At 40.8% G+C, this 105,188-nt stretch overlaps 1 protein-coding gene across 1 annotated transcript; it reads left to right on the forward strand.

Moving 5' to 3' along the window:
* Positions 1-42,447: 42,447 nt before the first annotated feature.
* On the forward strand, positions 42,448-102,454 carry LOC139665973 (cell adhesion molecule 1-like; the record flags this gene model as incomplete). The annotated part of the gene is made up of 7 exons (XM_071545040.1): positions 42,448-42,594; positions 62,646-62,798; positions 66,237-66,374; positions 73,496-73,654; positions 80,742-80,838; positions 88,231-88,403; positions 102,362-102,454. Coding segments are annotated over 7 exons (960 nt in total), but the record flags the coding sequence as incomplete, so codon positions are not given.
* Between the last annotated feature and the right edge of the window lie 2,734 nt (positions 102,455-105,188).

Below are 105,188 nucleotides of genomic sequence, written 5' to 3' on the forward strand. Positions count from 1 at the left end.
CCATCTTCGAGGTCGTTGGTTTTACAAGCCAGTCACCGTTTTGTCGAATGACTGAGCCAAAAAAGAAAAAGCGATCTTAAATGAGATGGATAGTATTTTGACCAGAGGAGAGAGTTTACCCGACGTCTCCAGCCCCGTTCCGCTTGGACGCCTCCAAATGGATTTATAATGCATTACACTTAAGACTTTTCGCGGAGCGTGGGACAGAAGACCTAAATCACTTTTTCTGGACTTGTCCCACTTCGTACAGTCGAGTGGTCAGGTTATCACGGTGTCGTTTGGTGTCTTCAAGCCACCAAGTCCCAATGCTGTCTGGAGCCATTGGGTTTCCATTACCGCAAATCCATTCCACTCATTTAAAATTAATGGCTGTGGACCTTCCCTGACCCCTCGAGATAAGACAGGCCAAGTCTGTTTTTTTCAGCACCTCGAGGATTAGGTTTTCCTCTCCTTATCAATCCATCGCCAAAGGATTCAAAGTAGATGGAACCCAGTTTTTGCAGTTTAGGTACCTTGGGCATGATAATATTTGGATGATATCATTGGAAAAGGATTTTTGATGAGTTTCCTCATTTCACTTTAGAAGAAGGCATCCAGCGGCATTGAGACTATACAAGATATTTAGATTCATCTCATGTTGCTATGACTTAATCATATGCAAAATGCTGTAATTTCACCTACAGCACAGAATAATCTTCTTACAGTGTTGCATGCATTGATGTATCTAAATAGCGCATTGAAAACAGTCAAACTGAATGTTGTTAAAGTATCAGTACACCTACATTTGCAATCCTAATCTCTAATGTGATAAACATCCAAAATAGAGATGTTAAGCCATGTTTTGAAAGATTCTCACGAAAACATCACATTGGTTCAGTTCAGTGTTATGGGCGAGCAACGTATGTCAGCTAATGTAGCCAGAGGCCACAGTTGAAAGCTATCTAGTTATTCAACTGTTAGTTATGTGAAATTATTCTCAATATGATGAACATATCCAGTGTTATTTCCCCTTGGTGACAGGGTTTAGATTAAAAAGGGAAAGAAGACAATGGAGGCTCTCACAAGCTTAGAATTATAAGGTTCTATCTGCCTCCAGGATAGTTCTGAGATATTGAGCTTCAAAGTTTTCAGCATCCATTGAGTTAAATGGAGCTGGGTTGTTTTGTTTTAGAAATTACAGACTCAAAAATCATTATTTTCAAAAAATAACACCACACATACTGTATGTCAACAGGCACTCATAGAATAGGTTCATGGGACTATCTTAGTTTTGACAAAAAGGTCAGATAGAACCTTATAATACCAAGGTCACGTGATGCTAATCAAGATTATGAGCGCTATCACTTGTCATGCATTGCCAAACCTAAGTGTAGCCACATCGTACTGTAAACACACACACACACACACACACTCCATAATGTATCCTTTCCTACACAAAAAGGCCCTAAGTGCACCGTGCTATAGCATTATAAGCCTGTATTACCCGTATTCGTTTTTCTGGTCTTATACACCACGGAAAACGTAGGCCTATCTGTTGCGAGTCATGAGATGCACGAGGCAGTGTATTCACCCACCACCCGTGACTGGGTGAGTGGTGGGGGGTCGGGGGCGTCGGGGGCATTACGCTGGGCTTCCTTTTTCCAGGGCACCCTGAGGACACAGCCAGCGGTGGCGGAGGGAGGGAGGTTTCCCAGCCTTATCAGCGGGACAGCACCCAGCACTCTAATCGCCGGGTGCCAGACAGAGCTGTGTGTGTGTGTGTGTAAATGGGGGGGAGCAACAGGGATAGAAAAAAGGGGAGGAAGGAGAGAAGGAAAAGAGGGAATGTTTATGCTTCTTAGGTTACATCAAATGACAGCTGCTTTACAGTTCAGCGAGAAGCTGAATATAAATCCTCTCAGTGAGAAGAAACAAGTGCAGACTCTGTCTCGCGGCGCGTTTGTGGTGATGACATGTGGAGGCTGTGCAGTTGCATCACGAATTTCCTAGCAACTGTGGCTGGTGCCATCTTGGAAGACTCATTTAGAGAATTGGCTGTGCACAAATGGCACCATGCCAGAAATAAGAGAGAGATACCTGAAAAGATTGTGCCAATGTGGGTCAATTCAGTAACAGAAGTAAAAAAGTAATGGTCTGATAAGGTAGATTTGTTTGCAAATGTAGGTTACTGTGACACAGTAAACTGTCTTTGGCCCTAGCTCCTTTAGCACGGAGTCATTCCTATGTTCCCAGGGTCCTATGTTCCCCAGCTGTACATATGTGCTCTCCCAGGGTCCTATGTTCCCAGGGTCCTAGGGTCCTATGTTCCTAGGGTCCTATATTCCCAGGGTCCTATGTTACCAGAGTCCTATGTTCCCCGGCTCTATATAGCACATAATGGGAACCTGAAAAAGTTCCCCAGCTCTGTATTCGCTTAATACGGTTAGGGTAAGGGTTTAGGGTTAGGGTTAGGATTAAACATAGGACCTTGGGAACATAGGACCCTTTGTCATGTCCCCATTATGTGCCATATAAATCTGGGGAACATAGGACCCTGGGAACATAGGACCCTGGGAACATAGATACTCTCCCCTTTAGCACTAGTCCCTTTAGCGCTAGCTCCTTTAGCTACCTCCTTTAAGACCGTACTCCAAAGTAATGTGAGTTGTAACTTGAGAAGAGTCATTACAGTTAACCTGAACAATATGGTTTTTGGCTTTGTTAGCTAGCTAAGCCTCCAGCGAGATAATTTAGCAAAGCAACCAATATAAATGTTAACATGCAACTAATAGCTCCTACTACTAGCCACATACCGTATTTCCTCTAATATTGGCCCGGGCCTTTATTTCTAATTCCCTCTGTTTGATAAGTATATTTGCTCATATTTTAGTGCGAAGCCTCCTTGTTTTCTAATCTGCTTCTGTTGGGGTACGTTAGGTAGCCGTTTTTTTGTTACTGCAATGCATTACCGATAATTACGGTAATCGACGACGGCACGCTCCAGAGACTTCCGCCGGCCGAGCCGTCTTGTGGCATACTGCCATCTTGTGGCACTTGTATGTTACTACAAACTACAGTTACATTATATAACAGGCACCAGGAGTTTACCGGTATCCACCGTTGTTTTTTCCTTTGCTTTTTTCCCCGGCCTGTATTTGGGACCGGCCTTAATTTGTTTGTGTCGACCACGGCCCCGGCCATTATCGGAGACCCGGCTTTTAATTGACTACCGGCCACTATAAGAGGAAATACAGTAACCACAATGGTTAGCTGACTTGTTACTATGGTTAGCTTGCTAACTAACAAGCTGACATTATCTAAACACATTAGTGATAAGAAGTATCAGTGATTAAATAAGTCTCCAGTCAAAAACAGCACAGACATTAACCATGTTTATTTCTAAAATGGTCACCTGAAGCCTTTTTATAGACTGTGACAGCTGTACCAATTAATTAATTTGCAGTTTATTTGAATGTGATCTCAGGTGTTTGGCTGTCTAGCTGATTAGCTGCCCTCATTGCTTCTAAGGAGAATACAACAATGTTGGCTGTCTTACAAAAGATTTAACAATATATGTATATCCATACATCGCTGTATGGCAGCAATCCATGAACCCCATCGGGCGATGTAATTTAAATTCATTCACATACGGATTGTAGTAGTTGTGTGAAAATTCCCTGCTAAGGTGTGAAGATTAACAGATTTTCTCAAGTGCCGTAAATCATGATTTAAAAAGTTGTATATGTATTAAGGAGTGACTATCTGACTGACTTGAATTTGACCAAGAAGGGCTGTCATAATATATTTTTTTTTGACATTTTCTAAGCTAAATTGAATCTCTTAACATATCAGAAACTCCCAAAATCAGACAGAAGCCAAATAACAGAGCATCAGATTTGATATTGTGCGTATATAATGCAGACCTGAGGTGATCAAAATATGCCTGTATTTCTCAAGAAAATCTGACGCTTAGCTTTTAGTTGCCGTTCTGCCGCACTATATTGGTGGATACAGATGGGAATTTTTTTTGCTATTTTCACTTTTAAATTAGGAAGGATTGCAGCTTTATTCCCTGCAGGCAGCATACAGTATTTTGTCGACATTCCAGGAGTTTGTAACACAATTAGCCTGCACTCTAGTGAAACTGTTTTGATTTATAAATCAGACGAACCAGTGACACTCCAGTTGCGTTATGTTATTTTTTTAAGGGGGAGAAATTTCCCCACATAATGGCTTCAAACTCAATTTTCTAAGGAAGCGCCACAGACAGTGCATCGCCGATACATGTCGCATCAAAAAGCTCTCATAAAATCAAGCAGTCTGAATTCAGGTGGCGTTATGTTTGCAACCACAGAGCCCATTGTGTTAGAACACATAGTGTTCCATTCTCCACAGTTGATTTACTGCAGTGCCTGGTTTAATAAAAGAAAGACAATAGGATTGGTGCTATTGATAATTAGTTTTTAATGTGCCACACTCATCATGTCCAATTTCATGCCCCTTAGGCAGCTGATCACAGATTTAATCAACACATTATTGCTTGCTATACTTAAACTGACTAGAGGGAAGGCTTTTGTGTGTACGTGTGTGTGTGTGTGTGTACAGGGGTGGGAGTGAGAGGGGTGGATAGTGTGTTAGTGTATATGTGTGTGATATAGAAGAGAGAGAGGTTGTCAGCATGTGCATCCATCCCAGCCACGTCCCCCTCTGATAGACATTTAATGTGTGTTCCAGGCCATTAACCAAGAGCTACGGTTGAGCATGACTCGCTTGAAAGTGTGTGGTCGTGCATGTCGAGGAAAGTCATAGTTATTGTGTCGTGAGTGAAGGGGATGGTGTCCAGGCCTCGCGCACCCAACGGATAGAGACGCAAGCAAGGCTGTGTTGCTTGAGTCCGGTCTTGGATCCATTTTCGAGAGTACTTTCCTTGGACTTTGGTCCCAGTCTTGGGCCGATTGCGACTCAGGCTTGTCTTGGTCTCGGCTACTACTGGATATCGTCTCCAACTTCTTCCATCATATCTAAAAAGTCATTGGGTTTTTGTTTGTGTTTTTGTCATCTGAAATTTTCGGCTATAAGCAGTCCATGACGCAATCTTAGATTTGGACCGGCCATTGGAATGCTGAGCATTTTTTGAAGATTCTTTGATAGGTGGGAAGCAAGCAAATACTGTCCTCTGAGTTCACTGGTAGGCCACATTCCACTACAGCATGCCAATACCTTCTTTAGATACACTGAAGATGTGATCAAAAAAAAGAAAACAGTACGACTGTACTACTTGAGTGTGGTCGGTTTCAAGAGTACTTTCCTTGGACTTTGGTTCCGGTCTTGGGCCGATTTCGACTCAGGTTTGTCTTGGTCTTGGCTACTACTGGATGTTGACCCAATCTTTTTCCTGTATATGTAAAAAGTCTGCATGTTTTTGTATGTGTTTTTGTCATCTCAAATCGATTTATTGGCTGTAAGCAGTCCATGACACAATCTTAGATTTGGACCCGTCATTGGAATGCTGAGCATTTTTTGAAGAGTCTTTGATAGGTGGGACGCAAGCAAATACTGTCCTCTGAGTTCAACGGACATGCATGCATTATGCACTAAACAACGTATCATAATATACCTGCAAGATTTTTTTTTTTCTGAATATAAGAAATTTCCATACACCTGTTGATTGGTACTAAAAACAGAGAAGGTTTATTTTCTCCCCAGCACTATAAAGGGATTTCAGTTTCCTGTAGAAACCATTGATTCGTCGGATTGCCTATTTTGGTCCTGATCTCGCAAAGGACTCGATGTGCTCTGGTCTCTATCTTAGGACCTGTGCAAAGTTGCATAAAGCTAGTTTAAGACTAGTCTAAGCCTTAGACTGGTGTTACATTCTCAGGTTGGACTAGGCTAATTAAGACTGACTGTTACTTAAATATTACGACTGATTTATTTTGAGGTAGGAAAGTTAGCCACCTTCCCCCCTGGCTAATCTTGAGTTAAGAATGTTGTTGTTATGGCAACGGGTCGGCCTAACTGTCAGAGCGGGAAGTTTAAATACTGAAGCGGTTTCATAAAGGATGGCAAATCTTTGGTTTTTGGAAAGAACCTGAAGAAGAGAGAGAGTCTTTAGAGAGAAACAAACCATTAGAGATCTACAACAATCAAGAAGTTGTAGGAACAGGTAAATACAGTATAAGTGTCTATAGCAAGTTTAACTTAAGGTCATATTTAGCTAGTCGAGCTTCATGGTTAGACTATTACACTCCAACAAATACCTGCGAACCGCATCAGCCTGGAGGCTTTAATATTCTGGTTTTGTTGTCGTAGTTGTCTTTAGATCTGCATAGATGTGTGTCTGCGTATGTGTATCTGTGCACATTTATGTTTATGAGCGTGTGTGTGTGTGTGTGCGAGAGTGCGATAAAGGAAGGGGCAGAAAATCAGTCAACAGGAGCCAGAAAAAAAGTAGTGCCTGTGTTTATATTGCACTGCTTTGCTCCCTGGCTGTGAGTCAAATGTAAAGAGAGACATCGGGAGGTAGAGGGAGGCCTTCATTAAATGCAGCTCAGGCCCTGGTGAAACCCTGGTTAATGTCCCTATCATCTCTGGAGTGGTCCAGCGCCTAGCTTTCATTCCAAATGACTCATGTTTAATGCATCTCCGCAGTCCTTGTCATTTAACCTCACCTCTGGAGGTTCGGTCGGCGGGGCGGGGTGGGCGGGTGGGCGGGTGGGGGGGGGGGGGGGGGGTGGGGGGTTGGATAGCGAAGGCTCCCGCGAGACCCGCAGGGGCCAAACCGGCCATGCGGTTATTCTTCGCCCACTCTCCATTTACTTAACATGAGGAGAGCTGCTCCATGTCTAGCCTATTGCTGTGTAATCTCCCCCACACCGACCCCCCCCCCCCCCCCCCCCCCCTTCTCACCCCACCCCACCCCATCTCGCTGCCTGGACCTGAACTCAAGGGTGGTCTAGGTTGCCCGTGTGGCTCTCTCTCTCTCTCTCTCTCTCTCTCTCTCTCTCTCTCACTTTGCAACTCAGGCCGAGTGCTTAAAGGAGTAGTTCACCCAAAAATGGCATGAGGGTGAGTAGATGATGACAGAATTTTCATTTTTGGGTGAACTACTCCTTTAAGCGGGGGGGGGGGCGGGGGACTGGCGCTATGCTGTACGGGTTTATGACTTAGCGGTTTACTGTTTAGGTAAGCGTTCCGGTTTATAACCTTGGCAAGTGCTTGCAAGTGAGATCGAAGGCTGCCAAACTCCATCAACCTTCTTTGTACTTGGGGGGGGGGGGCAACAGGTTTCCCCTCTTCTCATTACTCTGTACTTTGTCTTGTGTCTGCTATAGAAAGTTTGACCTTATGGAGAGAGATTAGCAGCAGCAGAGATTGGATTTGAATCGCGTACGTTTGAGTTTCTCGCGCTCATTCGACCGTTACGTTCCAAAAATTGAATTTGTAAAGGCGCAATTTGGAATTGAATGCGGCGGCTTGAAATTGAATGTGACTGGTATATTGAATTTCACGTTTTAGCCATTTCACATTCAGGTTTCTCAATTCGGATGAAGCTCTCCGAGACACAGATCCAGGGATTTCATGTCGGAGAGCGTACAGCCTTTGGTTTTTTTCCCCCCGTTTCGTTTCTGCACATTCACTAAGCTGTCTGTCGGTTGGAAAGTGGGGAAAGACCAGAAACTAGTAGTTGTACCAGTATGCAACAGAGTAATACTAGACCTCAACCTCAAGGACCCCTAATTTAGTGCACACTGGGGCCACAGACCCCCATTTGATGAGATTTTGTCTCTCGAACCCAAATCTGAGAATTTTTTTATTGTTAGATACGATTTTGTCCAGAATTCCATGACTATCTGTATTGTAGGTAGAGAGAGAACAGTGAAACTATGATCAAAATAGTCATTCTGCTACATTCTCTAATTGTGTTAACTGAAATAATAGTGAAGTTTAACTTTTCGTCAATTTGCTGGGGACCCTCTGGAACCCCCTCAAGGACCCCTGGTGGTCCCCGGACCCCACGTTGAGAACCACTGTACTAGTACACTCTCCGATGTTGTTCGATTTAATCGGTTAATCGCAATTGAGAAAACTGCATTTGAAATTATAAGTAAAGTTCAATTCAATAGTAATCAAATTCAATTTCATTGCCATTGCATTCATTTTCAATCTGTCCCTTACACCTTTTTTCAATTCATTTATCCAACAAATTCCTTTTTTCAATTCAAAGGTTCAATATGAGCATGGCAAATTCAAATTGACACAATTCAGATATATCTGCCACTAATCTCTCCCCATGTCACCTTTCAGAATGATTTCAATATGATATGTCAACAGGTGCTTTATGGTAGAAAAGCATTATGTATTATGGCCCAGATCAGACTGTTTGCACCACAAATGGGAGAAGATATATCTGCACCACCAAATGGGATGCAGACTGTGTAACAGGCTGTAAAAGAGATGAAATTCTACCCTTTGTTTCACTTGATCTTCACACTGTATTTTCCTCTGATTTTTTTTCCATCGAAACCGACTCCCTCTCTTTCTTTTCTCCTCTCCCTCACGCACACCCACTCAATCTCTCCCTCCCCTTTCCCTACTCGGGATAATGGTAATTAGAATATCACCGTGATTGAAATTTGGCAAATGTTGAAGAGGAAATGGGTTTTCTAATCAAAAGCTGCCTCAAAGCAGGAATCCTGACGCTTGCTTGGCTTTAAAAAATATTCTCTTTAAGACGGGGGCCTAAACGGATGCCAGGCTGAGTGTTATGGGCCAACACTGCTCATTTGTAGCGGGGGAATAGTGTTGGAAGACGCGCAGATGTCCAAGTCGGAACCTAAGATCTCTGAAATGGTGTCATATAGTCCGTTTTTAGCCAGTTTTCACATAAGTTTACGTCATTTAGTGTTTGTGTTTTTGGCTCTTATTTTCTAGATGAGTCTGCCTCCAGAGATATTGTTATTTTGAATTGTCCAGTCAGTGACATTATATGATGGATATGATGTGATTACGTATTTATCATGTGATTGACTGTTGTTGCACTGGTTGTCTATGAGAAGCCCTTAACCTGAATTGACTCTAATGGGATATTTTGATCAGATTCCACCAAAGTATGCATGGATATGTTTTAGGGCTGGGCGATAATTCAATATTATCGTTTATCGTCTTTCAGTGGAATCATATTGTGATGATATGAAGATATTTTAATATCGTGACACACATTTCTGCTGTCTGAATTGACGACGACAAGCAAATTTTACTTAAAAACTCTCATAAAATGAGGTATGGTAGGAATATTATTTGAATATTTCAGTTTTGTTTGACATCGCACCTAACATTACCATTCGGTTCAATGAGATGAACATTCATTTGATTATTTAACGTGATTTTGCATACATGAATCATATCGTGATATATATAGATATCGAGAAAAATCTTTATGATTATCATGATATTGATTTCAACCATATCGCCCAGCCCTAATATGTTTATTATTGTTGTTGTTGTTGTTGTAATTACTGTTGTTGTTGTTGTTGTTATTGTTTTTCTGGGTTTCAGTGAAGAGTTCTGGTGTCTCATGGTATAAATGCTATTTCAGAAGCTTAAGAATAAACTTCTGGGAGAAACGTGGGGATCCTTTGTCATGGAAATGGCCAAATCTAACGATGTTAACCTGAATATCAGCACAAAATATAAGCTGCTTCAGTCTAAAACATATTGGTAAAACCCTTAAAGAACCCGTATTGGTCAAGCCCCATGTCCTAGCCCATTGACTCTGCCTTTACGCTTAAAAAACCTTGACCTTCAAGGCTAGTTGCTTCTCCAATCAACTGACATGATCTATTATTAAATACATAAACTGATTAACCATTTTCTTCAAGATTAAGAGGCAAGCAGCACAAGTTTCTTTGCTTTTTTTTTACTTGCCTTTTCCTGCACTTTACTACTGAGCACTTCTATGCACTGGCAATTGGGGGGGCGGTTAACGGCAAATTGGGCTTTGAATGCTAACACCCCTCTCTTTTTTTTTCTCCTTCTGCCCTTCCCACCTCCTCCTCCTCCTCCTCCTCCTCCAAACAACACAGGAGCAGCAGAGTACCCAGGTAAGCCCTTCCTACGTCTCCTTTCTTTCTCCTCACCGCCCGCTCTCTCGCTTCCTAGTCTAGCTTCTCCATCTTCCGTCTCTCGGCTTCGCGAGGGAAAGCTGCCTCTCTGCATCTGGCGTTTTCTCGGCCCGCCAATCTTTCCACCATCTCCGCCTTCTCTCCTCCTCTCTCGCACGTACTTTTTTTTGTTGTTTTTTGTCTGTCTCGCTCTTGCGTTCTCCTCCAGCTTATTTCCTCTCAGATCTCACGATGCTGTTGAGCACACCGCAGTCAATCAGAAAGTGTAAAGTCCAAAAGAAATCCACGGCGCCTCATGATTTGAAGAGGCTCATTCCAAAACAAGATATCGACCATTTGGGAAAGAGCGGCAGCTACTCTTACAAAAGGCCCGCTGAAACTTTGTTCTGAGGAAAACTTGTTATGGAATAGGATTTAAGTCGCTATCTTAACACTTTTGTCTACAAAATTGAGACAGTGATTTGAGGCCACAGTGTTTTCTCGGAATGGATCGAACGCTTTTGAATGAAACCTCTCAATGGAACTTGTTTATGCAAATGGGCAGGGGATCTTGGCTCATCAGCAGTTTCTTATGTTCAGTAGCCATTTTCATTCATTGTTCCATCTCTGCGTAATTCCGTAAAACCCTCCCAGATTAGTTTGATTGATTTGATCCTAATTTCGTCTTTGTGGGACTCCCGAGTCTTACGCAACGCTCCACCTAAAGGAGTTCCGCTTAAATGTGGTACATCGGTTTGAATGGAGCACCTTAACGCACCAAGTAACATCTCCGTTTTCGTTTAGCATTTAGCTGATGCGTTGATCTGGAGTGTCTTAAGTGCAAGAGCAGAACATGTATCAATTCCTAGATCACCAGTGTTACAAGCAACTAGTGGTGGAAGAAGTACTGAGATCTTTTACTTCAGTAAAAGTAGCAACACAACAATGTAAAGATACTCCATTACAAGTAAAAGTCCTGCATTCAAAATCTTACTTAAGTAAAAGTACATAAGTATTGGCAGCAAAATGTACTTAGAGTATCAAAGTAAACGTACTCATTATGCAAACTGTCCCCATTTAGAGAGTTATATTTTTCATAAATTATTGGAATATTAATACTGATTTATTGATATACATGTACATGTAAGCAGCATTTTAAAGTTGTCAATGTCAAGCTAATCTTATCAATTTAGCTATACTTTTGGGTAGTCTAATCTGTAACAATGCTATTTTATAAAGATGATCAAATGTTTTAAATATAAAATATTGATCTAAAAAGTAACTAGTAACTATAGCTGTGAAATAAATGTAATGGAGTAAAAAGTACAATATTTCCCTCTAAAATGTAGTGGAGTATAAGTACAAAGTAGCATAAAATGGAAATACTCAAGTTACAAAGTGCAAGTACCTCAAAAATTGTACTTAAGTACAGTATCTGAGTAAATGTACTTAGTTACTTTCCACCACTGCAAGCAACCAATAGCAAAGAAGGCAAAGACACAGCCCCCCCAGCAATGAATGGAACAAATACTTGCATTTCCCTAGAATGATCGAATAAGAAACAGGGAGAAAAGGTAGAATTTTTTGTGTGAGATTAGGTGCAACTAGTGAAAGAAGTAAATTTCTACCTTCCCCAACCCTTAAAAGGTGTTCAACTATCTCTCAAACATTACGACTTCCATGTGTATGCGGTAATATTCAAAAAATGCATCGCTTTCCCTCAATATTTACTGATCGATAAAAGCATGCCTACATTTACACATACATTCCATATCATCAGAATGAGACAATTTACCATTTTACAACAGTGATGTTGGTTTAGAGATATTCCAAGAGTGCTAATAATAAGAATACTTATTTCTTACATTGTTTTCTGATATGTTGCATTGACTTTACCAGCAGCAGGAACAGATAACCGACTGGATAAAGTTGGGTTCCTCATTAATTTGAAATGTATTTATCCAGATAATTGAAGAATGGTTAAACTTAAGATAAGACAATGAACCCAAAACTCTTAGCTACTAACAGACATTGTTTTTTCTTCTCACTGTACTCATGGTGTGTCTCATAGTATTCATGCCTATGGAGGAGCAAATATGTATTTTCAAAATAAATAAATGTGCTTTCATGAAATATATACAGTCCATATATAAGTAACTAAATTGGTAAATAATTAGATGATAAAATGAGCATTGCTTTTCATTTTTAAATAATGAAATAATAGAAAACTCATTATTATATACTGTATGTGATATGTGATTATATTTAATTTCATTTTGATTTCATTATAGTCTCATTTCCAAAAGGCATTTTGTCAAAACAGACAGAAAGTTATATGAAGATAGTCGCTGAATGAAAACATAGTTTTTAGTAAAAATATAATGGATTTTTTCATTATAGTGGTGGCTGTTTGCCTCATGCTGATCACTGACTGGAGGTCATTCACCCATCATTTTATCTAACACTACATCACTGCCCATAGTTGCACTATACTGACACACCAGCAATTTTTCAAGTTGACAGGCCAGACAAGACACATGCACAATGGTATGTCCACTGGAAATTCCAGAGTATTTGCTTAAAATGGTTTTGGGTTTAAAGATCCCTTAAAGATCGTACAGTGTAACTCCCTTGGATGTGCTGTCACCCCATTAAGTTCCAGTGAAATGGACACTTTACCTCTTGCCAAATGAAGAGGCATTTCACTCTTGTCTTAAGAAATACTGAATTCTTTGAGCAGATGGTTGGCACTGTAAGATGGGTGCAGGAGAACACTGTCTCTATTCACTTAATCTGCATAAGGGAACTTCTTCCCTCATTCCGTCTGTGTCTAGTCTGCACTTAAATCACGTGAGCCATGCAAAATAGCACCACTCAAATGATGTCCATCAAGTGAAATATATAGCATACGCGCTAGTTACATGCTTGCTCGATGTGAGCGTCTTGTTGAAGCCATCTAGATTGCGACAAAGCAAAGAAGGCAGTCAACACATTTCCAACACTACTCCAACTTTCCTAATGTCACTGCTAACATACACTTAGCAAGGCCTACTTCGCGAACGTTACATCTTCAGCAAAGTTCTAAGCCCTTCAGTTTACTTGACCTGAATGTCTTTGGACTGTGGGAGGAAACCATAGACCGTATAAACAGATGGACGTAGTGAGTGTGACATCATCCATAGGTTTCTGAAGGGCTGTTTTGAAGCCTAAAGATTAGGTTTACGATCGCCGCCATGTTGATATTTTTTGGAGCCGGTGCAGCCAAAGCGAGGCCGAGGGTTCCCGTGGGAACCGTAATCAACGACCTGACGATCACTGGACAGGTGACCTGTCAATCACTAGGAAAACAACCCCGTTTTATATCTGACATATCCCATTAATGACACAATTATTTAGAACAGGCATTAGAAGACGTGAAATTAGCTACTGAGGCCATAACCTCTTGTCGAAAAAATCTGTGTTCCCAGGGTCCTATGTTTAACCCTAACCCTAACCCTAACTAACCATATTAAGCGAATACAGAGCTGGGGAACATCTTTTTCAGGTTCCCATTATGTGCTATATAGAGCTGGGGAACATAGGATCCTGGTAACATAGGACCTTGGGAACATAGGACCCTGGGAGAGCACATATGTAGAACTGGGGAACATAGGACCCTTTGTCACGTTCCCATTATGTGCCATATAAATCTGGCGAACATAGGACCCTGGGAACATAGGAATGACTCCGATGCGACCACTCTACAAGCTTCATTTTTGTGACGTTTATTCCTGTAGTCCTTCAAACAGAAGTTTTAGAGAACCTTTGAATGGAACTTCTCATGCAGCAGTGCAGAACTCTGACGGCCGATGACCGCGAAAAGTTCAGCCACTCAGCTATATAAGCAATGAATGGACGCCCAGTGACTTGTTGTTGCAAGTGATGCTCACACTGGGAACTCACTGTTAGACATACCAGCACGCAGAGATTATTGCCCTTCTGGCAACCTTAAAGATGGCCACCTTTGTACCACTGATAATTAATGCCCCCCCCTCACCAAGATACTGTTAGAGTTTGCTAAAGACACTGTCTGCTTTTAATCAAGTCATGTCGCCTCTCCAGCCACCCTCACACCCCCTCTCTCCCCTTTCTCCTCTACCAAGCCTTTTAATCCAATTATTAGTGCCAGCGCCAGTTATTTATACGTACATGAATTAGAATGGAACTGCAAGAGATCCTCCCATGGGGGCAGATTGGACGGAGCCCAGTCCTTCACAGGCCTGTGCCCGCTCATAAGCCTACGCCGCTGCCACCGAGCGGCGATCCCCCCCCCCCCCCCCCCGCGGCCGATTATCCAACAAAGCGGTGCTCCCTCCCATGCACACAAACAGACACGCACCTACAATGCCAAAGACAATCGCAATCGCATTTGACTTTATGTAAAAAGAACAGGCAGCGATCAGTCAGTTCAGTTTAGCCTCTGCGGACCAGAGTGCAACACAGCCGAAAGACATTGTAGCCAGTATTCATAAGGCTCAGTGGTAACAGGGGTTGCGTAGTGTGAAATCTGCAGCACAGTAATTTGAGGTGATTCATAAAGTTAGCGTGGCGCTGCAGACACTTTTCACTCTGGTGTTATTTTCTTTTATGGCCCAGGTGAAAGCCAACGAAAATCAATAGGTGACCATACAGTATAGTCTCTTTGTTTTCACTTTAAAGCAGGGTGTCTGCAGGTCACGGTCTTAAATCATATTATCTAAACTCAAGGTTTTCAAAGGTTTTGAATACAGCTGAATCAAACAATTAACGTATTAAATTCAGTTTCTGCAGTTCCTTGGTGCTCGGTTTTTCGAGTGACAAATTAGCCCAGTTACACAGACCTATGTTCTGATAAGTCTACAGTTGTTTTCACATTCACATTTATTTCATTTGCAAAATCAGTCTTATTTATTATTTTATTTAGCCTCTGTTTTACCAGGAAGTCCCATTGAGATTCAAAATGTCTTTTTCAAGGGAGACCTTATACTTCATTGTAACAGGCATTAAGAAAGTCGGTTACAATAAGGGTCACTAAGTTAAGGGTTAGTTAATGCTTAATAAGCATTAACTAACCCTTAATTAACAGTTAACTAATGTGTCTGGTAATCATTTACTAATGGTGTTCATGTTAACTACGGTATTAATTTATACATTATTTAATAGTCATCTTTATAAACTATTAAATGATGTATAAATTAATACCTTAGTTAACATGAACACCATTAGTAAATTACACATTAGTTAACTGTTAATTAATGCTTATTAAGGGTTAACTAACCTTTATTAAGCATTAACTAACCCTTATTGTAAAGTGTTACCAGAAAGTCTTTAAAAATATTTTTTAAAATTTAACTTAAAAGTTGCTGACAGCTTAAATGAATGAGGCATCAACCCTGTTGCTTGGATCCAAGCGAGGCATGCAACAGCTTTTGATGAAGAAGTAGAAGGCCACTTCTGAAAAGAGTGGAGAGCCAGCAAAATATTTCATGTTGACAAATGTCACAGCGCTTCCTTGGCTGACCTGCCGCTACAGAAAAGACTTTTTTTTTTGTTTTTTTTCCTGCGTGCGTGACTTGTCTGTTTGCTTTGTATGCCAATCAATAGCAGGAAGACGTGAGAGGATGGAGGTGGGCTGAGGGACATAGCAGTTAAACACAAGGATCCTTATCCATGTGTGCTCAGAGACACTCTTTAAACACACACAAACAGATCCATGCGCGCGCACACACACACACCCACCCACACACACACACACACACAGTGTATAGCTCAGACTAATGACAAAATCAATCACATGCATACGCTGTTTGCTTGTCATCCTGTGTGCTTTGCTTTTATAACACATGTTCAATTTCTCAAGCTAGTGAAGCTGTATCTGTGTTTCCACTGTATGTGTTCAACGATGGCAGCCCACTGCGGCAAGGTCATCTCTCACTGCACCAAGAACATTTTTTCAACCACAACAATGTGTCCGTGCTATTGCAATGTCAATAGTCCCCAGTCCAGTACATTGTAATCTACATCTGTCAATACATGATATACTTATAGCAGAGCTGAGAGCTGAGGATGCAGCTTGTTCATTTAATAGCTCCTGCTTTTGTTTGGCTCTGTTTGACTCTTGTTTTCCACCTAACCTTCATCCAGTGTGCTTTGTGCACATTGAATTAATTTGATGAGTCTTTCACCTTCTTGAATCTCAACAACAGAGTGGCTGAAATTTAAAATGCATCTCATTTAGCTTTGGTAAACCACACAGGACTAGTATTAAATGGGGACCTCATGTAATGAATGAATTACTGACCAACTTCTGCTTTTTATAAAACGCATTCACACAGGATTACCGGCGCTCCAGATACAACAGTAAACAGTTACAGTAAAAGGTTGAATTCACATTATTGCACATATGAAATGTTGATAATGCACAGTTTGGTATACACTGATATTGCACATGAGTGAATTTATCAGTCTTGGTGTGTGTTGTCCACTGGGAGCAGTGTTGATTGTAAAGTCTGACTTCCTGATTTAGCAAGGCAAAACGTTCTACTATAGATTCCACTAATGCCTCCATTGTTTATGACTGGAGAAAAATCGAAATTCCACGTCTAGAAGAAGATGAAATCACACATTTGTGCTGGAATTTTAATTTAACAAATTACAGATTACAGATTTTTTTTAATTTTTTTTTAATTATTATTATTTTATTTTTTTTGCAGCTTCACTTGCATGGTATAAAAACAAAAATCTCTAAATAATTAAAATAATAGAAAAAAAAACCTAGCTAACATACAACAAACACTGCTCATTAGCAAACAAGGCTACACTTAGATAAAAATGCACACGTTAGTTTAGAGATAGATAGAGAGAAAGATTTAGAGTTTATTTTATTTGTTTATTCAACCTTTATTTTACTAGGTGAACATACAACATCACATACAATAAAATAAGAAAGAAAAAAAAGGCCACCAAATTTGATCTGCTGCATACTGAGTAGGATTTTGCTGCTTGTGGTTTGTAAACACAACTTGCGGTTGCCAGAACAGTAAAAACTAGTAAAAAAAAGTACAGGGAGGCAAAACGCCAAGCAGACAAGGGTCATTCCAAAACTAGAGTGAATCTGTTGGCTTTCACCCATTGGCGAGTAGTGAAGGAGAGGATGGGGATGCAGAGCGACGCAGAGTTGGTCTATTTTCTGTTGGACAGGTAGGTGCCGGTTGGCTTTGCTATCAGCTTTTCTACTACAAAGAACCTACGCTAACAATGGTAGCTAGGTGCCAGCTCACATACTCGCTCTGTCCAGAACTCCAGTTACTCTGTGTTAGAGGTTTTAGATATAAAAGGATTCAGCAGTGGTTTTGGTTGCAGGTGTATTCACCCACTGCCAAAAAAGTATGCCTTTAACTAAAATACACTACATGGCCAAAAGTATGTGGACACTCCTTCTGATTAGTGGATTTGGCCATTTCAGCCACACACATTGCTGACAGGTAGAGAACCAAGCACACAGCCATGCAATCACCATAGACAAACATTGGCAGTAGAATGGGCCAGAAGAGTTCAGTGACTTTCAACGTGACACTGTCCTAGGATGCCACCTTTCCAACAAGTCAGTTAGGCAAATTTCTGCCCTGCTAGAGCTGCCTCACTGTAAGTGCTGTTATTGTGAAGTGGAAATGTCTAGGAGCAACAACAGCTCAGGCGTGAATTGGTCGGCCACACAAGCTCACAGAATGGGACTGTCAAGTGCTGAAGTGCGTAGCGTGTACAAATCGTCAGTCCTCGGTTGCGACACTCACTAGTTCCAAACTGCCTCTGGAAGCAACATCAGCACAAGAACTGTTCGTAGGGAGCTTCATGGAATGGGTTTCCATGGGCGAGCAGCCGTACACAAGCCTAAGATCACCATATGCAATGCCAAGTGTTGGCTGGAGCAGTCACTGGACTCTGGAGCAGTGGAAACATGTTTTCTGGTGATGAATCATGCTTCACCATCTGGTGAAATGTGACAAATCTGGGTTTGGCGGATGCTAGGAGAACACTAACTGTCCAAATGCACAGTGCCAACTGTAAAGTTTGATGGAGGAGGAATAATGGCCTGGGCTGGTTCTCATGGTTTGAGATAGGCCCCTTAGTTCCAGTGAAGGGAAATCTTAACACTACAGCATACAATGACATTCTAAATGATTGTGTGCTTCCAACTTTGTTGGAAAAATTTAGGGAAGGCCCTTCCCTGTTTCAGCATGACAATGACTACGTTTACATGGACTGCAATAATCCAACTATTGACCTTATTCTAAATAAGACAATATTTTGATTAAGGTTTACATGAGTTTCTTATAGAATATTCCATTCATATTCCCGTTTACATGCTACAGAGCATAGTCCGATTAATGACTGAAGACGCACGCCCACATTACGTCCCTACGTCCTACGTCCGAGTTTCCCTCCGGAATTTAACCTGAAACCCTTTCTGTCATGTTGCTACTGTGGTAGGGACAAAATGTCGGGACTTCTTTTTACTGGGGGCAGTCATCTTTTCTTCTGTAAACAAGTTGCGCAACACTCGCTGGAAGCTTGAGCATGCGTCGTCAAGCAGTTGGATTGCCGCACGTGTCGCAAAATGCTGCGAAAACTCCAATAGGATGCCATAGTGTGATTAAGATACTGTTTACATGGCAGTGTCTTATTCAGAGTATTGTCTTAATCGGGTTAATATCGGAATATTGCAGTCCATGTAAACGTGCTCATTGCCCCCGTGAACAAAGCGAGATCAGATTGGTGTAGAAGAACTCATCGCCCAACATCAGTGCCCGGCCTCACTAATGCTCTTGTCGCTGAATGGAAGCAAATCCTGCAGCAATGTTCCAACATCTAGTGGAAAGCCTTCCAAGAAGAGTGGAGGCTGTTATAGCTGCAAAGTAGGCATCAACTCCAGATTAATGCCCATGACTTTACAATGAGATGTTTGACGAGCAGGTGTCCATATACTTGTGGCCATGTAGTGTAGCTGGTAATTTACAGAGGATTTTTTGATATAGTTTGTATCACTATAGTAGTATTTCTATTTTGTGGGGTATTCGCGAGAAAAAAAAAATCTTAAACTTTTGCGATAAACGTAGTATTTTTAAATAAAGAAAGAAATGAGCAATGCCTGTCAACTGAGAGGGACAAACTTAATGAATTCCAAATCTTTTTTTCGCAAAACACAGCTCTGCTAGCTCAGTCTAGATGGTAAGCCAGCAAAAAAAAATTGTGCCAGCATAGAATAGTCGTTATGGTTATGAACACACATTGTGTTACAAACGTTGGTCGAGCGAGATTCACTCTACACTGGAGAGAGAGCACCGACTCCTTAGCATTGGCCAAACTTAACAAATTCCAAATCTTTTACGCAAAAACACAGCTCTGCTAGCTCAATCTAGTTGGAACTAAAAACGTTGCCAGAAAAAACACATATTGTCACCTGATTGGTTGTTAAGATTCAGGCTCCCTGAGATTTTGGAGTGGCTGATTACAGGGCCTGGGACAGCCACAGAGACCAGATTTTTTTTCTCAGGGCATTTGATTTATTGACTCCCCTCACTAAAAGAATGACTGAAAATCCGTCCAATCGGGCCAGTTTGCCGCATTTCAAACTGGAAAGCCACTCAGCGGGCTTAGCTCATTTGAATGAGAGGGGCTGATGTTGTCGGGCCAGTCAAGGTCAAGTATTGTGAGGACTTCAGCCTTCAAATGTATTCAATTTAACTAATTCAATTCGACTTTTAACCAAGCAAACCATCATGAAGAACATTTTGCTTACCCTGAGCCGGAATATATTTGAAAACTGAATAATATGGGAAATTACATGCAGTGAAACTACTGGACTGGTACACATACACCAGGCAGCAAGTTCACAAAGTATACTGCATTTGAACACACACTGATGCCCACAGTAAGCAGAGGCAGACACTAGAGTGTGGATATGAGAGAGGACAGGGGGGATGCTGCAGTGCCCTCCATCTCCCTCCCTTATTCTCTCTCTGCTTTTTTCTCTCTCTCTCTTTCTCTCTCCCTCTCTCTCACCATCTCTCCTTCGCTGCTTCGTTCAGCCCTTGTGCAGGCTTTCAGCTCGCTTTTGTTTATCTGACAGGGGATGTAGAAGCATCTCTCTCTCTCTCTCCTCTCTCTCTCTCTCCTTCCTTCTCTCCATCCCTTCCCCTCTCTCTTTCTCTCTCTTTCCTCCCTGAAAGAGATTTCCAAATGAGTGAGCCCAGACCACAGCTGCCTCTCTGACGCATTAATCACTTGGCTGCCACCCCCTCCCCTCCTACACACACACACACACACACACACACACACACACACACACACACACGCAGATAACCTGGTTTGACTCGCACAAGTAAATGCATGTACCACCGCCGTGTGATATAAACACGTGTCAACGCACACGACTTGAGAGCGTACATATAAAACACACACACACACACCGACACACCAGGATGACACACACACTCGCATTCACCGATACACACACACACACACACACACACACACACAGAGCATCCGCCCACCACTCAAGTGATCTTGACTCTTTATACTACACCAACTCCCTCTCGTTCTCTCTCTCCCTCTCTCTCTCTCCACCCAGCCATGGCTCCCACATGACCCTCCATTTTCCTCGCCATTAGCGACACCAACCAGCAGCCGCTTTCCATCCCTCCCCTCCCCTCCCCTCCCCTCCCCTCCCTCCCTCCCTTCCCTCCCTCGCCGCTCCTCTGTTTACTTCTCTATTTCTTTATTTGAATCTGGCACAATACCTCCCCTCCGTCTCCTCTGAGCAAAGCCGGGGGGGGGGGGGGGGGGGTGGAGGGAAGGAGGAAGGAAGGGAGAGAGAGAGAGAGAGAGAGAGAGGAGGAGGGAGCGAAAGAATCGTACGGAAAGCGGACAGCGAACGCACCCTGACGGTGCAACGTAGCTTGAAGGGTGGGTGGGCGTTGGGAGTGGGGGTGGGGGTGGGGGGTTAATTAGTTATAGACTGATATGGGTATTTGAAGGCCGATACCGATACTTCGGGATTAAAGCTGCTGATAGTTGATATTTCGTGGTGATACTGAATATTTTTTAAATTAGACAGTTTTAAAAAAGACAGTTCAAAAAATGAAAAGGATTTGGGGTTTTTTCCAGAAAAACAATATTCTTGGAAGAGTAGAAAAGCTTCTGCAGCAGCATTTAGATCACAGGACCAGTGGTGGAAGAAGAACTCTGATCCTTTACTTAAGTAAAAGTACCAATACAGCAATGTAAAAATACTCCATTACAAGTGAAAGTCCTGCATGAAAAATCCTACTTAAGTAAAAGTACATAAGTATTAAATATTAAAAAATATTAAAGTAAAGGTATTTTATTATATATGACATCATTAGATTATTAATACTGAAGCATCAGTGTGTAAGCAGCATGTTACTGTTGTAGCTGCTGGAGGTGGAGCTAGTTTGAACTACTTCATATACAGTTAGCTAGTTTAGTCCAGTGGTTCCCAGCCTAGGGGTTGGGCCCCTCCAAAGGGTCACCAGATAAATCTTAGGGGTCGTGAGATGATTAATGGGAGAGGAAAGAAGAAAAAACAAAGTTCTGATACACAAATCTGTTTTCAGTTTTTGGACTTTTTCTCGAATCTTAGATTTTTGCTGAAATATTGGATCATTTGAACATTTATTGAAATGAAACCATGTGAGGTTTAGAGGGAAAAATCACTATTTGGTGGAGCTGTTAACAACTCATAGACATCTGAAATGTGACCCGACTACACACTGCTTTTTGTAAGACGTCAAAAGCCAAAAAGGTTGGAAACCACTGGTTTCATCTTTAACAATGTGTTGTATTTTAAAAGCTTGTTATATTTTCCATTGTGTCAAATCTCCATCTGAAAAGTAACTCAAGCTGTCAAATAAATGTAGTGGAGTAGAAAGTACAATATTTCCCTCTGAAATGTAGTGGAGTGGAAGTATAAAGTAGCATCAAATGGAAATACTCAAGTAAAGTACAAGTATCTCAAAATTGTACTTAAGTACAGTACTTGAGTAAATGTACTTAGTTACTTTCCACTACTGCACAGGACACTTCAATCAGGAGAGACTAGGTTGAATGCTCAAATGCAAACTGTATTCAGAAGCGAAACATGTTGCAAACCTTGGTGTACGCTCCATGGTGAAACTCTTCCCGTTCATGAAGTTAGGAGTCCATCCGTGGATGGATGTAGGGATTAGGAAGCCCCGCCCACCTGATGGGGTGGAGGAGGGGTGAAGGTAAGCACAGCGACTGGACTGACAGCAGCGTACAGCATAGTAGGTGATGTGTATATACTCCCGCCCACTTAGACGATTGGCTCTCTGAAAAAGAGAGGGAAGGTGACAGCTAACTCTGATTGGTTCACTGGAAAAAGAGGGAAAGTGTTTGGTAAAGAGAAAGCATGAATGAAACTAGAGACAGGGTTGGTGGGTCTAGGTAGTCTTCCTGATTGAACTTGCGTATCAACTTCGCTAAAACTCTCCATTGAAAACCATACTAATACAGTTGTTTTAGATGGGTTTTACAGACTGACACCCCTAAAACTGTTGAGTAAAACAAGCGAAAACTAGCTCAGTGACTTGGCGAATTAACAACTAACAACTTTACAGCTAATGTAACCGTTAACATACACTTAGCAAGGCTTACTATGCTAACATTATAAGTCCAACAAATAATAGCCAAAATCTAATATAAAACAATTTAATGTTGTAAAATGACACAACTTACCTTATCGGGAAATCAGGGAACTTGAAATGAATGTTCTTCTAGCTAGCCAAATGCTTCTACAAGCAGTTTGAATCATATAGAAATGTGAAATGGAAAAATCTATGTTCCAATGCAACTGCAGTGAAAACTAGCAGCATATGGAAATGCTGGTCCATCATATCGCAGGTGGACACTTACTGGCCAATATTTGATTTTTAATAAATGGCCAATATTGGTCTTACCAATATATCAGTCTAACCCTAGACGATATAATTTCCATGCACCCCTGGCTGACTCCTACCTATTGTAGTACATTAGATATTACTTGATATAAGGAAACTATCAATTGTACATTGGTTCTGAAATGTGTAATGCATTAATATTCCACTATGATCAAATCAAGGGATGAATCAAATCAATCGTTTAATTTCAGAATGATAACACAGAAAGCTGTTCCATCTCGCAACACAAAAATGTGGGTGACATTCTTTCATCTAAAGCAATGGTTCTCAACATGGGGTCTGGGGTCCTTGAGAGGGTTCCAGGGGGTCCCCAGCAAAATGATGAATTGTTAAACTTCAGCATCATTTCATTTATAAGAAGTTAACACAATTAGAGAATGTAGAAGAATGACTGTTTTGATCATAGTTTCTCTGTTATCTCTCTACCTACAATACAGACAGTCATGGGATTCTGGACAAAATCATATCTGACAATAAAAATATTCTCAGATTTGGGTCAGAGAGACAAAATCTCATCAAATAGGGGTCCATGGCTATAATGTGGACTACTTTCGGGGTCCTTGATATGAAAAAGGTTGAGAATCACTGATCTAAAGTATTTCTTCAGGAAACTTTTCCGTTTCGCAGACACAAACATGTGGGTGGCATTTGTTCATCTAAACTCTTTCTTCACTGATGACCCAAATTGTGGTGTCTGTGGTGAAGTTCACAAGTAAACTACAGGAAGTAAGCCTACAGAATGAAAATCAATAGCTAGTGCCACCACCAGCGAAGGTGCAGAGTTCAAGCCCAGTGTCAAAATTGCTTTTCAGAAACGTAAAAAAAAAAAAATGATTGAAGTTGTTTTTAACTGCCAAATGTCGTACATACAACTGCAGAATTTACATTAAATGATGACTCAGATTTAGTTTTTTTTAGGCTAATTACTTTCGTGTGTAATTGAATCACTATACTTTGAACCAATATGGTTTTACCTGAAATATCTAGGCAGCATTGCTTCTGAGATACAGCATCAAAACTAAAGTGTTGCTTTTCTTTTCTTCAGCAAGAAAGATAATGTAATTTCAAATAATAATATTATTAATAATAATAATAATAACGTATGTCAGAAGTGTCAAATCATGACTGCAAGTGTGGGAAAATATTTTTTTTTTTGTATTTAATTCAGAGAAAATATTCAGTCAGGTAATTATGGTTGATTAAATGGTCAAATATAGTCCTTTTTATAGTCTTTTTGATGTATTCACATAGTATTAATAGTATTGTTACATTAATTCAAGGTTAATTAAATTCATATTGATATCTAAGTACAAATTAAAGAGGTAGGAGAGGTAACATTTTTAGCATCTTGGATGTAAGACATGGATGCATCTTCTCAGCAGAAGTTAATGATGGACTTCCATGATCTTTTTTTTTTTTATTCTTTATTTAGGGATAACAGGGATTTAAATTACCAGAGACATACATCAATACAGTAGAGATATTGATAAGCAGAGGTTTTACACAGTTGAATTATATCATTACGCACAAGTACAATTTTCCTCTTTCCTTTCCGAAATCCTTCTAAATTTCTTTATTTATTACAACAATTGTCGGTTTCTAGAACTTTGTACAGGAAAGGTAGGTGTGTCTATATGGAGTTGGGAGAGGTTTCGACAAATCAAATATGGGGAGAGACAACAGAGGGAGGTAGGAGACCAGAAAAAACAATGATGAGTTTTGTTAATAAAACTAAAACAACAAAAAAAGATCATTCATTTGTCACTTCCACAAAATCTGGCCGTAAGGGCCGCACATAAGAGACCCATTTCGACCAGAATGTAATAAATGTTTTGGGGGTTTTTTTGAGTGAAAAAGTAATTTTTTCCATTAGATATATTTCATTTGCCAAGTCTATCCACTCCTGTATTGTGGGGGGGGGGTCAGGAAGCAACCGACGGATGGACTTCCGTGTTCATATGTTAATAACGAGCTCCATTTTAAGTGAGGTTACTTTCTGTCAAGTCTCAATATGGAATAGGAAATTATCAGGAGGCTTCAGCGCAGAGCTTTCACGACTGCAGTTGCGTCCTCTGTATTTCAATCATGTACCGGTGATGTAAAGTGGCTTTTCTGTGAGCCGGAGTGCATGTAAATTGATCTGTGAAAATGCCGCTGTAGCAGCATCCGCTTCCCTAAGACTTCCATGGAAAAGTAAGAATGTTCTATCAGTTTATTGGGAGCTACACGGCGGATCATTAACCTATCCCTCGCTTGTAATTTCCCTGGAATTACAACACGAACTTATGTGGTGACCTATCCGTTTTTTCTCCATACTGCCAGGGAAAAGAAATGCAAAGTGATGCCATTTTGCAGCTGAAGACGGCACTTGTAATTTGTTCAGCAGAATAGCCAGTGGAGAGGCTGGAGAGAGGATAATTGTCTTGATGTTACCTGATGGAAGGGCTGGGGCGATATGGTTGAAATCAATATCATGATAATCATAAGGATTTTTCTCGATATCAGTATATATTACGATATGGTTCATGTATGCAAAATCACGTCAAATAATCAAATGAATGTTCATCTCATTGAACCGAATGGTAATGTTAGGTGTGATGTCAAACAAAACAGAAATATTCAAATATTATTCCTACCATACCTCATTTTGTGAGAGTTTTTAAGTAAAATTTGCTTGTCATCATCAATTTAGACAGCAGAAATGTGTGTCACGATATTAAAATATCTTCATATCATCACAATATGATTCCACTGAAAGACAATAAACGATAATACTGAATTATCGCCCAGCCCTAACTGATGGAATGTTTGTTGCATTTGACCTGGAATCCAGTCAGTAACAAATCAGCAACACCCAAATATCCGCTTTATAACATAGCATATCCATAAATAATTATTGTATAATTGTCTCAAAGACCCTCCTTTAGATTCCGACTAATGCTGGAGCCTGTGTACCAAATTGAATGAAATCAGCTTGTTGAGATTAAAGGAAAAATCCACTCTAAAACACACTGAGGTTTAACTCAACCAATGCGATTATTTCTGCCTGCACAGCAGCTCTGCCTCCAAAAAATGTTAACTCAATCAGTGATTCTCAACCTTTTTCATATCAAGGACCCCTAATTTAGTCCACATTAGGGCCCACGGACCCCCATTTGATGAGATTTTGTCTCTTGGACCCATATCTGAGAATATTGTTATTGTCAGATATGATTTTGTCCAGAATTCCATGACTATTCGCAGTGTAGGTAGAGAGATAACAGTGAAACTATGACCAAAAGAGTCTTTTCTTCTACATTCTCTAATTGTGTTAACTGCTTGTAAATTAAATAATGCTGAAATTCAATTCATCAAGTTGCTGGGGACCCCCTGCAACCCCCTCAAGGCCCCCTGGCGGTCCCCTGGACCCCACGTTGAGAACCACTGAACAAAAATAACTAAAAGCAAAATCTTGGCGGGCAGAATCACCCACAGCAAATACAATACATATATGTTGACATGGGATATAATTATTCAAATGCACAAATGAAGAATAAAGCAAAGCAGTCCCATTGATTTTTTTTTTTTTTTTTGAGGCAATGTAAAAAGAAAATGGGAGCGCTGCCTTGTATTCTTTGTGTATTATCATAAACATGCGACAATATGGCGACACGCTTACACCCACCACTGAGGGCTTTGAAATCCTTTATAGAGAGATTATTTCAATCGTTGTAGTAAGGGTTGAAAATTTGCTTTACGCCAAATACAAGCTCCACGGTGAGATAAAGGCAGTTCATACAGCGTACCACAAAAGCCACTCTTACTGCAAGCATGTAACACCCTGCAAAAGCTCTTGGTACTCGATTCTTACATAACATATCACACATCCACTGTTCCACCAAGCAGCAGTGGCAGAGGGAGAGAGAGAGAGTGTGTGACGGGGAGGGGGGGGGGGGGGTAATTTATTCCTGTTTATTATTTATTGATGTTATTTTACATACAGTGCCCTCTAATTATTGTCATTCTTGATCAAGATGAGGCAAATTTGACTGTGGAGAATACGCGCGGATCATTCCATATTCCATTTTTGAGACTTGACAGAAAGGAACCTCACTTAAAATTAGGGCTGAAGGATTTTGAAAAAAAATATCTAATTGCGATTATTTTGACTGATATTGCAGTTGCAATGTGATTTGCGATATTAGAGGGAATGCTAATTTTTACGTCATTATTCTCATTTTCATTGAAAAACGTATTAAAATGATTATGGTGTGATTTCTGCGGGGATCTGTACCAAACAAAGATGTTTTCTTAAGTCTGTAGAATATGATGTGTAGGCCAGGACATCTCTGCAGCACCACAATATTTCATTTAAAATGCTATTTTGACACACATTTCACCTTTAACAAATATTGCGCCTCCTGCGATTTGAAAATGGCAGTAGGCCATATTGCGATTTCGATAAAATTTTGATTAATTGTTCAGCCCTACTTATAATGTAGCGTGTTATTGACGTGCGAACGTGCGAGTCCATCATTAACTTCTGCTGAGAAGATACAGCCATGTCTCACACCCAAGATATTAAGAATTCTACCACTCCTACCTCTTTAATATGTACTTAGATACAGGATTCAATTTGTTTAAACTGTCAACACTTTGTAAATATGTAATCTGTGTTCTGTGCTGAGAGAATTTGTGAAATCATGTTCTACTTTCTGGAGGCAATTTGTCAGAAAAATGTGTGGTAAACTTTATTCTACAAAAAGCAATGTCCTTCATAATTTGTCACAGTGAATCTAATAGCTGCCTTAACCATTACTCATCTAGATCAGTGGTTCTCAACGTAGGGTCCGGGGACCACCAGGGGTCCTTGAGGGGGTTCCACGGGTCCCCAGCAAATTGATGAATTGTTAAACTTCACCATTATTTCATTTACAAGAAGTTAAGACAGACAATGTAGAAGAATAACTGTTTTGATCATAGTTTCTCTGTTATCTCTCTACCTACAATGCAGATAGTCATGGAATTCTGGACAAAACCATATCTAACAATAAAGATATTCTCAGATTTGGGTTTGAGAGACAAAATCTCATCAGACGGGGGTCCGTGGCCCTAATGTGGACTAAATTAGGGGTCCTTGATATGAAAAAGGTTGAGAATCACTGATCTAGATCTCTAGATCTCTTTGGGCTCTTTTTTCTTGGATAGGGTAGCAAAGGCGTAAAGGGTAGTCAAACATGCACACCGCGAGCGCACAGGCCAGAGGCATGCGGTGTACCTCCAGCACAGTTGGAAACAGTGTGGAAACAGTATCAGGACAAATACATTGGGTCATCAGTGGGTGTGGTAGGGGCTGACGTCAGCCATGACCAGTCAGATCACCTCTTTTCCTTCGCTTTTAAAGCAGTGCGCTCTGTGCCACAGCGCTCTGACCGTTTTGTGATGTAGAGAACAGTTTAAAGCGGATCCGCCACAAAGGCCTCTCCCAAGAGGAAACTGATGTCCTTGTGTGGGAGGTGCAGAGCCGCCACGAGCGAATACAGAGCACCTTAAATAAGCCACCAAGGGCAGATGATGTTAAATTGGCTTGGGAGGATGCAACACCTTTGGTTACTGTGTTGCTCTGGTCCTAGGAGAACCGTTGCCCAATGCAGGAAATGGTTCAGTGATATCGGGCGAGGAGCCAAACAGAAGTTGAGGGCGAACCGCAGGGACAGTTTGGATACAGGAGGGAAATATACCAGCCAGTCCCTGAGATCTATAGAGCAGTGATTCTCAACCTTTTTCATATCAAGGACCCCTAATTTAGTCCACATTAGGGCCACGGACCCCCATTCGATGAGATGTTGTCTCTCGAACCCAAATTTGAGAATATTTGTATTGTTAGGCATGATTTTGTCCAGAATTTCATGACTATCTGTACTGTAGGTAGAGAGATAACAGAGAAACTATGATCAAAACAGTCATTCTTCTACATTCTCTAATTGTGTTAACTTCTTGTAAATGAAGTAATGCTGAAGTTTAACAATTCATCAATTTGCTGGGGACCCCCTGCAACCCCTTCAAGGACCCCTTGTGGTCCCCCCCGGACCCCACGTTGAGAACCACTGCTACGGCGGATGCGGCTGCCTCCCAACAAGTCACGAACCGTGCGTCACGGTGCGTGATGACAGTTCTCTGCTGGATGACAATCAAAACTGTCAAAAGTCAATTTGGCCGACACATCATCCACAAAACACAATCTGTTCGCGCGCGCGTCGCTCGGTGAAGGCAAAGAAAATAGTCCCCGGAAACCCAACGGCACTTTGCACCGTGCACTTTCGCCGTAGTCTGAGCAGGCGGGTGACGCGGGCGCAAATTCCCGTTAACCCTGACGCACCGGAATCGCACGGCACTGCTTGATCGCCGCTGACACACCGCCTCTTCTCCCACTTCGCTTGCAGTCAAGTTCACGGTGGGTGAGTCACGGAAATACCAAACGGGCACAGGCGAGGAAAAAAAAAAAAAACGGTGTATGCCTGATGAAAATGCCACTTTGCCATGCGCCCTCACAGAAATAGAGGCCTTTGTTTATTGCTTCGGCAATGCTCTTTAAAGCAAGGCGATGCGTTTAAGATTCAGTCAGAAGCATTGTCTTACATCGGAATGAATCTCAATCAGTTTTTCTGGTATCACCAGGTTTAGCTTTGGTCTATTATAGATTACACGGTTGAATAATGCAATAGCAAACCATTGACATTGGAAGGGAGAATGTTAGCGCTGAATCCTTAATACCGCTTCGCATTAAATGTTAAAAAAGTTAAAAAGTTAAATATATGGCACATTTTGGAGTAAGATTTCTTCTGCTTATTTTTTTTATATGACTTCTTGAGGACAAAGCACTTCTTGGGGACAAAGCACTCTAAAGTGTCTGATGTGCATTTTTAGGCATAGTGGATGCAGGGGAAAAGTCAGTAAAGCTCATTGGTGTCAAGAAGGTTGAGCTCAACGCAGACAAGACTGAGGTTCTTATTATTGCTTCAGACAGTATAATTTCCAAGGTTGCTCAGTGTATTGGGTCCCTTTCTTCAACTGTACGGTCTAACCTTAGAAATCTTGGTGTTATTTTTGATCAGGCTATGTACTTTGATCAACATATTAGGTCATTGTCCCGTACATGTTTTTTCCCATCTTAGAAACATTGCCAAACTCAGGTCTGTTGTGTCACAAGCTGAGTTGGAGATGATTATTCATGCCTTTATATCATCCCGCCTGGGCTACTGTAATTCCCTTTTCACCTGCTTCAGCAATTCATCCCTGGACCTGGTCTACAAATGGTCCAGAACGCTGCTGCAAGGCTGTTGACCAGGTCCAGCAGGACGTCTCACATCACACCCATCTTAGCTTCTTTACATTGGCTTCCCATCAAGTTTAGGATTCAATTTAAGGTTCTTGTAATCACATATAGAGCCCTGCATGGTCAGGCACCTGTGTACATCTGCGACCTGCTCCATCCCTACATTACCAGCAGGTCACTTAGGTCTTCTGACCAGGGCTTACTGGTTGTCCCTTGCTCTAGACTCAAAACAAAAGGTGATCCAGTCTTTGAAATTGTGGCTCCTAAACTGTGGAATGCTCTTCCACTGGACTTAAGATCTGCGGTCTCTGTTGACACTTTTAAAAAGCAGCTAAAGACTCATCTGTTCAGACTGGCCTTTGTCTAGCCTCTTGTGTCTGTATTCCTGTGTGTTTTTATGTCCTTTGTTTTTATGTTTTATTGTTTCTTACTATTTGATGGTCCCATTTTAACTATTTTACTCCTGTGAAGCACTTTGTGACTTTGCTCTGTGAAAGGTGCTATATAAATAAACTTTACTTACTTACTTACTCAAGGCAAAAGTGGCAGGGAAAAAGACAACTGGGATCCCTCCAAGTCTTGATACCTTGATATGTCAGAGTGTGAGTGGACTACATAGTTAAACAAATAGCCAAACTGTTGTATGCATGATGCCAACCGAGATCTATTCAAAAGCAAGAGGCTGCAGCAAAGGCTTCTTAAAGGAATAAACCACGCATCTCATGATCTGTGGGTAATACATGAAGCAGTTATATCAAATCTAAATCAATTTGCCATGTAACCAATTTAGGAGGACAATCTTTAGCTTTGTAACAAATGATGCCAAAACTGTGAATAATTGTGCCATAAAAAGTTATCAAACATTGGAAATTGACCTTTTTTTTTAACATTTGCCTTTTGAATGATGGAATACACCTTTTTAAAAAACAAAAAATCTGGGCTAAGAATAAGCTTTATTGTGTCATTCAATATTTTACAACCTTCTAGGCCAGCTTTAACCAAGGGTGCCAACAATACTAATAAACAGCATAATATTTTACATTACAATTTGACTTTTTATATTTATGGATGGTATCTGTAACCAATATTAATGATTTGAAAAATGATGTTGTGATTGGTTATTTAGATAAACATCTTGACCTTCTCCCAAAATACTCAATTTAATATTTTAGACTTTTATATTTTGATGTATGGTATCTGTAACCAATATTAATGATTCAAAAGATGATGTTGTGATTATTTGGATACATATTTAGACCTTCTCTAAAAATACCTAATGTAATGTTTTAGTTTGTGGTATTGATGTGTACTATTTCTAACCAACAGTAACCACAGCAGATTCAAAAGACTATGCTGTGATTGGTTAACTAGACTAATGAACCCATTGTATCCAGCTGATGATAGCCTAAGGCTAACTCTAACCCAACAGCACACTTAATGGTACATTAAGTAATCTATGACTTTTATGGATCTCTATTGGTGACCAATAGGAACTGCAACAATATCAGCAGGTCTCTGTTAGTGTCTGAAATGCCAATGGGTGGGAGTTTTTAGCTTTAACGGTTTTTGCAATGTGCAGTGCCCAGTATAAGGGAAATCCAGTGTGCACTCATACACAGGCAGTATGGTAGAAGTCAAACCAATTGGAGCATCAACCAACTGGAGGCTGGTGCGCTCTACATCCCACATACCAGGAAATATCTTGCTGATTTTACAACTATAGTGGCTGTGTGAATACATGAATTAAATATTTTGTTCAGCGATTCTCTTTTGTTCCAACAACACTATGCTACCACAGCATTTTGAAGTTAATAGGTGAGTTTTTAAAGTCAATGTAGTTTGACTTGCTACACTACTACACTTGTTCTTGAGGGAAAGTGAGGGAAAGTGAGGTTTGAAATCCAGAAATCTCAGCACTTGGCCAAGTAATTGAGTTATTTGTATTAATCAACAACCCTATATTATGATAATTTTGTGCTATGTGGGTGTGAAAACTTTAATATGTAAATATATGAAACTGATACTATTTTTGTCACTCATCTGGAAGTTAAAGAGCTAATTTGCCAAAGGTTACAATTTTCCCTGAAAAAAAATGTTGTTTTCAAAACAATTCAAAATGTCATAAAATGCCTTATGGCAGACATTAATTATGATATGAACACACAATGAAAGCTGAAAGTGACATTGAATTTACTCAGTATTCATGAATATGCCATGAAGCTGTTATAAAGTACTCGCTCAGATAAAACAAATGTTACTGTGTTCCTGAAGTTCCACCCAACATTTAATATCTGCAAAGCTTAATCGTAATTAAGGTAAAATTTATGACATAGTTTCAAAGGTAGCATAGCAATGAAACATCAATTATTAAAAAAAAATACACAAAGTAAGGTGACAGAAAACTAATTTAGTGATATGACACAAAGCAATTAAGAGAACCTTCTGTAATTCCCACACAATCTGTGAGACATTCAATTAAGTGCTGTGATCAATAGCATCAAAAACAGTGCTGAGGTCAAGTAGAGCCAAAGTAGAATATTCACCGCCATCTGCTGCTAGGGGAAGGGCATTTGTTACTCTTGAGCAAAGCTGTCTCTGTGCTGTGCTAGGAATGGAAACCAAGATGGATTTTTTTTCATTTAAATCATTTCTACACTGCAGACCGTTCTTTCTTGAACATTATACCGTAGAACCAAATGAGTTTAATAGGCTAATAATAACACAAAATTCTACGAACACTTTTCATTTTTTCAAACATTTCCTCTTGGGGGAATTATTTCAGTAACCATGCAGTAAAAGTGAGACTTATCCAAAAACTTGAGGAAACACTAATATAAAGTGTTTTATTAGAGCACTATTACACCATCAGATCAGCTTTGTTGCACCTTGGCATGTAATCTACAAGTGTCTGGAACTCTCTAATGGGAAGAGGGATGTGATACCTCTTGTGTTTGGTGCTTTAAAATATTTTAATCTATAGGTCATGTAATAAAAACCGCTGACAACTTTTTATTACTGAAAGGGCTACTATTATTCAACATAGTTTATGCTAAAGTGTTAGCATGGAGCCTTTTATCAGTCAACATAGTGTATGTTAAAGTGAGACTACTATCAGTCAACATAGTGTATGCTAAAGTGTAAGCATCGAGACTACTATCACTCAACATAGTATATGCTAAAGTAACAAAGTATGCTAAACTGTTAGCATGGAGACTACTATCAGTCAACATAGTGTATGCAAAAGTGTTAGCATGGAGACTACTATCACTCAACATAGTATATGCTAAAGTAACATAGTGTATGCTAAAGTGTTAGCATCGAGACTACTATCACTCAACATAGTATAAATGCTAAAGTGTTAGCATGGAGACTACTATCATTCAACATAGTGTATGCTAAAGTGTTAGCATGGAGACTACTATCACTCAACACAGTATATGCCATGGAACATGGATAATATTGAACGTCTATATTCTCATCACTTAACAGCTAACTTGACAGCTAACAGGACAATCTACCTAAAATGTCCTTAAAACTCCTGCCTGAAGGGTTAAATGGACCCTAGACATGCCAGGAAAATGCATGCACTTACATTCCTTCAATACACACTGTATACATCATTTACTGTTTCTATAATTTGGCAGTTGCCTGTATACTTGTCATGATAGGACTTACTCAAATCGTCTCCTCCAAAACCACTCCACGAGGGATTCCGCTGTGCGAGGTGGACAGGTCATACAATGATTCTGACCTTTTCTTGGCTGCCTCTAGTTGTCAGCTCACTGCACTGACACTGCGTTCACACTGTGAGCAACTCGGTTGACGGGTCGCTCTGTTCTGACCGACTGTGGGCGGTGTGAGAGGCTTACGACTGCGTCTATGTAGAGGCCTGCGGCTACAAAGTTCTGAACAGGGCAACCGTATGTTTAGCTGCTTTGGTCTTGCCTTTCATAGCGTTACATTATTTTGATGAGTTAAAAGAATAGTTCACCCAAAAATGAAAATTCTGTCATCATCTACTCCCCCTCATGCCAGTTGAAACACAGGTGAAGTTTGTCCATATAACACACAGGGAGGTTGCAGCCCAACTCCATAGCAGCCTTCTCCAAAACAACTGAAGTCAGTGGGGACCAGTTCTTCAGAGTTCCAAAAAGACCTACAGTATATTTACACCATCATTTAGTGCAAATCTTAACTACAGCTGATTGATTTGCAACAAATAATGGTGTATAGGTCTTTCTATTCACAGTGTGATTGGCTGTTTTTGTGTTGGAACTCTAAAGAACAGGTCCCCATTGACTTCAGTTGTTTTGGAGAAGGCTGCTACCAAGTTGTGCTGGCAACCTCCCTGTGTGTTATATGGACTAACAAATTTCACCTGTGTTTCATTTGGCATGAGGGTGAGGAGATGATGACAGAAGTTTCATTTTTGGATGAACTATTCCTTTAACGTAGCTAGCTATAACTTACCATCGACCCCAACAACGAATGTTCTCCAAGCGTCTATCCCTGTTGTCTTTGAAATAAAAGTTGGCGAGAACTGGGAAGCTTTGAATGGCTGGAATCAATTTCTTTTACATTTCTCACTCGTCAGACAGAACTATTGTTCATCGCCGACTTTTCGGTAGTGAGAGCCAAGCAATCTGATTGGTCAAAGAGACATTACAACCACGTCGGCCATGTCGCTGGAACCTAGTATTGTCTCTTTCTTGTTTACAGTTGTTTTCTGTTCTTACTGTATGTATATGCAATACTTTGAAAACAACATTGCAGTCAGCTCAAAAGTTGGTAACGATTCTACAAAGTCCATAACACCCTTAAGGGCGTTCTTTACTGTGATTATGGGTATGCCATTGCTGTACTTCAGTGCTGCCTTGCATCTATTGCATCATTACCTTGCATGACTTGTACTCATAAACATGGTAAAGAATGCCCTCTTGGGTAATATTGCTCTATTCATACACCCACATTCAGGAACATTGCTCAGAAATGAACCCTTGCAGTCAATGACACAAGCACACACACACACACACACACACACGGTCAGCCGCGCTCGCACACATTGTGAGAACACGCAATCAGGCGAGATGGAATGCAATCAGACATTGGAAAACAGACACACACTCTTGCTCTCTCTTTCTCACACACACACACTCGCACACTCAATTCACTACGGGTTGTCATGTTTTTATCAGCAGGAGAAGAACATCATTGTATGCCGTTCACTAACCATGTACGCGGATACACATCTTGTCCCTTGAAATGTCGGAGGGAAATTAACATCTCCAAAAAGTTGGTGATAACAACCAGTGCAGATGGCAGCATGGCAAAAAAAAAAAGTTGAGCACATGTAAGATCTTGGCGCATCATGTTTCTCACTGTGTGTGTGTGTGTGTGTATGTATGTGTATGTGTATCAATGTATCTGTACGAATGTATGTACTACTTATGTGTGTGTATGTATATATGTATGTACATATATATATACAGTACTGTGCAAAAGTCTTAGGCACCCTAGATTTTTTATATACATTTCTTAGAAGTCTTAGATGTTTATTTGTTTTCTGCATTAGTGTGTCAGTAGACTGCTGTTTATTGTAAATTTTTGATATTCAGAAACTTTTCATTCCATTAGTTTTGAAAGCATCTTCGCTTTATGGATTTCTTTGACATATGCCTAAGACTTTTGCACAGTACTGTATATATATTCTAGTATTTTTTTTTTAATGTGTATTATTTTTAGCCTGTCTCATAACTCTAAATGAGTGGTCCTCAACCTCATTTTTTATTGGAATACTGTGTTTGTTGCTCTGTTTGACCTGTATGTTGAGGAGTGACACATAAATAAAATTATATCTATCTATTTATGCATGAATTTATAAAAAAAAAAAAAAGGTAACACTCCTACTACTACTACTAATACTCGTACTAATGCCTTGGTGATAAACGAAACCCCCCCAAAAAAACAGATACATGTAGTAGATGATGTAGTATGAGTGAGTCTGGATTAATATTTCATATTTGCAGCAATCTTTTTATCCTTCAATCTCAAGTACAAGATATTTATTATGTGCAAAACGACATCGAACAAAGCCTTATCTGGCGAGATGAATAACATCGAGATAATGAGGCCATTGTAGTTTGCCTGATGTGGGTTGTACAATGGGTTTGATTTCATGGTGAAAATCCATGTGTGTGGCTCAGCCTGATATGCATACATTAATTCTCAGTGAATCAAATGCAAACATGCCATTTTTAGCCCCGGTTAAAAATGGAACATGGCATTTTCTCTCCCATTACAGTCTTAGTGAATCCGGGCCTGAGGCTAGCTTTGTGCAGCGTGGTCTGGAGTGTCATCGTCTGACAACTTTAATCTGGGACCGGCTGCCTCTGCTTTTTGACATGGATGGCCAAGGGCTGAATTGTAACCTTAGTGGCCCGTAGGCCAAATATGCTGCTGGCCGTTGAAAATTTAGAGAAATGTCACAGGTAGATAAGATCAGATGAAACTTGAAAGGAATCGGTGGGGACAAATTGGGTCATTGCCGCAGCAAATAGTAATAGGATACAGTATAAATAAGTGTAAAACAAATAGGGGGTATTAAACATAATGCAACCGACAATTCAGTGGTGGAAAGTAACGAAGTACATTTACTCAAGTACTGTACTTAAGTACAATTTTGAGGTACTTGTACTTTACTTGAGTATTTCCATTTTATGCTACTTTGTACTTATACTCCACTACATTTTACAGGGAAATATTGTACTTTTTACTCCATTACATTTATTTCACAGCTATAGTTACTAGTTACTTTTCAGATCAATAATTTATATTTAAAACATTTGATTATCTTTATAAAATAACTATAAAATAGCATTGTTATAGATTAGACTACCCAAAAGTATAGCTAAATTGTTAAGATTAGCTTCACGTTGACAACTTTAAAATGCTGCTTACATGTACATGTATGTCAATAAATCAGTATTAATATTCCAATAATTTATGAAAAATATAACTCTCTAAATGGGGACAGTTTGCATAATGAGTACGTTTACTTTGATACTCTAAGTACATTTTGCTGCCAATACTTATGTACTTTTACTTAAGTAAGATTTTGAATGCAGGACTTTTACTTGTAATGGAGTATCTTTACATTGTTGTATTGCTACTTTTACTGAAGTAAAAGATCTCAGTACTTCTTCCACCACTACGACAATTACAACACTAGGCTATATTAAGTAGAAATATGTATATGAAAAGTATGAGATAGATGGATTACAGTGTGTGCAAAGTAACAGCAGTAGAGCATACTGATCCAAAAAGAATGAATGAAAAATATGCACAATATGACATTTTTAAAGTTCTGAAATCTATGCAGTATTAAAATGAATATCAAAATTAAAGATGTATGCAATATATGATCAAAGAAAAAAGGTGAATCATTGCTTCATAACATCATTAAAATGCTTGTTAAGAATGTTATCTGAAAAACACACCTCTGATATCGTTAATATATACTATATTAAAAAACCAACAAAAAGAGAATATCTCATTCTCTTAAACCCTGTGGAGCGGCAGAGGGTTTTTGGACAGTTTTAACTCTCCAGCTTGGAGGCAGCTCTGACCGAGGCCAGAGTGATCAATACTCACAGCCTCAGAAAGCCCATGAATTACTTACAAAAAAAGAGTTTCATTAAAATCTGTTCATGTTAGGCATCAGCAAGCGTTTTTTTTTAACTCTTGACACTGAAACCTAACGTAAAGAGAGCAACCTTAGATTAGTCACTCGGATGAAGGATAGAGAAATCCCCTTTTCCCAAACAGCCTTTAAGTAGTATTTCATCAGTCGGTGAGCGATAATCCTCCAGTCATTAAGTTATTCAATAATCAATTACATAATGCATAACAGCAGCTAGTTTTTCCTCCCGTTGTCTTGCCCAGGAATACGAAGGCAATAAACCAACGTTCTTATTTCTGACCACGCAGCGGAGAGTTGCCTGTCCCAGATTTATGTAGATTCTTCTGCCATTTCCAGTTTCCAGGCAGTGTAGCTCATATTGCATGGCAGATTGGAAAGATGTGCACTTCAAAGCTTTGCTGAATACTAACACAGTCTTTGTAGAGGCTGAGCTTGCCTCCGTTTTCCATGCTGCTTCTGACTTTTGGTGTTGACATATGTTGTATATTCCACAATCTAGTCGGTGTGTATTCTGGTGTTCCGCTGTCAGCCGCTTTGTCTGTTTAGTGGCTGAATGGATGGTAATAGTGCCGTTGTGTTAATGTGGGAATGCACAGTCTCATCTGTGATGGGAATAAGCCAAATTAAGTGACAGATTTATGCACTCAGAGGAAATGCATTAAGCACAGCTCAGACTACCAATTATATATTGCTCCCACTATCACTGAGGTGCCATCATCATAGCATCATAATGTGCATTTCACTTATGAGCAATTGTCTTCAGTGCAGCAGGACTGTAGGCTGTTCCAAATGCATCTCACTTAAAGCTACAATAAGAGACTTTTCCCCTTGTGGCAGGGAGTGGATTGCTAGTCCCGCCCTCCTCCCCCTCAGTTGGTCAAGTTCCCACTCCAACACTTGTCACTCATCTTGATGAGCTGTCATCCAGCCTGAGGCTGAGGTAACCAGCGTCTGTAAAGCCTCTACAGGCGTTAAAGAAGCAGGCGGCAAACGCAGCCAATCTCTAATTAAAAAAAGCAACGCTGGTGTTAACTGTGTTTCTGAACATCTAGCTTTGCTGTTCATTCTTTTCTTGCAGCTTTCCTCCTTTGTTGTTGTTACTAGCCTCACCTTGATGGCCACTAGGGCTGTCAAAATTGGCCAGAAATGACATTTGATTATTCCTTCTAAAAAAAACACATAGGTTCGAACCATTTGAATATCTATTTTTGCGCATTATGTCCATAAGAGGGCAAACCAATACAATGAGAGACATAACTACTTGTGTAGGTATGTAGATCTTTTAAAAGACATGTTTTTGTTTAAATAAATATACCTATACATTACAAAATAAACAAATAAAATAATGTCCTATACCGTAAAACTTCATTTACTCTCTCTCTCTCTCTCTCTCTCTGTTTTTTTTTTACAATTCGATTATATAATAATAATAACTTTATTTGTATAGCATCTTTTAACAAGACTGTTTACAAAGTGCTTCACAGAATAAAAAGGCATAAAAACAAAGAAATAAAAGGAGTAAAACAATAAAAACAATAGTAAAAAGGACAACAAAGGACACAATTTAAATACACAGAAGTTAAAGAAAAAAAAAACAACAACACTAAATACATGTAAACCAATTTACCTCCACCTAATTAAAAGCAATGGTAAAAAGATGTGTTTTAAGATGCTTCTTGAAAGTGTTGAGTGTATCAGTGGCTCTTAATTTATCTGGGAGGGAGTTCCTAAATGCTGACTCACCACTCTTAAGCCTAATTTTCGATGTGTCAGCATACTGCTATTGGATGATCCAAGTGATCCACATGGTACATATCTCACTGTCATATCGCTGAGGTAGGGTAGGGCGGTGACCATGAAGACATTCAAAAACTATATAAGATGATCTTAAAATCGATTCTGGAAGATACAGGTAGCCAATGAAGAGATTTAAAGAACAGGTGTGATGCGGTCTCTCAGTCTAGTGCGAGTTATTATCCTGGCAGCGGCATTCTGAACTCTTTGAAGAGTGGTAATTGAGTTCTCGGGTAATCCGGATAGGAGGGAATTACAGTAGTCTAGCCTGGTTGTCACAAAAGCATTCACAAGTTTTTCACAGTCAGCAGTGGAAAGCATGTCACGGACCTTAGAAATATCACGTAAACGTTTTGCACACATTACTGATATGGTTTTTAAAGCAAAGATCACGGTATATAATGGAATTTAGAATATTCGTCGACAGCCCTAATAGCCACAACCACAGCAAACAGTTTACATCCTGAACAATTTCCCGCAAAACAGAGGGATTTAAGCATGAACACGCATGGTCACAGACACAGACTGATAATGTATAAAATATCCTATTTACTTATTATTACTTTAATGTGAAAAAATGTTGCCTGTTGCAGCTTTTAAAACCCCCTCTGCCCACTGAGGTCGAGTGTTCTTAAGTCGACACCTCTGACAATGTCCTAGGTGGCGTCAAGCACACGTTTGTTATGTTGCCCATTAATTAGTGTAGAGTAAAAGCCCCCCAACCCCCCCCCCCCCCCCCCCCCTTCACCGCCTTCTAGCACATGTCAGAGTTGTTTATTTACCGCCGCGAAGAACAATTAAGCGGGCACCCGACAAGACGAGGCCCGCCCTTTGAAGTCCTCCCCCTTAACTCTCCCTACACTCTCTGCCTCGCTTTAGACGGCGACTCGGCAGACGCCTCGGGAAAAAAACGCCCCGTAACCTTCAGTCGGATCCCTCGAAATACATTTTGTTAGTATGTTAGCGTATTATCATAACCAGATGCCCACCCCCGCCTCCGCCTCCGCCTCCGCCGCATCTTTGAAAAAAAAAAAAAACGAGTGTCGGTCTTGGAATATTAAAGGCGGGCGAGGTTCATTTATTTCGCCGCCGTGTTCGGGGGGGGGGCCACCGAGGGGGAGCTGATTTGAATCTCGTTTGTTAAGCTGTCTATCCTTATCTGTCGGCATCAGAGGATGCAATTTCTTCTCTTCCCACCTCGTCCTCCTTGTCTCCTAAATGGCAGGGATATTTAGAGGTGCTTGACAACTGAGGCATGCAAATTAGCATTTGATGTTTCTCGCTCTTTTACCTTCCCTCTCTCTCTTCTCGCCCCTTCTCCGCCCCTGAGTCGGGCCTTTTAGCCTCCTAGGGTGGGATGCGTTTGTGATGTTATTTTTGGAACTATGTAGGAGGTGAGCCGTGGGGGGGGGGGGGTTCGCAAAGGCTTTTTATCCATACGTTTCTTCTCAACCTCAATTGAGAGCTTGTGAATGCTAATGCGTCATCTTTGCAACCTGGATCCATAAGAAACGGAGCATTCCATATGAGTTTTCTGTTTTATTTTGTTTGATTTTCTTGATCTGATGGAGGTCAAGAACTTTCTGTACTGGTCAGATAAAGCAACATATTCTCATTAAAGTATAACCAAAGAACTTTTATGCATGCTCGCTTTCCTGTGATCCCATCTTACCTTTTCTACACCATTTGTTTGTATTGTTTTATCTTTTTTTTTATTGTTATGTTTTATTACTGTGTTTGTTGTTTTATTGCTTATTCTATATATTGTTTTATATTTGTTCTTAGTGTTTTTATGATTAACACCTCATGATTTCAAGTTTGCTTTTACCCTGTAAAGCACCCTGTAAGCCCTGTTTTGGAAAGGTGCTATATAAAGTTTATTATTATTATTAGTAAAGTGTAGACTCATGCCAATGGCAATGCAGGCTCAGATGACACCTGTGACCTGTGAGCTGCTTTCTATTAATATACTGCATTGTCCATTGTCTGAGGTGAAAACCAAGTATCTAAGAATATTTAGATACAAAGAATATTTAGATAAGAAGCGCTTTGAGTACTTAGAAAAGTGCTATATAAATGTAATCAATTATTATTATTATTTTCTAGAACAATACACACAGCTGCGTCCCTGCTTAGTTACAACACTCTCCGCTTATAACCATCCTGTATATTTTACACACTGACCTCCCTATCACATCCCCGGCAGCTACTGTGGAAATGTAATGTAATCCTTGAGATTCTTGTTTGATTTCCTTGGCATCTTTGGTGATAAGCAAGCAGGCATTGCTGAGGGGTTTTTATTTATTTAAGGTCCTTCGACATGTGCGGCTTCACCCAGAAATCTGCCGGAAATTTTCCACGTCCCGGGGGGGGGGGGGGTAATGTGTGAGCAGGGGCCGGAGTCGATATTCCGGAAAAAGTCAATCAGGCAGTTTCCCCCCCTTCCTTCAAGACCTAGGGAAGTTCCAGGGAATCTACCTTTGGGATACTACTGGGATGCACCGATTCTAATCCATATGTTCCTCTCTTTCTCCTGTGCAGTGGTGAGTCAGAACCTGGTGACGGACAATGTGTCGGTGGTGGAAGGCGAGATGGCTACCATTAGCTGCCGGGTGAAGGACAACGACGACTCGGTGATCCAGCTGCTCAACCCCAACAGACAGACCATCTACTTCAGAGACATGAGGCGTGAGTACTGTGCAAATGACATTCACTCTCTTCACTGTGATTAAAAGGATAAGTTTGGTGATTTTGGACCTTTGTCTCTTACATACCTGTAGTGCTTTGGACCCACAGAGAATATTGGCTCCGGAGTCAGCTGTCTTAACATTGAGTCCAAATGGGGTTATAGTCTATTTGCCAGCCTATAGAGCCCTATTGTGAACCCGGAAAGTTAGAAATGTACAGTATGGGTCCCCAGCATTTAGAAACTGCCGGATGCTAACTTGCATATGTTGGGCAATTTGCATAATCAGCATTAATTAGCATAATCACCTATATGGACAATATTTCAGCAACTGCTTGACCGATTTGGACAATATTGGAGTGGTTTTTGGGGGTTATTGAGGATGAATTTCTGACATTTTCAAAATTCAAAATGGCTCTTTAAACCAGAAGTGGCCATATTTCAACTCCTGGTGGGCCGATTTTTATGAATTTGGAGTCGATTTTGAGGTTATTTATATGCTTAATACATTGGACCTGCATTTCAGAATCAAGAGAGCTCAATGTCATTGGTGTGAATGTTGAGACGTAATATTCAAATTTCTTCAGTTCTGCTCGTGTTTTTTTGCTGTGCAACATTGTGTCATTGACCTGTGTCATTGCGGGCGGAATAACGGCCAATATTAATCAATGTAACTCCAAAAAAGCCAGTCTGTGCAAACCAAACCTGCGTTAACTACCTGTAACATTATATGCTCAAACTTCCCCATGATACAGTACATACTGGCATACGAGATACACAACAGGATCCTAGTGCTAAGGCACAATGCAAAACATAAAATGGACAGAAGCATATACTTTAGCATGGTTGTAGCTGTGGAGGAAAATCTTCTGTGTCCAGTAGGGCATTATCAAGAGACCATGTTGCTGTTTGAGGGGAAAATATGCTGCAGCTGGTAGCAGAAATGGTCTTGCAGCATTGCCGTGTCATTACATAATGACAAACATGTCCATGATTGATATCAAACGTGTTTAATTACAGTATCAAGTAGTTTGATACGATCCGCCGACGTGTAAATTAATCCCATCAATGCAATCCTATTTTAAGTCCAATCACAAGGCTTCTATCCTGGTTTTTTCTTCAACATCTAATGCAGGTTTATTGTTAATTAAGTTCCATTTTTATGCTACTATAAAATTAGATACAAGTATTGATAGATTAGTTACATTTGGTGATATTAAGTCAAGGCAGAGTTGGAAAGTACAGCACATTAATTAGGGCATATGCCATGAAATGTGTAGTTTCAGTCGCAGTGTTGTAATATATTAATTAATATTGTATAACATTACTTGCGCTTCCAGTTAGCTACATTAAGTTTGACCCACATGCATGGGATTTTCATGCGTTTTCAGCACCTGCCCATTTATGGAGTCAGGACTTCCATTCGTTATGTTTAATCAGACATAGTCTGTTCTTGCCAGGTTTGAGAGATCATTGGCTCCAGTGCTCCATGCTAACACTTTAGCATACACATGTCGAGTGATACTAAGCCACTAGCATTATCTCAAAAGTGAGAAAATAAATGAGAACTTGTAGCAGCTCTAAAGCTAAGGCTAAGTCTAGCAGTTTTGTGTAAGTAAATTGAAAAAACAAACACAGAATGTACTAAAATATCATATTATACTGTTATATGTTACTATTATACTGTTGAACTAGCAGGGACTACTTTCCCTGTTTCCATAGGAAGTGCAGGTGGTGGGCGATGGGAGACTGTGTAGAGTTAAATATCACTGTGCACCAGATGAATATGTGGTTGCTCTATCTATAGGTCCAAAAATAAAACTAGCTACATTAGCTATGACTTCATGATATATCATTTTTTAAATGTATAATAAAAACCACTTCCAACCAGACTAAAAGCTCAGTCTGGATAATGCTAGTGGCCTGCTATCACTCAACATAGTGTATGCTAAAGCAGTGATTCTCAAACTTTTTCATATCAAGGACCCCCAATTTAGTCCACATTAGAGCCACAGACCCCCATTTGATGAGAATTTGTTTCTTGGACCCAAATCTGAGAATATTTTTATTGTTAGATATGATTTTGTGCTCAATTCCATGACTATCTGTATTGTAGGTAGAGAGATAACAGTGAAACTATGACTAAAATAGTCAATCTTCTACATTTTCTAATTCTCTAACTTCTTGTAAATGAAATAATGCTGAAGTTTAACAATTGCTGGGGACCCCCTGGAACCCCCATCAAGGACCCCTGGTGGTCCCCGGACCCCACGTTGAGAACCACTGTGCTAAAGTGCTAGCATGGAGCACTGGAGCCAACGATCTACTGGGGACACATGGATGACTTTGGTGTTTATGCTCTCATCACTTAATGGCTTACTGTGCCGTGCCGTGGTATCATTGTTCTACAGTAGTGTTCTTAATTTGTTTGCTGGCAGTACAATATGTTTCCTGAATTTTGATTAGCGGGCCCTTAATTGAGTCAGCAGGTCAGGTCTTCCCAATCTTAGAGCGGATTGTTTTGTTTGTTAATATTGTGTTGCTTTTATGTTATCAGTATTATTATCTTTTTTATGCAAACAAGGTGTCTTGTGATAGCAGCTCCCCTGCTTTTGCGTGTGATACACAAATTTATAATGTTAAGTTTCATAATCAAGTGCATTAATGCGATGTGGCACCCGGCCAGGGGCTGTGCCTTCACAAATTATATACTAATACTGATTAGCATTTGAAAACACATCAAGAAAGGAAAAACCAAGCCTACTTGCCTGTGCGAATCCCCATTCGGCAGCACGCTGACAAGCTTTTTTTAGTTGATTTTGATGAGATTGTGAGCCTGATTTGATCAGCCGGTTCATTCCAAGGTCATCAGAAATTATTAGGCAAAATTTCCTGCACTAGAGTTGGAATAACACAAAGCAAAATAAAAAAATTTGACATTGACTGCAGAATCCAAAGCTACCCCTGAGCTCTCTCCACAGCCTCTGCCAAACTGCTTTTGAAACACTATTCAGTGAAATATGCAGCCTGTTGAATTTGAACCAGTTTAAGTTGAACATATATCTTACTCATCTTATCTCTTATTTGCCGTTGTGCCATTACATTCCATAAATTCGAATAGATAGTTACTGTGTGCCACTTCATTCAAAATTTCCAAACAGTTTGAGTGGAAATAATTCCTGCTACTGGAACAATAATTCAATGCATTAATAAGATTCATTTACATGAATTACTTGGCATTTCACCAGTCGCGTTTGATACGTTTTCCTCCGGGGTCAACCATGAGAAACAGTTGTGGGAAGGGAATCATGCAGTTACGTTGCCATGATAACAAGGGACACGACTGCAGTGTCTGAAATTACCATAAAACACTGAATATAAAGCGCCGGGTGAGTTTGAGAAGTTTTGCACAGATCCCTAAAAACGCTCAGCCGGGCTGCTAAAGATAGAAAACTGAAGAGGAGCGTTTAAGATAAGAGTTTCAGCTGTTGCGGCGCATGATGGCAAGCAGAAAAACGTACAGAAAACTGAAATACAATGAAATGAATGCATCAAAATAGCAGGGAAAAGGTTCATATAAAAGGTAAATATCAAACATGCAAACCCCCCCATTCTAATCACACACTTGTAAATTTGTTCTGCGTGTTCAGGTGTCGCTCTGGCTCAAATATGCTTGTATATCTGATGTTGTACATGCTCCACAGCACACACTTACACACAAACAAATCCTGAGAAAACCCTTATAAAAACATTGCCTGGTATTTGTATAGTGCTGTCACCTTCTGCAGTTACAGTACATTCTCTTTGATATGTTGTTTCGCCCTTAGTTAGTTGGAAAGGTTCCAGGCACGAGTGCAAACACAGCTACTGTACCTGCACACACACACACACACACACACACACACGCTTAGTCATTCTCAGTACTCCACCCTCCACATACACCCGCTACACAAGGGCACATTCCCAGAAACCCCTCATGCGTATGCTAAACCAAGCCCGGTATTTGTCTGCTGGTTGTTCTGGGGCCAGCGGTGAGCCAAGTCCCACAAGCTGGCTGTCAAGGGCAAGGCGTTCTTTGACGGGGTGGGGGTGGGGGGGTGGTAGGGGGTGGGGGGGGGGTCTTGATCTCCTGTGATCTCTCCGAGGCGTTTTTTTCGCTGCAGCTGCACCGCTTCATTATGACCCGGCCTTCCGCCAGGCAGCCTCCCAACCAACATCGCCACCTTCGGAATATCATATCAGCCGCCTCTCGGTTTGAAATCCATCGCCGTGGATTATGTTTTTGCGTGAGAGAGAGAGAGAGAGAGAGAGAGAGAGAGGGACAGAGGGTAAAGCGAGAGAAAGGAAGAGGAGTGATTTGAAAACTGGCTGTGGTTACATGCCCAGCTATTGGTCATACTCCGGTTAAGGTCTTCTTCGGGTTAAGCTGTTTACGCGCAGCTTTGATAACCCGCGATTGGGTCTCCATGTTGCCGTGGATAAACCAGTTAACAGAATATTCCTGTCCACAGATGGAACGGTCCACAAAAGCAAAACAGCATGCAAAAGTTCTGGCTTACTTCTAATACAAGGGAAAGAAACAATGACCCCAATATAGAGCTCGTCGTTGGGCTTTTTTTTTGTTGACATCAAAATGGACCCATAACTGTTGTGCTAAATTGAGTTTGCACAGATGGCGATGTTTCCGTGCCACAGTAACCTGCTTAATGTGGGAGTATGGCTGTGTCCCATTCGAAGTCGGAAGTCGTAAATTCCCATAAATTCCCAGCTGGTACGTCGTAATTACGAGCTCCGTGCGTTCCAGTGGTCCGGCTTGGAAAAACCAGGAGAGGAACATGTTTCGCAAGATTTTCTATGCCCAATGTAGAATGCAATTCCCCATGTAGCAGCTAATGTTATGTCAATGACATTTAGCAGTTGTAGCTAGCTGGTTAGCATGGAACTGGTAACTAGCTGAAAATCAAACTTAAAGGATAAGTTCAGTGATTTTGGACCTATGTAGATATAATTTGTCTCTTACATACCTGTAGTAGTGGGAGCATATCTATGTTCCCAGGGTCCTAAGTTCCCAAGGTCCTATGTTCCCAGGGTCCTATGTTCCCAGGCTCCTATGTTCCCAGGGTCCTATGTTCCTAGGGTCCTATGTTCCCCAGTTCAATATTCTGTTAACACACATTAACCCTCCTCCCGTTTCAAGTTAAAATATTTCATAAATATTATCCAGTTTTTTTTATTGGAACAAGGCTTCAAAACAGCTATAAACACAACAAAACCAATGGTTATCATTTTATTTGATTTTGAAGGTCTCTAACCCTAACCCTAGATTTGGGGAACATAGGACCCTTTGTCATGTTTCCATTATGTGCCATATAAATATGGGGAACATAGGACCCTGGGAACATAGGACCCTGGGAACATAGGACTCTTTGTCATGTTCCCATTATGTGCCATATAAATCTGGGGAACATAGGGCCCTGGGAAATGACACCGTAGTACTTGGACCCACAGGGAATATTGACTCCCGACGTGACATGAACTGGGTTTCCAACCTGGAATTCTGACCTGTAGTGCTGGTCAATCGCATTTTCCCTTGTAGGAAGCCGGAACTTATGACTTTCAACAGTTCACGAATGCAACATAAATGGCGCATCTTGACCAGGTTTCCCATAATAGGAGTATGATCTTACCAGGGGCCTGTCTCCTGAAGCAAGTTCAACATAGTCGGGGTGTCTTTGCAGTAGCTGGCTTCACAAAACCTAACCATGGCAATCCTGGCCATTAGAGGGGCTAATGTGCCAAACAGTTCCCTGTAAATACAATTACAAAATAGGTTTTCTATTGTTTCTTGCTCCATGGTTTCAGAAGCTAAAGTTTACATTAGAAATGTATTTTGTAGTGACATTATTGTAAGGTTAACACTGATAAAGAATTTAATTTAATCTCACTTCTTTCATTTAATTTGTAATTGCATACTTATGTGGATTGATCCAGGCATGTTGCCATTATACACAAGACTTGAATAAAACTCTGAATAAAACTGCATAGCAGCTTATCAAGAGATGAGGAAGTGGAGTTGGGAATCTTACTGACAAACTATCTACATGAGTGGACATTGTTGTTGTTAAAAGTGACTTCACTTCATTCTCTTTTTCTTCTTCTGTTTCTGCCCACACTGAATTATATAACGAAATTGAAATAAGTTGTGTATTTCTGTTAATGTAAAAAAGCGACTTGTTGCCGCCACTTTTTTTTTATCTATGTTGGACTATGGTGATCTTTTATATGCATACCTCTGTTCAGTGTCTTCATATGGTTGATACAGCTTACCATGCTTCCTTGAGGTTCCAATTGTAATGCTCTGACTCACCACTGTGAGTTATACTGTCGGGTAGGATGGCCTGCTCTGGCCACCCGTAGGTTCTGTCACTGGTACACTTTTATATATAAGGCAATTCTTGGTCTGCTCCCATACTACCTATGTGTCTTTATCATGCAGAAAAGTGCCGGACAATACTCTCTGCTTTCTCAGGACTTCTTTATGCTCTCTGTCCCAAATGCCCGTACGGAAATTGGAAAAACGGAATTTGTGTATTCTGCACCCTCGGCATGGAATATGTTGCAGAATCACTTGAAACTCAATGAATTAATCTCATTACATGCTTTTAAATCCAAAATGAAAGAATTAGAGGCAGATTCCTTAAGATGTCAATGTTTTTCATTTACCTGGTTAGTAGTCTCCTTTTGTGTTTTCTGTCTATAATTATGTGTTTTTATTCATGCTGCTGCCTGCCTTGGCCAGGTCTCCCTTGAAAAAGAGATTCTTAATCTCAATGGGACTTTCCTGGTTAAATAAAGGTTAAATTAAAAAATCTATATGTTTTCTCGAACAGAGAATATCATGATAAAATAAACGCCATCAGGCTTGAAGACAAATTAGTGCCGCGTTTGAAATGGAGGGCAAGTTTTTTTTTCTTCTTCAGTTAGCTAACAACATTAACTAATGCCATTAGCTTCACTATCTAAGTGATTGACAGCAGCAGAATTTTTGCAGTTGCCTGGCGATAGCAAAAAGACGCTTCTGGCGCTTCTGCCTGTGCAGGCTTCTCCAAATCAAGGCAGAGCGCTTCAAGCCTAAAAAAGCGCGTCGTCTTATCAAGGCCTACAGTGATCATGCAGAGCAGAAACAGCAGGAGCTGGAACAGACTATGGCTTGGATGGAGGAGTGTTCCATCTCACACTTGGCTTTCAGCATTTCAAGCGGCTCTTGATGTCGTGCCATAGTGGTTGGGGACACTTACTGATGTACTAGCACAAGCGGCATCTGCCCATGGTCAACAGTGCTTCTTCTTTCTTCTTCTTCATCTCCTTTTTTCGAAGGGCAGCGTCTGAATTGCAGAGCAGGCCTTTGATGATTCACTCCACAATGTGTTTGGATTTGAGGTGATGGCAACGGTTCTTCCTCATCGTTTGCAGTCACCAGTCCTCCTCCTACCTTTCTAAACAAGCCTGAAAGCAGGGCCGACTGAGGCAGCCGGCCAAATAATCAGCTGGCTCAGGCCGATGACAGCACATTTGGACTATTTGGACAGCATTTCTGTTTACCGGTCAAGTGAAATGATGAAGCTGTAGTGGTACATTAGGGCTGGGCAATTCAATATTATCGTTTATCGTCTTTCAGTGGAATCATATCGTGATGATATGAAGATATTCTGATATCGTGACACACATTTCTGCTGTCTAAATTGATGATGACAAGCAAATTTTACTTAAAAACTCTTAAAAATGAGGTATGGTAGGAATATTATTTGAATATTTCTGTTTTGTGTGACACCACACCTAACATTACCATTCGGTTCAACATTAATTTGATTATTTAACGTGATTTTGCATACATGAACCATATCGTGATATATATTGATATATCAAGATAAATCCTTATAATTATCGTAATATTGATTTCAACCATATGGCCCAGCTCTATGGTACATGCTGTATAGTCAAAAGCCATAACGTAGGGCAAATTAATACCAGTGTACCTTCCATACCATTAATACTACTCAACCATAGACAATCCTATCGTTCAAACTAGGGCTGTGCAAAAAAAATCGATACAGCTGAGTATTGCAATATTTTTTTCCATGATACTGTATCGATTTTCCAGCCCCTTGTATTGATACATTAAAAAAAAAAAGATGTTTTAAACGGATTTAAAATGTCCTTAAATTTCCCTCAAATCCCTTTGAATGAATTAGTTTTGACTCAATTTGTCCTCAATTTATCAATATAATGTGATGTGACATATTAGACTACCCAGGTGGTACACAGCAAGTTGTATTTTCAGCTCTATTTTAAAATTTTCAGTAAATTATGTAGAGTATTGCAATGTATCGCAATATGTATCGTATCGTAATGTATCGTGATACAATCGTATCGTGACCCATGTATCGTGATATGTATTGTATCGTGACCCATGTATCGTGATAATATCATATTGTGACCCATGTATCGTGATATGTGACCCATGTATCGTGATACATATCGTATTGTGACCCATGTATTGTGATACGTATCGTATTGTGACCCATGTATTGTGATACGTATCGTATCGTGACCCATGTATTGTGATACGTATCGTATCGTGACCCATGTATCGTGATATGTGACCCATGTATCGTGATATGTATCGTATCGTGACCCATGTATTGTGATACGTATCGTATCGTGACCCATGTATCGTGATATGTGACCCATGTATCGTGATATGTATCGTATCGTGACCCATGTATTGTGATACGTATCGTATCGTGACCCATGTATCGTGATATGTGACCCATGTATCGTGATATGTATCGTATCATGACCCATGTATCGTGATACATATCGTATCGTGAGGTCCTTGCCAATACCCAGCTGTAGTTCAAACAAGGGGTCCGTTACAACTTATGAGGAATATGAGAGTATGAGAAAAAAAGAGATTTTTAAGATTCATATCAGCTGTGTCAGATGAGAGAAAAGCATGAGGTTTGTCGTAACAACTACTGAAGCCAAGGTAAAAAAAAAAGCTCCCATACTCTGGATTAAGGTGGTGGCTACACTGTGATTTGGCAGGCCGGACTTCACCTAGAGTGGGGAGGAGGTTGCTTGTAAGAATGTAATTACCCCCGCCCCACCCCATCTCACCCACTCTGACACCCAATAATAAAACTTTGATGGGCTCCTCTCAAAAAGTAGCGGCAGCCGCTAATCACAATTGATTGCAGCCACTTAGGCGAGGCGCACTCATCATCTCCTGCTCTCTCAGGATGGGAGTCATCCTCGACCGAGGCTGGGAAAAGGAGGAGAAAAAAGAAAAAAAGAAAAAAAAAAACCATTCAAATGAAATGCAGAGAAAGAACGAGCGAGAATGGATCAAGAGAGGAGAAAGGAACGGCGATATGAATTAAAATCACGGAGGCAGCAGAGGAGAAAAGGAGGAGAAAAAGCCATTAGAGGGCCCTTGGAAGTTTTATTTGTCCCGCTCCTCTTCTGTTTTGTTTTAAAGTTTATTTTCCCCACCAGTCTCATCCCCTTTTTGCCTTTTGTGTTTACCGTCAGCTACATTTCAATGCGGAGACCGCCGCCAGTTGATGGATTCCATAGCTTGTGTTTGCACAGCCCTTTCGAGACTCATAACCTGCTTTTTTTTCCTTCTCCCTCCTCCCTCCTCCCTCCCTCCCTGGTATCTGAATGGACCTTTTGGCTATTTACGATAACATGAAAATAAGCAATGTATATTCAACACCACTTAAGGTGACCACCTCTCGCCAGCTGAACTGAGAACAGAGGAGAGAAAAATGCCACTGTCCACACATCAATCTGAACTCGGCAAATTAATCATAAAGCACGGCCCCTCTCTCACTCCGCTGTTGTTTCGTACACTTTTCCAATATGTTTATTGGAAGCGCTTTATTCATGAGCCTATACCTGAGGCTGTGCACAGTCAGGTTAATAACCAAACAGTAGGAATGCGGTTTCACAATACCCGAAATCAGTGGTTCTCAACGTGGGGTCCGGGGACCACCAGGGGTCCTTGAGGGGGTTCCATGGGGGTCCCCAGCAAATTGATGAATTGTTCAACTTCAGCATTATTTCATTTACAAGAAGTGAACACAATTAGAGAATGTAGAAGAATGACTGTTTTGATCATAGTTTCACTGTTATCTCTCTACCTACAATACAGATAGTCATGGGATTCTGGACAAAATCATATCTAACAATAAAAAATATTTTCATATTTGGTTCCGAGAGACGAAATCTCATCAAATGGGGGTCCGTGGCTCTGATGTGGACTACATCAGGGGTCCTTGATATGAAAAAGGTTGAGAATCACTGCCCTAAATGTTCTGCGAAACCGATTATTTTAGCCACCGATGATCACGCTTCTCTTTTACCACAGTGAATTCATTCCAGTGATAAGACTCCCAACTTGCTCCATCAATTTCAAGGCCATTTCCAAGGGAAAAAGGCTTGGTAGTTTATGGTTAAGAATTAATTCATGCAAAATGAATCATCATCCAATAATTAACCCTACCGAAAGCGGAGCAAAATATATTGATGCATTTTCAAATGATAATTATGTCTCCCATTTATGAAATGGATGTTTAGAAAATGTTTCCCTGTAAAAGTCATGTCTTGCTGCTATAGGTGACATAGACACATATAAATTAAGACTGATAAGTCTGGTATGTATTTAAACCAATATTCCACTTGACCGCCATGAAAACCAGATTTTTTCATTTATTTTATTTGAATTTTATTTGATAGGGACGATGCTATTTAACATAGTTCCAATACAGAGCATGAAACTGATGAGCTTCACAGTGAGTTTATAGCTATTGCTAATTTTCAACTCTTGTCCCTAGTTGGGCGTTTAGATCATAAAACCACAATACACTACAGATATGGAAATACAATAAAATACACATCCCACAATACACCAATATACATACACCATACACCAATAGTAATTTAGAGTATAATTAGAGTATAATTAGCTAAAAATGAGTACAGCTCTGGTTTGGTTTTACTAATCACCAAGATCAGATGCAGCTGGACGAGATTGTAGTGTTCAGATTTTTACTTCCCATTCATTTGAATGAGGCAAGGAAATAGACTGAAAACTGACATTTAACACGTTGGTGAACAGATCCAAGAACAGCTCCTGCTTTTAAGACAACAAAGCATCCTGGGTCCCTCCTCATTTTGCATTTCTATTCTTGATTTACACTAAAAATTAGTATATAAAAATAAAAGTAGATCCGGTCCCCCAAACAGGAACTATCTCTCCTAAATGGTATCCCTCCACTATGTTCTCTTCTATCAATAAAAATGCTATTTGGGTGAAATTATGTTCTAAAACGTCAGCTGAGAATCACAGTAGCGGGATCTGTTGTTGAATTTAGTTTATATTCTGCTTTTCATGGCGGTCAAATGCCAAATACCCCCCATGTTAAAACTAAGTGGAATATTGCTTTAAGATGGAGGACAGGCTGGTATGCATCCAGAAAGAGACCAAGGCTTATAGATCATAATGTAGTCCAGAAATACAGGACTGTAAAAATCTATTAGTATTTGGCATTCTTCCCATTGTCTCCCTCATCACAGCAAATCCCCCAGTGGTTTTGTTGACTTGCACTTCTTCACGCAAGTCTCCCTTCATAAATCCCAAATACATGGTTAATGAAACGCCCTTCATGAATATTGATATGCATATTGATATGTGTGCTTGTCATTCAATTCCCTTTGTGTGCAAAAATGGCAAAGTTGGAGCAGTTAATTGGGACATGCCATCTTATGAGCCCCATAGTGAAAGTTCATTGCGAAAAAAGGAGACCTTTTTTTGGGCAAACTAGACAGTATTTTTTAGAGTAAAGCAACAAATAAACGATTAAGGCCTGGATGTTCCTCTGGGATATTATTATTAGAAGCCTTTGATATCGAGCATAGAGAATTGATTGAAATGTCATTAGAGCGTTTTACTTTATTGCACTGCTCTGCCGCTGGAGTCTCGTTTTTTCACGGGTCAGAGCTTCCATAGAGGAACGCATGAAGTTTGGTTTTTATAATTCCCGAGTTTTGTGTGGAAAGTGGCAACATTTACAAATGAGGCCCTGGTCATTTTCCCTGCTTTTATTTTCCTGGGAGTTGTTCGAAGTCCCACCTGCAATTCGGCAAGTGAATTTAACAGTAAGACAAATGTAGAAGAACTAACCCAAAGAGGAAAAGTTGGAAAGTTGAAGTTGAAAGTTGAAAATAACCAACGTAAATAACACAAACATATCAGAACTAAACTAAACACGGGCTGTATACAAGTTCACCTTACACAGACACACATATTCACTCCAATATACAGGAAAATATCCATATTATTTAGCAAAAAATAAAAGTATATGGTCGTTCCTTTATCAATCCCAATGGTCCCCTATTGCCTCCATTAGTGGTGTCCATCTTTCTATAAAAATGTCCCTCTGTAATCTTAGCATATATGTAATTTTTTTCCATTGTATAAATGTTTCTTAGAATTGTTAACCACTCATCATAGGTGGGGGGAATTTTATTGAATTTTAATACAATTACATTGACAGTAGAATCCCCATCGCCCTTTCCCCCCCCCACCAACCCCAAACAATCCTTGGGTCTACAATGAAAATAATGTTAATAATAATAATAATAATAAACCAAACTAAATCCAAGTAGCTTACAGGGCATACATAGGACCAAATAGCCATTGGTAAAATGGACTAGTATTAATATAACAATTACAGAATAATAGATAAGTGATGTGAGATGTGAAAATAAAGAGATGAGTCAAAGCTCATACACAGGCTACTGCAAAAAAGCCAATATGGGAACAACAAACTAAAGTAAACAAAGTAAACAAAATGACAAGGACTAAAAGGGACAAAACAAAAAATAAATGAATAAACAAATAGAATAAAATAGTACTAATAAATAAATAAGTAAATAAAATAAATAAACAATAATTATTATAAAAAAATAATAATAAATTAGTTGGGATGAAAAGGAATCCTTAGGACATTATACTAGTAAGAGTGATGTGATGAGAGAGAGAGAGCGAGAGAGAGAGAGAGTGGGATAGAGAGAGAGAGAGAGAGAGAGATCATCTTATTGTCCCACATCCAAAAGTATGAAGTAGTGTAAAATATTGAAACTGGTGTGCTTTGATACACCGAGGGAGAGAGAGAGAGAGAGAGAGAGAGAGAGAGAGAGAGAGAGAGAGAGAGAGAGAGAGATCATATTATTGTCCCACATCCAAAAGTATGAAGTAGTGTAAAATATTGAAACTGGTGTGCTTTGATACACCGAGTGAGAGAGAGAGAGAGAGAGAGAGAGAGAGAGAGATCATCTTATTGTCCCACATCCAAAAGTATGAAGTAGTATAAAATATGTAAACTAGTGTACTTTGATACACAGAGAGAGAGAGAGAGAGAGAGAGAGAGAAACAAACACAAGTGAAACATAAACACAGAAACAATGATAATCAGTAGACAGTGGAGGCACAGCAACACATACACACACACACACACACACAATAATACATGGGAGGGGATGGAATTATTTTTCTGTTACTTAATTCTTTTTGTTATTTAATAATTTCATTGATGATTCATCTCTTGTTACATGCTTTTGCAATATTGTTTGTTTGTGAACTGTCATGCCAATAAAGCACCTTGAATTGAAATTGAAAAATTGAGAGAGAGAGATAGAGAGAGAGAGAGAGAGAGAGAGAGAGAGATCATGTTATTGTCCCACATCCAAAAGTATGAAGTAGTGTAAGATATGTAAACTGGTGTGCTTTGATATAGCAAGAGAGAGAGAGTGTAAGATCAATCCCTTGAGTCATATAGAGCAGTGGTTCTCAACGTGGGGTCCGGGGACCACCAGGGGTCCTTGTGGGCATTCCAGGGGGTCCCCAGCAAATTGATGAATTGTTAGATTTCACCATTATTTTATTTACAAGAAGTAGAAGAATGACTATCTCTCTACCTACAATACAGATAGTAATGGAATTCTGGACAAAATCATATCTAACAATAAAAATATTCTCCGATTTGGGTCTGAGAGACAAAATCTCATCAAATGGGGGTCCGTGGCCCTGAAGTGGACTAAACTAGGGGTCCTTGATGTGAAAAAGGTTGAGAAGCACTGCTATAGAGTAGAGTAAGTATGAAGCAGTGTAAAATATGTAAACTGGTGTGCTTTGATATAGCAACAGAATAACTGTCTGCATGGTGGACTGGCTCACCTTTTTATTTACCATAAATGTATTCTTCTTTCTGAAACGCACCGCTGTGTTGGGCCCCGCAGTGTGTGGCCTCGCGCTATTTTCCATCTGTCCTTGTAGTTCTTTGAGCGTCTCCGTCCCCCCGACCTCTGCCACGGGGAGTTATGTCCCTTCATTCTATTTTGTTTTGCCACACCGCTGTGTCTCAACTCTCATGTTTTTTTGTTTTTTTTTGTGTTCTCTCTACTGTATATTTTTTTTTCTTTATCGGTTATTCTTTCGCCGGCGTCTGCGCTTCCAACTGTGATGTTTGTTCTGAGAAAAAAAATCAAGAGGAAATGAAAGGCCCCCGATATGACGAGCAGCAGGAATATACACTGTGCTTTCTGAAGATCCGGAGAGACCCGGTCTATTTGGGTAACCAGTGCTTCCAGATGGCATCTGGTGACAGGCTGTGCACAGTGTTGTTAGTGTATATTAGGCTAGGGCCGATACTCAATATTATCAAATATCGTGATATTTTGTGAACATTGCGATATTTCCCGCGATATTGAATACCCCCTTCAAGAAAAAACAAACCAAAAAAAAAAAAGGTTCCCCACCCCTCCCGGCCATGTTTTTTAGATAACAATTGTATAAGCTTTTAAACTGATGAACCTATAATCTACTAGTGGGAGGATAGTAAAAAAAAACAAGAATATTCATACTTTAAGTGAAAAATGTGTTTTCTCTTTTCCACAATCAGCCCTGTAACAACGCATTATGTAATAACACCACATTATGTAATAACACCGCATTATGTAATAACTCGACAAAATGTAATAACCACCGCAATATGTAATAATTTATTACAAAATGCGGGGAAATTCATTACATATTGCGTTCAGGCTGTGTATTACAAAATGCGGCAGATTATTACAAAATGCGGGTGTTATTACATAATGAAGTGAAAACTTATTACATTTTGTTGAGTTATTACATAATGCGGTGTTATTACATAATGGGTTGTTACAAGCCCGTTTTCCTGGAAGTAGCAGGTATGAGCAAATTATACCAAATGGCCATTGTTTCCTCCAATGCTTGAATAGTAAGATCAAATTTCTAGGCTGATATTAATAATAATAATAATTATTATTAATATTATTATTATTATTATAATAGCCTGGAAATTTGATGTGATTTGGAAGAAATAAAATAAAATCTGGGGAAAAAACAGAAAAAAAAACAAAAAAAGACCCCGTGGTAATACTATATATCGCTATATTTTGGCAGGAAAGTATCGCAATATTACATTTATTACATTTTCATATCTCCCAAGCCTAGTGTATATTGGAGTATCATTGTCTTGTCATTGCCTCCAACTTGCATAGTGACTGGGCAAAAGCTCATTTCCATATTGTGGATACTGTTACTGATCTCACTTTATATTAGCATCTCAGGCTACTGTTGGGACTACAGCATGTAGAGTGTGATCCATTATCACAAACACACACCTCTATTCGCTCCCGCTCCTCATCCCAGCTTTCATAATTGTGTACTAGGCGGAGACTGGCTGTTTACACACTATTTATCTCGACCAATAAGATGCCTCCGGAACAGCTATGCCTCGGAGAATGCTTGTAAAATTCAAACAAAAAAAATCATTAATTCATTTATGTTTAGGTGAATGAAAGGTTTTGTGATTTCTTCAGTATCTCTGTATAGTGTGTTTTAATCTGGGCACATTTAATTCGATATATGAAATTAAATCATTAGGATTAGGAGGCTGACCCTTCATTTTAATGAGGGCTAAAGGGGGCTTTTGAGTGAGCTACACTAATTACTTTCATATTATTCATGTGCCACAATAAGGGCTTTATTGTGCTCAGACAAAAGAAACCAATAGCCGCACTAATGAAAACCACCGATTTAAGATTTTTCAGGAATATTATGAGGAACCCGCAGGTTAAAAGGACATGTTTTGACATGAAGAGATTTCCCCTGGGGCCGAGAAATTAGCATTTTCTAGCCTCTTTGCGTAAAAAAATAAATAAATAAATAAGAGAAATAGCCTTTAAGGGGAACTTCTGTGTGCTGCATTTGTGGATTATTTTGCTCCAACTCTTCCTGGTTTGTTTGTACTTCTTTTCAGGTATTTTTTTTTTTTTTGTATGTGTAGACCTTTCTTGCAATAGAATCAAAGAGATTTGAGCTGGCAGCAACACACTCTCTCATGTACAGAGCACCCACCATCACGACCAAGGGTAGTGGAGTGGAATACACACAGAAATACACTCTCAACCCTGGGGGGATGTACTCCGGGGGTCAGGTGAGGGGTTTTTTTTTTGCAAATAAAGAGGAATATGGATGTTGAGTTGGAACTGTGGGTCCACACCGCAGAACTTGAATGGATAGAACGGTCTTTCCCATTCAAATCAACGGTCCGGGAGCATTTCTGTGTTCCCAGGGTCCTATGTTCCCCAGATTTATATGGCACATAATGGGAACATGACAAAGGGTCCTATGTTCCCAGGGTCCTATGTTCCCAAGGTCCTATGTTTAACCCTAACCCTAACTAACCATATTAAGCAAATACAGAGCTGGGGAACATCTTTTTCAGGTTCCCATTATGTGCTATATAGAGCTGGGGAACATAGGACCCTAGGAACATAGGACCTTGGGAACATAGGACCCTGGGAACATAGGACCCTGGTAACATAGGAATGACTCCAACAGTCCTGTATGGTCGGAGCTGCGGCCATTTTTGTGTGTACCGTTGGACCAAAGCAGTGGAAAACTGCGATAGTGGAAGTGTTTATAGTCGAGTTAATCTGTTTCAGCCCATGTCCGTTAGCTGCTTGACAAAATTTGCTAACTTTTCTTCTCCACTAAAGGTAGGCTAAGCTAAGCTAGTTTATAGCATTTCAGGGGTTAAAGTTGATGATGCTTACAAGCTAGGTTTGCTAATATGCAATGTTGACTAGAAGAGCTAGCAAGAGAAGCACAATCTTTGATAATGCTATGTTAGCCTTGTCGCTAACGTCAGCTTTCAGTTGAGTTTTGACTGTGTTTGCTAGTGATTCTCAACCTTTTTCATATCAAGGACCCCTAATTTAGTCCACATTAGGGCCACAGACCCCCATTTGATGAGATTTTGTCTCTCAAACCCAAATCTGAGAATATTTCTATTGTTAGATATGATTTTGTCCAGAATTCCATGACTATCTGTATTGTAGATAGAGAGATAACAGAGAAACTATGATCAAAATAGTCATTCTTCTACATTCTCTAACTGCGTTAACTTAATAACGAATAACAACGCTGAACAATTCATCAATTTGCTGGGGGACCCCCTGTGACTCCCTCAAGGACCCCTGGCGGTCCCCGGACCCCACGTTGAGAACAGACACATCTGCACAGTTCTCAAAGCAAAAGTGTGACACATTTTACGGCCGTAGACTCGTAGCAATAGTCAACTAACCCTCATTTTATGGTGTGCCTGTCAAATAACCGTGACAAACAGTGGCAGGACCGTTCTATCCATTCAAATTCTGTCGTTCATACTGTTTTTCCAGTTCCTTCACCCCCTTTCCAATCCAGCCCTGGAAAAAAAAAGCTTTCTTCCCCCAGTCAGCCTCACGGTATCGCCCCAAGAGAATTCCCGACGTTCTCGTTTAATGATGTGCAAAATCAATCCCGATGATTAGCGTGCCCGCTTCTCACTGGCAGCCTCCTCTCCTCTTTTTTCCCCCCTCTCATCTAATCACTCCTTCCATCTCCCTCTTTTGATAGAAAAAGAGAGGAAAGTATACGGCGGCATCGTAGAGCGGCCTCCTTCCTCGCTATCCCTCATCGGCGAATCCCTCGCACAGCCGAAATTAAAACGTCGCCCCGGTGGTTTTTATATCTGTTTGTGCCTGTTTTGGTTTTTTTTAAAGCGATTTGTTCCAGATGTCTCTGTGTTTTACTCTTTACATTTGTGGAAAAAAAAAAAAGAAGGGAGAAATACACACAGGTAGACGCGGTGAGCAAAAGAGCCTGGAGTGGCTGTCAATCAGACTGGAATTTATCAGCACATGGAAGTGGGATGGAGAGCGGTAGGCTTTCATCTTAACCAGATGTTGTCATTCTGCATCTACAGCTGATGTGTGTGTGTGTGCAGTGTGCGCTTAGGTAGGTGGGCAAACAAGGTTAGACAAGATGAAAGTGGCTATGTAGGAGGGGGAGACATTGGATTTATGGATTTATCCTCCATTTCTCTACGGGCCAACTAAAGGACAAGCGAGGGTGGGGTCGAAGCTGTTCTCCAGTTCATTCTCTGTGGTTAAATGCAGGCATTTTGTAAGCTTGGATGTTTGCCGCAATGTACATTTCTGTTTCGGTTAAGACAAAGTGTTTAAGAGTCAGTGAAGTAGTGATGTTTCTATATAGAACCATGACAAAGTCAAAACTGGCAAATCAAAATATAGAACCACAATGGAAATAAGTCTTCTTGACTTTATTGCGTGTTAAATTCCATGACAATTTTACTATATGTGCACGTTTTGGGTTAGGGTTAGGGCTAGGGTTAGGGTTAGGGTTAGGGCTAGGGTTAGGGTTAGGGTTAGGGTTAGGGCTTTCAAACCTATGTACAATCTGTAAAATCTGTCAATTAAAATCAATCAATCAACCCAGTGACGGAGCATTTACTGCACCATAAAGTGTTCTGCTATGGCACAACCCTAAAGAACCATTTTCTGATCCTATATAGAACCTTTGCAATTTCATTTCAATAAAAAAAATGTGACCCCACCATTCCATGATTTTCATTTCTTTTCTTTTTTTTCAATGTTCAAATGTATTTTAAACTGTTCACCTGTTGCACTTTCATCAGTCCATATTGAAAATAAATAATATTGTCATGCAAATCGCTTTTGGAAGTGTGGTTGCTGGTCAAGTGCTCGTTTACCGTTGATCATCTCATCGGTGAAGTCCTGGTGCTGTCCTGGCTTGAAATTTAGCAAAAAACCCCCAAAAAAACAAGAAAGGTTCTAGTCAGTAGTGAGGGGGCAGTGTGATATAGATCAATCTCTGGATAATTATTTTTATTTAAATGTAGGGGGGCTTTTCTGTCAAGCTTGCTGTGTGAAACAAACTTGTTTCCTGTGAAATATTAGGTGGATTACTTTAAAAACCCGGTATTAACTAGTAATACTAATTCAATTAATGTTTCTCTTCCGAAACTGATTACATTTTCGGTTCTTTCATTCATGGTAAACTATTGTTCGTTTCCGGTTTTCGCTTTCGTTCCTCGGAACTGTTTCAAAGTCCCGCGAGGAACGTAAACCCTTGATGATCGTGGAGGAAAAACTCAAGTCAGTTTTTGTCAGTCGTTTTCATTTTGAGATCCGGAGAGTGGTTCTTTTTATTCTTTACAATGGCGACAGCAGTTTGTTCCCTATCAAGCGGTTTCATACGTTAAGATTAAACCTCAGTGATCCTTGCAGGGAAGTTGGGTCGTTGCGGCAGCAAAAGTAATAGGGTGCAGCAAAGGAAAATAGCATATAAACATAATAGAATATAAAAAAAATTGGTAGAAATTTCAGCACTGTGTGAGACTGTAAGACTGTATGAATATGGTATGGGAAAGAGTATGGGTTACTTACAGTTGTTATAAATGATACCAGCAGTATCGATTTGTCATTTCAACATGGATTACTGAATATGAAATATGTGCTATATGTATACAAACTTCAGTATATAAATATATTAAAAAAATAATGTCACCCCTCTCTGTTTTTCCTCTCTCAGCCCTGAAGGATGCTCGGTTTCAGCTGGTGAACTTCTCAGACAATGAGCTGCGGGTGTCGCTGTCTAATGTCTCGCTGTCAGACGAGGGTCGATATGTTTGCCAGCTCTACACAGACCCGCCGCAGGAAGCCTACGCTGACATCACTGTGCTGAGTACGGCAATCACACACACACACACACACACACACACGCACACACAGGTTCTAATATCCCACTGCTTTAAAAAAAACTATGTCTAGGATTTTCTCCTCCATATATCGCTTGTAGTACCTAGGGTTGGACAAATATGGGTTTTTGAAGCTGATATTTTGTGCCAATATTTAAAATCTTTCAATTTGACCATGTTCCATGCCAACAAAACCCCCCAAAAAATCTGTGTTTCCCTGCCAAATTTTGTTCTTGGTAGGTTGTAAAAGCTGATGGGTTGCTCTATTCTGACCAATTGTGAGCGATGTAAGCAGCTCCAATTGCATCTTAGTCATGGTCTCATGCAGCTGCAAATTCCTGAGCTGGCAAATCCTGTATTTTTTTCATTGCCTCGGTATTGCCTTTCATGAAGTTACATTGTTTGGATGAGTTAATATAGCGAGCGCAAATTTGGCAGCATTCGCGGAAATATAAACAGAAACAAATCGAAGCGTTCTCGCTGATTCCTTGGGTCGTTGGGATAAAAGTTGTCGAGAACCGGGAAGCTTAGAATGGCTTTAATCAGTCATGAAGTGAAATCATATTGGTATGTGTTACGACCCCGGGGCAGGGCCAGGGGATGAGGGGAGTAGCATAAGGCTGATTGAAAGAGATGAGGAGCCGGGTTTGCAAACAAAAGAAAGGGTTTTATTGCCCAAAGGGAAGCTTGTTCAACAGCTTCAGGGGTGAGCCAAGGCCAAAATAACAAACACACCATGTCCTACCTAGAAATGAAACGCACTACTCAGCCTAACCAAAGAGAAAATAACAATGGCAGTGCTAGTGCCCTCACAAGCCCAAAAACAGGAGGGAAAAGGGGGTGTAGCTCCCTCCTGTAATAGACACGATGCATGAGGTCATGGTTAAAAAAACGGGGCTTTATTCCTATATCAGACCAACCCGTAAGAACTGGGTTGAAAGACATATATAACACATTCATAGCATATGTAACCGTATAGAAATTAACTTAAACTCAAACATACCTCGTAGGCTGCTTAATACTAAGAGGGGCTGAATCTTGCTTGCTTCGTCTTTGTCCTTGCCTTCTTTCTTCTAGGTTAGTATATACTGTATATATGTGCGTATATGCCTGATAATTAGGCTCTTATGCCGTTCTTCTCTTTTGAGCTTTTTAGTGTTTCATTTTTTAATTGCGTGAGGAACGCTGGAGCGGCAGAAATGAGTTCCGCCTCTATATTATAGGTAGGAACCAACAAAAAATAGCAAGGTTCCAAACTAGAATCTTAACTGACAATGTGAGGCAGTCACAGGGGGAATTAAAGAAAACAGCAGCTCACCCCTACAGGGCTTCCAGGCAAGTTACACAGCTGACAGACATCAACATTCAAACCTGCCTGGCAATTAACATAATAAATCAGTCCACAAATAAACAAGTAGCCCACACAATGCACTAAATGCAGATTAGGTAGCGAGTGGCCATCAGGAGTGAGAATCGCCATACTCCTGGACCGGTCCATGATTGGCTGCAGGAACCGCTCATCCACTGGCCAATGAGAAGGCAGGAGTAACACCAGCCAATGGAATGAGAGACCTGTAGTTAAAAGAACAGAAGCAGAGAACATTAAACAAAAATTGGAACATGTTTGATTTAGTCGGGATGTTGCGGATTGGGATCATACAAGAGAGATTTGAGTCTTTCGCTCTCATGTGCATAACGATTGCAGCTGAGACTACCCTGGACTAACGTAGACTCTGCCTGATCTCAAATCAGTGGCAAATCGGGCTTGAAAAACTAGTAATGTGCCCCCCCCCCCCCATTAGCATACTCAAAAGCATGTTGATAATAACCAATGCATGCTCAAATGGTTCACCAAGTACAGGTGTTTGACAGAGAGGAGTGGGTGGGATACCCAAACCAAAAGCACTGGTTGCCATGTTTACATCTGCCAGAAAGAAGGGCACTCACTGCCATGAAGCTCCACATAGAATTCCACTGAACACCAGCTCATCAAATCCAACAACCAGTTATGTAAGCACTGGAAATAATTTTTTTTGTGCTGGACGAGTCCCCAATTATGTTATGAGCCTAAACTGGTTCAGGGTAGTAACATAAGGCTGATTGAAAGAGATGAGGAGCCAGGTTTGCAAACAAAAGGAGGGGTTTATTGCCCAAAGGGAAGCTTGCTCAACATATTCCGGGTAAGCCAAGGCCAAAAGAATAAGGGGTTACGAGATAATTTATGGCATGGGGAAAAAAAACTACTACTATAAATCTATTTATCTTTAATTTAGACTTTTTTCTTGTGAATATCGAGTAGTTTTCAGCCTCTAGGCCTCCTCGGACAATTAATCACATGGACCAATGTGAAAAGGGAAAATCATTCTTTGGTTGAACCGTTCTTCACTCTGCATATGCAGCTTGTGACAGGGGGTGTGAATGAATGAATGAATGAATGAATGAATATTTTATTTTTGTGTCTGGTCATTAACATGACCCATCCCTCATGTAATTATTCAGACACATTAACTAACAACAAACCAAACATTCCGGCATGTTAACCCACCATCATCTAACAGCACAATACATAGATATCATCCAACCATAAATATAAACATAAACAAAAACATAAACATCATCCAAACATAAACAAACATAAACATAAACCTCCCACAAATAACGCTCCAGTAGATCCCACAATGGAAAAACAGCAAACATACAAACATACAAACTCAGCCCCCCAGGCACAAGACACAATACACTAATCCAAACAGGACAAAATCTGCATCTGCATCCATTAGTTCCAAACACTGTATATTTGATCCAGTTCATAAATCAATAGTTTGCAATCCATATAGAATAGAGTATGAGGGAGACTCGAGAACGGAATCCAATCCGACAGAGCCGACAGAGGTAAAATTCTACAATTTGCTCCAAATTCACATTCACATTCACAGTATTTATTATAGTATTTGTAAACAGTACCTTGACACTTTTTAATCGAAGATGTGTAAAGCTGCCCGACACTCATAGAAAGTCATCATGAGTGCAGGGCAAATACTTGCATATTGCCCCTATTCACCATTGGATTCCACTGGACACACTTCAAAATCCCAAACTGCAAGATATTCATGCATGCTTGCGTGGACTCTGATCAAAATGTCACATGAGAATCAGTTCATGTTAAGGTCTTCCCATAGACAACCAGTGTAGTATTGATCATATTATACAATAAATATGTAATCAAGCAAAATGCATCAAATCCATCATATCAAAGGGTTATAAACCTACCTAAATTAAATAAACGAAATTAAGATTCCTCCTCTTCCTCTCTTGTACGTCAAAGGTGTTGTCCACCTCCAACATGGACCAGGGGCGTCCTGAGGGTGTCGAGGTATTATTCTCCTGCCTGTTCACGGGGCTTTTGTCTATGTGTCCTGTCGCAGTTCCTCCAGGTAACCCCATCATTGAGGCCCGGGACGAGATCCTGAGCGAGGGCAACGAGACAGAGATGACCTGCACCGCCATGGGCAGCAAGCCTGCCGCCACCATCAGATGGATGAAGGGAGAGAAAGAGCTTCCAGGTAGGTCGCCTCCACCGATAAAGTGGAAAATCACCATCATGAATCACCACATTTTCTCTCTCTTTAACGAAAAAAGGCGCTTCTTGTATACGGTGCGGAGGACGGGAGTTATAGTTTCTTTCGCAAATAGTCGCTCATCTGTCTGCTTCTTTGGTCCCTCAGCTATGCAAAGAATAAGATGAGTGTGTTCGAAACAAACAAACGCATTCTGTTCCATGAACCAGAGGAAATGGGCCATGAGTTGTCATCTCTAATTAGAAAAAACACTCCTCCTGCCTCTACTGGTTCCCTCTCTCTGTAAAAGTGCATTTGAACAGCATCTGTTCTGTCAGGTTTTTTGGGGAGTTCCCTTCCTACTCTGCCGGCTCTCTTTATTTAGCACTTGCATCAATGACACTGTCTTTTTAATTGGGGCTCTCCGGCGACTTTGAACGGTTTCCATTGCGGTGTTGCGGATGCGCCGTGGTGGCCAGGGCCCCGTTGGCACCGTGACAACTTTCATGCCTTCATCAAAGGTAGCTCGGCTTTGGAAGTCTGTGCAGAGCCTAGGGGTAAACAGGCCTCCTGCCAGGCAGCTCCACCTCGGAGCCCCCACGCCGAGCTTTGTCTAGACCTCAACACAACAAGGTCCTAATCAAAAGCAATAGAAGGGCCTTGAGCGGGCTCACCTCTACGCGGCAACACATTAAACTCTGAGTGGTCAACTCAAATCTGATAAGGCTGGAATGTGCTAAGGTCAGGGATTGGTTTGAAAGTAGCTGTTAACCTCACACATGATTGACTGTTGAAGTTTAGTCGAATCAGGGTCTTTCTACAAAGCTCCCCTTCCGCCAGTAAGTTCTGGTATTCGTTTCCTTGCTTTGCATATACATATTGAATAGCTCTAGGCAATGTTTGCTGTAGCTACTGTGAAGTGTGGTGCCAAGATCATTATTAACGGTACACAACATCTCATTTACATGAGATCTTTTCACAGTAGTGGAAATGTGAGGTTATGGAGACTGTCTCCATATAAAGACATTTCAATTTGGTGTTTTAATTTGTCAGTGTGGTCATCTGTTGTGACTTTGTTCGCTGTCAACCTCCAACATTGCCTGCCTCCTTAAAGGAATAGTTCACCCAAAAATGAAAATTCTGTCATCATCTACTCACCATCATGCCAGTTGAAACACAGGTGAAGTTTGTCCATATAACACACAGGGAGGTTGCCAGCACAACTCCATAGCAGCCTTCTCCAAAACAACTGAAGTCAGTGGGGACCAGTTCTTCAGAGTTCCAAAAAGACCTACAGTATATTTACACCATCATTTAGTGCAAATCTTAACTACAGCTGATTGATTCACAACAAATAATGGTGTATAGGTCTTTCTATTCACAGTGTGATTGTTTGGCTGTTTTTGTTTTGGAACTCTAAAGAACAGGTCCCCATTGACTTCAGTTGTTTTGGAGAAGGCTGCTACCAAGTTGTGCTGGCAACCTCCCTGTGTGTTATGGACTAACAAATTTCACCTGTGTTTCATTTGGCATGAGGGTGAGTAGATGATGACAGAGTTTTCATTTTTGGGTGAACTATTCCTTTAAGTGTGTATTTAATGGAGCTGAATGTCAACGCCCCCCCCCCACCCCCCAAATAATGTTTTCCCACACTTGTCGGTCATGGATTGCCATTTATGAGGCGAACACTCTCTCAAGTTCCGCAAATGAAAGCTGCAATTTTTTCCCCATATCCCTTACTTGAAGTGTAATGACAAAAATGGAAACGACTTAAACGCTGGGTTTTGAGCTATTTGCGTCACTGTAGTCAATGCAAAAGTGCTTTGATCATGTTATTCGCCCAGACTTTTGCAAGTATAGACCTAGTTTAAAGGGTTAACATTATGGCTGTCATTGTAAGTAAGTACCAGAGAACAATGCAAGTCATCATACTGTAAGCCACCATTCTTTCACTTTTTATTAAACTTCTAATGTCATGAATTTCCAATGTCCTGCCACTTAATGGCCATTTTACTGCTGGCTGTGTCAGAACCTGCGTATCTTAAATGGCTGTCAAATGACTCACAATTTGTCTCTTAATCGCTGCAGTAATGTTATGAAAATGGGGACCAGGTATTGTTCTGCTGAACCACAATAAAAGGTGAAAGAGAAAGGAGAAAAAAAAAGATGAAAGATGAGAGGAAAACGAGTGGGAATGGGTGCAGGAGTCCAGGCGCTAAGGCAAAATGACTCAAATGGCTTTTGGCTGTGGCTCCTTGCCTGGCAGACTTATTCCTAATTAAATGTCCCCAGAATTTAACTTAATTACCTTAAGGGATAATCAGGCTCTCTTAAATATCATTTAAAGGTTGCAATTGTCATGCTTGCCAATGTAAATCCAGCCATCGCTCCTAATATGCACAGCCCCATTATCCTACTCTTATCTCTCTCTCTGACTGTCACTCTCTCCCGCCTCGCTCTTATCCTGCTTGTTTGGTGATTTAATAACATATGCCCCGACACCCATATCTCCAGCATTTTAAGCTTCGACTTAAACGAAGTCGTGGAACAATGGGAGCTCGAGCGGCGCAGATTATTCCCTCTGTTCTTTTGGAGATGAGAGAGAGAGCGTGAGAGATCGAAAAAAAAAAAAAAAAAAAAAAGTGGGAAAAGAGAGAACAAGCCAGGAGGAGGGCAATGCATTGACTGACAGGGACCAGAAACAACCATTAGCCTTAAGTCTTATGAGAAAACCACAGGGTGATTTCAATTACCCCGCCATACCCCAGCAGGAAGACTCTCCAAATGGATAAAAAAATATTTTGGACTTAAAGTCAGGGCAAAGTAAAGGGATGGAAGTGGAGACACTTATGTTTAATTTCAAAGGTCACCGCTCCCCTCCCGCCTCGCCTGAACGTGGTTAAAAAATAACAATTAAAGAAGTGAAATGTAAAGTAGGCACAGAGATAAAGAGGGCTGACTGACTTCATATGGGCTGGGATCTGAGGAGAATACATTTGAGCCTGTGGCCCCGGATAGCAGTAGAGAGGTACTTACCTGCTAGAGTTTCCTTTTTCAGAGTGTAGCGCTTGCCCTTAAAGGAATAGTTCACCCAAATATGAAAATTCTGTCATCATCTACTCACCCTCATGCCAAATGAAACGCAGGTGAAATTTGTTATTCCATATAATACACAGGGAGGTTATGGACAAACTTAACCTGTGTTTCAACTGGCATGAGGGTGAGTAGATGATGACAGAGTTTTCAGGTTTGGGTGAACTATTCCTTTAAAGGATCATACCAGTGTTTTTGCATGTTTTAGCCCAATTTATTACAATTTACATCACTAACGACCATTTTCCAAAGCATACCATCCATTTTTAGATGTTTGAATATGTTTTCCCCTGCCTTCCAGTCAGCCATTTGTTTCCATTCGTTTCAGTATGGTGTGAAAATCAACTTTGCAGACACAAGCAAACTTGCATGAGATAGGTAATCCATCACAGTGAACATCCCCGCCCAGGTTTATTTTTGTTTATTTGAAGTTACTTTATCGTTTGTAGTAATTTAGTTTAATGGCCGCATTGATATGAAAAGTCTACACGACGTCTGGTGCGTTCACATGCTGGTGGGAAGCTCTGACATCCGGGACTCGTGCGCTGTTTGGTCGGAAAATCGAACCCAGAAGACAAACGATTAGAAAAAATGGGCATTGTGTAAAGCAGTGGTTCTCAACGTGGGGTCCGGGGACCACCAGGGGTCCTTGAGGGGGTTCCAGGGGGTCCCCAGCAAATTGATGAAATGTTGAACTTCAGCATTATTTCATTTACAAGAAGTGAACACCATTAGAGAATGTAGAAGAATGACTGTTCTGATCATAGTTTCACTGTTATCTCTCTACCTACAATACAGACAGTCATGGAATTCTGGACAAAATCATATCTGACAATACAAATATTCTCCGATTTTGGTCCAAGAGACAAAATCAGATCATATGGGGGTCCGTGGCCCTAATGTGGACTAAATTAGGGGTCCTTGATATGCCCTTGATATGAAAAAAGAATGATGTGGATTTGGCTTCTATTTGTTTTAAAAAAAAAAGTTATGATATTGTGGCTCACTACTAAGCAGGAGATTCGTTTTTTTTCCGATTTATCCAATAGCACATGAATGCACCGTCCCTCTCTTGTTGAACTGAGAAATGCTTTCTGTGCAGAGACATCCACACAACAGAATGTGTGCCAGAAAATAGTCTCTGAAGAAAAGATTGTTTTTATGAACCAAATTCAAACGTCCACGACTTTGAAACCTGGGCATGAATGCTAGCCGGAGCAGCGGAGAATTTGAAGGTGGGTTTATCACCTGAACGTTTGGAGAAAAAAAAGAAAAGAAAAAAGCATAGGGAAAAATATTGAACTTTCAAATATCAAAACTTCTACCATACATACCATACATATTTATTATTTTATTCAAAGTAGTTCCCTTCCCGCATGCTCGTGCCGTGCTAGGAGTGACAGAGTGCTGTTTTATTTATTATTAGAACATTCATTTCAAAGTAATTCCCTTCCTGAGCACATCGACTGTGCCGCACTGCTGCCCTCTTCCTCCCACTCGGTGCTGCCTCCTGCACACAGGAGCGCTCAGTCGACTCGGGGGGGCTGGGGGGCTGGGGGGAGGGTTATAGGCCGAAAAGCACCAAATAAGCCTAGGGCGTCAAACAAGCTAGGAACACCACTGAACAGGAGGCTATCAATCATCTACACCATAGTCTTATTTGTTTATTGCAAGGTATTAATGTTAAAAATGCTTCACCAGCACCTTTAAGGCTTATATGGGTAAGCCTTAAAGGCCTGTTAGGCTTACATGGGTTTGACAGGTACATGGATTACAGCAGTGATTCTCAACCTTATTCATATCAAGGACCCCTAATTTAGTCCACATTAGAGCCACATTAGACCCCCATTTGATGAGATTTAGTCTCTTGAACCCAAATCTGAAAATTTTTCTTAGCTATGATTTTGCCCAGAATTCTATCACTATCTGTATTGTAGGTAGAGAGATAACAGTGAAACTATGATCAAAACAGTCATTCTTCTACATTCTCTAACTGTGTTAACTTCTTGTAAATGAAATAATGCTGAAGTTGAACAATTCATCAATTTGCTGGGGACCCCCATGGAACCCCCTCAAGGACCCCTGGTGGTCCCCGGACCCCACGTTGAGAACCACTGGATAATAGCACAGTGTGTTCTTAAAGACGAAAGCAACAGATATAGCAACCCAGCACTGGGGTAAAAAGACACGTCTCCACTACTGTTTAATATATCTTGAAAGACTTCTTGTGATTTTTTTTTTTGAGCGAAACCCCTTCAGATTCCCCCGTTTCAGGTGTTCGCCTGCGTCTGAAGCCTCCGGTGGCTTTTTTTTGTTTTGTTCTGTTCGTGACAAGCCGGTCTTTTTTACACCAGGCGCATCACACCGCTTTGTTTCCCCAACATCCAAAGCGACAGTTGTCACCACAGTGACGGTATCACCGCGGCGACAGAGCGGCGGCGGGGGAAGCGGGGTAGTATCTGTATTTGATAGGTACTTGACAAACAAGAAATGTGAAGTAATGGATGCATGAGGAGTGTGTCATTTCATTTTCTGTTCACATGAAGACAGATTCTCTCTCTGCTGCTCTCTACTTGTCTTTCTTGTCAGCCTTTTTATCCCTCCTGTATTTGTTTTATTGACACGCCACAAATACACTTGTGTACCAGACTGTTAAGAAGTGGGACAACAGGGATGCAAATAATCAATCTCTCTTTGCTACTCTACGGTGCAGCACCGTCTGTAGCCATCCCTCTTATTTTCCACGACTGTGATGAGGTGGCCCATTCATCGCACTGGAGAGCACATTGTCTGTAAGGTATTACAGCCCAGCCACTAATCAAAGGAGGGTTACTTTTGTAGGCCTTGGATTCTCTGCTCAAAAGGTGGCCGCACAATATATCTTCGCTTCATGAAGCCTAATGGGTGATTCACAGTCGCACAATAGCCCCAGGCAGCAGGCAATTTTTTTTTTTTTTAGCTGAATCACCTTCTCTGACCGTTCTGAAGGACGCCACCCTCACCTCCACTCTGCATATTTTTGCAAGGTCACAAGCAGAGAAGGCGCTCTCGCTCACAGCCGCACAATGGCGGTCTGTGTCTGCTCTCAAAGGTTTCCACAGCGATGTTCCTCCATTCCTGCAGCCTCGACTCCAACGGTTTCAGCTTTGTTATTTTGTCGAGTAAAACTTTTGCAGATTCAAATGCGCGTGGGCCTTATTACCTCCGCCAAGGAGGTTGTGTTTTCGGTGCCGTTTGTCTGTTTGTCTGTTAGCAGGATTATGGAAAAACTACTTGCCTGATTTTCATGAAACTTCGTGGAAGGGTGTACCATGGGCCAGTGGCGTGTCCAGGCCGTTTTGACTGGGGTGGCCGAGGTGGGGCACAGACTCAAGCAAGGGTGGCACTGAGTGCGGCATTTAGGAAGGATGTAGGCAGGTCCCAGGTCAGAATTCTGAATTTAAACTCAGAATTCTGACTTTATTTTCAGAAATCTGAGATTAATCTCAGAATTTAAATACATTTTTCACACGTGGCCCTAGTCCTCTTCCATACAAGGCCCAGGTTTAAAACAACCAGAATTATCAGGCATCACTGTAAAAAAAGTGTATGCTACTAACATTAGTTCTTGGTCTTTATCTTCAGGTGCTGCATTCCGTTTGGTCAGACATGGTGTTTTTTTCACATTGATCCCTAATTTGGTTTTCTCTTTGCTCCCCTTGGCGTGTTTCTTGGAACTCAAGGAGCGTAGTTTTGGAAAAAGAAATGAACTGGCTTGATGGTCCCGCCTCTACCATGGCCATCAGCCAGTCATAACTCAGGATTTTGGGGTGGCACCTGGGGTGGCCAATCACATTTCCTAGACACGCCCCTGGCATGGGCCAAGGAAGAACCCATTAAATTTTGGAGCGGATCCGGATCCGACTCACGAACAAGCAATAATAGCACGAACCTTGGCGGAGGTCTGCCCTTCTAGTTCATATATGAATTTGAATCCGAAATGGACCTTTATCTCTGTGTTAAAGTCCGCCTGTCCTTCCTCTTTCCCCCCTTAGGCAAGCCCAAAGTTGAGCTGACCTACGACAAGATGTACACAGTAACCAGCCGGCTGACGTTCACCGTCAGCAAGGAGGATGACGGCATGCCTGTGGTGTGCATCGTAGACCACCCCGCAGTCAAGGACTTCCAAGCACAGAGATACCTGGAGGTGCAATGTAAGTATCTGTGCTCAGTGATGAATACCAAATTGAAAGAGCATTTTTGTTAAGTTGTGTTCTGCAACGCTAAAAATCCAGCTGTCTTATCAGCTTCAATCACAAAGTGGACAGTGGAAAAAGAGGAGTGGCTACTCTGATTTCCAACTCTCTTAACTTTGAACTAATTAAGGAAAAGGGAGACAAAGAGGGCAGATATATAATCATCAACGGAAGGATACATAACGTTCTAGTCACATTTGCTAATATATACGCCCCTCCGTCCGGAGAATGATAGAAAATTCTTTAAATTTCTATTTGATACAATAATTTCCGAAGTCTGTGCCGGAGATTGGAACACAATTCTAAACTACTCTTTAGATACGGCAAGTACAAAAAGACATAAATCCCAGAGGTCAAAAGATCTCAATATGTTAATTAAAGAGACAGGTATGTTCGATGTTTGGAGGAACCTCCATGCACTAGAAAAAGATTTTACTCACTATTCAGCTACCCATCAGGTGCACTCCAGATTAGACTATTTCCTAATGAACACTATAAATAGACACAGGGTGAAGTGCTCAATAGGAACAGCGGGTGTATCAGACCACAATGCAATATATGAGATATGATTTTGTCCAGAACTCCATGACTATCTGTATTGTAGGGAGAGAGATAACAGTGAAACTATAATCAAAATAGTCAGTCTCCTACATTCAATAATTGTTCTTGTAAATGAAACAATAAAGTTTAACGATTCATCAATTTGCTGGGGACCCCCTGGGATGCCCTCAAGGACCCCTGGTGGTCCCCGGACCCCACATTGAGAACCACTGCCTTATAATATACTGCTATGACGTCTGAGCACAAGCTAGCAACAAGTTAGTTCTAATTAGTTCAAGTTAGTTCAAGCAACAAGTTAGTTCAAGTTAGTTCAAGTTAGTTCAAGCAACAAGTAAGTTAGTTAGTTCGTTCCTATCTTCAACAAGTTTAGTATGGTCTCCTCTAACCCATAATTGCCCATAGACCTGGTCTGTGCCTAGACCAGAGGCCTTATGAAAAACAAAACTGTCGCTACCTTGCCTTCAAACCAAGGTGCATGAAAGGAAAAGGTAGATAGGCCGATGGATATTCTAAAAAGTCTTTATTGGTACATAAAAAAACAGTGCGTTTTGGCAGGAAGCATTCATCAGGATTAGGCTATATCACAAAGAGACAATGGAAATTAAATACCCATCCAAAATGACCACTTAGGCCTTAGACCAAGCAAAGGTTCACATTTCAAAAGTAAATGCTTAATGTCAACAACGAAGCTTAAAACCATGAGACCACAAGAGGCCTCGCTTTATCCTCGGAGACTCAATAAACCTCAACCATGTCACGTTCACCTTTTATACAGCGCTCGCATTCAAATAAAATGGCAAACCTTTGAAGTGCAGGACATGGCCTTAGGCTCAAGTCTTCGGCTTCAGATCCCGCTGTCTATGCAAAAGGGTAAATATCTCTCCCCTGACCGACTTGAAAACTTTGACTCATGGCTATTTGGCATGCCACCGTAAAAAAAAAACCCTCGTGTCTCTTCATTTCTGGTGCGTCCCACTTCTTTTCCCCCCTCAAAACAACGAGAAAAAAAAAAAAAAATCTCAGATGCTCCGTCTGACCTTTCCCTGGGAGAGCGAGAAGAGGAGATCAGCTCATCTACAGAGGCAGCATGGCATTTTGTTCGCCTGCTGATAACAGGGGAGCTCGCCGTGGACCACCCATCTAACCGCCTCACGCCCATTCATGCGGGGGGGGGCTGCTGTCATGCTCTCTCCACACTGTTATGGACACCAAACAAGTAGATCCAAACAGTCCTGCGATCCACATGCCCCAGTATACAATATAACATGGCATTTGGAGCGTGTAGGGTGAAGCGTATCATGGCATAGAACATACCCAGAGAAGTGATAATTGACAAATTGTACCTGCAACAATTGTAGAATTCCACTCCTTTGACTTCTCTACTGCACTGGCTAGCCTCTACACACTGAAAATGCAGTTTTGCTCTGGTGCTCGGGTAGGTGAGGTGATCAGTGTCGAAATCACTGAGTGCATGGGCGGTCCTCGAGTGTAATGGAGTGCATTCTGGAGCAAGAAATGGAAACCCCAAAAAAAAAAAACACAGGCCATTGTCGGGGGACGGGGGAAATTAAATAAGCCGGTAATGTTTATGGGTATAAGCAAAGCAAGCTGTTTTGCTCCGCTGCCTGGTTGTTTCTCCCTTAAGGTCACTAGTTCAGCTGGCCTCGGAGAGATGGATCGTCCCGCCTTGAGTGCTTACGAGGTGAGGCGCACAATAGAGCAAATAATTCAGTTAGCATAATGATAACGGCCCTCCCGCGTACGATAGGCGGTATTTCATCGGCGCTGAAGTGGCAGTATCGGGATCTGGCTCGAGCGGTTTTGTGTTTTTCTCCCCCCCCCCCATCAAGCGAAGACAAGAAAGCGAAGCCATGACTACTTGAGGCTGATCCAAACAACCTACAGATGCCTGGCGTCCTTCGTGTTTTTACGGTTTCAAGACGACAAGGTCAAGGAGGGGAAAGAAGTCGCGGGACGCCACACGGTGCCCCGGAGCGGAAACAAAACCGATTGGGGTGGGGGGGGCGGCTGTCTAAATCCGTGCATGCCCACTGAGCAGCAGGCTTGGCATCTCGCCCCATCCCGTGTCCGTCAGCGAGACTGGGAGCCGGCCCACTGACAGGTTGTGATTTAGACAGATGGACGGCCCGGACGCATGTTAGTGGTTGCCGGGAAGGTCGGACGGCAGTGGTGGCAACTTTGCTGGCGGCTTTGAAATCCCAACGCACCCTAATCTGCATGTCTACCGGCTGATATAAAAAAAAAAAAAAACAACAAGTACCTATTTGCGTGCTCAGGATATAATACTGGCAAAAAAACAAGTATGATTTGCATCACAATAGGTAAACTGTAATTACACCATAGTCGCTCAGCAATCAATCTGCTGTGAGAGACTATTCAAACTCTAGAGGCATTTATCCACATCATCTTATGTAGGGAAACTCCCACAATAAAGGCAACGCTGGAGTTAAAAAGGAACACACAAGTATGTTGAAAGTAAGCGTATCCATGCAAGTGTGATCCCAGACTTAATTAAAGGTCCCATATCATTAAGTTTTCATGATTTTGTTTTCATATCTACTATGGCTCGGAATGAGAATCATTTGGTTCATGATGTTTGGCAAATAAATGTAGTTTAGTTTAGTAAAACAATTGAATTAAATTGAATGAATTCGAAGTCCTCACAATACTGGACCCTGATTGGCTAACACCAGCTCCTCTCATTTAAATGAGTTCAAATGCTGCAAACTGGCCTGATAGGAAGGATTTCAGCAGTGGTGGAAGAAGTACTGAGATCTTTTACTTAAGTAAAAGTAGCAGTACAACAATGTAAAGATACTCCATTACAAGTAAAAGTCCTGCATTCAAAATCTTACTTCAGTAAAAGTACATAAGTATTGGCAGCAAAATGTACTTAGAGTATCAAAGTAAACGTACTCATTATGCAAACTGTCCCCATTTAGAGAGTTATATTTTAAAAATAAATAAATTATTGGAATATTAATACTGATTTATTGACATACATGTACATGTAAGCAGCATTTTAAAGTTGTCAATGTGAAGCTAATCTTAACAATTTAGCTATACTTTTAGGTAGTCTAATCTATAACAATGCTATTTTATAGTTATTTTATAAAGATGATTAAATGTTTTAAATATAAAATATTGATCTGAAAAGTAACTAGTAACTATAGCTGTGAAATAAATGTAATGGAGTAAAAAGTACAATATTTCCCTCTAAAATGTAGTGGAGTATAAGTACAAAGTAGCATCAAATGGAAATACTCAAGTAAAGTACAAGTACCTCAAAATTGTACTTAGGTACAGTACTTGAGTAAATGTACTTAGTTACTTTCCACCACTGGGTTTCAGTATGGGTGGAGTTTTGAAAACGCAGGAACTTACCACTCAAACAAAATGAAACTTTAACAATGTCTTCATTAAACATATTTGATCATATATGTATATAAGTAGAAGAAAAGTCTTTTACAATTACAATATGCATGAGAAGAGAGTCCCATCCCCCCTAATTGAGACACCGTAGATTTGCTCTATTTACCCTAAATTCTGGTGTTGGGGAAATTTTCTCCCCCATAGAAAGAGATGAATTGAGAGCAAAATCCAAAAGTCTTCTCTCATCCTTTGGGTATCCTTTGGTATAACGTGATCACAGACCGGCGGGGCTGGCAGACATCTGACCAGTTTGGTGTGTGCAGTTTACTGACAGCACTTTGTTATTGCGGATTTGACTTTTGACTTCTGACAACACTGCAGCAGAGAAAGACTGACTGACCAATTTCCTAACTTGATCCACCTGCCATGTGTGTTTCTGGCTTAAGATCCAAAGTCGTCGAGCTGTCCCGGGTTTATATCGGTGAAGACTCCGCAAACCCGAGCTAGGATTTCATGAACGGGAGCTCGTTTTAAACCAAAATGTAGTCGGATGTCGCTAGAAAGAAACATGAGGATGGATAGGGACTAGAGAGTCTGGATCGGCTAACCGGGCTGTCCGTCACAGTGAGCGGAGGAGGTGTGGAGGTGGTGTGATCTGTCGAGCGGCAGCCAGCCATGTTAACGGATGAGCCAAAGGTTGTTTCTGACAGAGGGAAAAGGTCGGCGGCCAGGCCCCGGCAAAGCTGGTGAACTGTTGACAAACTGCACCTCCAGAAAAGTGAGGAGAAAATAGGAGAGGGATGGGACAGCCATGACAGGTCACCACTGTCTCACTTTTTTTTTTTTTTTACATTTTCCATCCCTTTCATGTTAATTGTAATGTTAATTGTTTTTACACGGTTAAGGATGCACGGTGCAACAGCAGGCACGCCCACATAATCCGGATCGCCTTTTGATTGACGGGCCTCATTAACATGTTGCATAGAAAAAATAATAAATAGGAGAATCGGAAAAAAAAGGGAAATATATAAACAAATAGTGCCAAGATTGAATAAAATAATACATATAAACAGTTAAAAACATTAAAAATACATTAATAAAATAAAACACTAAATTAATTACAGCTGTGATTTGTGAGCAAAGTAATTATTAACTATTATTCACTATATTAGTAACTATTATTATTATTATTATTGTTAGCATTATTATACATAAAAACACACACATAGATATATACAGTACTGTGCAAAAGTCTTAGGCGTATGTCAAAGAAATCCATAAAGCGAAGATGCTTTCAAAACTCATGAAATGAAAAGTTTATGAATATAAAAAAATTACAATAAACAGCAGTCTACTGACACACTAATGCAGAAAACAAATAAACATCTAAGACTCCTAAGAAATGTATATAAAAAATCTAGGGTGCCTAAGACTTTTGCACAGTAGTGTGTATATATATATATATATATATATATATTTGTGCACATTTCATATTTTTTCCTCACAAATGTAAGTATATTTATTTAAATATCTGATATTTGACATGCTGGCACACCATGGCCCCCACAGTTTTTCATGGTATCAAAGTCCTTCAAATTCAAACAATTACCTATCGCTGCCAACATGCAAAGTTGCCTACTGCATCTTTAAGATATATATTCACACTTGAGAAGCTATTTTTTTTATGACTCTTTTATGCAATAAATTATTATCCCAATCCCCTGTTAGCTGGTGGCATTTTAACACACATCTGTACAGGATTTAAGTCAGAGTCAGGGCTTTTTTTCGTCTTTGTTTTGTCTTACTTTGACATTCCAGTACCTGGCAGGAGTGAATCCAATCCCTTACTGATATACACATTGAATAAAACATTAGATTTTTGTCCGGAATAAAGGATCATCTCTCACACCAATATGAAAAAAAAAAGACTTGGGTACCATGGAGTTTCTATCGTTCCCCTTCCCTTTACTGTTGTTATCAAAGGATAGCACAGCAGTGACTGTCAAAGCCTCCTACTGATTTGTCAAAACAGGATTCTGATATTTTCTTCCCAACCTCCTGAGCTCTGGTGTCTTCTGTTATATGTAGCAACTTTATCAGGTAACTTCTTTGGACTTACTCAGGGCTAGTTGTGGTCCCGCTTGCACCGCATCCATCATTACGGAAAGCTTTGGCTTCAAGTAAAACACGTTTTGGCAAGTTAGCTTGATTTAAAATTCCATCAATACCATGCCCAGGATATACCCAAAGCTGCCGAGAAGTGATTTGATGGTAATAGAAGAGCAGACACAGTTGAGGCAGTGGTGGACAAAAAAAGAAGGGAATGAAAACCAGTTAGGCAAATCTGAGGGAAATTGAATGAATCACAAATTCAGTGGCGGATTTGGCTAATGTTAAATCGACTCCACCCAGAGGAGGAACAAGTAAAAAAAAAATCGTATCATATAACATCAAATCAAAGTAAAATTGTTTTCCAAGGCATATACCTCCCAGCAACATGAATGAATTATAAGGCAATGACTATTTTCAAATATTTTTTATAAAAATTCTGATCTGTTCTGGCAGTCCCAACACTATGGGGGCATCCCAGGTCAAGCTCAGGTTGTTGTTGTTGTTGTTGTTGTTGCATTTACTGTTCTTGTCAGTCAGCCCTGTCAGGATTTTTCTCGTGGTTATTGGAACCAATGTACTGTGTTTTCTGTGTGTGAGAAAAATTCAAGGACGGATGAAAGCTGAAAGTCAAAGGAGAAAATAATTTGTAATTTGTAAAAAAAAAAAAAAAAAAAGAAAAGATTGCTGTACTTAAAATATTTTTCTCACCTTGGCCCAGAAACCTCACCTGCCACACTCAAAGTTTCTACTACTGATTTACAATTTGGTTGCTGCAGTTGAATTTCAGGAAAAGGTCCAAAGCTAAATCTCAAAATGTAAAATCTCTACCTTCATATTTATGGAAGTATGTTTACACTCGGAAGTATCACCAAACAGGAATCCATGCAGACTGCATTAGAATGGAGACCAGATAATGACTTGCCAATCATATTGACTCTCTCTCTCTCTCTCTCTCTCTCTCCCTCTCTCGTCCTTACAGACAAACCGGAGGTAAAGATCGTGGTGGAGTTTCCTCAGGGTCTGACCAGGGAAGGAGAGAACCTGGAACTGACGTGCGAGGCCAAAGGCAAACCCCAGTACGACACACACACACACACACACACACACACACACACACACACACTCCAATTAATATATGCCATAGGGAGGGAAAGCAAGAATCACTTGCTCACACCTCCATACTCATGTATGCACGCACATACCTTGACAGCATTACTAATGCGTGCGAGTGAATATGTAATGTTAAAAGAGCATAAATCTATTTTTCATACATTTTACTCCATAGGAGAGTACCTTCACTGTTAGATTAGACTATATTAGATTCAATTTGATCACACTTTAGTGATTGCTATGGTGAAATTGGGATGCTGCAGCAGTAGTAATAGGACACATCAAAGGAGAGTAGATTATAAATAAGAATAGAGTAAATAATACATAGCACAACTACACATTCTTTATATGTCTGAGAATTAATCTGTTGCTTGTAAATTAGATGAGATTATGGTGCATATTAATGTAGGAATATAAATTTGATCTGTGTGTGGTTTTTTATTATTGTTTTTTTTTCATTTATTTTTTTATTTTTATTTTTTGTATTCATGATGATGATGATGATGATGATGATGATGATGATGATTATTATCATTATTATTATTATTATTATTATCACTATTATTATTTAGTATTAGTATTATTAGTATTATTATGTTATAGATGTATAGGAGTCATTTGATTTGTTGACCAGAATGTGGCAGTGACATACATACATACATACAGTGACATTTACAGAAATTCAATAAAATACTAATTACAAAAAAAGAATAGAGTAAATAAGGATTATATAAACATACTCAACTGACAATTCTAACACTCATATTGAATAGAAAATGTATGAATGAAAAGCAACGAAAAAGCCAAAAAGCACACTGAGACAGAAACACAATGTGAGATGTGTGCTTTACGAAAAGGTGGAGACTGTAAAAATGATAATATCACTATGTAATACATAACAATGAGAGGAATATGACTACGAGAAAAGACAACATGTGAAAGATTACAGCATGTGCTGTATACAGGGCCTAAAGGGGGCCTGTATACATATGTACAGAAGTGACGAGGCCTGTAGCTTTGCATTGAGAAACTATACGCCTTCTAGATATATGGCCTCTCTTTTGTCACACAGTCATTTGCATTCTAAGGCAGCCGCGCAGCTTGCAGCTTATGGGATGTCAATGCATCGCGGGGAGTACAGTCCGCCCGAAGCTCCGGGAGCAAAGCGGTGACTCGGAAATATGATGTCGTCACGGCGACACTCTGTACGTGATCATTATCTCATCAGCAATGCGATCCGGTGCGGAGCGTACATCTCTGAGAAGCGCTAATTAAAGGTCTAGCGGAGAGTATCAATACGTGTCAAGTCGGAACAAAAACACAGTCATGTGCGATAATTTGTCCATTCATACTGAATTGTGCTACACGGGGTGATAACCATTTGCCTCAGCACACACATTTGCCTTGCTATACTTGTGAGGACCTTCCACTGACTAGATTCCCATAATCCTATCTTAAAGGATACGGCTGTTGCTTTTTAATGCATTGCTTACCGTCAACTAATCCTATGAAAATAACAAAATCAACAATGCGTTTGCTCTACTCCCGTTACTTTCTGACTTCCCACGTACCGTTTTTAGCCGTCAACCCGGAAGTCATTGGCTCCGATTGTAAGATAAAAACCTTGAAATACAGCTCACAAAGACATAGTTTCAATTTTAAAAATCGCTAACTGTTACCATGAAAAGTCAGGCTGTTGTAGTTACTACCAAATCAAATTCAAATGGGAACAAATTCTTCATTACGCCGGGGACTATTTTCAGTGTTACGGAACTACTTTCCTGAGATCGCAAAGTGTTTACAGCCGGCTTATTAAGTTGTTTGAGGAAAAAGTCGGCCGATGATGAAATATGCTGCCCAGAGCAACGGCATGGCTCTTTGACCTGTTTTTAATTGTTTTTTTAATACAATGGAATTCTATGGCTGCTGGGACATGGCTTCATTGGGCACCGGCTACATGGACGAGACTTGCAAAACAAAATCATTGCTGATATTGTTATTTTCCTAGAATTTGTTGACGGTAAGCAATGCATTAAAAAACACCGGCCTTACCCTTTAACTCTTATACATCCTTGACCTTAACCTAAACCTTTGCCATACTTCAACCTTTTAACCATCTTTGGAACATGGGAGGACAGGAACCCCCATTCTGATGCCACATTCACATCATGTTGGAAGAAGCGAAAGGACGGGATGACAGGATCTCATTGCTACAAATAGGAAGCGTTCACAGGTTTAACTCAAAACGCCCACATCCATTTCTGAATTTAATATCGACCATAAACGAACTGCAGCAGACTCACGTTTCTTAATTGTATTGTTTTACTGTGAATATAACTGATCATCATCATATCGGAGCCCACAAAAAATCCCACTTATCCTACTTGTAGTTGTCCCCCACAATGAAGTTGGGGGAGGGACTAGTCTGTCCGTCCATCCTTCATGCATAATATCTGATTGGATGACCGGATTTTCACGAAACTTAAAGGAATGATGTGTCTCATTGCTACATTCTGGCTTTTTTTTTTTTAAATTGCACTGATTGGCCTACGGGGGGCACTACAATGTTTGTTTATTTACTTGTTGGATTTTGCCGAAACTTGGGGGAATGATGCATCTCACCACTGCGTTCTCACATCGTTCTCGCACGTTCTTGCATCGTTCTCGCACGTTCTTGCTCTTCTATGTATCACACGCAATATCTTAGACACCACTGATCCGATTTTGCCAAAATTTGGGGAAATGATGCATCTCACCACTTCATTCTCGCTCGTTCTCGCTCTTCTATGTGTCACGCGCAATATCTTCGACACCACTGATCCGATTTTGACAAAATTTGGGGAAATGATACATCTCACCACTTCATTCTCGCTCGTTCTCGCTTTTCTATGTGTCACACGCAATATCTTAGACACCGCTGATCCGATTTTGCCAAAATTTGGGGAAATGATGCATCTCACCACTTCATTCTCGCTCGTTCTCGCTCTTCTATGTGTCACACGCAATATCTTAGACACCACTGATCCGATTTTGACAAAATTTGGGGAAATGATACATCTCACCACTTCATTCTCGCTCGTTCTCGCTCTTCTATGTGTCACGCGCAATATCTTAGACACCGCTGATCCGATTTTGACAAAATTTGGGGAAATGATGCATCTCACCACTGCGTTCTCACATCGTTCTCGCACGTTCTCGCTCTTCTACGTGTCACACACAATATCTTAGACATCACTGATCCGATTTTGACAAAATTCGGGGAAATTATGCATCTCACCACTGCATTTCTGCATTCAAAATTACAAGGTGGAACTACAACTACTAAAGCTCAAAACAAGGTGACATATTTGTTACTGATTGGCCCAGACGGGGGCGTCATCATTCATGGGGACGACATTTACTGCTGACGTTTACTGTTGCCTTATTACCACTAGGAGGTCGACGTGAAAGGCTTTTTACAGTCAACAGGTTGCTGTTATGGTAAATCTGACACGACATGAACAGCCATAACATCTTCATATTACTTACAGCTCATAGGCTGGTTATAGGAGAGTGTTTCTTATTTTGGCACTCTTGTTAGATTCCTCTTTTATTGTTTGGCCTTTGCAGTACCTAGATAGTAATATGTAGAGCAACTTGGGCCAGTGCATTTTTCAGCACTAAAAGTGTGGAATAAATCTCTGAACTTCACCGTGACCCTGACCTGAACCCTTACCTGAACCTGAGTGTGAACCTAAACCTGAACCTGAACCAAATCCTAATTCTAATGTTAACTCTAAACCCAGATCCCGATCCTAAACTGGCCCCTTGTAGAAGAGAGGATCGGCCAGAATGTCCTCAGTTCGCAAAAGATGTTCTCACTCCAAAGGTCTAAAACTCAAACGGATTCTCACAAGGATAGAAGTACAATAACACACACACACACACACACACACAGCCAAACACTACTTCAGTACTTCAGACAGCCTCTCTCCTCCCAACCCCCCTGCCGTTTTCATACTTGGCATAGAGACAAGCTCACTCCCCGTATTCATTTTATAAAGATGAAAACACAATCAATACAGTGAGCAGGGAATTGGAAGTCATTTTCATTAGAGCTGCTGAGAGTTGTGCAGTCATTACCAGCAGATAGCACAGGGGGCCCCGGCTGCAGGCAGCCATTTGTATTCTAGACGCCTGCCCTTCCTCTCTCCTTGCAGCCTCGTCTTTCCTCCCTCGTCTATCTGTCTGTCTTCCTTCTCCGGCTTCACTCTACCCTTCTCACCACATCCCATCCGCCTAAATAAACCACTTTTTTCTAGGTCATTTCTCTCACTCCATCTCAGGAAAAAGGCTTTTCCTCTCTCTCTCTCTCTCTCTGTGTATGTGTGTGTGTGTATATTTATATATATATATTTAACATTTTATTTCATCTGCAGAAGACTTGGAATAGACATGGAATTCTCTCAAGCTGCCCACCGCAGCCATTAAAACGTAGATGCGGTTTGTTTGTTTGTTTTTTTTGCTATCGAGCTCAAACTGCTATTTCGTTTCATTTTTTTTTTTTTTGTTCTTGGCTTTTTCTTCTCATCTTTTTTTCCCGCCGCTCCCATTTTACTCGCTCCCTCCCCGCCAAATCTTTTCAAATGGAGGGGAAACAAGTTAAAACAGCGACACAAAATGCAACAAGAGAGACCATCGGCGCACGCTCAGGGGAAATAACAGTGGCTGGCGGTGGCCATTGAAAGTTGCGGCGGCAAAATAGAGGTGTTTTGTCTTTTTCTTCTCCCCTCACCCTCGGCGGCTCTTTGGCTCTCCAAGCTCATTGTCATAAAAATGGAATCTGTCACCCCGCTATAAACCTCCGTCAAGGTAGAAAAGGGAACAAAGACAGTGGATGGGTAGGCACCCACCTACACAGCAACACACCTCAGTATAAACTCCTGCAATTTGGAGAAATCGCTGCTAGGCAGTTATTATTGCTATTAGCTCTACAGCATCATCCCAAAGGAAACCCAGAAAGCCAGTTTAATACATGTTGTTTTTATGCCCTGTCTCTTTTTTTTTTAGCTTTTGCAGTGAGACACCTTTTGCTTGTGGCTAAAAAGCTAGGAAAATAAGCATTGTATATTGCTTCTTTAGAGGTAGGCCAAATACTGTAATGTAATGTAAACAACAATTTGGAGAACCAAATTCATGAATTTGAGAACAGTAATGTAGTCCAGGGGATTTCAAAGGTTTTCATGTCACAGACCCCCGAAGAGTCACGAATTAGGGCCACAGACCCCCATTTGATAACATTTTACCCCAGGGGTTTTGACCCAAAGTTTGTTGAGTGTTCTGATGAAGGTTATATACTGTAGACCAAAAATTATAATCATGACTAAGACACAGTTTATTCATTTTTTCTTTCTTTGATTTTATGTTAAGTGTTTTCAGCCTCAATTTGTAATAGACTGTGGCAAGCTGTCAGCTTAGTCATTGTTAGTCGTGTCACCATGGCGCTCGACCGATGCAGGCTTTTGGATTAAAGCTGCTGACAGCCAATATTCTGTACTAATATTAGATGGGTCTCATGTATGAAAAGTGAGCAGAACGAATTGTGCGTCACACATTTACGCTCGTTTGAGTATTCATCAAACTTTTAGTAGCTCCGATTTGTTCTTACGTCTGATTGACACCTGACTTAGAGCAGTGATTCTCAACCTTTTTCATATCAACCCCTAATTTACTACACATTAGGGCCACGGACCCCCATTTGATGAGATTTTGTCTCTCGGACCCAAATCTGAGACTATTTTTATTGTTAGATATGATTTTGTCCAGAATTCCATGACTATCTGTATTGTAGGTAGAGAGATAACAGTGAAACTATGATCAAAACAGTTATTCTTCTACATTCTCTAACTGTGTTCACTTGTAAATTAAATAATTTTGAAGTTTAACAATTCATCAGTTTGCTGGGGACCCCCTGGAACGGCCTCAAGGACCCCTGGTGGTCCCCGGACCCCACGTTGAGAAACACTGATTTAGAGCATGTGTAGAGCACATGGAAACTCGTAGTTTGTCTTTTACATCAAGTCTTGCACTTCTATTGATGAAACTGGACAGTAAATCGGCCGCTTCGAACATGTGTCTACCTTATCTCAAAAGATTAATAAGGCAATATTTTAAAGAAATTAACATTTGTTGTAGATGCTATTTCAGTTAATGCCTGATTGATGTTCTTTTACTTAAGAGACGATTTAAAAGATCTCAAATGATGTAGACTCAGAGGGAAGTGAGAAGCGGGAGGAGAGACGTTTGCCTACCGGTCAACCCACAGTCTGACAAGGTCTATTCCCCTGAGCCCGTCAGCCGGTGAATAGTTTCAGCGCTGGGCGTGATGTCACCGTCCCCATCTGGGACAACGCAAGAGACCGACGCATCCCCGATGATGGCACCAATGTGCTGCTCCCTGCTCCATGAGCTCTTTCCATATGTCCGCTTTTTCGTGGAGGCCATAATCCCATTGCTCCTCGCTTTCTTCCATGCCATTTTGGCCCGGAAGATTATGTTTGCGGGTCCTTTGCCTGATATGGCATTCACGAGGTGGTACCATTATGTTAATTAATGATAATTAAGGTCCCATGAACGCGTTTACCCATTTACAAGTTATTGGGATTCATCGACATACGCACGAGAACATGGCTGAAAACAGATGCTTCCGAAAGTTTGACGAATTCGGCAAGTTTTTAGTTCGGATTATTTTGCGCGGAAATGTACACACATTTTAAGTGGAAGAACTGTAAACTGGCATTTAGACCATGGCACACTAAAAGTCTCCATTGAAATACAGAAGAATAATAAAACTTTTCCTCAACAAAACAAAGCATCAGACTATTTTTCAATTATTATTATTATTAGGCTTTTGGCAGGTCTACAGTACGGTTTACTCATAAACTGTAAAGAATTGTGCTGTTCAAAATTATGCAATTGGCTTTTTAGGGGTATAGCCTAAAAATATTACTTGAATAGCCAACTGATGTACTACTACTACTACTTTTTCCTTGCAATTATTGAGGACTGCCTTTATTTATACATACACACGATGCTTCCTGGCTGTTGTTATTGGCCACTATTTGAGAGATGGTCTTTATTGGAGGTTTTACAGTAATGGTAATAATTTGCAAGATTATCAGTTGAAGGTAAGGGCTTCCCATAGACAACCAGTGTACCATTGATCAATTTGACAAGAGATATGTATTCAAACAAACTGCAAATTTTAATAAAAGGCTAGTCTAACCACAGATCACAGTATCTATCACTTTCTCGTCCACTGCCACTGTTTGAGAGACTTTGTTGTCCCCGGGATCTGACCAGTGCCGCTGTCCTTTCAGGCCACAGCGGGTGAACTGGGTGAAGGTGGACGACGACGTGCCGTCCCACGCCGTCATCACTGGCGGCGACCTGTACATCGAAAACCTCAACAAGTCCTACAACGGGACCTACCGCTGTGTGGCCTCCAACTCGGTGGGCGAGTCCTACGACGACTACATCCTCTACGTCTATGGTACGCCAGCACCTCTCTCTCTCTTTCTTTCTGTCTGTACCTCTATATCAGCTTTTCTTTCTTTCCCATTCTGCTTTTACCACCAGCCTCCACTGTTACTTTGCCCTCGTTCATGCTTTTCTATATCGGGCACTCTACTCCAAGCGTAGAAAAAAAAAGAAGATTAGGGCCGCCTTCCTAATATTGAGTTGCACTTCCTTTTACACAATCCATTTCTCAGTTGCCCTAAGGTTTAAAAACACTTCTTTAACCCGTCTCCACCCCACTCATCTACATCTCCCATTCATGATTGAAGTGGAGTTAATATCAATCATTGAAGGATCATAGCTTTCACCTGAATTCACATGGTTGATTTCATAGAAAGGGCTAGACAGTCAGTGTATTTAACACCCTGTCTCTCTTAAACCTGCAATAAGCGATATTAGACCTTATAACCAACCCTGAAACTACTGTGTGCTATGTGGAGATTTCATTGAGACATTATGATATAAACCAATATCCACACACATTGCTGTTCTCACATTTTTTCTAAAGCTCGCTGTCAAATTCTGCTCCGGAGCTCCTCCACTACTTTAAAACTAGCTTGTCTCCTCCCTCGCTGTTTAAAAGTGGCACTCTCCCCCTCCCATTCCTGAAAAACATTCTGGTAATGGCGGAAACAATGAAGCGAGCGAACTAGTAAACTTGCTACCTACCTCTTCACTTGTCATTGTGGGACATGTGACCTTCAGCGGGAGAAAGTTCTGGCAAAGCGAGACTGCTAACCGGTGACACTTCTCCACAGGTACGTTCAGCTTAGCTATTAACATTTATACTTTCATTTGTCCTCCGTGGGCCTCCGTAGTGCAGTGGCTTTGCTGTGTGTTATTTACAAATGTTTTGCGGTTTGTGTCTCCCTCTAGTGGTCAGAAAAATCGCTTATTGCAGCTTTAAACAAACACACCAAGTTTTGGGGAGATTGTCCCATGAACATAGACACCAAAATCATCCATGTGTCTCCGGTAGATTGTTGGCTCTGGTTCTCCATGCTAACACTTTAGCATACACTATGTTGAATGATGCCACTAGCATTATCCAAAGTAAGACAACTGACCTTTTACTAATAAAAAGGTTGTTACGAGTTTTATTTTTATGTCCTATGGATTCAGATATTTAAAAAAATGAAATATCAACTCATTACAGCCAATGTAGCCGGGTTTATTTTTGGAACTACTTTAGTTGAGCAGTGATTTTTAGCTGCACACTGTCTACGCATCACCCACCACCCTCACTTCCTATAGAAACCAGTTCCTGATAGTTCATGCTAGTGGCCTACTTCACTAAAATATGCTAAAATGTTAGCATGCTATCACTCAAACGGTGCGTACTGAAGTGTTAGCATCAATCTACCAGAGACACATGGGTGATTTTGGTGTCTATGTTCTTATCACTTAACGGCTAAGTTGACCAACAGGCCAATTTCCCATAAATTTGGTGTATTGCTTTAACCTGTTTCCATCTATATGCTGCCACATCTCTTTCTCTGTCTTTTCATGGCTTTGTGTTGATCGAGCCGTCCTGCTCTCTCACTGTAATCCCTTTCATCCCCACGGCATTATCTCAGCACGCTTTTATACTGTTGATACCAATAACATTTTCTCCCTAAGCAGGGTATTACGCTCTAATGTGCTCATTTTCCCTGGCCAAAATTACTTCACTATCACTTTTGGTAGCTCCTGAGCCCGCAGAGAAATTATTTGGCCGCTATTGTCTGAGGGAATTAGCAGAGTGAAAAGGCCTCATTTTTATGTGTGGGGGGGGGGGTGCCCAATGCCTGACGGATGCCAGCTGAATGGATGTTATTTACAGCAGAGTGAGATGCTGTGCTAATGATGAGTGCAGTAAAATAACAGAGGCTCCATCAAAGACCAGGAAACAGCCTATTGCCACCTGCTTTGTCGCAGCTGTTCGGAGTCTATACTGACATAGCACTTTCAGTGTCTGTGTGTATGTGTGTGTCCCTGTGCGTCTATCCTTGTGAGAACCGGTTTGAGTTGTAGACCTTCAGAATGAGGACTTTTTTTTGCCGGTCCTCACTTCTTCAAGGAGCTAGTTTAGGATTAGGATTTGGGCAGGGGCGGTCTTGCTATTAGGCAAAGGTAGGCGACTACCTTAGGCCCCAGCAGCCAGAGAGCCCCACAATATACTAGAATACAACTTAAACATATTTCTCATCAGTTTAAAAGAAACAGACACACTAAATAGAACCCCTCTTTTTGTTACAATAAAAATATTTTAATCTTATATCAGGTTATAGTGGTAATGGGCTATTCCATTTAACTTCTTATTGCCTCTTGACTTTAACCTTATTTTGCTTTGCCACTGCACCGTTTTCTGCGAGATGCAAAGAACTTAGCAAGTGGTGGAAAATAGAAGGTATCTAAGACATTAGATAAGAAATACAGGATAAGACAAATTAAAAAAACGATTAAAGAGATAATACTGTAAAGCGTATAAGAGGAGAGAATAAATTATACAGAAAAGGGGTGAATGTTGGGATTCAGGGGGCCCCATGTTTGCCTTTGCCCAGGGCCCCCGAATCACTAAAACCGCCCCTGGATTTGGGTTTCGGGTTAAGGTTTGAATTAGGATTAGGTTTAGGTTGGGGTTAAGGGTTAGACATGTAGTAATGCGGGTTAATGGGGAAGAAGGGGTAATGGAATCAAACGAAGAGGGAGGGGGGTTGCACAAGTGCGGATCAACCGTGGCACACGCAACACACACTTACAACCATCCATACGATACGAACAGTAGCCATCTTTACCCCCCTCCTAGCCCACCTTGCTTGCTTTCCGGCCGCGCGATCCAAAAAAAAAAAACCTCAACTACCCCCGAGGTGTAAATGCGCCGGTAATTGTACCAGGCTTTTTGTACATCTCTCTCTCTCTCTCTCTCTCTCTCTCTCCCCGGCCTCAACAACAAAACCCCACGGGGGGAGGGCTGCAAGTCGCCCCCCCCCCCCCCCCCAACCTCTCTCTTATCCACCCACTCATCCACCCCACGGTGAGAGCGACACAAAGATAAACACGGATAATGCAACACGTGGGCAACTAAAAGCCCTGCACCAAAATACCACCCGCCATTAAAAACACAGAAGGCCTCCGTCCCTTTTAGAGCTAGTCTTTTTGATGACTTTGATGTGTCCGTGGCCCCCCCACACTACTAATGTCTACTGTAATTCGCCAGCAAATCATGCCGAAACCTGCGCCGTTGCTAATGGGAATGCGGGATGTTGGGGCCGAGCCATCAGAAGCTGATTCTCGCATGATGTTCCAGTCTGTACCCCCCCCTCCTCCGAGCCCACACACACACACACACACACACAGTCAGCCATTCACCTGAACGGAAGCTGTTAGGAGAGCGCGTACACACACACACACACACACACACACGCAGACTCCCAAGTTAGAAAGACGAGCAGCAGGGGCATCTGCATGTATCACACCCACAGCGGTGCTTATTCTCCTCCGAATTATCGAAAACACAGTCTCTCTCGCACACACACACACACACACACACACACACACGCACACGCACGCACTGAATAACATGCATCATAATGGCAAAGAGGTCTGAGCCATTACGAAATGCCTTCCCGCTAACCATTAAAAATGTATCATGTTTTAGATTTAATGTACCGAACAGGCACTAAAAGCTTTCACGAGAAAAGTAAAAGTTTGTTTTTTTTTGCCTTATGTTTTCCCACACGCCTTGGTTTTTTTTAAGATTTATTTTATCACGTTCCCATCGGAAACCACAGCCACAATGTCAACACCGGGGGAGCCCAGACAGTACATTAGGGCCATGTATCCTTATGATAAAGTCTGCGTGGCACCCTCGCCCAACCCCCAACCCCCCCCCCCCCCCATTTCACCTGACAGCCAGAACGAATGTAGCCGCGGCCAGCATCTCCTCTTAATACATCTGATTCCCGAGTATTGTGACCCTAAGTGATGGAGAGCACCGGGAGGCTGGCTGACACTAACAATGTTAACGGCGGAAAAAAAGAATGCTAGTCTATACTACTCTAACTCTCGCTGCCGCTCCCGCTTCACAGGGGGAAGAAAAGGGGGAGAAAAAAAACCATCGGGGGTTTTTCCTCTCGCAGTCAAGTGAGATCTAGCGCTGAGGAGTTTAGGTTTTTTTTTTTTTTTTTTTTTTCACAGCCTGCCGCTTACCCAATAAAGGAGGCCTCTTCCTTCCTTCTCCCCGCTCCTTCACCGGCGCCGGCTTTTTATTGCACAGCGCTGGGCTTGTTTAGTGACCCTGTTGCTCTCATTCTTCTTCCTGCCTGCTTTACACTTCCTCCCCCTTTTCTCCACGAGCTGCTTGTTGGCTCAGGAAATGGCATCCAGCAAGCTTCCAGGGGTGCAAAGAGCAGCAAAATATCGCACTCGAGCAGCAAATTGCTGTTGCGTTGCTGAAATGGTGTCTTGAAATTGCTATAAGTAAAAGTGTAAAAATGCTATAAGAAAAAGTTTAAAAAGTCGCTCATTATCTCTGCCAACAAAGTTGGAAGGAGGTTATGTTTTCACCTCTGTCTGTCTGTATTTTAGTAAGAAATTTCAAAAAGTTAAGGATAGATTTAGATTAAATCTGGTGGACAGATAGCCCTTGCCCCAAAGATCACCTTATTACATTTTGGTAGTTATCCGGATTTGGGATTTCCGCCATTAGATGATTTTCAAGTTTTTAGCCATAACTGTGTGAAGTTACTCATTTACTTAAAAAAACATTATTTTTAGATATGATCTATTCCATGCAATGCAAAATAGACAAGAGGTTAGAGTTCAAACTAGGTTCTGTTTAATACAGCAATACTGTACAGACCATCCCTCTTTTCATGGGTGAGGGCTGGGGGGGGGGGGTGATTTGGATCTGATGACATTCGCTGACTTCTCCTTATCTTCTTTCCCTCACTCATCGCTCATAAATTGGGCAGTTTTCTGATGCGATGCTCGGTTGGAGAGCCTGCAAAATTTGTATTATAGAGTATTATTATTAAAGAGTATTTCTGCACCCAGTCTGCAGACACTGAGTGTGAGGAGCAAGGGGGTTTGGGGTTGGTCCGGGGGGTTGGTGAAGAAGAGGAACGGGGTGGAGTGTTCGTGGGCATGTGGGGAGGTAACATTTGTTTTTACCAAATGACTTATCTTAGGACAATTGTCAATACGGCAGCGGCACATTAGTGCTCACATGTTGACAATATGACTGCCGTTGTATTTCCTAAAGCCAGTACTAAATACCAGTTTACAACTCAAAAAAACTGTGTTAGCGTGGAGTTACTCTTGAAGTCAAAACATAATCAAGTAAAAATAGGCTAAAAATACTGATTTCAAAAAGTACCAGTATTCAAAAGCTACTTAATTACAGTAACAAGAGCAATGTTCTTTATTGCTTCCACCCTAGGCAAGCTTCCCTAACCAGAGTTGTCCACATGCAGGTTTGCAGTTTATTAAGTCGTACTATCAGTGATCTGTAAATTATTAATTTGATGCTGTGGCTGCACCAGTAGGGGAACCCAGCGTCTTAAATTAACTCTTACACTAGCTGCTGATTAGTGTCCCTGTGGTTGTTCAGTAGCTGTTGAATAGAGTCAGTCACCTCCAATCTCTCAGTGTTCACATTAACAATCAAATGAAAGCAATCATACTCATAATTCATGATTTAAAAGAAGTAAAAACAAGAAGGCACACAAGATAAAATGATAAGAAAAGAGGGTAAAAGCAAGTCTAGAGGGGGATTAGGGTCATGCTCATGTTGGAAGTCATGGCAACAACAATTTTGTGTTCAGATGACGTCAGCTTGTTAGTTAGCTAATCATAATATCGGGCCAGCTATCACGGTCTTCTTATTATCACATCTAGTTTGCACAATAGCTAATATAACATAGCCTAAATTAGCTTGCTGGCTAGTTAGCTTGCTAACAGTTTGTTGAGGTTAACTGAGATGACTCTTCTCAAGTTACAGTTCAGAGTGTTTTAGAGTAGACCACCCTCGTCTAATGTATTTCTCAATGTGTTCTTATGCATTCATGTGTCCTCCATTACACATTTTAAACAAACAAATATCAATTTTAAAATGTATTAACTATTTAGGCTAGATCTTAGCATATTCCATAAACCTGTTTAGACCTCTAAAGCCAGATCTATTAAACTGGAAACTGTGATTCTTACTGGCACAAAAACACTGAGAGCTGAACATGGCATCATATTTACTTCACAAAAACCTCACTCCTGTTCTGCGGTGAGTTTAACAACAGAGTCTAACAGTTATTAGATTTATACTGGGTGGAATATTTAGGCTCACAGGCTATTCTTTCTCCTCCCTCCAATTCCAATAGTTTTTGTTTCCTTCTTGCTAATATGCAGACTTCTAATTTTCCGTATCTTGGTTATTTTACTGTCAACGCGAGTGGCTAACGCTAACTCAGGGTCATGTACCATTTAACAACGTATTTTAGCCATATGTATATCATCAGATTTTTAACAAATGTTGTAAAATCAAATGTTTAAACGTTCTTTGATAAAAATAGAAGCCTCACAAGTACCTCATTCTGAAATGTAGGGCAGAACATAAGCCGTAGCACCTCACTTAAATTGCTAGCTTGCTACACGAACTAGCCCAGCCATTTGGTTATGTGAATAACCAAATTTGGCCATTTGGTTATGTGAATAACCAAATGGCAATAAAATCAAATCATTAATGCCATTGTTAATGTTTGTGAAATTAAAATGTTTTTGCTAGGAGAATAAAGAGTGTTTCTGTTTTTTTGTTTGTTTTTTTTGTCTGGTGGTGGTGAAGAGGTTCAGCTATCGGCAGAAGTGGAAAGTAACTAAGTACATTTACTCGAATACTGTACTTAAGTACAATTTTGAGGTACTTGTACTTTACTTGAGTATTACCATTTTATGCTACTTTATACTTCTACTCCACTACATTTCAGAGGGAAATATTGTACTTTTTACTCCACTACCTTTATTTGATAACTTAAGTTACTAGTTACTTTGCAGATTCAGATTATTAATACAAAATATAATCAACTAATAAATTGTGATGTATTATTATAGATTACTGTAAGCTACCCAGCAGTATATAAAGTAGTGGAAATCAGCCCCACCTTTTCCAGCTGCAACATTAAAGTCATGCTTACACATTAATGCATCAATAATTATAATTCAATAATATAATATATACTGTATTATTCTGAAATGGGCCATTCTGCATAATGAGTACTTTTACTTTTGTTGCTTTAAGTACATTTTGATGCTAATATTTTTGTACTTTTACTTAAGTAACATTTTGAATGCAGGACTTTTACTTGTAACAGAGTATTTTTATACTGTGGTAGATCTGAGTACTTCTTCCACCACTGGCTATCGGTGGTGAGTTCAGCTTTCTCTGGACGGAGTGCTCGCTCGCTGCTGTTTTGGAGACACTTTTGTAATTCCCTCTTAGTTTCAATTCATCACTTCCTGTGTGCAGCGAAGATTTCCCCCTGGAAATTACCCCCGGAATTTAATTTGGACAAACAGGATGAATCTACGGTGTCTCAGTTAGCGGGGATGGGACTCGCTTCGCTGTTGCGGCCCCACTTCTTGATTTAGGCTGGAAAGACAGATGTATATTTACATAAAAAATCAATGAGTTTCGAAAACATCAGATGATTGTCCTAACTCTTTGACCCAAAGTCATATTCACCGATGTTAAAACCGACTGTTTCCCAAGCGCATTTTTTTTTTTTTTTCCCTGACATTTTCTCTAAAATTTGTAGTTGACAAGCTTTGATCAAACAGACCCAAATTCTTCAACATGAATGAAGTAGAAAAATGACATTCTGGTTATGCTGATGTTGGTGGCTTTGTTTCGAAAATGTGAAATTATTTTTTTTTTTTTAAAGCAGCCCACTGCTCTTCCTCTTACAACCCACAGCTCAAATTCAAAGAGCTTTGTAAAGGCGCTGTGTTCGTGTTTTTATGGTCAAACACTGACCTTGTGCGTTCCTTCATGACTCTCTCAACTTCAAAAAAGGCTTATCCATTTTTGGCATTGGCAGGGGTTGTCAAATCATGTGGCATGCAGGGCCGAGAATATGCAGGTTTTTTGTTCCAACCAAGGACTACACCAGGTGATTTCACTGGTTAGCACATCTTCAACCAGAGAGGACGAACTAATGAGTGAAATCACCTGCTGCAGTGTTTGGTTGGAAGGAAATCCTGCAGACACCCCTAGTGTAGGAAGCCCAGCCTGTAAAAGTAAAGTAGATGAGACATTTGAATAATTTCATGAGTGCATCCACAGCACAGCCATACATCTAGTTCAGTGATTCTCAACCTTTTTCATATCAAGGACCCCTAATTTAGTCCACATTAGAGCCACGGACCCCCCATTTGATAAGATTTTGTCTCTCAGACCCAAATCTGAGAATATTTTTATTGTCAGATATAATTTTGTCCAGAATTCCATGACTATCTTTATTGTAGGTAGAGAGATAACAGTGAAACTATGATCAAAATAGTAATTCTTCTACATTCTTGAATTGTGACTTCTTGAAAATTAAGTAATGGTGAAATTTAACACTTCAACAATTTGCTGGGGACCCCCTGGAACCCCCTGAAGTACCCCTGGTGGTCCCCGGACCCCACGTTGAGAACCACTGATCTAGTTAAGTAAAAAAAAAAGCTATTGTCTGTCATTCCATTTATTGTGTTTGAATTGAATAAACATCTCAAACAGCGACAGCACGTCCGCTCAAAGTCAAGCATATTGCTAGTTTATCTGTGCAAAGTATTATTTAGAACACTGATTCTCAACCTTTTTCATATCAAGGACCCCTAGTTTAGTCCACATTAGAGCCACGGACCCCCATTTGATGAGATTTTGTCTGTCGGATTTTTGTATCTCGAATATTTGTATTGCCAGATATGATTTTGTCCAGAATTCCATGACTATCTGTATTGTAGGTAGAGAGATAACAGAGAATCTATGATCAAAACAGTCATTCTTCTACATTATCTAATTGTGTTAACTTCTTGTAAATGAAATAATGGTGAAGTTTAACACTTTATCAATTTGCTGGGGACCCTCTGGAACCCCCTCAAGGACCCCTGGTGGTCCCCGGACCCCACGTTGAGAACCGTTGATTTAGAATTCTCAATATAGAGTGCATAGTTTTTCCTCACTTATCGACTGATACTTTGCACTGGAGCCAGTTTGGTGAAGCCTGTTTTCATATTCTGCGGTACCATTACATCCACTGCGGGGATGTAGGTCATCCCCCTCGTCCAGAGTTCACGTCGAGTTCCTTAACTCGCCGATTTCCAGCAGGAAGCGGCTCGCGTTCTCGCAAAGTCTCGGAGCTTCCCGTGGCCCTGCTCCATTTGCTCAGACCCCCCCCCCCCCCCCCCCCCCAAAAAACAAAAAAAAAAAACCCACTGATTCATAAGCCCTGGCGGTAAACAAGGCCCGGTGGCTCAGCGGGAGGAAAAGCACATTCAGCCTGTCACATTTGAAAGTCAATAAGCTCCAATGCGCTTTGATACATTCTACCAGCGAGCCACAAAAAAAACAGGGAGACGTAGTAAACATTCAGCCAGTCTCACCAGTCCGTTTCCTTTAATCTTTTTTTTTTTTATCACTGCTAAGTTTTTAATGAGCTATTGACACTGATGATCCCAAACATCTGCTGGACCCTCACAGTTCATGACGGGATAAAACCAATTAGGCGGCACCACTGCCGGGCTGGAGTTTGCCGGCTCCCGAGCATGTGTGAAACTCATCAGCGCAAGCTGTGTCTGCCAGCTGACTTCCCGATGGATCGCGTCTCGCCGTCTTTGTCTGCACATCGGTCCGCGCAGGCCTTTTTGTATTGTCAAGGTTGTCTTTAAAAGAACGGAATTGTTGATAGATTATGAAAAAAAAACAAAAAAAAAAACGTATCGCACATCAGCAGCGTTTGAATTCTGATCCAGAGCACCTGAAGCCCCTGATTTGCATTTGCAAATTTGCTTCAGGCAGAATTCTGAGGGGCTACACGGACCTCTCCGCCTCCTATTTTAATTACTTGATATGCTTCTTATAAGGTGCTTAAAAAAGCTTATTTTCTTAACCAACAACTGTGAACGGATTCGTGCATAAACTATTAACAATTTCTGCCCTCGGGGAAGACAATTATTATACGATAAACAACCTCTGTACCCTTAGGGAAGACATCGCAGAGAGCTGAATAACTCTTATTAGCCTTTTAATTCAAATCTTTTATTGAGTTGAAGCATTTTCAATTTACATTGATAACTACAAATTTCACAGTCAGAATACCATTGCATGAAACATTCAGACTCACTGTTGTACATTCAGGAGTGCATCTGCTATAAATGTGTCTTGTTACAGTTAAGGCAGCAAAGCGAGGGGGCAGTAAGTCAAGAAGCCCCGGGGGAAAAAAAAACACTTGAATTTTAGGAGTTAAGTTTAAGAGTTTTAAGACAATTATAGATCTACCCATGCTCTGCTGCTTGTTCAATGATCCATATGCATAGAGCCAACCACTTTTCAAAAACAATACTATAAAGTGCTTCGAAATAAATAATACATGCCGGAAGATATCATTATCATTACAACGGAAAGCAGAAAGCAAAAAGAAAAAAAAAGCAGAATTTAAAAGCAAGAATAATAAAAACAAGATAACATTTGGGGTAAAATCATCTCTCTATAGTTATTACACAAATGGAAGGGAGTTTTGTTAAGTGACTTAAAGCAGCATACTGATGTGGACAGCCTAATCTCCCCGAGTAAGTCCTTCAAAGCTTTGGTGCCCTGATGGAAAAGGCTTTACTTTGTTTTTTGTTTTGTTTTTTTTAGGTGCAGAATTGGATTTCTCAAACTTTTCATTGTCACTACTGGCAATTCCACTTGAGTGTGTTTCTCCCGTTGTACCAAAGCACCATTACATTGTATTCCTGTCTGCAATAGCTTGGGTCCCCCCCCGGTCATCGTGATTGGAACCCCATCAGGACAAGGATGGGAGAAATCTACTTTTACAGACACTGTTACTTCCCATCTTGGTCGGTGGAAAACACAACCGGCCAGATCCATGTTTGGCTTTGGTTTATCTGGTCAGTGGTTATGAGTGGACTGCCGCTGGACAGTCTTTATATATGTTGACTTTATATGATTAATAGTTAGTGCCTCCAGCAGCCATCAAAGGGTCGTCCTAGTGGAACAGCAAGCAAGCAAGCAGAGCACCCATGGGGCCAAGTTTATGGGATTAAAAAACTGCCAAAATACGTTAGTGCTTGTATTATAAGATGCATGAGGTTATAACATGACTTGCAAACTTGTAACACAATCCATAAACATAATCCATTAAGTTGTAAAGCACTCTCATGAGCTATAATCAATATTTCCTTTTGTTACTCATTAACAAGTTACCAAATCCTGGCTAATTCAGCAACAAACTTGTACTCATGTCTAGTTTTCTGCAGTTATGCTACTAAATGTGTGTTTTATGGTACCTTGTTGTACTCGGTTTACTTTTTTTTCATCCTTCCTCCTTTCTTTCCTTTTTTTTTTTTTTTTACCTTGTGCTCTATTGCAGTATTTCTCAACCTTTTTCATATCAAGGACCCCTAATTTAGTTCACATTAGGGCCACAGACCCCCCATTTGATGAGATTTTTGTCTCTCGAACCCAAATCTGAGAATATTTTTATTGTTAGATATGATTTTGTCCAGAATTCCATGACTATCTGTATTGTAGGTAGAGAGATAACAGTGAAACTATGATCAAAACAGTCATTCTTCTATATTCTCTAATTGTGTTCACTTCTTGTAAATGAAATAATGCTGAAGTTTAACAATTCATCAATTTGCTGAGGACCCCCTGGAACCCCCTCAAGGACCCCTGGTGGTCCCCGGACCCCACGTTGAGAACCACTGCTCTATTGTATCTTGCTGTTCTCAGTTTATCTTCTCTTTACCTTACTTTTTTAATCTCTTATTCTCACAAAAGCCCGCCTAGGTACAGGTGTTGCAAATTAGCATCCGCTATAAACACTATGATACTTGCATCGGATAGTTTGTCTTATGTATATTGTATCTGTCCCTATCTAATAAACTGGGGCTGGGCGATAATTCAATATTATCGTTTATCGTCTTTCAGTGGAATCATATCGTGATGATATGAAGATAATTAATATCGTGACACACATTTCTGCTGTCTGAATTGATGATGACGAGCAAAATTTACTTAAAAACTCTCATAAATGAGGTATGGTAGGAATATTATTTGAAAATTTCAGTTTGTTCGACACCACACCTAACATCACCATTCGGTTCAATGAGATGAACATTCATTTGATGATTTAACGTGATTTTGCACACGTGAACCGTATCGTGATATATATCGATATCGAGAAAAATCCTTCTGATTATCATGATATTGATATCGCCCAGCCCTAAAATAAACCCCTAAATAAATAAATTGCGCATTTTGCTTTTCAGATTCACGGATTCGACTTAGACATTTTTGCACTTTTTTGCAAGTCAAGTTACAAAAGTTTGACAGCTTCCCATACGTTTGAAACCTTCCTTCTCACGGCACAGCATGGCCAGACCCGAGCAGACACTAAAGTTGCATGATGGGGGCCCAGCTGACACCGCCCACTCTTATTTAACCGCCAAACACCTCCTTACCCTTTTCTCATCTCTGTCCGCGCACACCTCCGCCACCTTTTCCTCACCCTGTTATACCACCTTGTTCCATTTAAAAACCCCCCTGCCTCCTAATCAGCCCGCCCCAAATGACTCATTTTTTTCCGCACCTTTTAATAACCCCTCCAATTTTTTTTTTTTTTTTTTTTTTTTTCCCAGTCCATTCCCGGGCAATCAGAGCGGCGCGGGAGGCCCTTTCTAACCCGCGGCTTCATATCAACCCCGGCCACTTTGACAGGGAAAAAAAAAAAGTCACTTTTGATATTTCCCCCACCGTGGTCACTGTCAGGGAGGGGGGGGGGGGGGGAGTCCAACCTGGCTAATGAAGTAAAAAAAAAAAAGGAAAAAGGCTGTAGGAGGGGAAAATGGGCTCTAGTGCAGTGGTTCTCAACGTGGGGTCCGGGGACCACAGGGGGGGGGGTCCTTGAGGGGGTTCCAGGGGGGTCCCCCAGCAAACTGATGAATTGTTAAACTTCAGCATTATTTCATTTACAAGACGTTAGTGAATGTAGAAGAATGACTGTTTTGATCATAGTTATCTCTCTACCTACAATACAGATAGTCATGGAAATTCTGGACAAAATCATATCTAGCAATAAAAAATTATCAGATTTGGGTCCGAAAGAAAAAGTCTAATCAAATTGGGGGGTTCGTGGCAGCTAATGCGGACTAAATTAGGGGTCCTTGATATGAAAAAGATTGAGAATCACTGCTCTAGTGGAAGCCCTGTGTGTACTGCCCCCCCCTCCTCCCCCCTCCCCCCACCGCCTTCCCTTTCACGCAAACCTCTCACGGTGTTTGTTCTTTTAAGTTTTGTTTTTTTACGTGCTCCTCCTCCTCTCCTCCTCCTCCGCTGTCATTTTGCCGTGTCGTTATGTTTTTTTAATGTGTTTTTTTTTTTTTTTTTTTTTTTTGCAACATGCGACAGACCGGGGGAGGGGGGGTTCTCCTTACGCGTACGGTATTAGCGCACGCTGTCATCCCGGGCTTATTTGTCACGAAAAAAAGTCCCCCCCCCCCCCCCCCCCCCCACCCAATACACCTGGAGACACACAACATAAGGCATCGGCTGCTCCATTCTGTCGCGTTTTCCTTTATCTTCATTGGCTTTTATACTCATTTGTTTTTTCCCCCTGTGTGTGTGTGTGTGTGTGTGTGTGTGTGTGTGTGTGTGTGTGTGTGTGTCTGTCGTGTACGTGTCTTCTCATCCAGATGCTCCCACCACTACCCCTATACCCACCACCGCCACCACCACCACCACCACCATCACCACCACCACCATCTCCTACCCCGAAGCCACGCAAGGTACAGTATCGCCCCGGCACTTTGTGTGTGTGTGTGTGTGTGTGTGTGTGTGTGTGTGTGTATGTGTGTGTATTCCGGACCTTGAATAGCCACATGCCCCCGCCATCTTCATGTCACATTTTGCATGCTTGTCTCATACGCGCAGGTTCACTTTACCATCCGGACCCACGGAGCAAAGTGATGCGCCACCCAAAGGTTTTGGCTACTTTCCAAATGTGTGTGTGTGTGTGTGTGCGTGTGTGTGTGTGTGTGTGCGTGCGGGCCACCCAAGCAGGCCTAATCAGATTGGGAGGACTGATAGTAGTAATAACCCTAGAGGCCAAAGACTCTGCTCCTCCGCTTGGGTGGCAACGCAACTTCTCAGGAGCAACCTGTTCTCTATACTAATGCAGCTCAGTTCATCCTCTCTCTCTCTCTCTCTCTCTCTCTCATTCTCTCTCTCCCCTCCCTCTCTCTCATTCTTCTCTTTGCTCACAATATGTTTTTTTTTATTCCAAACCTGGTCTGTTTCCAGAAGGACTGATAATGACGCTCCTATTTTCATATAAACGCAAAAAAAAAAAATCTCTCTCTCTCTTTCTCATTCTCTCTCTCTCTCTCATATTCTCTCTCTCTCTCTCTCGCTCTCTCTCTCTAACCCTAGAGGCCAAGACTCTGCTCCCTCTGCTTGGTTGGCAAAGCAACTTCTCAGAGCAACCCGTTCTCGACTAACGCTGCTCAGTTCATCCTCTCTTTCTCTCTCTCTCTCTCTCTCTCTCTCTCTCTCTCTCTCTCTCACGCTCCCCTTTGCTCACAATATGTTTTTTTTATTCCAAACCTGGTCTGTTTCCAGAAGGACTGATAATGACGCTCATATTTTCATATAAACGCAAAAAAAATGCAACTTCTCAGAGCAACCTATTCTCTACGAACGCTGCTCAGTCATCCTCTCTCTCTCTCTCTCTCTCTCTCTCTCTCTCCTTCTCTCTCTCTCTCTCTCTCTCTCCATTCTCCCCTTTGCTCACAATATGTTTCTTATTTTTCATTCCAAACCTGGTCTGTTTCCAGAAGGACTGATAATGACGCTCATATTTTCATATAAACGCCAAAAAAAAAAATTTTTCCTTCTCCTATTCCCACCTTCCTCCCACTTCTCATTCAGACAACACACACACACACACACACACTCCAGAAATATATTCATGACAAATCTTAAATAGCAATGTGACAAAAGCTCTGTGACTTCAACTGTATTAACGTGGAGGAATAACTTAGGTCAGGGCTGTATGAGATGAAGCATGGATAATGCATTCACTATGATAATGCCACTAGTCTGATTATTGTTTTGTAACGCTCACCCATTGCGATATTGACACTAGAGATTTTTCTTTTATATTAAACACATCTACAATTCAAAAAGTCAATTATAGATCAACTCAGAGGAAGGGGGGGTAAACAATGACGGAGCGTGACTTGTGTGCGAGCGTCTCCTTAAATTAGGCCATTTTTTTTTTTTTTTTGTTAATAAACAATTTTTTATCTCGCTCTTTCAGAAGCAGGACTCGGGGCCTTTTGTGAGTCTAAATCTCCAAAGGGGGTGGATGGGGGGGTGGATGGGGGGGTGGGGGGGCCTTGATTCAGGCGTCGGCCCGAGGTGGAAAACGCAATCAAAGGGCCCCTCTGACAGACTGCTCAATTGGAATAAAATCTCTCGAGGCCCCGGGAGAGAAATCACAGGCATTGTGCTTGATTATGCCATCTGATTGGATAAAGAGAATGCCTAACTACGCGAGCTGATTGATGGCTCCTTTTGCGCTCGGATCGAGGAGGAGCCGTCGGAGGCCCCGGCTGCAGGGCCCCCCCCGTTCTGATTACCCTATTCGGATTAATTCGGCCCGAGATCTCCCGTGATTTTTGCAAAACGGCCGCGCTAATTCCTCAAGCTCCGCCCCGGGAATAACAGAGTCGGCGTGTAAAAGTAAATAATATTTCTAAGGAGGATTTCTAAAGCCCTGTTTGCAACAGGATTACTGAATCAGTGAATGAAGAATGAATTACCCCCCCCCCCACATGTGTTTCATAAAACCCATTCACACCGGATAATGAATTCTGCTGAAATCACCGGTGCCCCAGATGGTATTGATCAAGATTTTACAATTCGTCAATTTCTGATTTAGATTCCACTACTGCCTGTTCATGACAGGAGGGAGACAGAAAATTGTATGTCTAGAGCATTGATTCTCAACCTTTTTCTCATCAAGGACCCCTGATTTAGTACACATTTGATGAGATTTTGAATATTTTATTGTTCGATATGATTTTGTCCAGAATTCCATGACTATCTGTGTTGTAGGTAGAGAGATAACAGAGAAACTATGATCAAAACAGTCATTCTTCTACATTCTCTAATTGTGTTCACTTCTTGTAAATGAAATAATGGCGAAGTTTAACTTGATTTGCTGGGGACCCCCTGGAACGCCCTCGAGGACCCCTGGTGGTCCCCGGACCCACGTTGAGAACCGTTGGTAGGTAACACTTTACAATAAGGGTCACTAAGTTAAGGGTTAGTTAATGCTTAATAAGCATTAACTAACCCTTAATTAACAGTTAACTAATGTGTCTGGTAATCATTTACTAATGGTGTTCATGTTAACTAAGGTATTAATTTATACATCATGTAAATAGTTATAAAGATGACTATTAGATATTAAATGTATAAATAAATACCTTAGTTAACATGAACACCATTAGTAAA

The sequence above is a fragment of the Centroberyx affinis genome, unplaced genomic scaffold (assembly GCF_046629955.1).
Source record: "Centroberyx affinis isolate AG114_WGS23_722 - 3 ecotype Tasmania unplaced genomic scaffold, CSIRO-AGI_Caff_v1 ptg004753l_1, whole genome shotgun sequence".
NCBI classification, from domain to species: Eukaryota; Metazoa; Chordata; class Actinopteri; order Beryciformes; family Berycidae; genus Centroberyx; species Centroberyx affinis.